Genomic DNA, 121,573 nt, shown 5'->3' with positions numbered 1-121,573 from the left:
ATGCCATGAACAATGACATTTCTGATATGCTTCCCTTGACATGGCTCAAGGCTGCACTGTTTCAGAAGCCAAAGCAAAGGAAACTCAGAAGGTTTCCATTAATGCTTGCCTATGCCACTTTGATTCACTTTCTGCAGAAATGTTGCCAATAAAACACAACGCAAGCCAGATTCCCTCTTGCCATACTTTCTAACGAGCAGATAACTTGCGGATATGTCATTCAGCTGGGTTTTCACCTGGAAGAAAGCAGCACACTGCCTACACTAAAGTGACTTTGCTACTAGCTTTAATTGGCACGTACTTCTTTTTGCATCATTCTGTGCTCATAGGCATGTCTTGGCTGAATTTGATGGAATATATTTTACATGTATTAGCACTTCCAGCATACTGAAAGCTTGCAATATATATGCTGGGCATCACTCCAAATATATATGACCTCATAAGGTTTCATGAATTTTGGACATTAACTTGTTTTGCAGTTATCCTTAGTGTATAGAAATGGAAGGTTTGAATAAGAGTACCTACACTAGCTAAGCTATAGTCATACTTGTAATACACCAAGGAGATCATAGAAACTCTACATAACGAGTGAAGCTTGAAAACCAGAATGATTTCAAGTAAATGTATGTAAAATGATCTTTTATTCACTAAGTTATTTGTCATCAACCCTTGCACAAGTTAAACAGGCCCCCAGAAACAGTTGTAATGTATTTTAGCAAGCTACTGCATTATGGCGAGCAGTACCTTGCCCTTTGAATAGTCCTATTGATTTTAGTTCAGAGTAAGGTTGGCAGAATGGGGACTTAGCAACTGCAGATAGACAGCAATTCCTTTCTTAATTTATATTCACCGGGTCATGTTTGACAACTTTTTTTTTTTTTAAAGGAGGATCTGTCTCCTCTCAGAGCAAGTGTAAATCTCATCAGTGCATCTAATCTGGACATCTCTCCTAGCTATTTCCCACTGAACTGTGTTGAAGGATGTTGATCCCACTCAATCAATGGCAAAAGTTCATTGTTTCCATGAGGCAGGGTTTTGCCCTTATTCTCTGGGTATTACTGCCTACTGTAGTCATCTTTGGCATATTTCACCATTTCTCTGTCCTGGACTTCATTAATGAAATATTTCCTTCTAATAAAGCTCTGCAGTATAACACACAGCATGTTTCCAGGGCACGTTTCTTCTTTTCCAAGTTTAACTTTTTGGCAGCACACTCCTCGCTTTCGTTTTTCTTTTAATCCCAAATCTATTGCTGCTATGATCCTTGCTTTAATAATTCCCCTATTACATAGTCAATGGTACCTCCAATATTACTTAATACCATATCTAGAAATATACTTAGCTTTGTCATCTGATGCACATATTAATTTGGGAAGCAATTTTAAATCAGTTTCAGTGTCACATATTTGATTTCCAATATTAATTATGTAGTTTAATGTGTACCTCTTACATACTACTATATTTTATATGTTGGCATAAATACTGACTTAGATCAACTGATCATAGCAATGAGTTACAGCAGCCAGCTTACCCCATACTACCTCATCATTCTCAGAAGACAAAAAAACCCCAGCCTACCTCTTTGACAGCACATGAAGGAAGTCATGGTGTGTTTAAATAGCTCTAACATACTCCTTCCCAGCTGAAGGTTCTGAGCTCTTTTACTGTAATCTCCAGCACTGAAAAAGGAACTTTTCATTTGCTATTATGTAAGTACTAAAAAAAAAAAGGGGGGGGGGGGGGGGGGGGGAGGAAAATTTCTGTAACGTCCTAGGTCAGTTTGTCCCTTGGAAGATAGTAAAGATTTTTATCTTGGGAATGGATATCTAAAATTAAAGTTCATCCTTCCTACAGTTCTCTGCTGGTTTTATTCCAAATGCAGCAACAAATGTATTGACTTCTAGGTTTAACATTCTCCCTAGAACCTACATTAGTTGGGGGCACAAGAGGAAAATGCAGCTGGCTCTAACCCAGAAATGTTATTTGCCATTTTGTGTTGAATTCTGCCATTGAGGAATATGTATTAAAGATTTCCCTTGGTGTCCAGCCTGTAGAGAATATAAATCCTACAACCTCATGCAGGGTGTTTAGTCTTTTAGGCAAATCTTTCTAGTTTTTTCACTCTGGAGGACCTTGATTTAGTTCAGAGCAAGATGCCAGCTATCATATACACATTTATTTTAAGAGAAAATTCTTGTTGTCTTTATCTCCTGCTATTTTCTTTTTTAAAATGTTTGCTCCATTAGCACACATATAATGCACTGGCATTATGCCTTCCTCTTGGCACCAAAAATTGTTTTCAGTATGTTTTCTGTCCTTCTTTTTTATCTTTCTGTTATTTTTTTTATTTATGCACTAGTAGCATCTGCAGACCTCTGTCTGGAATGATCATCATGGTATTTTCTTGACAATTGTCTCATTAATAAGTGCGGTTCTCCATTTCAAGTTAGTCTTTTTTTTTTTTTTTTTTTTTTTTTTGGTTCTTCTGCTACATCACAGTCCACTAAAACGGTACATCTTTACCCAGAATAAGCAGAAAAAATATAAAATCACTAGTTACATCGTTCTCTTGGAACACAGATAACATTTTCTTCCCTAATATTCTGGCAATAACATTACTTTATTTGAAATCTCACTTCATTGTGCTTTGACCACACTCTGCACTTCCTAGTGACGGCCAAGCACCTCTTTCCTCAGTCTATTGACAGACTGCCACAACAGGTACATATTAATAAAAAACCCCCAGGGAAATCTTGTTAAAAATGAACGTGAACACCACCATTTCCACATGCTGCTTCCACCTGCCATGTTTTACTTCTGCCTCTCACTCTCAGTTTCCCAGCAACAGCATGTTCACTCAATCCCCCAGTCAATAAACAGCACTGAGCCCAGCAAGGAATTACTTCAGATGCTTCAACCAAAAGTCTAGAAAACAGAAGAGCTATTGAAGGGACAACTATCACTTTTATAAAATAACAACCCCTTGCATAGGATTGCATGTTATAAAGCTTTGATACCACAAATGACCTCCCATCCTTTTTTGTGTGTGTGTGAAGCACATTTGACAGAGTTTAATACCATGTAATTATACCAGAGATCAAGTTGATCCATGACTATTTTTACAGAAAGTATCACAGCAGAGAGAGTCACACACAGGTATAACTGTAGTCAACCACAGGTATAACTGTATTTTGGCCCTGGACAAAAACTAAATAAATGAGATAACTTTTAATCACATTTTCAAAGTGTCTTTTAGAATAGATTTTTAGTATCTGATTTTCAAAGCTGCAGTACAACACAGCCTAGTTTTATATATTTTATGGTCTATTATATTCCTTTTCAGTTAGGACACCTGCAGACACTTTTCATTGCTTCCGTTCTGGGCAAATCAACATCTATTAAACCTGGAGAAGTGTTGCAAAATTCTACTTCCATGCTGGCATCTCCAGCTGTAGTGATGGAAAGCTATATGAATAGAAATAAATTTTCCATAAGAAAATCTAAGAATTTAAGTAATTGGATCAGAACCTATGATCCAGGAGACCTGACCTGAAATGGCCAATGAAACATTTCAGAAGAACATGTTAAAATGCTAAATCAGATATGTCAGGAGTAGGGTCTAGCTCCTACAGAAGAAAGAGCTTTAAAGACTGGAGTAGTAGCTTTCAAAGCTACTTGAGGCCTGCAGTCTGACAGCCTCCGTAAGAGAGAGCCCTAGAATTTCATGCTGTTATTCCTGCTTTGGAGCACAACAGTTTCTGTTACAAGTTGCAGCTACCAGAAAGACGATAAGCATTGAAAAACAGTTTTGCTCTGTTAATTGAGCAACCAAAGATTTCCAAGCAGGATGAAACAGCAAGGTTTCATGGCAATTTTATTGGGCTCTGTAGAATATATTTGGAGAACTATTGATTTTGCCAGAGAATTCTAGATTTGTAGTGGACCTTTTAACTTCTCTATGGAATTTGATAGGGATATAATTCCTCACTAAAATTTATAAGATGTTTCAAAAACTTTAGAGATTAGCTTTTCATTTAAGGTTGTAAAATGGTTCCATAAGGAAAGAGATAAGATGCAGAAAACTTTTCATTTAAGCCAGCTATAATTCAGAGTCTGTATTTCTGTCAGTAGTGTATTTTAAGCAGTATAAACATCCTTCCAAAGACAGATCTAGTTAAGTGTTTTGTGATACCCAGATGAAGCACTATGTTTTTATAAGATCGAAAATTTAATGAAAGTCAACTGAAAGACTGCTATTACTTGCTCGATTTAGTGAGCAGTGACAGTATTCCTATGGAATTAGTCTTGCCCTCATTTTTTCTTCTCAAACCCAATCAGTTTCTCAGTGAAGTTTCTGGGAATCTTGCAGACCAGGGCCAGTGACTTTTACCTCCAGCCTCCAAAGTGGGATGGGATCAGCAGAAGGGCTTTCTCATTTTTGTGGCACTTCCTCTTCTAGAGAGGGCATGAATTGCACTGCAAATGTATTGAACATGTTTCATTTCAGTCCATGACTTTTTTCTTTTTTTACTAACTTCACAAGGGATAAAAAGGAGACCTGGGTTCAGATGGACTCTTCTGATTTAAATTATCTCCCCAATGTGTTTTGTGAGGTCCAATGAAAATGAACATTGCTCGCTTGTTCCTGGCCAGAGCAAGTCAAAATGCTATAGCAACTTCGATCCATTTAAAAGAACTGTGTTTTGTCCCATCCCACTGCAATAATCACTATATTTAGTTTAGTTTATACTCATTTTACTTCAGATTTTAATCTGGTATTAGTGAATCTCAGTCAGGGGGATGTTTTTAGTGAAAGTGGCTATTTGACTGCAACATAAATCAAAAAATCTCTTTATTATGCCCATAAAAACTCTTCAACTTTATTGTATTTGTGTAGACTGACTGTGACTTTTATCTTCTTATGTAAAACCTTAATCAGGTCTGAGTGTAAAATGAGATCAGACAGAGTTTTAGTCTATCCCTTTTTTCCTTTTCCTTTTCTGACCAGTGTAGACCTGATAGATACAGAATACTGATTTAGCTGTTACCTTTTTTTTATTTTATTGAAAGATCTCTGCAGGGATAAACATACTCTTCTGGAGCTGGTTTTTTGGGTTTTTTTTAATTAAAACTGAATAATAAAGTAGAATGATCTGATAATGACATGGACAGAAATTCACACTCCTCTGAAATTTATATGAAGTTATATAACAGTGGAGTTCTATGAAGTCCAGCGTATTCTTCCATCTTTCTACTTTCGTCTGTATGAATCCTGCATCACTACAGTCATTCCTTTTAACTACATTTTTTTCCTCTTTCTTTATTCTCTGGAGTATTAGAACCTTTCTTCATTACTATTGTGAAAATACATATGATAGCTGTAGCTGGAGTGCAAGGGAAGATTACCTCTGTGCTATGCAAACACAGAATAAAAACCAGTCTTGCCTCAAAAGGTTTTAGTGTCAAGCAAGGTGTGAACAGAGAAGCAGGTACAAGGTGATAGCATGCAGGCAAATGAACAGCATGAAAAGTTAGAGTATATTTGTAAGAAGTATGCTTCTTGTTCTGTTAGGTTTTGTTTCTTTAATAGGGATGTATTGCAAATAGCTGGCACGGAGAATTAGGTGATAGTATGAGGCAAAAGTAAAAGAAAGCAAAGAATGAACAGGACAGTCAAAGCTCACCAGCTGGCTCTGGATGCCTAGAAGATACATCAAGGTTGAAAAGAATCTTTGAGAGATTTAAGGGAGATAAGATGGCAGCTGTAATGGTGTCGCTTTGTTTTTTATAGTGAGATTTAAAAAAAAAAAAAAAATTAGGCAGTGAGAGAATGCAAGAAGGTATTTTTTAAAAGAGCATTACCTACTACATCACATACTCTACCATGGGGAGAAAATCTTTGTAAGATTCAGATATATAAGTTCAAAACAGAGAAACCCTTCTGGCTTTTCCACACTGTTTAAAATCTTGTCTGCATGGTTATATTGACCAGGATAACTACAGATGAACAAGTATCAGACCCTAAGTATTGTTATGTATCTCCTTTCTGCAGACATTCTGCTTTAGAATAAAGGATTTAAAGGATTATTCTGGAACAGAGCATTCCCACAGGAAAGCTGAGGCACACTGGCATCATTACAGAGGAATAATAACACCCTGTAAACATGACCTATGTTTTACCCTACCTTATGTCAAGGCATTCAAAATCCCTGTAGAAACATTCAGGTGCTCAGCAGCCAAACAATTATACACTTGATCTCTGCAGTGCCCTGTTCTTTAGGAAGGTCTCCCTTGCCGCAGTGAAGCACTATACTCTCTGGAAACTCAATGAAAAAAATTATGTTTATAGCAGGAATCTCTGTCAGCTGACTGTGATTCTCAGACTATGCACAGAACAAGATGGGACAATAAAAATGTATGGTGCAAACAAGGAAAAGTGGGAAAAGTCAACTGAGAACTGCTTCAGAGATGTTCAAACTAGCTTCAGCAAAATTGTTATGGTAAACAGTTATTTAATAGTAATTGGATTTTGCACAGCCAGCTTAAATGCACTAAGAATCCCATCTTTCAAATGGACACGATATTTCTGGGTTGTACTTCTGTTTAGATTCAGTTCTTGAGATTACCCACTGCTGTTACATTGAAAGTCTTAATTCTAACATCACTTACCATGTCCCGTCAAACACAGCATCGTATTGGAAACAGTGAAAACTTGATGTTGCTGCATACTTTTTCTTTTAATCTGAATCACTACAGCTTCACTGGATTTATTCTGATTGACACCCATGTGAGAGAAGAATTAGGTGTTGATGCTTGTAGAAACAGTTTTCAGTTCATTCATGGTCAGTTCTGGTCTTTAAAGTCAAGTTGCCATTTGGTAACTTGCTACTTCTGTTTTACTTTTATCATCCACAATTCTACTAGAGAAAAACATGCGCAATGGAGAAAACCATCACAGGCAGGACAACCAGCCAAGTCATAAAACAAGACCTTTTATTCCTCCCTCTGTGCAAAAAAGAACGCTATGTACAGACTGAGTCCCAAATCATAAAGCCCTAAATTCTATAAATCTTCCCAAATAGAATTAAAAGTGACAAATTTATTATGTAACTCAGATGATATATCTGCTTTTGTGGCTAGGGACCAGCCTATTTGAGTCCAAAGCAAAAATAACCACATACCACTCTGAGGGATTGTCAGTGCCCACTCTCCCTTTTAGACTAATCTTCATATAGTATGATTTGCAAAAAAGATCACAGTCAACTAGGTAGCACACGGTGACTACTGTCTGAAGTAAAAGTCTGACTGACCACTTGTAAATTGGCAATTCTTCAAAACCATACAGAAAATGAACAATAATGAGTATCATTTGTGCGTACTGAAAATGCAGACACCAAAATGAGCTTACCACTGCAAACAGAAGTGAAAGAAAATTGTATCCACAGATGGAAAAATTTAGAAGTAATTAGGGATTCTGTGAGGGAACTTACACATATTAATCTGAGTGAGGAGTTGAAATAAAAGGATTACTTGAGGTTAAAGCTTATTTTTTCCTAATCAGATATTGGGGTCTTTTGGGTAAAAGACAAGTTTTATTATACATCCATACTGCCTGGGATGTTAGGAACGTTGCTGCAACTGTACTATGGTGAATGGTAGACTGCAGGACATGGAAAGACATGTGCTAGGATAATCCAAAATTTGGTGTCGTTATTGAATAAAATAATTTGCTCATTCATATGACAGTGCAATAAATTGCTTTCTACATTCGTCTTACACTGTCATTGCTGTGTAAGGATGTGGTTTCATAATCAATTTAAGCCAATCTCAAACTGCATTGTCACCAAAAATTGCTGTCCCACCTTCTGCCCTGGGCTGGCTGAAGAGTAATACAGATCAGTGGCAATTCATTGCAGATCACCTCAGTCTGATCATGAAAATGCATCCTGAGTAAGTAAAACATTGGATCCACCAGTATCAGCAGTAAACACTAACTTCAGTGGGTCCTAGATCAACCTGTTAACTTGTTGTATTATGATCTGTCATAAAATGTGTGTTTGCGTGGATATGCGTATTGACAAAGTTTCTGAACCAACTGTGGCCAGATCAATCACAGTTTATATCAGCAACTCACGGTTTAACCTGTTTTTCTCTGTGAATCAGCAGGCTTGATGTCTGGTGCTATGAATCTGTTATGCTATCTATCTGCTATGATACTGTTACAGGCAATGCTTAATAACACTGAACTAATTTTAGGGTTTTGGGTACAGAGGTGGTTTAGGAAAACGATGTTGCTGTCTCACTTTCAGAAAAAAAATATGAACACCATGGATTCACCATAAATATGCACAGACTAGAGAAAAAGCATCTTTGCCCAGACTAACTCTGCCTGATTGTATGGTTGGGGTATTCCCAAGTTGCCATGTACCATCCGAATTTGTCCATGGTGAGTTTTCAACAGTAATTTCCATATAGAAACAAAAAATAGTGGTTTGGAGATACAATACAGCTAATTTCTGTCAAACATGCTATCCAGGGGTTTAGTTGTGAAATTTTCAGCAGTAGTTGGATATTGTAATACTTCATCCCCTAGCCTGTACTTATTACAGTAGGAATCAGCTTATAAAAGGAAGTGCTATTCTTTACTCACTCTTCTTTCTGTATGGCATGCTTTTAAAATACAGCTGTCTACCAGATGCAAGAAAATTAGGACATTTAATTTCCTCTTTCTGTGCGTACCTCCCATTAATGTTAATGGAAGCTAAGTATGAAAGTAGGAGGAGAGCTACTGTGAACAGACTGAATATAATAGCTTGCCCATTTCAAATAAATCTGGTTGTTTCAAGAAGAAATGCAGAAAAACAGTCATATCACATCGCACTTATCCTTCAGCATGAAACATACAAATTCATACTTGATTGACTTCAGAGCCACAGTGGACATTATGTGCTGAAACAGTGTTGACCCTTAAATGTATCACCTCCAAATTCAATTAAAATGTTATGGTATATAAAAATGCAATTATTGACTGCATATATTTTAAACTGCAGCTCCTATGATGGTTTCCTGCAAATTATTTTTTAAAAAAATATTTTCCCTGTTTTGTCAATTGTAGTTTTTAATCCACTTGCGTTACTAAGTGTTCTGTTCCCTTTGTTTTGTCAAGGGGGCCTTCAGAGGTACTAATAGATGGGGCAGATTAGAAGCAGACTAGTGTATTTAGAGTTTGCTGGACACCTGTGCTTTTTAGTAAAAGGCATAATGTGCCAACCATGGGTGTAACTCCACCAGTTAGGCCATTGACGGAACTGGTAGAAAAGTTTCACCATGCACAGAATGCCATTCTATTTCTACTCTGCAACACTACTGCAACACTTCACTTCAGAATGCCTTATCTGAACTACACAGCTTGATTCCAGAAATGCAAAAAAAGACTGTTTGGGACATCCCTATCAGCACTTTATTTCAGGCAGAATTGTACTAATGCCTCTATTTTACTATTGTCCTTTGTGTTTTATACTTACTTCATGCTAGGTGGCATCTAGGTGTCATTAATGAAAAAATGTAAACGTTAGTCTCATTCTCTGCACATTTATATCAAACAAATTTTAAATCACAGAATGGGAACAATGAGAAAGACCTTTCCAAATGTTCTCAGTCATCATTCCTGAATTTCTGTTACTAGGAGGAACAAAACAATTATTTGCTCCTTTTGAATCAGTGTTAATTTCCTGAGTAATGACTGAAGTGGGGACAATGTAGCATGGGCAACTATTCCAGGATACAGCAAATCAAGTTCCTTTTTCAGTTCCAGTTGAAATTCTGAAGCATGTATCAATAAAAAAAACCTAAAATCTGTCTCAGAGTGCTTTTGACAAATTAAACAATTCTTCCAACCCATCAGTAACTCTGTAATAATGACCTATTATGGTATTTCCTTTTTGTTCCATACAGTGTTTACAGTTAAATAAAAAGTGTTTCTAAATAATATATACTTGTCAAACAAGACATTTATGTCCATTTTATTTGATATGTGTTTTGAACAGGTCAAGAATTTCTTGGGGATCATTTACTATGACCTAGAGTTTCAAGCTTGTGACACAGAAATTACAGGATTAAAATTCCTGTTACAGATACACTAAGAATCCAACTCTTCGCTATGCTGAAATCTCCTATTCTTTTGTTCAATACACTGTATTGCTTTTTCATGGTTGATTGAGATACAAGACCGATTAATCTGCAGTTCTACAGAGGCAGATTTTAAGGTTAATTGCAGAATTTCACTGTATCTAGGCTGTTTAAGCCTGCAAGTGGCTAGTGTCCTAAATTTGAACTCTATTTCACATAAAAAGTATATGCTGTCCTCAGTATCTATGGTTCAAGATATAATCCACACAAAAGTTTTAGCACAGATTAATTTTCTCTGTCTTTTAAATAGTGCATATCCATGTTTGCAATATTGAAGACTTTCAAATTTGAGAACTTAGAAGCTGAAGTCATGTTGCCTAAATAATTTTGTGTGACTGATTTGTGTCTTTGGGTGTTGTATAATTCAATGGCTACAAATACACTGCTAAAGTCACAACATTTCTTAGTGATTTTTAAAGCTTTCTTTTAGAAGATGTCTTCTGTGAAAATTCAAGTTCCACATTATAAAATCTTTACAGGAGATCATCATCTATCACAAAATCAGGGATACATGTAGAAGTTCTTCTAGTATTAATAGAACAAATGCAGGAGACTTTGCTTCCTCTGCTAAGTTTCTTCATAGCAAAGATTTTACAAAATCAGATACCACTGTCTGCAATAAATGTTCACCAGGACTTTGATTTTCAAAAAAGACTAAATAAAAGTTCAGTTTGAAGGGGTCCTCTGGATTCAGTGGAATTAAGCACTCAGTTAGGCGAACACCCTACAAGCCTATCTGGAAGAAAGATGCTTAAGCCCTCTGCAATACAGAGAAGATCTTCCTGAGAAGACTGTAGTGAGGATTGCAACTTGGCCAACCCTACAAACTCATTATGAAAATCTTCATATGGCTGATCTTAGGTAACCAAGGGAAGAGGTGACAGGAGGTGGGCATGCGGCTAGCTCTGTCGGTATCCTCGGCCATCCAACCGCTGGTTTTCTCCCACAGCCAAAGGTCGGGGTTACCCAGCACAAGCTGCGTCAGCACAGCTCCACTGCTTGTTCCTGAACGCAACTTCAGTAAGGCAACCACCCACAATCCGCTCCAGTGCACGCACCCCAAGCTCTGAAGAATAGGCCACTCTCGTGAGACACAACAATCATTAATATCAAAGTGACTGCAAAACGAAAACAAAGCAGCAGCTTTCCTGGAGTACGGGCACTGCAACAGGCCACATCTTCAAGTGGGGAGAGAAAACTGTGTGTTCATGCTACTACAGAGGACACAGGAGTATATCCTGGGTACAGTGTCCCCAGACTGAAAGGCCACCGTATGTTCCTGCAGTGCTTTTATTCAGGTGAACTCATCTATGGAAACCTTCCTAGCTAGTCCCAACTTTGTGTGCTGTGAGAATAGATAGGACCTGTGGGCAGCTGGAACATGAGTCACACTCTAATTAGCACTGGGGCTATGCTCCACCATTCTACGTGGTGTTCCACACCGTGGCACAGGGATGTATTAAATTGGGTCCAGGAGTACACTGGGGTTTTTAGCTAGCCTCCTGGATAGGCCACTGCAGTTACAACATAGTCTCTGTTTCCACCTCGCTTTGATGGGTGGCAGCTCCTGAAATGGCTTTCGAAAAGTACAGATACCTTCTGAAAACTCATAGCCCTTTAAGGCTTCATTAATTGCATGTTAATTGGGTGGGGGGTTTTGTTTTCCAGATTCTGAGCTTCCACAGAACAAGGCTTGCAGCACCACAGCGACAGGATACAAGCAGCCAACTATTTCCGTATAGCCTTTCAAATACCTACTGATGCATCCGTATCTGGATCTATGATAATGCTTTCCTGTTTGCTCTTCCCATTGCCCACTTTCAAGCTGGATCAATACAGTCATACAGGAAATTCTAATAATCCACCACAGTTAGTGTATAATAGCACCTCACTGGTCAGGTCACTTACAATATTTGTAATATTCTCCTATATTAGGCTAATACTTGGTGGTTTCTTATCTTTTCATTGTGCCATTGCTGAGCGCACATATCAATGTCCCCAGAAGTGATTGCAAAGAAGACCATGGGTACTTTACAAATCCCCAAATCATTATGAAGTTCCAAATACACTACACAGTTATTAGCTTCAGATTGTTCATTGATTGCCATTTCATAACGTAGATTAAATGTGTTATTGTTGTATTATTAGCTGTTTATGGCTTGATAACATATAATCATTTCTAATTTGCAGAGATGTGAAAAGACAAATCTGGAATATGTATTTGTATGTGTCACACCTAAAAAACCCTATGAACCAAAACTAGATTTTTTTAATTAAACTGAGTATTATTCTCCATATCACTAAGTATCACATAGGATTTTAAAGGCAAGGTATAAATAGTCCAATCCATCAAATACTTTTAAAGTCCACCCTGTATCTAGACCAGAAAGCAGGAAATGCTAAATATGAACTGACAGAAACAGCACCATAGAAATACATGTATTACTTTCTGATATTCCTCTATTCTATTACATTTATATCTAATACATACATATATGATAAAAAAAGATGGAAAGCTGCAGGCAAAAGAGAGTAGAAAATTATAAGGAACTGCTAAGCAATAGTAAATATTTCTATCTTCATTTACTGATTGTACAAGAGCACTCAATGTAAGTGCTCACATTAAAGTTGAAACTCCACTTAACTGTCTGACAACCTAACCTTTTGCAATTTTTTTCACAGATTATGAAACAGTAATTGGACTTTTTAATATTGGGGAATTGTCACAAAGTGTTTATTTGTTAAATTCAGTCTTCTAGTAGTTTTCAGGAAAAAATATATTTATGAGACTTAATTATTATGTCCAATAACTTTAATTCTATCCCAAAACAATCCAGTTAATGTAGATTAGAAAACTCGGAGATAATCACTCTAGTTTAATATGCTTATACCAAGGACAAGGAAGACACATATAGCACTGCTTGTGCTTCCTTAACTTAAATCTCAATTTATAATGTTAGCCTGAAGTGGGATGTAGTCTGATTGCAGTTCTGACAAAAATAAATACTCCAGCTAACCAAGAAAGAATAACTAAATACATGTTTCATTCTCTCTATCACAAGTAATTCAGTAATTGCTTTGAACTCTACTGAAAGAGTTTAAAATGTGATTTTATCTGTCCCTTCTGGTCCAATGTCCAACACTCAGCACACTTATAATCTATTCTCTGCCACCATACAAATCTTAAAATATTTTACCTTCTGGCTTCACCAAGAAATGCCTTTAGAAACTCATAAACTCTGCTACCCTCTCCTTTGGCTGCTGTTACTAAGTCAGCTACAGTTCTGCGGTATACATCAGTTTAAAACTGTGTAAACTAATTCTTAAACAAATGCTGCTTCCAAAAACACCACCCACCAAAAATTTGTTTGTATATGGTTCATTTCCTTTACCTTTTCCAGTAATATATGATTTATTTTATTAGCTAATTTTTGGTTTATGCTGTGTTCCTATCACAGAAAATTTTTCATAACTCTATTAAACATGCAAAATAACTTAAAATAATTGCTTTCAGATTATTTTAACATGTACAATCTGTTAATCTTTAAGAAAGACTCTAAATGCAGGAAGTTCAAATCACCATCCGTTTACAGGCACCAGGAAGTTTTACATCTATGAGCACCCTGAGGGTATAATTATTCAAACAATTATAAAGCCTCTGGCAGTGGAGGCACCATGAAAACATACGAACACAAAACATAAACAATGAGGAAAACAGAGAGAAAAATCACATTTGACAGGTCAAACGTATAAGAAATTATTTTAGAGTTGCAGTGCCTTTGTATCCTTAATCAGAAAAGTTCAGGAGAAAGAGGGGTGAGACTCAGTGCTTTGAAAGAAATCAAACAATACTAATCCAAAATCAGCAGTAAGAAGATACTGAAACTCCATGGTCAGGACATTTGGGAGAGGCTGGCTATGCATCCAGACTCCTCCAAACTGGAATAGTTAGATTGCTTAAATATGAACTTAACCACATTTCAGTCCCCTCCTTCAGAATCTCACACCACACTTGTGCATTCTTTTTTAATTAAGATAAACAGAATAATTCTAATCTGGAATGCCATAGATTATTTCACATAATTTAGTCTCTTCTTTTTGGTAGGTTGCCATCAACCTATAACATTGTTACTCTTACTGCAGGGGAAAAAAAAAAAAAAAAAGGGAAAAAAAACCCCACGATAGAAATTTAGCTATTTTGATGAGGATTCTCCAGTTTACTGATTATCAGTTCCTAATGCATCTAGATTCCTTATTTATATTTAAAATATCAGTCTTAAATATTACTGCAAGCATTTGTCTTGTTCCCAATGGCTTATCTTCACAGTGACATGTGCAGGAAGAGATTCATTTTTAAATTAAGGCTCAAATCACAGATTTTTTCGTAAGATTTTGACCCAGAATGCTAGAAATCTTCAAGATCAAGTATTGCAAAGAATTTGTAACAATAAAACCCTTCTGACTTCAGCACAGAATCAATTATTCAGGGACAGATTTGAGATTTTCAGATTGACTTTGAAAATCTCACTGATGAAATCAGAAGGTATTAATACTAATATTCTTGTCACAGCTGCCTTCCTGGTATTAAATAAAAGCAAACCAGATGCTAATACTATGAAAATAACAATAATAATAATAATAATATTAATAATAAAAACTCCACAACACTGAAAAACACAGAATTACAGTAATATTAGAAATAAGTGTGAAAAAAACCCTGAGTTCCCAGAAGCCTTCAAAATCTGCAGCCTATATCTGTGTAATAGACCAAGTGGCAAAATAAAATCTCTACCAACTGTAAGAATAATCAAGATGTGCATTGCAGCAAAAAATAAAAGAAGAAATTCCTGAGAGACAGTGTAAGTTTCACCAAAGAAGTTGAAGAGCAGAGCAGTCCTGTTCACGGTGTTCTGGGAAATTTCCTGGCCAAACTGTTTCCAGTTTCCCACACAGCTAAAAGTGAAAAATGCAAACTCTGTTGCCCAGAAAGCTAAAGATTAAACTGGGGAAGTAATGTGCTAGTTTACTTTGATCTGATTCCACCTTAACAAATGTTTCTCATCTTGACCTGATGATTATACCCTGCAAGTGCAAAACAGGCACCACATTAGCGTTGGCACTGCTGAATACTGTCTGCGCCAGGTTGCAAATGGTGCTGAAAGATCCATATGTAGTACATCTGTATGTGATCTACCATAACAGCATTATCCCAATTCAAACAGCAATAGATAACTTTGTAATATTATCTATTATTATGAAGACTAAAGGGAAATATTATATTTAAAGTTCAAAATTGTCACCAAGCTATTACTTCTATACATTAGATTCAGAGCTGAATCTGTGTTAGTAATTATTTTTGCACAGAAAAGGGTAAAAGTTTTGCCATGTTTAACCAGAAAAAAGAGAAAGCTATCAGAGCTCTATTTCCCAACTTGGTTCTCTCTGGCATCAAGCAGATTAACGTCTGTCTCATGTTTCCCAGCTGTACTCTAGACAGTACCTGCTCCTGTAAAATGTTTGCAGTGCCTCTTTAGTGACAGTAAAACTGGTCCAGGGCTCCTCAGCACAGCAATACAAGCAAGAAATACTGGCATCTGAACGGAGGTGACCAGATCACACCTTTCCCAGGAAGAGGAAGAAAGGAGGGAAAAACTGGCCAGAGATCTGGAAAGAAAGCAAAACTTGGCTGCTTCTGACACTGTTCAAAGGGGAGAGATGATATAACATGGGGTGACGGATATTTCAAAGGGGTTTCCTGCACTCATGCCTGAAGTGACCATGTTATATACCCTGGCTTTTCCTTAGGCAGTAGCAAGAGCCAGCTTGCCAGTGCTCTGGCGGTGGGTAGGGGCTGGGTTTTGCTGCCCCTAATTGTCTTGTTGCCTTAGGTGACTACTGCTCTGCCTGTGCCTACTGTGGGTCCTGAAGAAAGGTACAGAAAATGCAGGTTCATTACAATTATAATGAGAAAAATCTTAGCAATTCATCATGTGAGTTGCTTATTTACCATTAGAGGTCACTGTCCTGCTTATGACATAACCATTAGCTACATTTCATTTTATGAAGATGTTGTACACAAATGGATAGGCATTTTAAAGCCTAATAAACAGTAAGGATACAAGCCATTATTTAAATCAAAATTTAAAAAATCTTGTTGATATACAAGTCTTGTAGAAAATTGAAAAATAATCAAGCAAAACAAAAAATATCTATTAGAATATGACAATTATCCGTTCTTAAAGGTCCAACAAGGTATTGAGTAGATGGTCTTACAATTATAATTAAGAAAACTACTTAGCCAAAGAAATATTGTCTTTAAAATGCTTCTCTTTTTAAAACTGAGTTTTCATTCTTGAATAATTATCAATTCTCTTCAATAAAATCTTTTTCCCAATGACTGCATCATCCCATAGCATGATAGCCCTGAAACAGGAAAGCAGGTTTGTATGAGCTGGCTGTTTGAGAGCTAAGAGGCAGTGATTAAGAAGGAAATCAGTGATCTGATGAATGTTTTGCAGCTTTCAAAGACAGATCTTGCCATACTTTCAGCAAGGGATCTGAATCTGATAGCAATGCCCTAAATGAGTACAGGGAATATAACAAAAATTAAGATTGTGACTTTTAAGTTTTTTGTCCTCCTCCAGTAAAAGTCAACGTGAAATTGGAAATGTGAAAGCCAATTTCAAACCAAACAGGAGAGCAATGATCACTGCATTCAGTTATCTGCACTGAAGACAGAGGGACAAGAACATTTCCCTTCTGGAAAGGCTTCAATATGGAATTTCCTGTACGTTGCTCCTCCTGGGGGAAAAAGTAGAGTTTGATCTGTTTAGGATAATAGTACTGGTATATAGCGTCCTGTACCCTCCTCTGGCCCCTTCAGTCTCTCTAAAAATTGCTGCTGTTGTACTCAGTTCCACTGCACCTCACTTCAAAACATACCAATCACTGAGAAATGTTGCATGAGCATCCTTTTTCTCCACTCGAGGTAAAATGACATAGCACTGCAAACAGCAGTCTCTGCTTCTTTTAACATCTGGCTGGTAAAACTGTGTCACCATGCTGCTCCCATGGTCACAAAACTAAATCTAAATGATTTCTCTGTGAGGTCATAAGGAGCTGGAAACACACCAGAGGAGATGGTAACTTTAACATCTCTAAACTGACTTCTCTCATGAGCAGAGAGGAATCAGGTTAGGGAAAACACACAGATGGAGATGTGTGATCACTAATTCTCTTTAGTTCACTCTAATGCCTTGAGACAAGGATTCTCTAGTTACAGTGGTTTGTATGCAGTACCTCACATGTGCAACAACATGGAGAAAACTCAATATTTGTTAGCATAAAGAACCATTTAATGCTTTATGATACTCTTTGGATTAAACCCAAAGTTACTGAAAGGAGTTTTCTGAAATTCATTACAACTACTGTAAAATACTGTTATGGGTTTATAATCCAATGATTACCACTTCTGCCATTTATCTTTAAGCTATGTGGTCCTTAATGAACTTTATTGAAGCATAAATGCACGTCATACAGGTTTAGAGCATGAGAACATGAAGATGGCAAATATGGCATTCACTTGCTTTGCAGTTTTAATTAGACCAACTGGGAGTATTTTAGCATAGCATATTTCAGCTGTAAAAAATACCACCTTTAGAGATGTACATCCCCAGGTAGGCATTTGCAATATTTTATCATCATGCCCTGGATTGTTTCTCAGCAGTGAATACTTCGTCACTAGAAACTCAATCGCATTTTTTAAAGCAAAGGTCATGAGCCCTGCACACTAAGTCCTTATTACAGGCTGATGGTCTTTGTAAAACTAAGTCACTCTCATTCTAGTAGGGAGTAAAATCTGGAGAAGAGCAAGCCATCTCCTGTGCATGTAAAAGTCCTCCCTCTGTTCATGTTCTGATGCCTTATCATATTCTGTATAATTCACTAGCTGAAGTACACTTTCATCACGTCTGCACAGATGCTGGGCTGGTCACGATAAAGGACATGCATGTTACATAATGACACAACTTTTTCCATAACTTTTCAGAAAGTGATATCAGCTAGTGGTACTTCCCTTGGGAAACAAGAATCAGGAACTATCATAATGGTCCTGATTAAGTGTTCTCAGAATATGGAAATGGCAGTTCTAGGAAGATTATAAAGTTAACATTTTCATTAGTCTTCAAGCCCTACTGCTGAATTCATCCTCACATACTTATTAGATAATACTTATATTTTATTACAATAATGAAAATAAAGAAGTGTAACTCCCACTACTTAATCCACTACTCTCCCCCTGTAATGGAGATTGGCAAACTTGCTATAGAACTTGCAGAGGTACTTTAATCACAGTTACAGACAATAGATTTTTTTCCAGGACGTTTTGGGTGGACCTGGGTATTAATCACACATTTCCATTAAACATGTTTATTTTGAACATTTGTTCAAAAGACTATCATAAATGAACACTAAGGTGATTCTGCAGAGAATTCAAGAAACCAAAAATAAATATTACCGTCACATTAACAAGTTCCTAAAAGTGAGGAGAGAGGACAGATTTAACTTTTTTCTTCTTTGATGTTGTTCTTTATATTAAATTACAGAATCTTCCAGGAGAAAGAGAAAAAGAAAACAAGTTTTGGAAGTTGCACCCTTTATTTATCTTTCTTGCAATGTAACAAATACTTACCAGGCTTTAGCCTCATTACTCATACTAGGAGGAATTCAAAATGTCATTCCAGTTTAAAACAACTTTGAAAAATGAGAGCTTTTTGAGGATAGGCCAAAGCATTTAGATAAGTCAAGTATGTAAAAGAACATACTTTTTTTTCAATTGCTAATGGATTTATAGGATGTTTTTTAGAAGTATTTCAGAATAATAAGTGACTAGGAAATCTGATGCCCAATTCTGCTAAGGGAATTTTGCCACTGATGATAGTGGGCAAAATGTCAGGTCCAGGAAAAGTATCTGCTCCATGTAGTTTTGATTCTCTGCATGTTAAAAATTGTGTGCATCAATGTGCTAGGAACTTTATCTTCCATTTACTCCACCAGGAGTAAAGGACATGCAGTAACCAAACAATTTTATACTTTTCACACAGTTTAAACTCCCTCTTACTTTATGAGGGGAGTGCGATTAACGGGCATACTTTAAATGACAATTAGAAGGTCTAAAACTAGCAAAGGTCTTACCGTTTCTAAAGATAAGCAGCAGAAAATAAGGGACAGAATCTGGAAGCCTTCCTCAGGACAACATTTACTTTGTCAGTTTCAGCTGAATTGCTGTATCAGTGAGGACTCTTTTCCCAAATAAGAGTATGAGGATTTTGGGCCCTGAAATTTAACTCCGAGGCTTTGACTATTCAGTGCAATGCTAAGTAATTATGAGCTCACTCACTTGCAAGAACTTGCAGTGTGAAGGAGCGCTGTTAGTACAGGTTTACTACTAAGCAGTTACTGACACATGTGGACAAATACACACACAACCCAGACAGGGTAATGAAATGGTGACGTTGCTGAGGAAGTAATATGACTGACAAATTTCAACCTGCCTTTCTGTGATCTAGTGCCATTTTGAGTTATATAAACCCCAAAGCACTCCACATTAAGTTGAAACTAATACAAGGAGCAGCTTTGTACTTTGAAGCCTTTGTTATTGTTTCTCATTCTCCCTTCCAACTACTAATAATGTATACTTTTACAACATGTTCAAGTTGTACTTACATCTGAAGAAAGGGACCAGCCAAGGTGTTGAAGGGAGTCTTTGGCAGATCACTAAAGCAAAAGCAGAAGGGGAGGAAGAATACATTTGTCCTAACAGTTTTGTCTATGAGAATTGCACACCTTGTTTTAAAAAATTCCTTGTTCAGTGTTAGCAGAAAGAAACTCTGTATGTGCTTCATTATTATGAAAGGAAATGTAGAAGAAGTACCTGAGCTTAATGAGATTTTGGAAAATAAATATACATTTTGAGTTGTCTGTGTGGTGGCACTTTTTAATGAGTTTAACTTTTGATGTATAAATAAATATTCTTTTAGATATCATCTGAATAATGTGCAAATTAAAAGAGGCATAGGGTAAGTGCTTCAGTGCAAAATTTCACTCTTTCTACAGTACAATATTTGTTGTTTGTTATCTTCTGTAGGCAGCAACTGATCATTATTTCCAGGATGTGCTCAGGGAAATCATGAAGTGTTTATTTTAGATAATGATGTGCAGCATTCATAGCTACTTGTGACTTTCAAAAACTGAAATTAAAGATTATGAAATATCAAGCATATAATTAAAAAATCCTTCATTGCCCAAGACTTCTTTTGCTAGCTTCATTTTCATGTAATTGGGAAAAAAATGTTTTCTTGAATGCTTTGCAATATGTTTTAAGTTAAGCATAAGTTCACTTAGCTGTGTGGATGCAATTTGATTTCATAAGAGTTGAAGTACACTAGACAAAACTAGTGACCTACCCTTCTGACCTGCTGACGGTTGTGCATCAGTATGCCAGAAGCTTCAAATCCCTTTAACAACTGAGCCTCATTTCTCAAAATAACTTTTTCTCCATTCTCAGTTAACTCTTCCAGCTACTAAATTGTTAATTAACTGGCCATGGTCTTTCTTCAAGACTTTGTATGCCAATAATATGGAAATGTAAACAAATCACACCAAGAAAATTGCAAATTTTGAAAGGTGCTGACTGAGATTTTGGCCTATGCAAGTATCTTCAATGCTCTAGTAAGAAGGAAACTAAATAGAAGTTGGCTTGTAAATGCTTTTTTAGAACCTAGAGAGTATATAAAACTTTGCCTTTCATCCTGAGGAACATGACCAATGTCACTTCTCAGGTATACCGCATGGGTTTATGCTTTTTTTTTTCTTTTCTTTCATGCTGCTGCAAGTCAGCAAAGCATGTAGCATTTGCTTATGTTTAATATCTTATAAAGAGCTTGACTTAAAAAATCTTAGGGGTTTTTTTTCAGTAATAAACAATTACTTATTTTCATTTGCTTTAATGCTTTTTGAGTCTTCATGGTTCACATTTTAGTCTACTTCTCTTCTCCAACTAGCTGTTCAACTTAATGGAATTACTGTCACACCATTTGATAAACAGGTCAGTGAGGGTCAGGAGTCCAAAGCAGCCAAACTTAGCCCAGAAATGGCAGCAGAAATTCACTGTCATGGGCACAGGTTAGAGGTCAGAAGGCTCTGAAGCCTGGCAAAGTTTAGCAGTATTTGAATGGTATTATCCTTGTTGTGACACTAAGTAGGATTCTTAGCCAAGGGCTAGGATCCAGCCATGCAACATGTGTAGCAACATAGAGTCGAAATATTATCTCTGTCTAGAGCAAGCTTACCATCCATGCAAAGAGACAAGAAACAGGTGAATATAAATAATCACAAGCAGATCACAGTGAAGCAAGTAGATACAGATACTACTTGTTAGTGTCATAACTGTGGTGTAAGTACACCAACAACCTAATTGCAGCCAATTTTTTTTACAAGAGTTGCTGGAAATGAGATTCTTAAAGAGAAATACAAAGTTATATTTGAGGACATCCTTTTGAGACATGATTAACAAAAAGACTTCTCCCAGCTATATTAAAACTAGAGAATTTTAAAATGCTTTTTTTTTTTCTCCTTGGAGAGCTTTCAAAGTGCTATTCAAAAGCAGGCTCATTTCCCATAAATTCATAAAGGAACATCTGGACTTAAAATATCCTTTCATCCTTTGCACATCATTTTAACACTTTCCCCTGATACTATTTTTGTCTTCCTTCTTGGATTTATTAGCTCCTAAGTAATTACCTTTTCTTTCTCTTAGGTGTAATCATTGCTTGGGTCAACATTTTCAAGGAGCTCCCACAGCTTTAAAAAATGTGGTAATCAACATTTTTTGATCATTATTTGCTGTGCTCTTCTTCCTTGCCTCCTCTGCAATGACTGCCAAAGCATTTCTTCTAGCTTTCTGTGTTCTGCACATGCATTCAAGCACTTCCTTCTTTTCATCTTCTGGGGGTTGAATATTCTCTCCTTTTAATTTAAAACTGATCTCTAATCATTATATTGACTTGAACACACAAGAAGAGAGTCAATAAGAAGGAAGCTGTGGTGGAGAATACGCAAGATTCTTTCACTTACACATTCAGCTGATAGCTATACTGTTGGTTTATGTAAAGATATCTTCCCAGAACTCCTTCTTCTTTTATCATACAAACAATGAAAAAGTCCCATAAACCTCCAGAAGTTCACATATGAGGTACTTGCAGCACTGTTCCTTTGCAAAGCAGGTATTTACAAGCTTTGCAGAAAAGCACAGAGAGCACCTGTAAAACTCTTTAGCTATCCTCTGAGATCTGTGGCCATGGTTACACAGCTGCTTTAATCCAGCATAAATCCAGTCTGCCAGTGAAATGGGGTATTTCTAAATTCCCCTCTCTATGAAACTACTCCTTCTCACTGCCTCTCTAATGCTGGCTTTAGCTCTCCCAAGGTTGCACAGCGAGTCTGATAACGGAACTGATGCAACTGCAAACTAACCCAGCACACACCCACCCAAATATTCATTTTTAGGCAAATTAGCTCCCTGATCCAACTCACTGCATAGCTCTACAAGCGCTAACACTGGAGGACAGTGGACATATGCAGCTGAGAGTGAAGTGCAGGGGCTGAAGCTATTGCTCTGTTTAGTGACAGTGAGCTGAAAATCAGCGGAAAGCAAGTATGAAGCTGCAGTCCAGTCTCTTCCTTTCTGTGCCTGAAAGTGCAGGTCTATTTCCAAGCTTATTGCCACTGGTTTGTTCTCTCAACTCCTTGTACTAACAGTTTGAACTCATGCTAACACTACTTTCTGCTGAACACAGGGAAGAACATGCTTCAAACAGACTCAGCTCCTGGTAATCAGCTCTCTAGCAATGTGCAAACATGGCAGACTGCTCAAGACTCATCTCTCTGAAAGCATTCCCACGTATTCAGTCATGCAACAGGAGGACGAAGGCACTCACAGTCCTGCACTGTAGCTGAGGTTTGTGATTTTCACTAGCCTGAGCTTCCACCATGTAAGCAAGGCTTCAGCTTCTCTCCTGCTTTGCGACCCTACAAGCCAGGTGCAAGTCCTAAGTCAGGTCATGCAGATCCAATCTGCCATACAGAACCATGAAGAGGCATCAGTATCGGTTGAGATGATACAAAACTAGATGCAAGACAGCACAACAGAGAGCCAAGCTATGTGCCTCATGGTGCATTAGGCTTGACAGGTTTGGCACAGTCTCAACAGATGGCTGGTTAAGATGTTTGCATTAAATTAACTTCCTGTTTTCTCCATTGTGAGGATTCCAAGCTACTTTCCCAACAAAATGAAAACATTACTAACCATGTGACCCAAGCAAGTGACAAACAGATGATCCATAAGAAAATATACTGACAATGTTATTCGATTCTAATGACATTATAACACACACCTTGTTATCCTGATGTCCTAGCAAAGGAACAGCACAGAAACCACTGACTTTTGTTGCAACATTTAGACCTCCTTCCCAACCAAGTATGTGAGAAGATGCAAGTGGTCAACTGGATTTAACCCATCATCAAAAAACTCATCTACTGCAAACAGTGGTAAACAATAGAAAAATCCTTCTAACAGCCAGAAAGAACCCTTGTTTGCTCCCATAAAAATCAAGAGGATCCTGCCTTCAATAGAATCAGAGCAAAGGATTCAATAACAAAAGATAATCCATGACCTCCTATTTACTAAAAGCCATTTTAAAATTGACAGCAATCATTTGTTCTATCAAAATTAGCAAATATTACCACTAAAATGACTTTGATCCTGCTCCTATTACAGGCAAAGAAAATGCTTTCTTTTTAACTATCTCTGCCACAGTGCTGCAACATCAAGCCTGCAATGCTGAATCCTATAAAAACTTAGGGCCAGTTAAGAGTTTCTTTTTTTGCATATGCTTCATACTATAGAAATGTTCAAGTCCAGGGAAGTTAAACATACCTCCACATTGTGAGCTCAGAGTCTCAAAGTTCAGATATAGCTTTACTGAATTAAAGGGTCAGTGGAGTCCTGTTGATCATATGTGCAAATCTTACACATATCTTTTATCACCTTGCAAGTAATGGCCATATTATTCACAGGATCAGTTCAATAAAGTAAGTATTACTATTGAAAGTTTCTGCTATTGTCATTAAAAAATGATGCTGAAGAATAAAACATTTGGGATTTACATGGTTCTATGGTCAAGTTTTAAAATTACAGCCCATGTTGAAATAGTTAATAGTGCTTAATCTACAGGAAAATAATTCCTACAGCACTCAATTATAAGGTCAAAAGAAACATTTTGCCAACTTCTATGATATCTAGACAGTTAAGGGTTAGCAAGGTTAAGGAGAAGGGTCAATCCTCTTAAAGCTCCAACTGTAAGGAATCGACACTCATACACCATTCACAAAGCAGAAATATATATGCTTTAGGAAAAAAAAAAAAAATCAATTAAAAATCTTTCTAAGAACTTTCCTAAATACATGTATGTTTTAGTTTTTCTCTCTTCTTGCACCTATGTATGAGTTAATGTATGTTATACAAGTACAGTTATATAATTACAAAAATCCCCATAGCAGAATTAAAAAATTATGTGAAACTATTATTTTTAAATGTATAGCTACATACCCATGTATGATGGCCCAAATACAAGAAATGTTAATAAATAGTTTGAACAAAAAATACGTATATTTTTAAAGCATCAAGACATATTACTGCTTCCCTGCTGCACCAACTCACAAAGCTGGCTAAAGAAACCTGGATAATTTTAAAGAGCAAATCTGGTGTTGCTCAGCAACAGCACACCCTGATAGAAAGGATGCAGGATGTTGGAAGATTTAATATTAGGGAACTGTTCTTGCAAGAGGAAGAAGAAGAAGAACAAATACAATTTATTCATACAACGTCCATAAAATTGGGACAGCTTAAAAAATAATAATCAGATGAAGTGATCATGCTAATATTAATCTTTGGATAGTAGAGCTAAGTAAAAAGTTATTGCCTGGAACCAATGAGCTGGTATCACAGTTCATTAAATGGCACTGATGTTTGCACTGTCTTGATATGATATGATGAGAAAAAAAGCAGTGCATTTTATGAGAATTTGAGAGCAATCTCATGGCTGAAAACTTTAGTTCTGGCACTAGCTTGGATGAGTATTTGCCAAAGTGAGGACTGAATAAGAACCCAGACCTCTACACTTTCTCCTGAATCAGAGGAAATCTGATGCTCTCAAGGGAGAAAATGTCTTAGACAACACATGCCTCACCTTTGCTTTCGTCCCACAGAAGCATCTCTCCCATTCATTTATTCCTGATCAGAGTAGCAAGCCCCTTTTTGGTTAAAAGACAAGTACTGTGATTTTTCAGTTTAAAGTTACTCTGGCTGAATATTCCATAGTGTTCTTTCTTACTGAACATAAGAAAATTCCACAGAAAATTAATTTTCTGCCTTTCTTTACTCAGCCGTCCCCTCTACTACTGTTGGACGTTATTGAGAGCAACTGCAAGAGAGACTGAGACTGCTTAGATGATAGAAGGCGTGGTAGGGTCTAAGAAGCAGCAGATAGATATATGACAGAATCAGAAAGTGCTTTGAAAACTGAGCAGCTAGACCTGTATGAAGGAGAGAGAGAGCCACACACTAGAACTCACTTGTAAAGCTGCTTATAAATAACATATTTTGGAAACAGTGCCATTTTATGTCAGCAGCTCTGAGGATATGTTACTAAAAACATACACTGTAGTCCTCATATATGACAGACTACCAGTGCATCTCCATTGATCACACCAACTCAAAACATACAAGTTGTAATCCAGTATGATGGGGAGAGAAATTCTCTGCCTTGATCAGTTTTAACACTAATGATTTTTTAATGGCAAAATACAGGACAAGCAGTGTAAAGGTACTTCTACTCACAAACCCTGAAGATGGAACTCAAATTGTGGGGCTGGCTACAAGACCTCAGTCTTCCCATCAGCTGGCCTCAAAGAGACTCTTTAATCATCGTCTTTTAGGTAAAAACCATTCTTGCTCCTCCTAGACATATGATTAAGTGGATACTTAAAATGGGCTTTAAAGATATAACTGCATGAAATTTTATCAGCCTACTCAGAAAACAGAAAAGAGAGATTTTCTCAGAAATAAACTCTGCAGGACTCTAAAAAATACACCTGAACAGAAGGACATTAGCTTCTGCTCATGAGTGTGCTGTTGAAACAGAATTATTAGGACTGAGCAAAAAACCTGTTGCTATAATGTTTGATTCTTAGACACCTGGTGATAACGACACAGACATTAGGCAACTGCATTACTCTTCTCTCTGTCCTAAAAGTAAATGTCAGATACTGCAAGATTCTTCTCCAATGAAAAACTCATTTTATTAAACAGGAGTGATACCATCTTGCCTATTAAATGATTGGCTGCATGGGAAACGAGTCTGACAGCACTTCTCAGAGAAACTGTCCTCTGGGTGACTACCTTTGGTATGACCCAGCTATACCCTTAGCTTGTCAGAAGCTATTTACATCAAATAACATCAAACTTTCATTGAAAATACAAAACAAAAGCCCTTCAAGCACCTGCTGTCCCAAAATGACAAAGAAAAATGTAGGCTAGAATGAAAAAGGATAAATATTTCATAAAAATAAGCATTTCATTAAAATTTCATACTTATAATTTCCCTTCCATTCTGGGAAAGGGGTTTTAATTAAAATCTACAAGGCACAAGCGTAAGGTGAAAGGCAGAAACAATATCCTCAGGAGAAAAAAAATAGAAGGAAGAAATAATTTTCTAGGGAAAATCTATGATCAAAGTAATACCATCCTGAAGATTTGACCCCTCAGCTTTCCCCATTGATGACATTCCCAGTCTCAAAAGGCACAAAGATCTCAGCACATTCCTCTAAGTGATATTAGAATTTAGTTGAATCTTTGTTTTCAAAATGTTGGGATGTGTTTGCTGCAATCTTCAAAGCAGCTTGAAGTCGTTTTTATATCAGAGCAATGCCAGGCCCATGATTGAGCCCTTAGCTACATGTCAAGAACAAATCACACTTTACTGAATGGTAATCAGTGATATTTATGAAAGGAATTGTGAGGATGTGGTGTTATGTTATAACACAGAAGAAAATTGTTGAGATTAAGTGGGAGAACTACAAAATAACAATGCTGGAAAATAAGTAAGCTACTATAAGTAGAGCTCTTCTTTCTATCCTTTTCTTAGCCCTGACTTTGCAGTGTTATTTTTATTTACCAGAAATGTATTAAAAGGAATATTTATTCTGCAAATTCTTGTTATGCTTCTCAGCTATGCAGTTCTGGAAAGGTAATTGTGTGGCGCCTTTATGACCATGTTTTCCTGACCTGCGTTTCCCCAAGTTCAGAGAAACAGTAACAGTTCAGATGAATGCACTGAAGAGGATGTGTTGTTGTTTCACAGATGCTACCTTGTTAATTTCCAGTGGTTCAGAATCTAGAGCTGGCTTTTATGTAAAACAAACAGTTTCTTTTTGGAAGAGAAAAAACTTCTCTACATTCTCTAAAAATGTAGAACAGAGTTGGTGCAGATTATATAAACCACAAGATAAACAAATGGCCTAAGCCTATTCCATAACTGTATTTTTTACTAGAAAGCTTTTGAACAATCATAATCTCTTTGAAAATATCACTAAACCAAAGACTTGGAAATTTATCCATGACAAAGTATTTTAACCAGTAGCATGTGGATTATAGTTTAGAAATTCACATAATAATAATCAGCTATAAAAACTATCTTCCAAATTCATTTTAGCTGCAAAGGTGGAATATATATCATCTTTTGTAAGCACTAAAAAGAAAGGAAAAAGATTAATGTGTTCTATAACAGACTCATCAGAAAAGTAGAAACAGTAAATCTAGGATCACTTCCTTGAAGAGGGAAAAGGGTTTGGGAGGGAAATGGACTAAAAAAGTATCTGTGAAACAGATGGGGCAGATTTCTATGAAAAGAAATCATAAAGCACTAGGAAGTCCTACTTCAAAGTAATTATTGCAGAATGTATCAAACCTGTAGGTATTTCATTGTGTAGCATCCTTAAAAAAACCCTGCATTTCAAACTTGATTCTGCAAATTTTTTCTTATACCTTGGACACAGATGTATAAAAAGTAACGGAGTCAATTATGACTTGTCAATGCTTCCTTCAAATTTTACACCAGCAATAATTCCATAGCCTGTCATGGGATAGGGGATTTAGAATTTGACTATGTCCTTCAATGCTTAATTATGATTAATAGATGTTTTTCATGTTCGTATCCTTCAACCACGCAGTGGATTAACATATCAGAACATGAGACTAACTTTTGTCAGGTAATATACAATTCATATTACCACAGAAAGTTACTAATACCAATTATTTGCTCCAAGAGCCATCTTTATAATTGTAAAACTGAATCCAGCAAGATCTTTCAAGACAGTGAGCCAAAATATATCCTAAAAAGTCAGCAAGTATTCCCCTGACAGGGTAACTTGTATTCTGCAGATCATTCAGCAGTGACAAAGGGATGCTTTACCTTCAGTTCTGAACACATTCTAAATTGTAATCTGCTTTCAAGAGATCTGCATGTGATGAAAAAGGAGCTTGTTGCCCTTTTCAGTTTATAATGTCACCAGAAATTAAGTCTATTTAACAGATGTGGAATTCATCATTTCAGCCTTTAACCTGCATTAGAAAGTCACCTTTTTGATAACTGATCCCACTGTGTGTTGTATGTACTGCAAGTATCAAAGAAATTCACATAAAAACAAGTTTTCTTCAAATAAAAAAGATGCACTTTCCCTACATTATAACTAAAGAAGCAAGTCTCCTAACACCACATTTCTAAGCAGTTTATCCAAGTAAAATCCTTGCAAGCAAAATAAAGTGAAATAAAAAATATTTGCACTTTAAAACCTGGATCTTCAGCTGATCACAGTAACTCTATTTATTTGACCCACCATAGCTCACTAGAGTTAACAGTAATCAGCCACCTCTCATAACCCAGCATCACTTCAAGAGCCCATTTAAACATTTTGAGAGATGCCTAATAAACATTTAAGTCTTTTTCTCAGTGTTTAAATTACATCTACTCTGAGAAATGGCACACTAGATGACCTAGCAAAAGAAACTTGAATTCAGTTTCCTGTTAGGCAGGTACACCACAAACTAACTCCTGTCATTTCTCTGCCTCAGTTTCCCTCCCATGAATTAGGAAAAAATAGGAAGGAAACAGACTGATTATGTACAGTATCCTCAAATATTCAGGACCTTGATCCATGTACACACCACTTTTTCATTAAAAATATATTTAATACCTTGTTATTACATACAGCTGGTCTCTATGAAGAGTATCAATCTTACTCAAACCTGCTATCAATGCTACTGAATTCGATATGATCACAGACAGTTTCCCTCTTTTAAATTGACACAAATCCAAATGCAGCATTGCCTCATGAATACTCTCTGTTCACTGTTTCTTTCTACTTAGCCCAACACCATGGAAAACTGTTGCAAATTCTTTAAGAATAACTATATGTTTCTCTGTAGACAAAGGAAGTTCTAGACTAGACAAGAACCCAAATTTTGTTGCAGAGAGGAGTCTTATAACATCCAGTCATCATGCATTGACAACAAGGGCAACAATTGTTTACTTAGATTCCTTAAAAATAAGGTGGACTCATATTACACTTCTTGTAAAAATATTCCAGTAACATATAAGGTGACTGTGATCAAACTGATGTTGGTGTTCCAAATCAATTTCCCTTACACAAATTTACAATACAAGAATTCATTAAGACAAGGAGGAAGCAGGTCTGATATTTGAAATAATATTTACCTAGAAGCTTTCGCCAAGATAACTTAGCCTCAAATTCCAACAGCAAATTAGTTCCTTTCTCTTTACTGCATTTCATTTACATATATAGCAGGCCCTTTCATAATAATCATAACAATTCCCTCAGCTTACTGAAATAAACATTAATTCAAAAGAAATACATCAACATTCAGATCCTCAGACTAAACAGGAGAAAGAACAAAAATTAGTGCCCATCAATTCCCACACACTTACAAATTTCCATATTTGTGAAACTGTGATTAGTCATGAAAATAAACTAAAATTAAAAATTTAGAGTTTTGAAAAAAAACCAGGAGGCAATTCCAAAAAAGTATTCATGATTTTTCAAGGTAAATGAGAATACTACTTACCTGATTTTTCACCATTCCCTTTTTTTATTTTTTTTTCCTTTTCTAATAAAAGAAACACGAACAGAAAAAGGCTTGATCCTACTCTCATTTACATTAGTTTTAGAGTACTGCGTCAACTGTCTTCAGTGGAAGGACTTTAACAGTATCACAGTACTATGGCACATGTCTAACAGCTTCAGTCAGATTGTTCATTTACTTCAAGTTAGGGACAAACTTAAGAGCTGGGGATCTACAGTAAGGAGAAAGTGAGACTCAGTTTTAAACCTAAAGATAAATTCATCTTAAGGAAATTCCATGATAGTCATCAACGCATCAAGCTCGTAATTTTTTTTCTTCTGTGTCCTGTGATCAATTTTCTTTTAACAAATTTGAAAAAAATAGTAGGAGCTAGGCAGCTTTCCACCTAGAGTAAGTTGGACAGCTCCACTGAAATCTGGCTTCTATAGACCTCCAGCTAACATAAAACTCTCTAGGACCACTGAAGTTAATCACAAGCCCACCAGTTGGAGTAAATTCATATACTCCTACTAAAATCAATGGCATTACTTTGATTTACAGCCACTGAAGGAGTGGTGCCATGTTATATACCAAATAAAATAGAAAACTTGGATATATTTGTAGGAAATTGCTGGGAGGGGAGCCATAAGAATTTATTTTTTAACATGGAGAGTCTGCAACTGCTGTAGCTGTTTGAAATACAGGGTGGGCTTGATTTTGACTCTGTCCTTTTCCTAGGCTCAAGGACCATTGAAATGATGGGGCTTTTAGCCTAAAACTGTCTCCAGAGTCAAAGACTGCATAACATGAAGATACTGTAGGCATTCATATCACCTCTGTATTAAGCTGGGAGGTCAGTCTCTACAGGACACCTGTGCAGTTAGGAGGGAGAGAGCACAAAATCCTGAGGGCAGTTCAGAGTGGGAGTCTGGTCTTAACTAGCCTTTAACCCTCTGAAGGAGAAAATGCCCCTCTCTTGCCCTGCTCCCTTTTCCTTTATGACTGAGATTGTAAAAAGCTGTGAAAGCTACTTCTAAGCTTCTGAGCGTACACTTGTGTGCCCTTTCTAGTTGCCTAACCCTCCTGTAAGGAGTTATACAAGATGCTAGTGACAGGAACTCTATCATAGCAGTCTAAAGCATGCATTAGAGAGTTTATGAACTATTTTTCATAGCCCAGTAATTTAGTATAGACAGGAAACTGAGTGGTGCAGCTGTACACAAAACACAAATATGATACCTTGTAGGGTTCAGTTATGGAATTTAGTTATCGGGCCTGAAAGTAGCTCACGGCCGCAAGAGCATTCCAGACACCTTTAGAAGGCCTTGAACAGAATAAACAAGAAGATAGAAAAAGAAAGATCCCAATTAGAAAAACACAGGTGCACATTCCACGATAAAGGGAACGGGGCACAAACAACGTCAATTCAGGGGCTTATCTTGACCAATTGGACTAAGACAAGTCTTGCATGCCCTAACTAACACAGCCAATTATGTTCAGTGTTTATGCGCGTGTATAGAATGAGTATAACTAACTTTATCTTATGCTTATGCGCGTGGACAGTATCGTTGTAACCAATCACCGCTTATGCTTGTGCGCGTGGACACCAAATGCTTGCATGCAGCAGCCAATCAAAGTTTCTAAACGACTTAGAGCATTGTATAAAAATGATCAGTTAAGCTCAATAAAGTGGCGACTTTAATCATCATATTGGTGTTCTATCGTCCGGGCCCCGCACGGAATAATCCCTAAACCCTACATTTGGTGCCCCTGACGTGATCCGAAGAGGAACAAGAGGCAACGCTACTGAAAAGGCGGGGGAATTGCTGTGGACCACGGTGGCTTGAAAGACAGCGCTGGACACTGCTCGAGAGAGGCAGGACACTGCTCAGGAGAAGCAGGTAAAATCGTAAGCTTACGTTGGTAAAAAGGGCGGCATGGGTATTGCAGCATCTGCGAGGGAAAAGGCAGCCAGAAAGATATTTATGAGGCTGGTTGAAAAAACAGACAAATATTAAAAAGGACAGAAACCTTTCAATTAGTGTGGGTACAGCTTTTGAGCTTAGTACCTGGAAAGCTATCGGAACCTCCCTATGGGATGAAATTTGTGATGGGTCTAAAGAAGTTAAAGGTCTTGCAACTTTATGGAAATTGATTAAGACAACTCTGCAAGAAATGAAAGCAGATCGTAAAGCGTCTACGTCTGCTTTTGCCGCTCTCTCTCTCCAACCGCAAGCGAAAGGGAAAAGCGGGGAGAAAAACATAATGCAGCGAGAGAGACTTTTTGGAGCTTGTCCGCCTGCTTCTGTGCCCTTGACTTCTGCTCCACTCCCTGGGACTGCCGATATCAATCAGCCATCTGACAGTTCCCAAGCCTCCCTAACCGTACGATTAAAGGAAACCGTACAGAATCAGGGAGTGAGTAGAAATCCGCCTACAAGAAAACAGCCCCCAGATACCACTGTTCAACATGAACAAATTATACCCAGCATATACCCTGATTCAAATAATGCAAACGAGGATTTGGCTACTCTAATAATAGAGCAGAAAGAGACAATGTTAGAATTGTTGGAGGAAATGCGGAAAAGAGACGGGGGTAAAGGTGGGCAGCTGTTGACGAGAAAGGCATATGAGAAAGCAGCAACTGCAATCGTAGAAAGTAGGGATTCTTTTGCTAAAGTGGTGGGCAATGGGGAAGAAAAATCCCCCAAGGATAAAATGCAAGAACTGATTGACCTGTGCATACAAAAGGGGGAATTAATGCCCGATGAGGGAAAAAGGTCTGAAGGGAGATATGAGGACAGATACAAAGGAATGCGACGGCTAACAGACCTACCCTCACGAAACACGGAACCAGCCCGGGCAGGACCCCCCCCACCACCACCCAGCGATCCGTCTTTTTCGCCGGGACAACGTTGGCGTGGGATTATTGAGCAAGCCACTATAGAAGGAATAATACTGCCACCTACTATCGGATCATTTCCCGTGTTCACTGAACCAGAAGGAAAGCGACAATGGGCGCCTCTGGACTGGAAAACAGTTCGAGAACTGCAAAAAGCCATTATGCAATATGGAATAGACAATAAGTATGTACAACAAATGATACAACAATTTTTTAAGGCACAAACCTTAGTGCCAGCGGATATAAAGATTTTGGTGGAAATGTTCTTTGAACCAACTCAGAGGTTGCTGTTTCACGATCGGTGGAGACAGAAAGCAGAAGAAGCCCAGGTGAGAAATTTAGATGCTGGGGCACAAAATCCACTTGCATTTGTCAGCGTTGATATGTTACTTGGCACGGGACAGTTTGCTACTGGTCCCGTTCAGGCTGCATTAAGACCAGAGGTTTTACAATTGGCACAACAACTAGCTCTGGAAGCTATTTCAGAGGTGCCGCAAGTGGGTAAACCGGTCCCACCATATTCTCAAATCATACAAGGGGAAGAGGAGCCGTACATGAAATTTCTTGACCGTTTAAAAGCTGCTGTTGATGCATCACCCACTTTAACCCCCGAAGCGAAAGCTGCGGTCAGAAACAACTTAGCTATTCAAAACGCGAATGCAAAATGCAGACAAATCATTGCGTCACTTCCATGTACAGCTACATTAGTGGATATCATCGAGGCCTGTAATCGCTTACCTCTAATACAGGAACAAGAGAAAGCTAAAATACATGCTGAAGCTCACGCTGCAGCGCTTGCGGTAGCATTACGACCGACAGTGCAACAGGGAAAAGGAGACTGCGGCCCACACAAAGACCCCTTAGCGTGTTATCGGTGTGGTCAACCAGGCCATTTGAGACGTTCATGCCCTCAACGCATAGCAACGCAGCCTCGATCTATGCCAGCATTAACTAACAGCAGTCAGTCAAACTTTCCTGGAGTCTGTAACAAGTGCGACAAGTTCGGACACAAAGCCAGGGACTGTCGATCAAGGTTTAAAAAAGACGGAACACCGTTAACACTATATCTGGGTTTGCAAATTGTGGAAGCCTCTGTTTGTCCACAAAAGCTGTCCCTACACAAAGACATATGAAATATACATGATGTACAAAAACTTGTCGGAGACCTACAGTGGATCCGGCCTTATTGTGGTATTACAAATACGGACTTACAACCGCTGCTGGACTTACTGCAGGGCAGCAATAGCTTAACTTCTGTACTTCAACTAAGTGCACCAGGGCGGCAAGCCTTGACAGCAATTGAGCAAAAAATCACATCATCCATGTCTGGCAGATACATCCCTGATTTGTCCATAAATTTATATGTATATAACTCAGATAAGGAAGTTGCGGGAATTTTGTGTCAGTGGGATGAGCGGCGGAAACAAAACCCATTGGTAATACTAGAATGGATAGTCTTGCCTGCTAGCATGTCAAAAATGGTAGTCACTAGAATTGAAGCTCTGGGAAAGTGCATTCAAAACGCAGGGGTAAGGGCGATACAAATTTCAGGGAGGCAAATGGACAAAATTATTTTACCTATGTCACTTGATATTGTGAATAATGCCATGATGAAAAATGACTGCCTTGCAGTAGCTCTGACGGGCTTTAAGGGGGAAGTGGATAATCACTACCCCCCCTCACCTGTTATTTAAAACAATGTTAACAATGGAACCACGCTCTATTTGCAGCGAAAAGCCGCTGGAGGCCATTACCGTTTTTACCGATGCTAAGCAGCAGAACGGGTAAAGTGGGATTTGTATATTTACAGGATGGATCCTGGAAATCCGAAGTCATTCTGTCAGAGGGGTCAGTACAGGTGCTTGAGCTATTAGCTCTATGCTCTGTTTTCAAAAAGTGGGATAAAACACCTGTCAACATTATTTTGGATTCTCAGTATGTCGTGGGGGTAGTCAAACATATGCATAGGTCCCTACTTAAAAATGTAAATAATAAGCAGCTGTTTATGACACTTTTGAAATTATGGATGTTACTAGAAAAACGGACAGACTTATTTTTTATCGATCATATTCGTAGCCATACAATGTTGCCGGGATTCATGGTGGAAGGTAACGCACGCACGGATCGGCTGGTAGTAGCCAATGCAAACATCTATTTCAATACACCCAAACCTGATTTGTTTGGACAAGCACTGCTATCCCATAAATTTTATCATCAGTCAGCAAAAGCGCTGAGTAAAAAATTCAATCTTCCATTGCAGCAAACCAGAGCTATTCTTGCTGCTTGCCCAGACTGTGCGAATATTCCAAACTTACAGCCACAAGGGGTGAACCCCCGGGGATTATCACCATTGCAAATTTGGCAAACAGATGTTACGGAGTATCCCAGTTTTGGGAGATATAAATTTATTCATGTATCTATTGACACATATTCGAACCTTATGTGGGCTACTGTTCATATATCAACCAATGCTAAAGCCGTAATTAAGCACCTTTTGGCAGCATTTGCTGCCATAGGAGTGCCAACAGAAATTAAAACAGACAATGGCCCGGGATATCACGCACAATCATTAGAAACATTTCTACAGATGTGGGGGGTAGCTCATAATTTTGGCGTACCCCATAATTCTACTGGCCAAGCTATCGTTGAACGTGCACATCGGACCTTAAAGGATCGTTTAAACATTTTAAAAGTGGGGGAAGACATGCAGCATTGTACCCCCCAAGAGTTAATAAGTAAAGCACTGTATGTTTTGAATTGGCTACAGCCACGTGGTACTGAGGATCAGATCCCATTTAATAAACATATGTGTGGGAGCAAAAATGTTGATAAAAATCAGCTGCAAGTTTCAGTATTCGATCCAATTTTACAGCAATGGCAGGGACCTTGCAAATTATTTACGTGGGGAAGAGGGTATGCTTGTGTTTCCACAGGTAACAAACAGCCCCACTGGATACTGGCGAAATGGGTCAAGCCATGAATTGAGCGACCAGATGTCACAGACAACTCAGAAGATTGAGAGCAAGAGGCAGCGGAGACGTCAGCAGGACCAACTAGACAAATCACAACGGAGACCAGCAGTCAATGCAGAAATTAAGAATGCGTGTGAAAAACACGGAGTATGATACCGGTTTTGGATATGTATCTTAGTGCAAGTGGGTAGAAAGGATAGTTAATCATAAAAAAAAGAAAAAAAAAATTTTTTTGTATGTAACTATTGTAACAGAAATTTAACTAATGAACTAACCTACTAACCTATAACTAATTGTATAAAGAATAAACAGTTTAGAGTTATTATAGCAAATATATATATATGATTTAATGTTAATGAGCACTCGGTGAAACATTACTCATAAGAGCCAAGTGTGGAAGTAGTTTTGAGATACCCTGATATGTAGTCATTTATTCATTAATTTAAAAAAAAAAAAAAAAGTTAACAGTTAGTTAAAACTAAAATTAGAAGTAAGGTCATAGTTAAGAATGTAGAAATAGGGTGATGGGAAAGTCCATTTTTCATTAATAACCTGGGGGCGAGATTATGCTTGTGTTTTCACAGGTGCAAGCCCACGATGGACTTCCGTTCGATTTGTACGACTATCATCATCTGGAACATCATAGATGGTGCAGCAATACGAATACCACCTCAGCCAAAAACTAATGCGTAGGTCATCTTGGCTAACATAACAGGTCAAAATTCTTAGTGCATTGCAACCTCATTATAAAGCCCATGAACCAATAGACAAGATAACTATGACTCGTGCAGCGCGCCTGGCCAGCGAGTGCATGCGTCATAGGTTTCCAACTGAGGCGGATTTTGGCACCTGCTGGCCATGTGTGCTAAAATCCATTCCTCTGCAAATGTATAAATACTGGAATTTTCCGAAGAGCATCGGGCTGGTGTACAGCAAGACCATAGTTACCTCTGTGGGGACACCCACATAAAACTGGCACCTACCGATTGCTGGGCTGAGTTTGCAGAGCAAGACAGCAATATGTTCAAAAACTAATTGATCAATCAAAAAAAAAAAAGGGGGAGATGTAGGGTTCAGTTATGGAATTTAGTTATCGGGCCTGAAAGTAGCTCACGGCCGCAAGAGCATTCCAGACACCTTTAGAAGGCCTTGAACAGAATAAACAAGAAGATAGAAAAAGAAAGATCCCAATTAGAAAAACACAGGTGCACATTCCACGATAAAGGGAACTGGGCACAAACAACGTCAATTCAGGGGCTTATCTTGACCAATTGGACTAAGACAAGTCTTGCATGCCCTAACTAACACAGCCAATTATGTTCAGTGTTTATGCGCGTGTATAGAATGAGTATAACTAACTTTATCTTATGCTTATGCGCGTGGACAGTATCGTTGTAACCAATCACCGCTTATGCTTGTGCGCGTGGACACCAAATGCTTGCATGCAGCAGCCAATCAAAGTTTCTAAACGACTTAGAGCATTGTATAAAAATGATCAGTTAAGCTCAATAAAGTGGCGACTTTAATCATCATATTGGTGTTCTATCGTCCGGGCCCCGCACAGAATAATCCCTAAACCCTACAATACCTCCTCAGTCTCTCTCATTACTTGCCCCAGTTTTTCCCAGCTCAGTCAAAACCACACCATTCTTCCCATTGCCCACCTGTTGTAATGACCTCTGCATCACCCCTTTACTTTATCCAAAGTAGCAAAGGCAGAAAAGGGTACAGGTGCTTTTAGCAATGATACTACTGCTTTTTCTCATTCCAGCTGGGCCATTCTGTACCTGCTGCCATGTCTGTTGCTCTGACTTCTTTGTGCCTAGCACAGAAATTTTGTTATAATCCTGTAATACATGCCTTTCCTCAAGGTTTTTCATTTTCTGATTTACAGGAGTATTTTCAGACTCCCAGAAATTGTTATAATGATCAGAATCCCTGGCAAAAACCTAGTATTTCCTCAACAATTTATCTTTTATATCTTTTGCTCCTTAATTCTCTGGAAACAGAAGTATGATTGGTGTTCAGGTTACCAATTAGGTAATAATTGTCACTTTTCTTCTCAGACAAGTTAAGTGTGAAAACATCTCTTCTTATAAAAATCAAGCTCTACTTGAATCATTTTTCCAGAATAACAGTGAAGTTTGTATATACACATTACTGTAATAATGTCAAAGTTCAATCATACGCAGAGTTTATTAGATTTTGGTTTATTCTTTCCCTTGAATTATTCATTGACTATCTATAATTTCCCAAAGAATAATTTCATAAAGTGCTGCAGCAATAAAACTCTCCATATATAGTGCACCAATGTGGATGGTATTTATGATGTACTCAAAGAAAGATCAGCCTGTTACATTAATCATGTAAAAGTATTGAAAAATTATATTTAATCATTTCTATTTGAAAATAAAACCTGCTCAGAGCTTTAAAACCTGCATGAAACCTAGAATTAAATTTCATACAACATTTCCTGCAACAATATCCATAATTATTCAATACTTCCAGGTTTGTCTGGTGTTCAGTAATCTCTCATCTCATTTCCTCTGAATTGTGAGTTGTATTTAATCTTTTTTATTTAGTAGCTTTTGCTTAGAACATTCCAGATTTAATAAGGAGAAACAGTAAGATACATAAAGCTCCGTCCTTCGGTCAAGACAAGCTGAACAGTCTTTCCTGAAACCCAGTTCTGATTCTGAGGACCACAAGGACACTAGCACAGCTTCAGGCACTTTTTGTGCTTATCCCAGCCTCAGCGACAAGAAGAAGTACCCCTGCAGCATTTGTGCTGGCATGCTAGGGTGGGAATACAGTGTGTTCTTACAGAGTACCACAAGTTTTCTTCAGGACCATGTGTAAGGATAACTGCCCATTCGGCAACTGGGAGAAGGAAGCAAAGATGGGGCCTCCTAGAGTTTACCCCTGGAAGTGCAGTGACACTGGAATTGTAAGCGGCATGAGTAAGATTAGTAAATTCTTCTGAATGACACCTAGTTAGAGAATTAATTTTTCCCTATATTTGACTGCTGAGAGCACCGAACCACACTGTATTTCAATTTGATCTGTCTGACAATTAAACTTTACAGGCTTTACTATGCTCTGCCTGTAGAAAGTCAAGAGAAAGTCAAGTCTGAAGACACAACCTGCTCTTCAGTAGGCCAAAAAGCAGAAGTTCTGACTAGTACTTCTGGCAGGCTCACATGCATGGCAAGCCAAATCATGCTAACATCTTTCAGATGTTTGAAAAGCTAAATATGGTATACGCCTAGTTTGTGGCATATAAAATCAAATGGAAAATGAGTGAGCATGATTCCTAATGAATCAGAATATATTGTCATAGAGCTTTACCTGTGTCAGGACTGCAGGAACATTCCATAAAGTCAATTCTTGAAAAGCTGGAAGCTGCAAATAAATGAACATGTACTTAATTAGAAATACAATAATGCCTTTATGTACTCTAACAAGCAAAGTGTATATGTGTATAGAATATATAAACCTATATATATAAATGAAAGCTTTTTTTTCAGAATTTTAGTGTCCCTGCAAAGGGAGTGAAGAATAAACAATTGGTATAATACTAACAAACCCAGCTTTTAGTTCTGAACATTAATAACTTATTTGAAATAGCTCAGCCTCCTGTATATGAGCCATCCTGTATTGTTTCAGCTGATTTTGATTCTCTTCATGCAGAAACCTTTTAGCTAATCATTTTCATCTCTGTGTGTCAATAAATCTTGCATCTCCAGGGCAATGACTTTTACTCAGCAAATGTTAAGCAGAAATAAAACCACCCAGAACAGTCTAAGCATGAGAATTTCAATAAGAATTTAGCAATACATTGATCCACTTCTCCCCCTTCTGACTTTTCATTACTATGTCACTTTCACCTCCTGAATTCAATAAGATAAAAAGCTAAAATAGCATGTGACTTATGGGCTTTAGCCAACCCTACTAAAATTATTTTTGAATGGCTTTTTCACCAACAGCAAACTCAAAAGAAGGTTTTATAATATCAAAGGTGCTAGAAAATGGTTATTAATCTATTCTGGAAGGGAAGAGTTGGCAGTCATAGACTACAAGTGAATGACCTCTTCTATAAATATAAACAGAATAAAAAGCTGAAATCAGAAGATAAAAAATTAATATATGCAATAGTAGGAAAACAAAGCCTATAATGAAAATCCATGTTCCTATGGATTTTTAAATGCAACATATTATTACATGCCCTACATTTCCTCTTCCTTGGAAGCCAGTTGACAAAGTATTTACATTTTAAAGTGTTCCTTAAATAAAGTAAAATTAAGTTAATGTATCTCTTATGTAATTATTTATAAGCATCTACCACCTAAGAGCCACTTAGATGTGCCAAATCACACTTCCTGCACACCAGTTGAACAAATACTATTTACATTCCCCTAATATTTATCTATGAGAACCAGAAGATAATCAATAGTCACAAAACAAATTGATTGAAAACCCATCCTACCATTAAAAATGGTCATTGAAAAACTCACTGATCTTATTTTCAAAGTTTGAATTCTAGCACAAACAGATGGTAGAGATACTATGCCTCTTCAATCCTGACATATGAGTATGACAAACAGTGATGAGCATCAAATCTTCTTTAAGTTCACAATGTAGACAACTGTCTATCTCTATGGTCATCATGACAACTGATGAATGTCCGTCAACATTTCATAGACATTTATTCTTATAGCACCCTGTGGGAGGCTGAGACACAGATCAGTGAATGAATGTGCCAGCACATTTGGGAAAATCGCCATGCATACAATACTACGCTCTCATCAAAACCTAGAGTACAGTTGAATTAATGTACAGTTATATTAACAGTGACTGCCAGAGGAATTACAGTATTTACTGTATAGTGCCACATAATGAACTGTTAAAAATCTTCAAATATCATTTACTGGTTAAAATGTAGCATAAATTCATTTGAATCATTGCCTTAGCAACAAAAATTTCATAGAAGTCAGCACATCTAGCTTATTTTCTCTTCTTGTTTCTATTTCCCACCATTAAAATAAGTCACATTATCCAATTATATAGGAAGCCTTTAAGAAAGGAATTATTATCTTTAAAAAAAAATCATATAAAATTATTTTAATCTATGTAAGCACATGAAGTCTGATCCAGATAAACAGAAGTTAAAGACTACAAGATCAACAGTCTTTTTTAACTTTTCAAGTAGAAACCCATAACCTAAGCAAGGTGGTGTCTTTTACCATGTATTTTTGGCCTATAACTACTTCTGGTTTATAACCAATTTTCTTTCATCAAAACTGTTATTCAAACTATATAAGCCTCAAAAAAAAAAGACTGAAGTGCATGTTATATTTCTTTATCTAATATATAGTACACCGAACCAAGTATTAAATACATAATTGTATCTAATGTGTTGGCTAACTCACTGCTTATGGTTTATAAGATTGCAATCTTGCAGACTGACCTGGTCCATTTTAAAACACTGTAGCATTTTGTTGTCATTCTGAAAAGGAAGTGCAGAAACAACAGATAGTTAATAGAGCCACACAAATGGGCCACTCTATAGTTAATGCAACCACTGGTTCTAGGGAAGTCAGTGGAATTGGGCTGGTTGAGTTGAACTGAAGATCTGTCCCAAGGCACATGCTATCAATTTCAGCAGTTACATGGACTGGCATTAGCTGGAATCTGATCACAAGAATCCAATGCAGTCATTAGTTTAATTAAGTTTAAATTCTGTAAGTCTAAGAAGTTGCATTCCTTTACAACAGTGTTACACTCTCCATAATCCTGTTGCATTAACGTTCTCTGGACCACATCTATTGCACTCTCCTGATTACTTCCATAGAACAGGGATTGCTGATGATGTGTACCAGCACATATTAGAGAAAAATATATAGAGAAATGTATTTCAGTTCTACCAAGTATCAATAAAACAGGCAGCTTTTCCACATATATCTGTTTGGAAAGCAGAGCAGTGCTTCTAGCTAAATTATGACTGACAGCAAGAACAGACTGCTTGAAGAAAATGAAAATATCTTGGTATTTACCAAAGTCAATAAGGAGTAATCTATACTGTTAAGTATTGGTGTTTGATCCTCATCAAAGACTCATTGTTAGATGATGAAAATGTCTAAGGGTCCATTCTTTACTAATTCTATACAAACAAACAGTTGTTTGCAACTGTCTGCAATTAAGAAAAGCATGACTAAGGACCACAGTGAGACCTTCATATAGCTGAGGTAGCCATGAATACAGATGTACATTCTCCTTTGATATCACCCTCAATTACAGTTCTGACTTACATAGTTCAAAAGTGTCTTTGCAAGTTTGTTCAGGAATTATTGCAAAATTCAAGTGCTACAGCTACTGTAATAACCTAGGAAAATTAAACATTGTACTGGTGCTGGCTCAGTTGTATTTCTAACCCCTCTGTGAGCTCATTCAGTTCAGCCAGTGGCAGAAAACTAAGCCAGACAAAAAAAAAACAGGGAGTAGTCAAAGCCAGCAGTAAGGACAGCAGCGTGATATTCCATGAGGTATTAAGAGCCATGATTTCTGCTGAAGGACATTTGAACAGCTGGTTGATCACACAGAATATCACATATACGATATTAACTTTCAGACTAGAATTCAAAAGTCTGTTTATTTGGCTGAAGATGTATTCAAACTACAAACAGTTGGAGAGCACACCTGGTACCCTCCTGTTGCTCATCCTCCCTTCATCCTCTTCAGTCATCTGATCCTGCCATATCTACCAAAGGCTTTTTTTTAATTTATTTTTTTTTAAAACTGAAACCAACAGAGCAAAGTTGAAGAGTTACTATACATACGCTATTGAGATACATGAACTCTTCCTCTAGACTTTTCTCAGATTTGGAGTACCAGCTCCTTGTCAAGCTTGTTCCTAGCTTTCTTTTCCATGTACTTGTCCTTTCTCCTACCTTCTTCATTGTTACCTCATATGGGCACCCCTCTTCCCAACCCCCTCTTTCCACTAATAAAACTCCAAGATTGATATGTTATAATGGTTTTCAGCTTTTTTCCATATATAGAAACATTTCACAATGGAGGTGTAGATCCAATAGAATGAGTTTCAGCATAACTACAACAGGTTGTTTTTGTCGATTCTTAGAACAGTCCACAGAAAACTAAGAGTCCACGCACTACCAATTGAAACTACTGAGCTATAATATTGATCAGAGATACAAACCCACAAAAAGTATTTCTCACACATTTTCATTTTCTAATCAAGAACCAATTGTCTTCTCTTGCTGTCTTCCCTACTTGCTCCTTCCCCTGACAAAACGACTGAGGTCTGCAAACACATAGAGTGTGATTTCTTATTTCTTTCAGAATCTCGTGGAATCAGTTAACTGGAAAACATTAACAAAGCTTTCTGTAAGTCATTAACAGTTATGTTACACTTCTCTAGAGGCCTTTGGAGTATCCAGTCTGTGTTTGCTCTGAGCTGAGTGAAATGCAAATCATTAATACTTATTTCTACTTGCTCTGCCACAGTTATTCAAACCATAAGGGCTCTAGGGGGCAGCAGATTTCAGCAGGTTTTGCAGACACACAGCTGGGCCCAGACAGAAACTGATAACCTATAAACCAGCTAAGCTAGAACAGGAACAGTGTGACTGACCATTCTCTGTCAAACTGATGCCACAGCACAGCACAACTTCACAAAGTGATGATGAATTCTGGGACAAGATCTATTTTCTTTCAGTTATAGAGCAGACCTACCAGAGTGTGGTCATGATCCAAGATTTACACTCCCACAAGATTTTCCTGCAAATGTTGAAAAAATGACAACGAAAATAAAGGAATTTGGCCATTAAATGGAGACTACACTCCAAAATGTAGAAAGTGGTAAATAATCCAAGGTAAAAGGACTATTTGCAACATGTTACTAAACCTTAGAAGTAAAACTAACCATATTCATAATGTCCTGTATATTTTGTGACAATGGTATTACTCTGTTTCCCAAAGGACAGTGGAGATGTAGTTACATATCTGAAGGTGCCCAGAATACACTAGAATGAAGTCTTACATAGCAAAGCAGTCGTTGGAGAAATTGTGTTGTGCTATCATGGACACTTTTTGTCAGCAATGTGTCAGTTTAAACAAAGCTGCATTAATAACTTGCTTTTGAAAGTGCATCGCTTCCTATCCTGAGATGAAAACAAAACATGGAATTCAGAATTTCCTGCAGACTGAAAATTACAAGTTTGTATCAGCTCCATTCTGCATAAAAATACCAATTCAGCACTAATGGAAATCTCCTACATCTATTCCTGCATGATGATAAACATAAGCTTCAGTAACATAAAACAATCAAGTTTTGTACGCTACAGCCAACCAAAACGTTAACTAACCAACTTTATAATGTTAAGTTGATCTCATCCTCTCCAAGCATCACTTTCAGCATCCAATGTTTGTCGTAGCACAACAGAATGTTTCAACAGAATGCATACCAACAGGGTCTTTATGTAAATATTCAGAAAGGTTCCCTGGGGCATTTTTTTCTGCAGCACTTCATGCAAACTTGTATACTAGTTCATTGATTTTGGTAGATACCTGCCTAGAAAATATGAGTAATGTTTTTTACTTATTCAAGGTAGAAATGAGAAAATGGGCTTAGAGTTGCTTTGTGTTTAAATATGAACATAAGCATATTTTCCAACTTCTCTGATATGAGATTTCAGATTTGGTTTTCATAATGGAAGTGTCAGGAAGAAAGAAACAGATTCTGATATCCCACTAATTTTTTATAACACAGGTGATATGATGCCAATAAAATTACAATGTAAGTATGTGCTAACATTTAACATGGCTGTCCTAAATAGAAGCTAAACTCATAGAATCATAGAATCATAGAATCATTTAGGTTGGAAAAGACCTTCAAGATCATCGAGTCCAACCATTAACCATGCCCACTAAACCATGTCCTGAAGTACCATGTCTCAGAGTTCTGAGTGCCTTAAGTATTTCTCAAGGTCACAATGTAAATTCATAAACTTTACCGTAATAAAAGTTCAAATAATTTGAAGTTTGATGCAGTGTCTTTCACAGATTGCTCCATAATGTCCTCATATAACAAAGGGAAATTGTGTAATTAGTCGTGACAATGGACTTCTTAAAAATTTAAATTTGGCTACAGTTTCAGCAAGAGAGTCTGCACTTTATTAGCTGCAGCTCAGATGCATGAGCTACAAAGTCTGCTCATTCACTCACTCTGTGTGTCCTTTCTAAGATTAGGAAAAGGAACAATCTAATTAGAAATAATCCCACCAAGAACAAATAACAAAAAAGAAAAGCTAGAAGAAAAAGCTTTTTTTTTTTTCCCCCCCAGTTGCTAGATGAGTCCATTAACTATTATGTGGACTGTGGTCTTATCTCAAGCAAAGGATAATGCAATGGTCCATTTCAAAACTTTTTCTTTATTATATCTTTTAAAAATATTGTGATATTTTCTAAACATAATGGGGCCTGCACAAAACCTGCTGATTGTTAGAAAAAACAGGATACACTTGCAATGCACAGAATATATTTAACACTAAGTAAAATGAGCTGCAGAGAAGAAATAAGCTTTGGTTTATATAATGTCATTGCCTAATCTCTAACTCTCATAATGGAAAATAAAGTGGCTTTTATGAGGTTCTAGTCCCTCCAGAGTTATTTGGTAATAATGACTTAACAGGCAAAGTTTGAAAGTAAAACCAATTTTTAAGTGAGCCAGAATCACAGCTCTTTGGAGATTATCATTGGAGATCAAAGTCAGCAACAAATACCCAGAGCCGAACAGAGAATGTCAGGGTTGTTTTCTTAGTTCATCGAAGCTTCTGAGTTTTATATGGTCTCCTTGCTAATTAAGATTCAATGTACCAGTTGGCTGTGATCTTTGGTGTCTTCCACACCTGAATAATATTTTCTGACATTTAAGTCAAGCTAAATCTGAGTGTCTTAGTGACAGTAATGAACTGTATACTCAGAACTATATTAAAATAAGGTTTCCTAGGTTGGGTTTCCTAAGTTTCTTTGACAATGTGGAGGTAGCAGCAGAATGAGCTCTTTTTAAAATAATACTGTGCCTTGTTAAAACATTTCAAAATTAAGATAAAAATTGAATGTATCAGGGTAAACAAAAATGCGAAACCTTGTAAAATCTGTATTTTATTTCCTATTTTAAATCATAGTGTTTCTGCAAGTTGCACAAAATAAATTTTGCTCTTTTTAAGACTGAAAGGTCTGGGAATTTTGAGAGACAAAAATCCAGTCCAGCAAAAACTGCTACTTCTATAAAGCCATAGTTCCTATTTCCTAATATTTCCTACTATCATCATCAAAAAACATAACATCAGGTTCATTCTTTTGTTCTTTATAATTCAGCATATTAGTCAGAAATACCTCAAAGAAACAGGTGTATGACTGATTCTCAGGTATTGAAAAAGAGACCACTGCTTTTAAATTCTTATGTTGGGCTGGTACTAAAACAACAGAAAAATGATAGGTAGGAGAAATGTGCCAAGTAAAAAGAAGACACAAAAACTATAACATCAATGTATTAATTTTTCCAACAAAATATAAGCCACTAAATTGCAAACACAGGAATAACAACTTACTCAGCACATGCATAGGGCTACCTGCCAGCTATTGAGTCATGGCAGAGTGTCAGTGCCACATGTTTCCCACAGCAGCTGAATTTTCATCAAACTCTGCAGTACAGCAGGTAGGAAACTACCACAGTCAAAGGAAAAAGACTGTGTAGAAAGTGATATGCAAATCAGACTGTTCATTAACAGGTCTAACCAGCTAAACAGAATGAGAACTACTGAAAAAACTGGTAACATGGCATTTCTGCAGATGCCTAATTTTTTGTGTTACCAAGGATCAAATTCTGCCTGCTTTATTCCTAAGCAAGACCACTCAAATCAGCAAAATAAACATAGGCTAAATTTAAGTATATTGTTAAGTGCCACCTATAGAACGCTGCTTTCTCAGACTGAGGCAAATACAGAAGATGTGCTTGCTAGCTTGCAAGATTCACAGAGATTATATTACTGTATTGATGGTCTTCTAAAAACAGAGAAGAAAAATGTAAAATTCCAACTAAATAATATTTTACATGTTTTAAAAATAATGCCTATGGGAAAACTAAAAAGTTTTTTAAATTATGACAGAGAGAGACTTACTAAAAAATAAAAAGATTGCACTTAGATTTTTAATTTAATAACAAGAATTCTTGCCCTGCAACCAAAGCGATTTGTCATTTCCCATGGAGAGAAAAGGCCCCTCTCCCAATTACATGTTTTCATTCTTGCACTGACTCTGTCACTCATTTGACCCTCAGTGAGTTCATTCAACTCCCCAAACTAGCAGAAAAATACTGAGGTTTTTGGCTGGGAGTTAGTTTTCTGCTCATTTAGTCAGATGAATCAGCTCATGGTAGTGTCATATGAGTACCTGAGCCAACAGAAGGAAGATGAAGGGAGGAGCATGCTGCTGCAAATGAGGGGGGAAAAAAGGAGTAAGAAGTGATATTGCCGTCTTGGAGGTTGTGAGCTGCTGCACTGGCTCAGACATAATGCAAGATTTAATACAAAAGATGAACTCCCATAAACCTATGCAGGAAAACACCTGAGGATTTTTTGTTTCTTACAATTGGTTATCAACCCTAATTCCATCTCTGCTTCCTATGGTCCCTAAGAACAGTGCATGTTATATTTCATCACATTCCACTTTTCCACTACTAGCATCTACGTGCTCCACATCTGCCCTGGACAATAAAAGTTTTCTGGAATTTTGAATAAAAGTTACAATAAGCCTCACAACTATGATCGTGAAGAAGGTCCCTATCCTGAGGAAACTTCCCAAAGCAAATTCTTACCAGCTTTCTGTGGCTTCTGTCCTGTTCATGAGTGTAAATTGATGTTACTTCACAGAGATTCAGATCTCCTATCAATTATTCACTGCAGATATTGAAACTTTGATTAGCAAGATCTAAAATCACTTGGTCACATTATAGTTTTTTGTTTCCTTCTCTAAAAGCAGGGATCATATCTTTAATTAATGCCAGTGAAGTTCATCTTCATGAAGCAATATAAATTTTAGCTAAGAAAGCAATGTGATCATGACACCATGAACTCTGCTTACTTGGGGAACATAAAGGAGGAAGACAGATGCAGAGTACTCTGACGGCCAAAGTTCAGATCTAGGTACCATCTCCAGTCTATCACAAGACTGGTTATAATAAATTTTGGAGACACTTTAGCCACAAAGCAAGTGTTTTCCTTTGGACTCTGTACTCAGTGCATCTCAGAGCTGCTCTAGAAGTAAAACTTTACATAATGACTAAACTCAGAAATCAAACAGCTCACTGCTCTGATTCTGATCTAAAAATGAATTTAAAAAGAAGTTGGCTAATTAGGAAGCTCTACAGAATTTCATAGTCAAATGAAAAGAGATCTGTACCAGAAATTATTTTTTAAAATAGTTAGCTTGCCACCTAGATCCATAGTTCCATTATTTTTTGTATCCACACTAACCGGAGACTGGCCTGAAAAAAAAGCTGGTTTTATGCTAAAATTGTGGCAACGCCTATATTAGGAATCAAACTGTTTTTTTCTTTAATTGGGTTTTATGAAATATGGGCACAATGGTGAGAAAACATAGTAAGTCAGTCATATAAGGAAAAAATATTAGAACTTTCCTCTCTTATCATACAGTCCTAGTCCTCTACAATTGCACTACCAAAAAGTTGAAGTATGTTTAAAATGCTTTCTCACATCCAGTCTGTTCAGGACAAAATTTGCTGTTTTTCCTTTCCCTCATCTTTCTTATTTTGGGATCCATCATATCTACATCATTTCTCAAGCACATATGGATTTTGCAGCTCATACCCTACAAATAACAAATAACCAAGATACTTTACTTTCAAAGATTTGTCATGAGCTGAAGTTAGAAGCCTGTGGCAAATATAGTTGGTTTTGCTAATGAAAATTTATAGCTTTCATTGTGAAACATTTTCTCTACGACCAGATATAAAAGTAACCTTAACTGGAAGCACTCCAACTCAACAGCAGCACTTTACAATATTTATTTTTTTAAAAACAGTAGCATTAAATAGATATCTACTTACCCAAACCACATTAGCTCTGATTGTGCCAGGCATGATATATGCATTTAGTAATACAAGAAGAAGTCCCCATTCCAAACAGCCTGCAGTCTAAGTAGAGAAAATGAAGATAGTGGCTATTTTGTAGAAAGAAAACTAAGGCAAAGTTCTGAATCATAAACAATATAAGCATTAGGACATAAATAAACTACCACACATCTGGGAACAGAACAAAGATCTTCTAAGTCCCTCTCCAGTGTCTTAGCCATAAGGCTTCTTCGTATGAGTAAAATGCAGTATGACTTAGTATTGAACTGTGAAGTTTTTTAATCAAGTAGTATTTGTCTTACATACAACATTTTCTTCAAAAAGCAAAACCATTTTTCTGACACCATGCAACTCATTAATGACTTTTCAATTTACAACTAAAATGCAACCAGCTGTGACTGCCTTTATATCCCATTTACTCATCTTTTTCAGCAGCATATCCAGATTTTCTCCTCTACCTGAAACTACATGTGGATTTTTCAGAAACAAAGAAAACATTAATCGTAAAACTGAGATTTGCTCATCCTGGGAGCAGATGCCTGACTGGCAGGAACCATCATGTTTGGAACATTTGGAGATGCACCTGAAATGCCATCCGTTTTTAAGAGTTCCAAGACAGCAGTGGTAACACACCAATACAATACTGTGAAACAAAAGAAATCTTTTCCTTCATTATTTAAAGACTCCACAAGGCAACCCTGAAACAGTTAAAGACCAAAGTAGGGCCTCAGTATTATGTGAAAGTTACCACCATGGGTGGCCTTACGCCCTAAACCATTATAAAGCATTGGCTCAAGGGAGATCAATACCAACATATCCTGACAGTACTGGTGTTTGGAGCTTATGAAATCTGACAAGATCACCGCCTGAAATGTTAATTGGCAGAGAACGACAGGATTTTTTATTGTTCTTTTTATACTTAAAAAATAAACATGTTTATGTTTATTGGAAAACGAAGAAAACTGTTTAACTTCAGCCTTTATTACTATTTCAGGGCCTCATATTTTTCTTCCTTGCTTCAGTCAATAGGGCCATTTTCAGATGGGGGTTTGGGGAGGTTGTTTTGTTTTTTACAAAAGGGAGATTATTCAAATGCAGGGCTAGAAAATTTTGCTACAGTTACTAATACCATATTTCAAAGCAGCAGTCAGGGCAATGTGTAAAATCTTCTGGAATTAATAGAACAAAGAGGAAAAGGAAAGATGGCAAGACATGGTATCTTAACAGCTGGATGCCAATTACTACTCTCTGTTAACAAAACACAGCCATCTACCGGAGGTTTCTTTGTCTCCCCAGTTGCACAAAGTGGCAATTCAATTAGAGGTCTCTTCCTTTCACACAGCTCGAAATTTTAAACAAGTTTCACCTAAAAAGATTAATGTTCTCCATTTCATTGAAGCCATTATTACACTTCTTTCTTGCCACCCTAGTTATTATAAATTATGGCTCTTTCACTATTTGATAAATTCTATAACTTTCATCTTTGTGTGCTTTTAAAGTTCACCCGTAAGGAGGAAGTCTTCTGTATAAAAAGGAACTCTCTTGATCATGTGAGATAGTTCAAAGAGATCTGTATTACATGAGGTGAGGTGTCAACAGAAATTTGCCATGGTATGCACTTCTTGTTAACGCCACCTGTAGCACACTAAATGTATTTGGTGTTATTAGATCCTTCTGGTTTTTTTCTAGCTGAAAAATTTGTAATGCTTCCTTGGTTGCTTTGTTTCTCAGGATTTAAGGAAGGAAGTTACACATGCCCATATGACAATACCACCAGCATTCCAGGTTAAAAGTATAAGTCAGGAACAGTATAAATTGAGGATCTTAATAGAACAAATTTGAAAGAATAATCATTTGAAGGCTTCTGGGGAGGTTTTGCTTTGGGGCATACAAGCCTTCGGTCGACACTCAGATCGTGTTTTCTCTTTATTCTCTTTATCTAAAGGTGGCTACTTCAGTTGCAATCCTGATCACAAAGTCCCTAATCCACTGTTTACTAGATGCTTTGGGGATTTACCAAGGCAATGATTCCGCTAATTCTGGTCTTTCTTTCCCTCTGTGTTCACTGCTGGTATGATGCCAGGAGCCCCTATGATTGACAAAAGATGGAAAGAAGGATGTTTAAGATAAAGCACTCCAGTAGTAAATCTGTCATCCATTTTACTAATCTGCCATGTGGAATCTCTGCGAAGAACTCAGGGCAGGCAGAAAACTGGGGGTTGAACAGGACATCCATATAGCGAGCAATTCTTCCAACACACAATTTGGAAAATATGAGCTGTTTCAGTGCATTAAATCAGCAGAAAAACTATTCACTTTTGTTGTGTTAGTTTTCTGCCAATGCAGTGCACTGACATGGGTCAGCAACCCAATGACCAAGGGAGTCAGGAAAAGGGTTTGGCCAGAGACAAGAGATAGCAACAAGGCAGCCAGCAGTTAGATTGCCTTAGGCTGCTAGAGAGCTACAGCCTTAATTTCCTGTCATTTTTTATCTTTGATTGCCTTATCAAGAGGTCGGATAGGGAGCAGTGCTATTGTAAGGAAATGGGAACACACAGCTGGAGGAAAAGGAGATCAGCAGCACTCCAGTGGCCCGGCTTAGATTAGTTTAAACCACTTGAGTCACTAGTGTCCTACGTTTTTCAGTTCTGTTTCCAAAGGTGAGATACTTATGATTAATTCCCTCAAATGGAAGAGCAAAGATATTTCTAAAGGATTGTTGGTGAGAGATCCCAAGAAATCTCACTGTTAACATCTAACCTGCCTACCCAAGACTCCATCTTACTCTTGATGCATGGAAAGGCCTTAAGAGAGATTAGCCTAACTTGTAATGTGAGGGGAACTGATAACAGAGAAACAGTGAAGGTAACTGAGCTACTCACTTGCATTATCCAAAAGCCTAGGTTTCCCTTTGATTCTGTCAATAACTAAGGTGCTTTTGCACATCTGTAAAATACCTAGTTCATTTTTCTTCTTTTTCTCCCCATAAAAACTCCTACTGAATCAAAGGGTCTGGAAGGTATCTGTCTGGGAGTTATCCTTAAGTGTGGCAAACCAACTATTGGTTACAGCTCTGCAAGGATAAAAGCTCTGAGGAAAGAAAGGAAAGAGGAGAGAGAAGATATTGTTTCCATTTAAAACAAAAAAATTCTAGCTAAAGATATATTGACTTCACTTTCGATTTAGGCTCTCTAGATATCTTACTAATTAGTATGCAGCGTCATGCACAAAGCAATCAGAAAACTGAGAAAATCAAAAGCAACAAAAAAGCCAGGAATTGCACTTCTCACACTACCTGTTGCAGTCTTTTTCAGCTGTTTGCTTACTGCATCTTACAGATGTGACTCAGTTGTAAGACCTCAATTATTTGTGGAGAAGACTTAGCCAGTTTGTGCCACATTCTGCCTCAGGTGCATAAGCGCAGTGTCACCAGAATTGTATGCAAGCACCTAAATGTTCTTTAGTATCTTAAATGGAAAGGATTCTTTTAGTATTCCTATTGAAGAAGAAACTTACCACTTAAATATGTTATAGGAAACTTAATAACCTTTGCCTAATTTATCTTTTTTCCTTTTTTACTGGAGCAGAAAAACACTGTGTTATCTGATATGTGCTGTACTTTGCAAAACTTTAAACTCCTCTAGAACTCTGCTATTCTTATAATACCATTTTTTAGTAACTTTAAAATAATTTTGCATACATTTCTATTGCTTCCAGCAAACTTGCAAATTTACAAAGCTTTTCAGAAAATGACTGTATAGCCTAGAACAACCAAACTTCTCTCTGTGGTTGGGCAGGAAGGGAAGGAGAAAAACCTGGAAGTGTAGCTGGATGCCAAAAGGGTACTTGGCAGAAAAAAATACTGGGAACTACTCACAACAGATTAAGTGATTTTCTCACAATTTTTTGTAGCCATGATATAGCAAATCATGCCATTTTATTGGAAGGGAGAGAAATTCACTTTTAAGTAGAAATCTGAATTTTTTTCAACCTTCATGGATAATAGATTAAATTTTTAATGAACTTCCAATATTTTGTTTTAAAATATATGACTAAAATAACTAACAATGTTTTTGTGTAGCATAAAGGTGGTTTTCTAGACTTGTCTAGGGACTACGTAATGTATTTCATTGGCTTATCATCTAATATCTAACAACGTTTTATTCTGCAACTTGCAACATTTCTGTTACATTAATTGAAGGATATGAGCCCATTTCTTCAGCTAATTAAGTCACATATAAGTATTCTCATGTGTGTTAGTTGAAAACTTCATTAAGTAGCAAAAATGTCAGCACATTTTAAAGATACTGCTTTCATATCTTACTAGGATTCAGCCTGTAATCACATTTATAATTCCTTTGACCCTACACCCCTCAGTTGAGTCAATTTACACCACTTTCATAAAACCTTCAAAATTATACTTGATCCAAAATTGTCTGCATGTAATAGTAGAAAAAAGCCAAGCTCGTAAGAGCCAAGGAAAAAAAAAAAAAAAAAGGCAGATAAGCCATGAAAAAATGTAACCCAAAACCACACAGGTCATGAAGTCTATAAATTACACTGTTCAAACACATGTGCTCTGATTTCTGATTTGGTCTGTAGACTAAATGAAATTATACCATTTATCCAAACATCCCAACTCTTGTAAAGTGCTTGGAACATTACGTAACAACTTTTAACAGACCACAATCTTTTGTAAAATACTAATCATTGAATAATCCCACATGAAACTCTAGAACTGGTAAATGACCCTGAATTAATTAACAGCTAGGATGACATTAGCAAATATTCCCAGACAGATCTTCAACAGTCACAAATTGAACCTCCTATAAAAGCTAGCCAAGCAACTACTTCCTTTTCCCCAAATGATCTCTGTTAGCACAGTTTATATCACAGAGCACTACAACTTCAGGAGTTGCTCAGGTAAGCATCTTAGCTTGTTTCTTTTCCTATTTGAAAAACTTTGCTCCAGAAAAAGTAAAGCTTTTAACGAGACATTGTTGTACTGTTCCTCAGTTCTGTTCCCAACAGAAGACCACTTAAAGATTATCTCTAAAATCCACGTGGTCTTTTAAGGCTGGCACAAAAGTTCTGATATTTACAGCGCCTGCTGGGAAGGTGACACCTTGTGAGCTATTTGTTTTTTCCCAGGTAGTTTCACAACATATTTGCTCTCAGTGTGTCAGGTGCCGCTCTGTGAGTAAAGTAGTGCCGTAGTGTCACCTAGTGGCAAGTTCTGTTTGCTGCCCCTCTTTTTACAGTACCAATAATGTGTTAAACAACAAAAAGGAAAATCGGTGTCTTGTTTTTACCTGCTTTCTGATATTCCACATTCCAGGCCACTATGCTCCTATTAAAAGATTTTTATTTATTTATTTATTTACTAAAAAGCAGGCAATAGTTAAGAGTAGAACAATACATATACTACAATTTTCCTTGGACTGTCATTTAATATATATCTGGTGAGTATTTGGTCTTAACTGGTTGATTTAAATATATACTGAGTTCTATTGCTGTTCTTTTGATTCCATGCCAATATCTTCATGCAAGTTTCTCTTCAATATTCTACTCTGTCCTTTCCTTTATCTACTACAAGGACACACATTTCCACCTAATACTATTTCCACTTCCTCTCAGGGACTCTAATGACCTTTGAAATTAGTTTCAAACAGCTGATTCTTTCAGTATTAATGAAGAGTTTTTCAAGGATGGCACTAGCTGGTACACTGGGATCAGAGAGCATAAAGTAGTGGGTTTTAAAAAAAGAGTAACGATTGCTTTGACTCAATACAGGTGCAATGACACAACTGGAAATAGTACCCTTTTTTTAATCACTCTTTGATTAGAAGTGATTGGAAAGGATGTTAGGTAATCACCTGCACTAGAGGAGGAACAACAGCTAAAACTGTTGTCTCTAACAACTTAATCACTGTTATAATGGGGGAATTTATTCACTGTTGTGGAATTTTTTTGAGGGGTTAGGTTGGGGCGGGGGGATGATGACTTCCTAAAAAACCCCCATGTTATAGTTTCCTAATATTGTTTTTCCTCAACTGGCATTTACTTACCCCAGTGCAGAAGAGGAAGAATGATTTAGTGGTTTGAGGACCAGGGAAGGAGGGAATAGTACAAGACAAGCAAGGAACCTTTTATTGGTATTTGACACTGCTGTCATCACTGGAAGATGACTTTTGATAGTTGCACTACATACATGTATAGCTTATTGCTATCATGTTAGCACAAAGTGGTTGCTCAGAACTTGGTGGATCCAGGTCTACTCAGCAACCACTGAATTCTTCTTGCTAAATACTGTGATTTGTATTGCTCTGTGAATCTTCTATAATATGCTGTTAAACACACAACACACTGGGGGGGGGAGTGTACATTATTCCAACTACAGCTACACTTGGTATTTATTACTACTAGCCTTTTAAATGTCAAAAACTTGACTAGCTCATTTGTAATGTAATCCATGTTTTGCTGATTGAAGATGTTATAGGAATGCAAGGTATAACTGACAGCTTATCATGAAAGTTTACCCTTTAGCATACAGTAGTATTTTTGCTGATTTAAAATATTTAAAGTGTGTGATTCACTTGAAATGTTAAATGGCAAAAAAAGTTTCTTAAAACATTACCCCAAAAACAATAAATCTGAGCAAGACAAATTGACCAAATAAACTGTCTTGCTAAGTATCATTGCATGAAAATTAATATTCCTTTTAATATCACTGAATGCAAATAATATAGCTTCACCTATTCTAAAATTAACTCTTCCATTTTGGCTAATCAGACTTTTGTCTTAAATGTACAGTTTCCTGACTAAAATAGGAATCCTTCAGGAATAATCTTCTTCTATACTTTAAATTCACCATTATTTAAATATTTCAAATGTAATTTCTTCTGCCTCCCCCCCTTCAGAAGACAGAGGAGGGGGGATGGTAAAACCAAACAAGGCCATGCAAGAGCTGCATGAAAAAGGAACTGAATTTCACTTAGCTCAGGCAGCTTCATAATGATACTCTTTCTTTAGAAGCATCTTGTTGATTTCTATGGCTAGGAAAAGCAGAAAAGTAGTAAGTGGGTCACTTGGTTCCCTGACTAACTTTTCAGTGAGCCCTAACAGTTTAAGTCTCAAAAATTCTATTTTTGTGATTACACAGAACTGACATTTATGTACTCTGGCAGACCTAGACAAGCCACATAATGGGCTTTCAAAAGAAACCACCGTTCATCTTCACATGAGTAGCAAGAGCTGGACTAGTGGTCTGTAAAGAGACTACAGTGCTGAAATATCATCTGCAGAAGACAGAAATTAACATAAGCCCACTCTCAAAGCTAAAAGTGAATAGTTATTCATGCATAGTGCCCCTCCTTGATAGATCTGTGAATCAAAACCAAAGTAACACCACTTTTTTTCTTACTTTTTTTTTTCTTTTTTTTTTTAAGTACTTAAAGCTGTATCCTGCATAAACTATATCCTCCTTGGCTGCCCCAAATGACTCCTTAGGAAATTGTACTTTGTAAACAAAACAAACCTCTTTAACTTAGGGCTCACTTACAATGTTACAAGACTTCTTGCTTGCTTTAAAATAAGAAGTGTGAGGGGAAAGGGCATTTAATGCATTCAGTGGCTGACTTTATAATATTTAAGTCATTTTGACCAAATAGTAATAAGTGAAGCACAATTAAATCATATGGCTGTGTAGCAAAAATTTTAGCAAATTTCTTATGTACAAAGTTTCCTATTTGACCTCAGCAGACACCTGAAATAAAATGATCAAATGTTTCTTTAATAGTAACTTAAGAAAAGATGATCAGCATCTATGTGGTAGTTTCACTTAATATTTTTACAAAGTAGCTAATTGTAAGGCTGTAAAGGGGAGTCTGATGCATCATTACCTTATGGGAGCAACGTACTGAAAGGTTAAATAGGAGTCTTGCTTTGCTCTTATTTTCTGGTTGCAAAACTTTTATGCCCTATTCTTCAGATGTATTAAAAAAGAAAAGTTATTTCGATGCTTAGAATTATGCTTTGCTTCTCTAGCCAATATTGCCCTAACCCAAATACTGGGTGGATAGTAAAAGGCAGAAAATCAATGTCAAGCCTTACTCAAGTCAAACAGAGGTATATCCATATAGTCAGCTGCAAGATAGCAACCTACAAAGCTGTTAGATAATACTTCCTTATAAACACAGCCAAATACTGCTGGAGTCCACAAGATGGAGTAAAACTTATCTCTATAAGCTTCTAGCAAAAGCAGCTTAAGGCCTATACTTAGCTCGTATGAATCATGGGTGAATAAGAGACTGCTGATCTCTGAATTCTCAACAAAAATATAAGAGTTTCCCTGTGCTTTGTGGGGAAAAAAAAGTTGTTAAATTTTCAGTGTCTGAGAAGCCAAGAAGACAGAATCAATCTTAAAGTAGCTTATAGTAGAACAAATAAGATACAGACCTGAAGATTTATTTTGCTGCAAGACTACTGAAATTACTCTCTCCTATTCCCTCCTCCTTCTTACATTTCTTAACAAAAAAAAAAAAAAAAACAACAACCTTTCCTCTATGTAGCGAAAAAGCTAATACGCAGCATCGACTATCTCATGACTAAATGAGTGATGTATCTCAAGCGCATACAGTCGCTGGATGGAAAAATGGATAATAAGCCATGCATCAGTAGGGTACATCAGTATTTGAGACACCCAGTAAGGTGACATTTTCATACTAGGGCAATTTCAGTTCCCCTTCATGATAAATCTTTCCTACCAAACACAGCCGAAATACATTACTGAAGTAGTAGCCTTACTGACTACAGTTTTGTAATGTCTGTGATGCGAGCAAGCACTTTTCACAACAGCGAACCTGTCCTACCAATCCACCACTTTAATCAAGTGACGATGACTTGAATTATACGCAGAGTAATGAAGATCTCTTTAAGTTGTCACAACTTAACTGCCTAAATCTGGGATGTCAAAAGATACTATAAATTTTCTACTAGAAAATGATGTTTGGGAACACAGATAGCAACAAGAACCTGTAAAGTGTATTTTTGTCACTTTCATAATTTGTTTAAAAGTAAAACTCTTTCTTCTTCTTCTTCCGCCCCCCGGAGACTTTAACTCAGAACATCAAGCACACTGCTCAGTTCTGGAAAAGCCTGTCGTAGAGTCCTGCTTATGCATGCAGCTGCTTTAAAACGGTTCAGCTGGCTCTTCGGTACCGGCCTTCCACCGGCAGGCAGGGCGTGGGGCTGCCGACTCGATTGCTCATGACTAGTGTCATATGACACGTTAAAGATGGCTGAAGGGGAGAGTTGCACCGCATCTGCCGCGGAAATAAAAGAAGACTTTGAGATTATTGACAAAAAACAGATTCCTGATGCGGCTGAGTTGAAAAACGAGGAAAAGGAGAAAACGGAAGAAGCGAGGTGGTCTGCTCCCATCTTGTCGCTGGCCAAGAAAGCCTCGGAAAACTTAGCGCTGAGCTATGGCAACGCTCTGAAGTCTGCATCTTTGGTAGGATTCATATCCAAACCAGTCAGCAATGACAGCACAGCAAAAACAAGTATGGTTATGCTTATTTAGTAAACTTGCTTTTATGGTGCGCAAATAAGTTTGCTCCCGTAAGTGCTGTTGATTAGTGTCCGTGATGCATGGTTATTACTTTGAATTTATTTTTAAAAACCTGATGCTGCAGGTCTTTATTTAAGCAAAATTATACAAACAACACAGATGTGGAACAAAATTTATGGCAATCAGAAGATTCCTAAACTCTTAATATATTTGGGAAAACTGACTTTAGTCTTATGCAGTAAGCTTTTATTTGATTCCATTTCTCCCTCTCCCTTAAAGTTCACCTCAGCAGCAGCCTGACTGCACTCGTAAGTGACCTAGTCAATTCGTTATCCTTCCTAGGTGTGCTGGTTCAGAGAAGGAACTATACTGTGCTTCTCATATAGCTTTAATGTCAGAAAGTCGGCAAGTTAACCAAGATGCAGATTTATTATAAATTACTTAACTGTGCTAAAAATGCCTTCTATTTAGCCACAGCTTGCTTTACTAAACATCTGTATTCATGGGCATAGCAACCATACAGATTTATACAACAGGTCTCTTAAAACTGAATTAAAAGGGCTTTAGTTGAATTCATATGGAAATTAAACCTCAGTGATATTCATAACATGGAAACAAAAACATTCCAATGTAGCAGTAATTGGGCCTAGAGTCTTGTACTCCAGGGTCTCAGACTAGTGCTTAATGGTTTTGGAGCAATAGAGCTGAGTTTTGCTAACTGATGCTGACCTTTTTGTTTTTAATGATATTAAGTATTCCAGCTGGAGTTTTGTGGGGATGAATTGTGACTGCATGGTGAAATAAGTTACTGCTGATGGACTTTTTTATTTTTTTGTGAAAATTCCTCAGTGTTGCATAGTCAGAGTTAAGATTAATTCTGTCCTGAAAAAAAAAACCTAGATTCTTGTCTTTCTCTGCATCTCTAAGTCTCACACCAAGCTTTTCACATATTTGTTTCCTGGATGCCCATCTTGAGCACCTGGGATCTAACCTGAGGAGGGGCAGAATATCCCATTTTCTTCAGCTGCATTTGGAATAATGCTGTGAATAGATGCAATTCAAAACAACATACAGCATTTGTCAGGGGGTGGGGAATAAAATGGTCTCTTGCCTGAAACGGAGCCCCCACACTTAATGGAACTTTTACCATAATCTTTCAGCTTCTTATCTGTAAAATAAGGGAATATAACACCACCTCCCCAAATTGTTCAAAGTATTCAGATAAGATGTTGATCAGTTTTGTGGAAAATTCCGTAAGAAATATCTGTTCATAACTTGGATACGAAATGTGAACTGGCACTAAATCACCTGTTCTGCCTATTCTGCCTATTCATTATTACCTTTGACCAAGAACTATAAATTCAATTTAAAGCAGGTATTTTTAAAAAATAAGCTGAGGCCTGGAAGACCACTTGTGGAAAACTAGCAACTTGTTCCCTGCTGCCATCTTTTCCCAGAGATTTTATAACCTCTACCTGCTAGTTCAGATCTGTTGATCACACGTAAACTGTGCTGCATGCTATGCAGTCAGTTGGACATACAAAAAGGCACATCATAAAACCAGTGCTGCTACTGAAGAAACTATGTCCTGCCTTGCAGAGAAGGCCAGGAACTACAACTCTAAAGAATACAAATCAAGAAAGAAAGACCAAAAAATGGAGAACTGTTAGCTTTTCTTCCTGCTTCAGTGTTTTCTGACTTCAAAGCACACTGAATAATTACAGTAAACAAGGCATGGGGCTTCAAAAAGATGTTAAAACAAACCTGTTGAATGAGCTTCTAGACTGTGTGACTGCATTCTTAAAGATTGCAGCATAATGTCTCAGATCTTTTGCACTTAGGTAACCCAATTCCTAATCTTTGAGGCTTGGCTTTGGTAATGTGTCTAATATCTGCCTATTTTGCATGTACCAACTTGTTTGCAAAAGATGTACTTGACTGTGTAAATTTGCAACAGTCTAAAAAAATTGTTCAAGTAATTAGTTAACTTAATACAAACCCTTATTAAGACACTGTTTGTGTTCATAAAGAACACTTCATTCACAGGTTTTGTTTTGCTGGAGGTTTTTTTAAGTCTTGTGGATAATACATGTACCTTGAGCAAGGCTTACAAGCAAAATATTCCTGATAAAGTAAAAATTCAAATTCGGGAAACCATCAAAATAAGTTGTCGTTGTTACTGAAACACCACAATACCCAAAGTCACTGATTTTGTGTTTCTGCAGTCAGCTTTTTTTTCTGCTCTTGATGTGTACCTGACAATATTGACAACAAACTGTTACAGCCCTTTTAGGCCTCAGTCTCATCTCAAGGCATTATATGCAATTTTGAGGCATCCGCTATGTTGACTATAGTCATTGATACAAGAGGCTACTGAGAAGACAGGGCTTGGTGTGCTTTGTGATTATCAAGATCAGTTTGATCAGAATGACTCTTTTCACTCTTCTGATAAGAGTTTTGCTCGGTTTTAATCCTAAATTAAGATTATGTGCACAAAAAGGTAGGTAATAATGAAAATTAGTACCGAAAGAGATTTTTGCACAGCGTTAACAATCTTGCATGTGACTTACGCAGGGGCTCTACACAGTCTGTTAAGACTTGGGTCTTCTGCAACTGCTATTTCTGTAAGGGAGTATGACCATGTTTGATCCACAGGTGACAGCAGGATTCTCCTACTGCAACAGCGTTGGCTCAAAAGATCATTTAGGCGGCCACTGGTCTGCGGTTGGCAGCTTGTGTCAGAACCTGTTGTTGACTGAAGGAAAAGCAGTAGCTGGCAGCCTGTTTTTGTCTCGCCCCCCTTCAGGTTTAAGGAAGGACAGCCTGTCCCGCCTTGGCGAGGAGAAGCAGCAATACCCGCCTGGGGATGGGGGAAAGACGCTGACGAAGGGCGCTCAGCCCCCGCTGGCTGCCCGCGCCACGCACCACAGACTCTTTCTAAAATGGCGCCTGGCGCTGCCCAGGCTCGGTCTCGCGAGAGTTGCCTGGCAGTGGGGGGGTGGTAGTGGTGCGTGTGCTGTTGCCGTGGTAACGCGGGCGGGGAGGGGTTGCCTCAGCCCGTCGGGGGGGGCCGCGCCCCGCCGCCCAGGTAGGGCCTGCGCTGTGCGGCAGCTAAGGCGGCGCCAGGCCCGGGGGGAAGGTGCCGTGTCCCCGCGGGGGGCGGCGGGTGCTGGGAGCGGCAGGGCCGGGGCAGCGGCCCCGCTCCGCCCCCCCCCCCTCCCCACCGCCCCGGGGTCAGTTTTCGATCCGCGCGTACAGCCTGTTGCGGGTGGGGGGAGGCGGGATTCACCCGTGTCTTACACCCAGCTCTTCTCGAGCCGTTCGCCTCCGCAAGATGGAGACCGAGCCGGGGAGGCACCGCTCCTGTCAGCGCTGTGAGGGGTCAGGAGGCGTGCGTTACTAAAAGCAGCTTTTCTTTCTCCACCCGTGTCCCCCCAACCCCAGGTGCGCGGTACCACGCCATGGAGGAGCGCGCCAACCTCATGAACATGATGAAGCTCAGTATCAAAATCCTGATCCAGTCGGCCCTGAGCCTGGGCCGGACCCTGGACTCCGACTTCCCTCCCTTGCAGCAGTTCTTCGTGGTGCTGGAGCACTGCCTCAAGCACGGGCTGAAAGGTGGGCACCTGCTCCCCCACGGCTGCGCCGGCTGCCACGCTGAGGGGAGGCAGACAAACGAGCTTGTGTCGCGTCTCACTGTGTCTCCAATTTGGCTTCTGTGTGACCTTGATATTAATTGCGTACACCGTGTGATGCTAATCGGTATTACAGATAGAACTGTGTGGTTACTTTCTCATATACCCTGTGTTCTGTGCCTCCTAAATTGTCGAGGTATTTTTAGTGCTCCCTTTTCGTTGACATGTTAAAAGCTGGTAAGACAAAGTAAAACGTAGACTAAAATTTGTAATTCTGGAGTTGGAAGCCTGTCGCTTTTCCTCACAAATTTCTCTGTATACTCATTTTAGTGAAGAAGACTTTTATTGGACAGAACAAATCGTTTTTTGGGCCTTTGGAGCTAGTGGAAAAACTTTGTCCTGAAGCATCAGATATAGCAACTAGCGTTAAAAATCTGCCAGAGTTGAAGTAAGTTGATAGTTGGGGATGGTGCTTTTCACTTATACTGCTGGGAGAAAGAATCCTTCATATAGTCTCTCGCCTTCCATTAAGGAAGATCTTGTTCCCAAAGAGAAAAAGAGGGTATGTAGGAGGCATTGACTCCTTCAAGAGACAAGAAGGATATGTCAAAATACGCAGTGCTGCTGATTCAAACAATGCTGTCAGATTAAAAACAGCATTTGGAAACATCTGTAACCTTGCTAAAAATAACCATAAAGTCTTCACAGCTATTTTCTTTCCCCTTCTTTCCCTCACTTTTATGACTTTCTGTCATTTTGTGCATGTGCTAGTAGTATTTAATTTGGGTAATTCAGGGTGATGGAAAGAGACTAGTTTTAATGCTAGGATGCATCAATAGTTGGGTTATGGTGGTAGTTGAAAATGTTTGCTGAAGCAATGGGATATACTTAAATGCTTCTGTGTTCTGGGGACAGCACTTCATTTCCCCAGGGATTGCTTCTTTAATTTTGGGGCTTTTAGTAAATAACAACCTTCATCTCCCTTTGTAAAGGGAGAATTTTGAATCACACACATCTACTTAAAAAAACACCTTTTTTTTTTTTATACCAAAACATGCACCTTTCATTTTAGGACTGCTGTGGGAAGAGGAAGGGCGTGGCTTTATCTAGCACTCATGCAAAAGAAACTGGCGGATTATCTCAAAGTACTCTTGGACCATAAGCATCTATTAAGGTAACAGTACAGACGTACGTAGATTGTATTCACTGAATCACTGAAACCTTGCGTTGCTGTAGTGAGAGGTCATTAATTGACCAGTTTAAGCTTGTTCTTGCAGCCTGCAGAGGAGCAAGTTGTTTGTTGGTTTTGCAGTGAACCTACAGAAGAACGAGTATTCTTTGTGAGAGTTCTGCATTTTCTGCCTTGCACGATAAATTAGTGAGAAGGGGCTGATCAGCTGTGCTTTATAAGGACTACATTACTGTTTATATGACTTTAGTGATGGAAGTACTATTATCATTTTGATGTGCAGTGATGCCTTATAATATTTCTTCTAGCGAATTTTATGAACCTGATGCGTTGATGATGGAGGAGGAAGGAGCAGTCATTGTGGGTCTGCTAGTTGGACTGAATGTTATTGATGCAAACCTTTGCTTGAAAGGAGAAGACTTGGATTCCCAGGTGAAGATTAAAGATTAGATAACATCAGTTGGTATGAGATTCTAATAGAATTAAGCACATCCATAAATACTTTACTGAGATGGGTCCAGAACTCTGTCCAGAATGTCCTGTATTGAAGCTTGTCATGTTTCCCACGTTGAATCATAAAAAAGTACATAGGTATCCATCTCTTTAAGCAGCAGTTTATGGAAATGCTGTCAAAACTAATAACTGCTAGGAAACTGAGCACACTGAATATGGTTATTTTGATGCTTTTATGACAAGCACTAGCTTGCACATTTGCTTCAGCTAGGAAGAATATAAGTATTACCTGTCTCTCTAAACTTCAGCTTCAGATTTTTACCTTTTTCCTAATATAAAGTAATGCCTGCTGCTATGCAGAGTTGCACTGTGAAGGTGTGTTAATATTTTAAATATATTTTTCAGGTTGGAGTGATTGATTTTTCCTTGTACCTTAAGGAAACACAAGACAGTGATGGCAAACAGTATGTATGGTGAATTTATGATTCTAAGTTGGTATGTTTTTTGTAGAACAAACCTGTCAGTCTGTGGGAGCACACGAGTGTTAGAAACCTCAAACTCGTTTTATCATCTGAAAAAGAGAATCCAAAATAGATTTTGTTAGCTAAACCAAAGTACTAATTTTCAAAGGTTGAGCACATGGTAGTTTTAACAATACAGTGTGGAGAGTTTGTGTCTCGAGCTGGGAGCAAATTAAAAGCACCCAAAATTTTAGATTGTGTTTTTATTTGATTTTAGGACACGTGATCTGCCAGGTCACCCACTACTGAATCACTGCTTTGTTTCTAAGCACTGTTTCAGAAATGCTCTCAGTCAAGGAGCTGTCTTTGTAGGAGAGATCAGTTATGGAGGAAAAAAAAGTAGGTTTAGGTGAAATGTTAGGTGAATTAGAGACTGTAACTGTTACCATCACTGTATCCAGAAGACCTGTAGTGAATGGAAGGGACTTCATAGTTTGTGTGCTTCTGGCACTTCAGAGCACTTTACTGTATAGCTGCTGAGGAGAAGCCGATAAACAGCTGCTTCATCTCCCTAGTGCTTCCAGTCTAGCTCAGGCACAAGTATTTTTATAAGAAAAGGAGAAACTCAGTTTGCAAGTCTATGCTGAAAGCCTTAGTACAAACTACAACACTTTAGAATGAAGGAGTTTCTTCTCAATCAACAAATTCTCACTTTTACAACTAGAGATGGAGGGATTACAGCTGTCCTTGACCAGAAGCATTATGTGGAAGAGCTCAACCGACATCTAAGGTGGGATTTTAGTCTATTCTAATATACAAACACTTGCCCTGTGTAGCTTTTCCGGTATGGCTTTGTCTCTGCTTACAGTCTTGTAGATTTTTGTCTGATATTGAAATGCCTTTTCTGATTATTTCCCAAAATCTTAGTTTAATCGTGTAATCTTACTCTTCTGATGGCATATGCAATGCAGAAAACAAGTCTGTGTAATAGTAGTTTACTTTTTGGAAACTTACTAGTGACTAACAGAAGACTTTGGAGCTACTTTTTCAAGAGAAAACTATTACAAGTGTATCTGGAGATTCATTCTTTAGAGGAAGAGTCTTTATTCTTCCCCCATAGGTTGTTCAGTGGGAGGAGCAGGCCTCACTTACCCTCTTGAACATGAGAGCTGTTAAGACTGCAAAAGCTAAGCCAGAACAGGGTTGCCAACTAATACAGTAGGCTGCCAACTGTAGGGAAATGCATGGTCCTCTCGGTGCTTAAGAGGGACAGTTATCCTTCCTCCAGATTTTTTGCCAGCTCACCAAAGTATTTCATTGTTAACAAATGCAAGATGGTAAAAGCATGGTTGAGGATAGGAATAAATGATGGACATTGGCACTTCTTTTATTGTTTTTATGCATCTCTTTTCCTTGGTGCAGTTGCACGGTTGCAGATCTTCAGAACAAAATAGACTGTTTAGAAAAGACCAATTCAAAACTCCAGGAAGAGGTTTGTGTCTGGTCTGTTAAATATTTCTCATAGCTGTTTTCCATTAGAGGCAAAACTCCCTAAGAACATACCTTAGACTGAAAATATTTGAGTTGATACTAGTGGAATGTGGGGGATTGGTAGGACTGGCATGAGTCAGCACATGGGGAAAGCTCTGTGGAAAGCTTCTACCTTATGTTAGCTGTTAAGGTGCTTTTGGGCACTGATTTGGTAGACAGGTTTCCTTAATCAAGTTTTTTGTCTTGCAATCGTGTCTCCACCCAAAAGTAATCATACCACTGTAATGAATGTGACTTGTCCCTCTTCCTTCTGCACATACACAAGTGTATGTATTTGTCATGTGTGTTAAACAGAACTCGGAAAAAGAGAAGGAAAAGAATCACACTTCAATTAGGAAATCTTTCCTAGCTGGGAACTGAGATAGAATCCAGCAGCATGCCTGATAGTGGTTGTTCTGGGTTGGGGGGGGGGTGGTGGGGGGTGGTGGTGTGGTGTGGTTATATACATAAAAAATGTATATAACATGTGTATATGTCTTGTTCAGAGTGTATCTGTGTAGTCCAATTTCTGATACTGTTGAGGGTATCTCCACTTGAAAAAGCCATAAGGTTCCAGCAGTGAATGTTGAGCCTGACTTGCTGTATGAGTTCTATTTCATACCAGAATTTATACCACAGATCACAGATCTGTGGTGGATTTTAGCCTTTTACACTAGGATGCATTTCTTTGCACAGTTAATATTTAAAAATAATTATGAGGGTGTGAAGCAGAAGTCAAGTGAACGAATGCTGGTGGGCTTATTAATTTAGGCTGTATAGTGAGTGTGGCTGCAAAAGGGTCAGGCAGCTTCTGGGGAGAATGAAAGGGACAAAAGGGGAAGTGAGCAGTGCACCTGCTACAAAGGTTGAGCTACTAACTTTAGAATTCCTCCAGATGTTGCATGCTTGTACAGTGATTAAATATAGATATGTTCTCTTTGTAAACAGCTTGCAGCAGCAACTGACCGAATTGGATCACTTCAGGAAGAGCAGCAGCAGTTAAAACAACAAAATGAATTAATTCGTGAACGGAGTGAAAAAAGTGTAGAGGTGGGACACCTATTTAAAGATAATGAGGATCCTTAAAATAAGTGATCTTTTTTGATCAACTGTAGTTAGTGCTTTCAAAAGCACTTTGAACTGGAATGCTAAGCACTGTTTAGCATGCTACTGCATAGATCACTGTTTTTGTGCATGGTAGGCACAGGTGGTAGATTTTGCTGTTCTTTACTACAGACTTAAACATACACTTGCAGAAGGGAGAAAGCATTAAAAGTATTAGAATGGCTTATTTTTATTTTTGCTTTATCCTTTGAAACGTCAGCTTATTAACATTTGCCAGCTAATTAATTGTAAAATAGTAGGATTTTACTTGAAATAGCACATAGAAATATTGTGTTACACACAAGAACTTAAGGCATACTTTAAATACATAGCTTTGTGATCTTATGTGGCTTTTTTGCTGATGTTTCCTATAGGTAACGAAAGAGGATACAAAAGTAGAATTGGATACTTACAAGCAGTCACGCCAGGGACTTGATGAAATGTACAGTGATGTTTGGAAGCAGCTGAAAGAAGAAAAAAAAATTAGGCTGGTAAGGAAACTTAACTATAGAAAGTGAAATGAAAAATATAGGATTCTGCATACTTTAAGGTAGCATTACAAGTATAAGATGTATGCTGTGCACTTTTTGCAGCTATTCGGAATTCTTAAAGGAATTGCAAGCAAGATGCTGGACATTGTTCATTAACAGTGTCTGTAAAGAACTGGAAATTGGGGCTTTTGGAATGCTGAAAATAAAAGGTCTTTCCCCGTTTAAGAACCTGCCAGCATTATTATAGCAGAGACTAAGATCAAAACACAAGAGAGGCAGCTGTCTTTATGGAGGAAAATATGGTATATGCACAACAGTCACTTGCACAGTGAACTGCTAATTAGTGACTGGTGAAGAGATTGCCCAGGCTTGCTGAAGCCTATGGCTCTAAGTCAGCCCAAGTCCAGCTGCCAGGAGAAATGCTTCATTTGACAGGCTGCTAAGTTACACACCAAGCTCTACACTTCATGCCAGCAGATCTGCACCCTTGCCCTGATCTGAGAGCTGAAATAGTATTTCAGTCTTGCTAACTTAATGGATTGTTTGAGACCTAGTTCTTCTGTAAAATTATAGTTCATTATTATATCAGAGTAATACATAGTTTGTGTATGAGGTTATATGGGTTTTGGAAATGCTTATGCTGACATAATGACCACATAGCAGTAACTAGGGAATCTCTTTGTAAGGAACTAGAGAAAGAGTTGGAGCTACAAATTGGAATGAAAACAGAAATGGAAATTGCCATGAAACTTCTGGAAAAAGATACTCATGAAAAACAAGACACTTTAGTTGCACTTCGCCAACAGTTAGAAGAAGTGAAGGCTATTAACTTGCAGATGTTTCACAAATCTCAGGTATGTACATAGTGGAGAATAGAAAGAACAGCTGTAGTGGTGGTCTTTACGTGTTAATCGTGCACTGAGGACATGTAGGCACTTATATGCATCTGAAGTAATACTTAGATGCAACAATTTTCTTAATATCTGTTTTAAAACTGTAGAAGGAATTGTTTAATTTTTTATTATGCTTCATTATTGGTATGATATGGGATATGTTTGGAAAGAAAGGGAATTTCCTTGAGTATGCTGCATAGTATGCCATAGGATCATCCAACAAACGCTGAGACAAATGGAGAGATCTCACAGGGGATAAAGTGTTTGCAGGAGTCCTTTGTTCTAACCACTGAATGATAAGTCTTTAAAAAAATTACTTACTGCATCCAGGAACTGTCTTGCTTCTCCTTCCCATCTGTGTTGTCTTGCCTTTCACCTGCACCACATTGAACGCTTTACTGTAGAAACCAGCAATAAGCCTCTCTAAAGCATTAGAAAACTGTCAGTTATTTTTGCCTATCTATGTCCTGTGTTCTGTACCCAAATGGTCAGCTGAGTGCCATAGCCAGTGGAAAGGCAACACTGGATTTGGGGAGGGAGGAATGCTGTGGTCAGGCTGGCCTCTGGAGCTACCAAAAAGTTGTTGAACTGGTTTAGGTATTTCATTATACCCCTTTTAGCATAAGACCTGGCTCTCCAGATATAAGATGGTTAGAGAAATAAAATGAAAAAACATTTTGCTTTCTGGGCCTGTCTTCCTTACCCTGGCAGTTTTTAGAGTTTACTTTCTCCATCCTTTGTGTCATCTATTGCAGGGATTTGGGAATGTTTTTGTGGGGTTTTTTTGTTGTTTGAGTGGGCTGTGGTGTTCTGTCTTGTTTTTTTCAATTGGACAAAAAATGTACTGATAGGCATTTCTACAAGGAAGTGATGGAGTAGTAGTGTTCATACAAGATATACAGAGCTTGTCTCTTATTAATGCAATAAGATTTTAACTAGACTTCCCCTCCCATACCTGGTGCCAGAAATCCAGAGGGGATTCCTCTCAGTTTTTATGGACTATTTCCTCGTGCCTGTTCAGGCTTTATCCTGGCCTTTGCCTCCTTCACAGATGCACAGAAACTTGCAAGGCAATGGCCAGTGAAACCCCAGTGCTGAGGTATGCCTTTGCTTTCAAAAGCTGTATTTATTTTAGGTTTGTTTTTGTCTTCCTGGTTCCATGCTGACTGAGTGCAGTTGTTACATTCAAATCATAATTGATATTCTTATCTTGTCAATTCAATCTCACTTACTACTTAAAACTTTTTTCTAAAGAGAAGATTTGGGGCTTGTGGTTTATCTCATAGGTCGAAACTTAGTACAGTTAAGTTTTCTTCTGAGCTCTTAACAAATTGAGGCGTGTCTGCTCTGGCATTAATAGCATTTTGTTTGTACGTTCCCGTTAGACCCAGTCATGGCCATGTGACAAGCAAAACATTGTTTATCTAGTGGCAGACTTTCATTAAACACTAACACTTTGTGCTTTGGAAAACTAAAATGTATTACCTGGAATATCTATTCACTTATTCTTACAGAATGCAGAGTGTTCATTACAACAGAAAACAGAAGCAATATCCTCTTTTGAAGGAAAAACAAATGAGATGTTGTCCTCTATGAAACAAATGGAAGAGAGGTAATCATTACAAGCTCAGAAAGTCAACACTGAAGTCGGCAGAAAGTTTCCAGCTGAAACCTTTATAGGATGACCTTCCATACACCTCCTATAAACATTTGGGCATGCGTGCCAGCATGACGTTCTTTTTCCTTTCCCCTCCTTATCACCCTCTGCGCTTGCCTGTTCTCTTTTCCCAGGCAAACATGCCCATAATTGACATCATTCAAAAACCATAGCTCTTTCCATAGGCAGGCTGTTTCAAAACATGTTGACTTTAGTTTGAGAACAGGTATGACTCTCGCTTTTGGGGTGGTTTTTTTGCAGAAACAGTTGCTTTCAAAAGTCTTTTTTTTTCTCCTCTAACATTTTCAGTTCAAGCTTTTAAAGATCTGTATGGTGAACAGAATGAGAGGGTGTAGGTAAGGAGGATGTGAATTTACAACAAATGTATATGTTCCTTACTTTGTAGATTGCAGCATGCAGAAAAGGCAAGGCAGACTGCAGAAGAAAGATGCAACAAGATGAAGCAAGACCTTGCTGGCAGGCTTGACACTTGTCGGCAACAGATGTCCCAACTGGATAGTAAATGGTATTTAATCTGATCGGGTTTTTTTCCTTCCCTTCTGCCATTTCTTTAAGAAGTGCTTTCTACTCCTTTTGTGCTAAGGTCTAAAGAGGGGTAGGTTTGAATTATATTGGGTTCAGCAAGTATTGTCAGAAGTATGCAAGATCTAGGAAAGCACAGCGCTTCTGTTATAATGCACAGTTAGCATGAGGATTTGGAAATGTTTTTTCCAGAATATCCAATTGAGAGCACAGAGTGCAAATAGAAATCTGGCCATTCAGACTAGCAGTGGAGCTTTCAATGGCTTTTTTACTAAATCTGGAGATAGGTACTGTCATGCTTGTAGGATGAGCATTTAAGTGACTGTCATCCAAATGCATTGGGGTTTTTGGAGGGGTTTGGGGGTTGGGGAGTGTCCTGATGTTCTTAGGGAATGTTAATTCTCTAAAGACTTCTAATACCCATAGAAAACGTTTCTTTCACTGTTCAGACTTCAGGGTAGAGTCATTTTTAAACATGGCTGTTTAAACACAGGTAGTCAAATATGTACTTGTGGGGCTTGGTTTTTGGTTTTTGTTTTGGGGTTGGTTTTTTTGGTAGGGTTTTTTTTTTTTTCTTCTAGCCATTCATTGCTACTTGTTTTCTGTGACCTGAAAATGCTAATATAATTTTTGATGTCTGCTGCCATAACACCCCTGTTCTTTCATGTCCCAGAACACCACTCTAGTTTTTGCCCTCTTTTGGGCAAGGTTTCTTCTCATAGTGTTGCTATCCTTAAATGCTATATAACATTTTTCTGCTATCTAAATGCTATAGACTATTTTTCTGCTATTTCTTAGAATTAATTCTTTTTAAATAGCTCAACTCTGGAAAAGGAGTTAAAATCTGAAAAGGAACAGAGACAAACTTTGCAAAGAGAACTGCACCAAGAGAAGGATGCTACCACTCTGCTTAAAACAGAATTGCAACAAATGGAAGGACTGAAAAAGGTATGCACAGTGCCAACATGCCCCATGTTCAGGATTAAAGCTGACTTGGAAGCAGTACAATGATTGCCTCTGTAGCAGAGTGTTTGTTCTGTACCACTGTCCCCTGAGGGGTTTCAAAAGCTTGGCTGGTATTAACACAAGTCTGCATGTGAAACGCCAGTGTAGGGCTCAGGCGATGAAAACAGCTTAGTAACCTCCTCAGCCACCTCGAGCTATCTGCCCTGCCTGAGCTGCACGAGTGTCTGAGCCACCGTGAGTCAGCAGCTGAAGCTGAGGTGGGATCTCTGGGGACAAAAAGCTCATCGGCTGTCCCATGGTGAGGTACCCCTGCTCAGGTAGGAAATGGCAAGTTCAGGGCTTTCAGTGACTGTGTGAGGTCTTTCAACTGTATGTAATAAAATAAGAACGTGTTTTCAAGTGTTTAAAACAACTGAATGCAATTTATTTTTTAAGCGCGAACATTCTTGTTAACCTGAAGAGAATTTGCTCCTGTGTATCTAGCAGTTTAGATTTTGAAGACACAATTGTACACCAGTATCTGTCTATACGCTCGTGTGTGGGCATAGGACTGCTGCATTCTAGCTATGCTCAAGGATGTTTAAAGCCTGAAAATCTTCCTCTTTCTGGTAAATATGGTTAAATGATTTTGTTGTTTGTGCAGAACCTCTGGGTAGTTCACCCATGTAATTCTAAAAATCAAGCCTTAGAAATAGGTAGGTTTGTAAAGGAGCTTATTCTTGTGAAGTGCTTGGGTAGTTTGGATAGACTGATCTAGGTTATAGGTCAAACTTAGCACACAAAAAACTTTTTATGTCTCATTCTTTGCTTGATTTTATAGGAACTGAGAAAACTGCAAGATGAGAAGCAGCAGTTAGAGAAAGTCTGTGAGGAGCAGGAGCAAGCTCTTCAAGAAATGGGACTTCATCTCAGCCAGTAAGTTCTAGGAACTGAACTGCTCTAAGTGACGTAACCTGGAGGATGGAGTATCAAAAAAATACAAATAACTTTAAAGCACATCCAGTTATAAAAATCAATAAACATGAGAATTTTAGGAGGTAATTACTATGCATGGGAAACTAAACAGCCAAGAAATAAGTGAGGGATGATCCTTGCACGAGTAAGCTGGCTGAGATAGGAAACAGTACAGTAAATGGTGAGTTCTGGCAGCGGAACTGTGCTTTTCCCATGTTTTTCTGAATATACTGAAAAGGGGGCAAGCCTCAAGGTGACGAAGTTTCCTGGTGATACTGAGCAGTTCAGAGTTGTAACAGGGAGCTAACTGAAGAATTAGAGTTTAGATTCAATGGCTGGACAGTGGAATGGCAGGTAAAATTGAAGACAACTAAATGTAAAGTCATGCAGAGGGAATGATTTTGCTTTTTTCCAGATCAAAGTTGAAGATGGAAGATATTAAAGAAGTAAATAAAGCACTAAAGGTACTCTACCTCTCATGGATATTTTGACTAAGCACATGCATTTCATTTCACACCTTAACACATCACTTCACCAAGGTTATCCTACTTTAAAAGATGGCTTTTAAAACATACCAACAATGTTGGTAAACTGCCTTTGAATTTTATTTTATACATTTATTTGAATCTACAGTGAGGTTTTCATTCCAATTTTCTAGGGCCATACCTGGCTGAAGGATGATGAAGCAACACACTGCAAACAATGTGAAAAGGAATTCTCTATCTCGAGAAGGAAGGTAATGTTGTTCAGTGGATTATTTTTTCCTTTTGTCACAGAAAACAAAAACCGTGCTGTTGCACAGTTTGCTAGGGAAGACACGCTGCTTCAATTCCTGATCTTGCTGGCATGATAACTACATAGAGAAGTAATTTGGCATTTCCCATCCTAAAAATAACGTTCTTCTGCTTGGGTGCTTTCCTTGGTAGGGAGCTGTTACGGGCTGCGTTCTCTTGTGCTGAGGTTCATCTCCCTTCCCCCTCGAGCCGTGTGTCCTGGGGACTGGATGCTGACAGGCCACGCTCGGTGCCTTTCAGTTGCAGGGGATGGCTAATGGGGCCCTGCTGTGTGGTTTCGGACAGCTCTGGGTGCCTGCACAGGCCACCCAGCAGCACAAGCACCAGATTTCCTCCCTCTAGAGCCGGGCCTGCGTGTGCTTTCCTGAAAGTACGGGCCTGGCTGCGTGCTGATCCAGAGCTGCTTAGTGGCAGCAGAGCAGCTCCTCCAGCCCCTGGCCAGGCCTGCTCCACCTGCAGGGCCCGCCGCACGCGCAGCTCCTGGTCATGTTCAGGCCTCTGCGCAGGCAGAAGTGTGGCTGGGAGGGTTGGGCCGGTTGGGAATTGGAGGATGACGTCAGTGGACTCTGAACGCTTTTTTTAAGGTCTGATTTATCTCCTCGTGACGCTCTGTTTTTACGCAGCTGTGCTTATTCTCTCTGTTTGTAGCATCACTGCAGAAACTGCGGGGACATCTTCTGCAACACTTGCTCCAGTAATGAACTTGCACTGCCATCGTATCCCAAACCTGTCCGTGTTTGCGATACTTGTCACACTTTACTCCTTCAGCGCTGTTCGTCCAATTCCTCCTAAGGCTTTCGTAACCTTGACCACCCTAACATTGGAAAGTAGCCATTATTTTTTTTAATTCTGAATTCCAGGCATCTTCTGTGCAGCAGACTGTCTGGTCTCTACTGTTTTCCACTGTAAGAGCAGTGTGAAATAATTTGTAGGGATTATGCAAGCTAATGTTTCTCCAACTAGAATAATAAAGAAAATTGTATCAACTGTAATTTCCCTTAAAGTTCTATTTGAAACTAAACTGCAAATTCACTTTTCTGATTTTTATAGGTATTTGTATTAAAATTTGTATATGGCATTTCTACGTTTATTCGATCCTGCTAGATGCCCCTGCCTTTCTGCACATTAACTTCTGTTCCTCTGTATCATCACTGTAGCTGCTCCTGTTAATTTCACTGGCTCGTGTACAGTTTTGTATTTGCTAAGGAAAGTCAATTTATGAATTGTCTATAGAAGGAAAGAGCTTTATAAATGTGCCTTCTGTTCACTGCAGAGTCAAAAACTACACCTTGTACTTGTTCTGAAAGTCACCGTGACCACGTTGCTGTAGTTACACAATTAAAGCCTTTTGCAAAAACTGAAAGCAAAATTGAAGTTGATTTTTAACAGCTGTCAGTCACAGATCCTGGAAGGGAATGTTCTTGTACTGCTCTGCATGTTGAGGGCTTAAGCTAGAGCTACCAAAATGCATTGAGTGTAACTGACCACCAAGTGCATGCTCAGGGACTGCTCCTGAGGAAGCCAGTGCTCTGCAGGTGTAACTGCTTCCGTACTTCCCCAGGAGAAGGGCAGGGACTCCTGCTGCTGTGCCCAGCTCCAGCACACAGCTCAACCAGCAAGGGTACTGCTAGCTTCTGCCCGTCTCTCACAAACAAAGCCCTTTTCTCAAGGCTGAGCAAGGCTGCACTGGGCCAAGGCAGCAGGCTGGTTCAGCAGCTCAGGCTGCGATACTGTCCCAGGGTGGATGGAGCACCAGCTCCACTGCATGTCAGGGTAAGGAGCTGCCAAATAACACCAGTGCTAACAGTGGTGAAGGCAGCACTGGTCCCAGCTGTGCTTGCGCGATGCAGAACAGCTCTTTGCTAAGTGAGCATACCATTGTGTACGAAGGTTTCACTTGGAACCATACAAACCCCGGCCAGCTCCACACTCTGCCCCTCGCCTGTTCCATTCGCTCCAGTGCTGCTGGAAGGAAGCTCAGCAGGGACACAGGTCTGGTGAGCTGGGCTCTGGCACCAGCCCTGCTCCCTCCCTGCTTTATGCTGCAGTCAGCAGCCAGTTGATGAAGCAGGTAAGAGCACCCTGGCTGCAGTATGAAGCGCTCAGGCTTGAACTCTTACCGCTCCACTGCTAGAGGGGGATACAGGGTTCTCTACGCCTCAGATTTCTTTCTACCCCTTCACAAAGGGGTTAGAAAGTGCAATTAGTGGTAATTAGAAAGGGCAAATTTACTATGACCAATGCATGGAAGCAGATTCCACACTATTTCATGGGAAGTTCCAGCATGCAGAAGCTGTAACTAAGCTGCTTATAAAACCACATCTTTAAGCACAGCCTTGCCCAAGTTGAATTTACTGAAACACAGTTGCACTAAGCACAGAGCACTTTTGCTCCACAGAAGAGACACCTACAGGCAAGTACCAAATTACCTCTCAGCCCCCCTCTGTGGCTCCATAGAGCCTTGGTCACATCCCAGCCTTGGGGCAGTCAGAACCAACCCCCACTGGGCCCCCGCAGCAGCAGGTGCTCGTTTTCTTCACCAACACCACTGGGGTGAGAAAGAGCTGTCACTCTAACAGCCCACAAGGGCAGCTTTCAGGTGAGAACCATCCTTAGGAGCAGTCACACTGCTCACAGCAGATGCATTTTAAGAGCACTAGGGTCACCCAGGGAGGAACAATAATGCTGCAGGTATAGCTACACCACAGAAGGTGGAGGGCAAGAAGGAATGAGTTCCAGTTTTTAAAAGGAAGATTTATTTAACAAGTTTCACTTAGCGCAATACACCTAAAAAGGAAATCACAATACAATGAAAGATTAAATCAAGGCCTCAGAATTTTATACGAACACCAAGACCAAAATCCTAAAGTAGCCGTATTGCGTCTCAACACGTTTCCCCCATTAACTTAAAAAAAAAAAAAAGCTTTAACGTGCCTTACAGGATATTAAAAGAAATAAACTAGAACTAACATGCCAAATGTTCACTTTGAATTTCAGACACAGCTCCTATATTGTTTCTTTACAAAAAAGCATGTCTCTCTCAACATGTATTCAAAACAGTGTTGGATGTAATATGGTATAAGAGCAACATTTAACGTAATTCAAACAGCTTTAACCTAAATACGCTTACTGCTTAAATACACTCCTACAACAAAACTAACTTGAGAAACGCTCAAAATTGTTTAACAGTTATAGTCTTTACTCAACTTGGTTATTACATCCTAGATGAATGTTCATTTCTGTATGTTCAAAAATACTGAACCTGAAAGGTTTTAAAATAACAATCCTGAATTCACTTACAGTAAAGCATAAATCACAAGCTTGTATTGCAAAACTGTTAAACTTAGTTTTTTGTTTTTTTGTTTTTTAAAAAAAGATGTGACCAAAAGTCAGCAATGGGTTACATTCCCCAGCCACCACTCATGTTGGACATGTTCGACATGCCGCCCATGCCGTTCACTCCCATGGACGCGCGGTTCCCGCTGCTGTAGTAACTGCTGTTCATGGCGCCCTGGCTCCCGGGGTCTGAGGGGAAAACCGACAGCAGGTTCACAGCTGGTTCAGGCCGATTCGAAGCATCCTTCCCCCAACGCCTGTCCTTGCTGGGCCACCTCGTAAATACCGCCTACTGTGCCCAATACTGCAGAGTGTCAGTGTAAAGCTCCATACCCAAGATTAAGTTCATCAGTTGTTCAATGAAAGAGCCAGCTCCGCCTTGCCCCCCTTTTCAATTCAGCATTTTCCATCACCCTTCCATGAAAGCGGGGAGGACCCAGCCTCCCATGCACCCTCCCCCATTTGTACTCGGTCTGTACTGGTTTTAAAGCAGGCTGGTCTCCAGCTTCCGTACCAAGAAGAAAGCAATCAGAGTAATGGAAGTCTGGAGGCTGGCATTCCCCCCTCCCCCCCCTTTCAGAATAATTTCCCACATTCCCCCCACCCAGCTCCAAGTTCCTGCTTTGAATTTATTCCCCTCCAGTTCTCCCGTTAGTTCTAAAATTCACAGCAGCCAAGTCTTCAACTGTCAGGGCTTGTGCTGCCCCGTCTGTAGCATGACCCCTCCGCACCAGGGGACAGCGCCTTCAGACAGGCTAAGCCAGCTGCACCCAGCCCACCTAAAACCAGTGAAGAAATGCTCTTACCATAGCCACTCATGCTGCTCTGACCACCATATCCTCCTCCATAACCCCCACTCAGCTGCTGGTTAGCTGGACCACCGTAACTGGATTGGCTTCCTTTCAAGTTAAGGATAAAAATGTTAAGAGCTCGCCTGTCAGTCTGCTCCTTATCAACAAAGCCTGTAACTAACAGCCCCTGTACTCTGGCACTAGCCCTCTCACCTGGGTAACTTTCTTACTAAGTACATAGGGCAACAAGCTCAAAGGAAGTGATCAGGTTTCTAAAGACATTCCTACAATCAAGCGGCAGACAAGAACTTTGAGAATTACAGCAAGTGCTTGTGACTTTCAAGCACTTGCTGTAAGAGTTTACTTTTGCCATTTCTAGGGCTATACGTAGCAAGATCAATCTGCTGTTGTATGTAACACGCACCCCAAGAGACTTAAACTGGGCTTTAAGTGACCTCACACAGGACTGCTGCCCACAACAGTACCCAGCCCTTCAGGAAGCATGCCGACTCATTAACTGGAGTCACTCATTTGTACACGCTCCTGACAGAGACCTGCTCCTGTTCCAGACTGCCTGTGCATCGCAGCAGCACTATGGCTCACCACTTGAGCTCACTAACTACTGCTCTCCACCTCATCACTTGCCTATCCTCCCACAAAACTCATCTTAAGTATCAGCATTAGACTTCAAACATTTTGTAATCAAAATACTAAAAAAGCAGCAGTATATCTACACAAACACCTCCACCCTCCCACCCTCAGGAAAGAAAGCCCCCAAAACCAACCACCACCTCAATCTCTAAGAAACCAGACAAGTCGGGTATCAAGAAGGGTATCTGCTTTATCAACACAATAGCGGCAGTCGTTTAGACTTGTGTTACAACACGCACTTCAGATTTTCAAACAATTTTGGAGTTCGTTAGAGTAATTTAGACAGCTTCTTCAAATTCCAAATAGATTTTCCCTCACCACCAAGACCAGGCTTGAATGACAGGTCATGTGCCACAGATACATCCTCCATCACCAGACTATGTTCTGGTCTCCAAAAAAAAAAACAGGGAGGGGGAAGGAGAATAAAAGGACAGGCATCTCCCACTTCACTTTCACACCAGCACACTCCCAGGAGCCACTCATCCCACCACACACACCACATTCAGCACCACAGTTTATTCAACCTATTAGTTGTTCAAATGTATTCCCAAAAGGTTTATATACCTGGCAATGTGCTAGTGTTCCAATCTTGGACTACCCCTTCCGATTCCTTGACTGTGTGATTAAGACAGAATGTTGAATTTCAGTTTTTATGCCAGGCATAGAATAAGCAGGAGCTGCATAAAATCAGCCAGCTTCATTAAATATCAAGTGCTTGTTTAAAGTGCAGTTAGACTGTTTACACATACCCATTGCTCCCATCATTTGACTGCCATAGGCACCACCACTTCCTCCTGCTGTAGAATTCAAGAAGAGTTCTACATATCTGTGTTCTGGAAGAAGAAAGTTTTGCCATGAGAGCATTTCACACCAAACCCACACAGTTTGTCTCACTGCAAGTAAGACTGCAATAAAACCTTTGGCATTCCAGCTACAGCAGATGTGCTACACTGCTCTGCTGTATCTTCCCTAAAGCCCCGTGTTCAGAACAGTCGTACTTACGCATATTTGCTTTGTCTTTGGACATAGCGGCCACTGCATCCTCATGAGTAGCGAATTCAACGTCTGCCTCTCCGGTTACTCTGCCATCTGGTCCGATTTCGATGTGTACTCTTACAGGGTTCAGAGGTGAGAAGAACTACATACGAAACAGTCACACAGATTAAAACGCACCAATGCAACAGCTGAGTTTTACAGCAAGCTGTTTTCTCTAAAGGAATGCTCATTAACTGCAGTACAGTTGACATGTCCAACATGATCACAGAACTGTAAAGCCATGCATTTAAGAGAGCAGCAGATTTGGAACTCACGTTATAGATATCATTCTCCGTAGCTCTGTAAGGCAGACCTCTCATGTGGACGCAGTGGCCAGTCGTGCTCTGGAAGGTGGATCCCCCGTCGCCGTATCTGTGGTCCGACATTCCTGCAGAGAAAAGAGTCCATTCTAGGTCTTTCAGATGTATTTTAGTTTCTTTTGAGATGTATTGAAAGTTTAGTTACTATTCCTATTAGAGAGATCTTACCTCTTCCAAATCTATCAGAACCAAAACCATAGCCATCATTATACCCATTGTAGTCATCATAACCTCCATAACCTATAAATAGATTGGACAACATGTTCATTTCAACTACAGAAAGATCCAAATATACATGAACACACTGCAGACAACTAGGATTATAAAGTTTCATTTCTTCTAGAAGAATTAAAACCAAGGACATATACAAACCAGTAGTTACAAAGCAGGGAAGACACTACCCGGTCCAAGTGTTGCTGCTTCTCAGATGAGCAGCTCCCTCTTGGACTTCGTATACTTACCTCCTCCGTAGGCTCCACGCCTCATTCTTTCCAAGCTACTTCCTCTACCAAGACTGTTATATCCCCGCGTAAGACCAGGTCTGTCGTAAGGACCGGGTCTCTGCATTGCCAACAGCTTGCGTGGAGGGTCGTAGTGAGTGCGCACTTCCGCTCGACTACTCTTGAAGATCTCAATGTACCTAGAAGTGTTTCCACAGAGAGAAGTCAGTCTTCAATTCCTTCCACAAATACCTCACAACTTTACATTAAAACAAGCCATTTAGTCATAGCCTTGAAACTGGCAATGTATTTTAAGCCAGGTTTCTTTACATTATGTAGGCAATGACATACTATTGTAAGTACTACATTACTTTCAAATCAGTGTTTTTTCAAGAAATTACAATTACTGAAGGGTTTCCATGCTCCTCATACTTCACAGTATCCCAACCTTAAGGGTGGGGGAGCAATATTGATTCCCCACCCTCCTCCCCCCAATTTAAAAAAGTGTTAGTCAAAAAACATAGGAGGGACTGACGTCCGCTCAACTCAGCACTGTTTTGCTCATGTGGCAATGTAAACAGAGGGTTAAAAACCCAGTCTCCACCAAGATTTTAACCCATCAGGATGCTACAAAAAGCTCTGCATGTGCTAGTGAACCCAGCCTATGCTTCAGTGATTCAGCGTAGGCAAAAAGTGCATGCTTCAATGAAAAATAGTCACAAGTAAAATAGAATAAAAACCCTTTGTGACAATTTCTTGAAAGCTATGCTTATTACATTGAAGATTAATACAGTAAGAAAATTTGTTACATTTCAACTTATAAAACAAGTTTAGAAAGTATCACATTTTCTTATGGTAGTAAGAGTACTGTGCATGTCTTTAGAGCTAAAGGCATAATTGGTGCTATTTGAGAAGTTAAAGCCATAGTCTCTCAACTTTGTTGCTTTCAAGCTATCAGTTTTGCAATCCTCTGTTATTACCCAGTTTCCAAAGTACACTTAGACTTAGCCCAATTTTTATCTTTCATTTTGGGTAGATCCAAACAGTCTGTGCCATACGCACATTAGCAATACCTTTACTTATCACCGAGTTAGAGACCAAAATACTATTTCTATTCAGATGTTAACACTTTCAGAAGAGAGAATATGGATTTAATTGTTTACCATAAGAAAAGTGACATAGCCAACCAACCATCCATCCCCACCTGTGCCCTATTCTTTCCTTGTGTTTCTTTAGAGCCTTTTCAGCTATTTCCTGTGAAGCAAACTGCACGAAGGCCTCCCCCGTACTCCTCCCCTGGAAGTCCACCGGCAATGTTATCCCATTTGGCACGATTTCCAACCCTTCAACCCAAGGACAAATAACCCCAGTAGGGGGGCAATATTAACATCACAAGCCCAGTCATGAGTTTTTCTTATAGCTTTAAAAACACCAGAATTTTAACACTTGCAAGTGAATGGTATGTTGATTCTAGAACACTAGAAGAAAAAGCATGTCAACAAAGAGAGATCCACGATCACATACCATTCAGTTTACATTCTTAACCCACCCTGCAGAGCACAGAAACGTTCTGAGTGTCGGGGACAACTCCTCAGATAAGGCATCTAATGCAGGGTGCATTAAGAAGTTCACATATTATTACAAACCTCTTCAATTCTGTGAAAGTATTTACGATGAACTTTTTAATATAACTTAAATTCAAACACAGCAAGTTAAACAGCTTTATATATAACAAGTATTTCTACTAGAAGTCACTCAGGTAAAACAGTCAGTCTTACGCAAACATCAAGTTTCAGAATTAATTTTTTTATCTTTAGGAGTGCTTAATTAAGAAAAAATCATGAAGTAATTTCTAAAGTATTAGTTTCTGAACAGAAGAGGCACATTTTGTATATTAAGCACATTAACAGTTTTTAAAGCTTGAATCACTTAACCATGTAAGAAACAATTTAAAATGCACATGCTTAGGAATTGCTCTTGTTCACAATATATTACTGATTCAGAAAACAAAAAACAAGTTCTGAAATTGTAAAATTGGAAATATTTCTATCGTATTTTAAAGCAAAACAGTAAGCTTAATTGTATCTTGTTATAGCAAAACATTCCAGCTATTTTTAAACACTCACATTTAGAAACCTACTACACTGAAAACACTAACAAGTTAAGAGTCCTAGATAGGTCAACAGATTTCATTCTTAGGCATTTATAATAGTATTCCAGTTCCTAAAATATACAACAGCTGCAAAAAAGTGAGAATGAGTCAATTCAAGACATTATCTCTTCATCTGTAAAAACTTTAAGCTAGACAACTTCAAGTGATTTTCTCCCCACCCCCTAGGAAGTGGAGGGGGAAAATCTGTACTTGGGTGGAGTTCAGCAGGTTGTCTTTTTCGGAACCTTATTCAATACTAAATCTACATTTATAGTCGTGGGCACAATGCGTGTCCCTCCTCAAATCCTGCCTGCTCCTCGTACTGAGCCCAGGAGTAAGGGTGTCCTAAATCCTTCACTGAATAGCATGAACCAGCTAAGACTGCAGGTGGAAATATCCTCCCACCTGAACTGTTCACTTCCCATTTAGAAAGCAAGACACATGTTTTCTGCTATCCTTACTTAGAACAGTATGTCCTGCTAAGTGTAAGTTAGAGCTGCTTTTTGGAGTTCCCTTAATTATTAAATAAACAAGTACTTTAGAAATTGATCCCTCAAGCCCAGATAACTAATAAAGAATTTCTTATTTACATTTAATACCCATCATTATACTGTTGGAAGTACTACTGGGCAATCCATGGTGGGGGTTTTTTATGTTTGTGGGTTTTTTTTAGCATAGACCAATAGTGCTATAGCTACTACTTTTATCCAACATACCTGAAAAAAACTGTACAATTTCTTCTTTACTACAGCCAAATGGGAGTCCTCTAAGACGTACAAAACCATCATTAGCCGTATCAGGGCTGTTGGGACCAGTATGCTTCAGAACCCAATCCATTTCAACGTTGTTTGACTTGAAAACTGTAAAAGGCACTTAGAATTAATGCATTCTGGAATACGCAACAGTTTTAAAAGTCATTTGCCTTGAAACTAGTCAACTTATGATATACAGGTCCATTTGTCCTTTCACATGCATTTTAAAGAGACAGAAAAGCAATTAACCAAAAACTGATCAAGCACAAACACATTTAGTCAGTTACTAGACCAACTGAGTCAAACCTTCAACATATCTGTGTCCCATTGTTTCTCTGTCCTTTTTCAGTGCCAATTTCACATCCTCCTCCGATTCAAGTTCAGCAAATGCTTCTCCACTTGGTCTGCCCTCCCTGGTGTAGATGAAACGGATACCCAAAGCCCCATTTAGAATTTTGCAATCTGAAAATGAAACAGGAAGGCCAGAATTAGTTTAATTATTACAGGAACATTGTAACTTTAGAAGTTTCACATATTCTAAAAGGAAAAAACAATGATCAAGCTACATCAAGACGACAAAACCGGCAGTATTCTTGTTCTAATTTTTACAGTGACCAATAAACTAAGGGGCTAACTAAAATCAAGCTACCCTTCTCATCAAGTCCATAAGGATATATGCAAATTAGCTATCTGTTTTCAAGGCTCTGATGCCGCAAGTTGAACGTGCTATCTGCTTTGGATCGTAAATGACTTGGACTTTCTCAGCCGCATGAAGTGAAATCAGGAGTAGTAACTAGAAGTGTAATGAACTAAATCAGAACCAAGTCCAATATGCCAAACTCCTCAAGCAGCCAGCTTTAAAATCTCCAGCCACTGAAAAAAGCATGTATTTATCACCGCTACTTATTACTGCAGGATGCCAATAATTTGGGGAAAGGACACAACACACTAAACACTTAACACAAGGGAGCCTATTGGGACAACACCGAGAACTAAACTGATTTAGTCCAGCCTGAAGCAAGAATTTTGAAGTTTCCTTTAACATGGAAGCTTCTCTCTTCTGGCTGCTCAAGAAGCTACGTGGCTCAAGTGCTCAAGAAGTTGTGGCTACCCCAGCAACTCCCAGACTAAGCTCCTTTGTGTCTAGTTCCCGCGAGCAAAAGCACAGCTTTCCAGGTCCTAGCCGAGCCACTTGTTGCACTACAAACTTCACTAGCTACTGAAGTGCCCTGAATGCGTTCTGGAACTGCTCACTGCAGCACTCCCACTGCCACAGAAACCCAGAACTGACAGCAGAGCCCATCTTCCCCCCCGCCCCCAGTTCTGCTTACCAGAGAAAAACCTCTGCACCTCCTCGGTGGAGCAGGACCAGGGCAGCCCCCTGACTTTCACCACATATCCCTCGCTGCTCTCCGTGTTGAGCATCACATTGGGGGTGAGGCTCGGCTCCGTCTCCGTTTCCGTGGTTGCTGGAGAAGACCAAAACGGGCCCTTTGAGACGCCGCACAGCACGGCCGCCACCCGCACCCCCTCAGAGCGCCCGCCCGCCCCCGAGCCTCCTCTACCTCGGACCGCTGCCCGCCTCACACACACAGAGCCGCTCCCGCCCGGCGCACGCCTGGCCCGCCCCCCCCGGCCCGCGCCCAGCCCCCATCCCCGCACGCACACATGGTGGGGCTCCGCGGTGGTTCTAGGGCTCCGAGCCTGATCCGCTGTCCGGAGAGCGCCTAGTCCCAGTCAGGCGGCAGCGAGCGGGCGAGCCTGTGGCGAGAGCGCGCTAGGAAATGGCGGCGGGTACTCCCGCTTCCGCTGGGCCGGGCCTTCCGCCGCCGCCGCCGCACAAAGCGCCCCGGCCCCAGACACCGCCCTGGTGGGCCCGACGACTCGGCAGTCCCCGCCGACGTGCACAGCGATCCGTGGCCGGCAGGAGAGGAGCGGCGGCGGCGGCCGAGGGGAGCGCGGGCTGCCGGCGCCGCGGCCTGGCTGAGAGTAAGGCGCGGGGTGGGGGTGGCGCATGCGCAGCAACACCCGGAGGGCTCCTGCCCCGCCCCCGCAGGACCCACCTGCGCATGCTCTCTAGTACCACTGCGCTCCGCCGCCCCGGGACACACACCCGCTACGCAAACGCTCCCCGCGCCGCTCCCGCCAGGTTGCGCATGCGTCCTCGCTACTCTACGGTCTCCTACCACCACCCACCGCCCCCGGTAGTTTGTGCGCATGCGTCGCCTGCCTATCACCTTCCCCCCCCCCCCCCCCAAACAAAGCCACGGCGCGGACTCCCGCGCAGAGCGCGGGTCGGGCCTGCGCGCATGCGCCTCTCAGCGGCGCTCTCCAGACTGCGCATGCCCCGGAGGCCGCACGCTGCTTTTCCCCGCGCCCTCCCCCCGGGGCCGCGGGTGTGCGCGGCAGGGGGGGGGGCTGGGGGGGTGGCCGGTCCCCGTTACCGACACTCGCCGCCGCCGCCCCCTCCCCCCCCCCCCCCGCACCAGCACGGCACGCCTTGCAGGGAGAGCGAGGAGTCTGGCTGAACAAAGAGGTGTGTGGGAACTAGCACTTACCAGCTTCAAATGCTGACGCTACCCCACGTGAAACAATCTGCTCGCTTCGGTCACTGAAGCCTGGTGTGTTTGTAGGAGATGGGGAAAGAAGAGACATGGGTCACAATTATCATAAAAGAAAGGAAAATATAACTCCCTCCCATCTCCTCCAAACACACCAGACCTAGCTAGATTTCACCCTGAATCTCATTATCACAGAGGCAACAGAAGTTACAGCGGGAACTACGGCCACACAACGCTACGTAGTTGCGCCCATAAAAGCTATTGCCCAAGAATCCTCCATCCCCTTTTTTCTCTACCCCGGAATGAACAAGCAGTTCACATTTCAACTTGTCCAGGCAGGTGATAAGGAACCCACACCAGAAGTTCAGCCCCAGGCCTGCCCACACTGACATGGGAATTTTGGTGCTGAGAAGCAAAGCCGCCCAGAGGAGTGCTTAACGCTTCACCCCGGCATGTTTCCTCTCTAGTCAATGCCTGCACTAACCTACGGCCCTCAGCTGAGCCGTGCCAGGACCTGTCTGCAAGTCCACACAGCCTCATCCTGCATGTAAAGTATTTAGTTTAACAGATACCAGTCCAGGCCACTAATGACTACCTCCCCCCAAAGCTAGAGACTTTTTGAAAAAAAGAAAAAGAGAAGAAAGAAGAATACTTTCAAGTTTACGCCTGTAATTCAAACAACAACACGGAGAACCCGTGTAAGTTAATGCAAATCGAAGCAGCATGTGGAACCGCTTTACGGTAACTTCCTGAACGCAGCGGCCCTGCTCCATTTCGCTCGCCAAACACCCGTTTCGTAACAGCCCGACGAGCGGCAGCAGCTCGGCAACGGCAGGAGCGGCCCGCAGCCCGCCGCGGCGGGGGAGGGGGCAGCGCCTCCGCCTCTTCCCGGGGAGTGCTGGGGGGGGGAAGGAGGAGGCGGCCATCCCGCCCACCGGCTGGCGGGAGACTTAAAGTGGGCTGGAGCAGCCGGGAGCCCCGAGTGCTCCCGCTCTGCGCCGCCATGTCCACCCCCGCCAAGCGGCACTGCCGCAGCCCCGCCGGCTCCCTCGACTCCAGCTTCCAGAAACGCCTCAGGAAGATTTCCATCGAGGGGAACATCGGTGAGCTCGGCGGCGGGGGGGGGGTGGGGGGGGGGGGTGAGAAAGTCGGGGGTTGGCTCCCGCGGCGGTTGGGACCGGGGGACGGGTAGCGCCCTGAGGTGGTGGCACAGATGGGCAGCGGAGGGGCCTCTCCCACCCACCTCCGCGGCCGGGCGGAGGTGGGGGGGGAAGCGAATCTTGCTAAGGAAGAAGCGCGGCCGGCGCTCATCCGCCGCCGGCCACACTCGGAAATTGGCTCCACGGCCCGGAGGAGGGGAACCCCGCCGCCCTGCGTCCGCTACAACGTTCTCGTTGGCGGCTAACCGCCGCGGAGGTGGGCTTGAGGAGAATAACCATCCCGGGTTCAGGATGGACCCCGTTCGCCTGCCCGCTCCCGCCCCGGGGACGTTCGACCTCCAGGACCGAGCCTTTCTCATCCCGCGCACCCGGCCCCTGCGCGGCGCTCCAGCCCGCCGGCGCCAGCTCGCCGCCCCCGCCGCGCATGCGCAGCGCCATTTCCCCCCCCACCCACCGCCTCGGCCCAGCGCCGCGCAGGCGCGGCAGCCTCCCTCTGCTCCGCCGGCTGCCGAACAATGGCGCGCACTAAGGCCCGCCTCCTCCTCCCCCCCCCTCCCCCGGCTGAGCCTGCTCCTAAAATGGAGGCGGCAGGCTCCGCCGGCTCCTTATCGGCTGCCCGGCCTAGGCACGGCCTTCTGGCGCTGGAGATTAGAGGCCTGTTCTCGGAAAGGGCGCTTAACACCGTGCAGGCGGCCCCGCCGGCCCTTCCCCAGCATCCCAAAGGCCTGCCCGGGTTCCCGTGCAGCTCTGCACCTCAAACACAGCAGCCACACTGCCTACGGCCTCCTACGAAACCTCCCAACTGCCACTCTACCTTTAGTCGGTAAAACCAGTCTAATCCGCACCCTGTTCACATCTTCCCCAGCTGCAGGGAAGTCAACATTTGTCAGGCTACTAGAGAAACACAGCGATGAGTGGGAGATCATCCCCGAGCCCATCGCCAAGTGGTGCAACATCCAGACAGCCGAAGATGAATACGCGGTAGGTGCGCTGGATGCGGGAAGCTGGGGGGGGGGGAAGGATGGGGCACAGAAGAAACCGCAGTGGTTGGCCCAAAATCCAGCTAGACTTGAGTCTAGAGCACCTGGAGTCACCCCCACTATCACACCATTCGGTCACTCAGAAATTGTAGAGGCTACTTAGAACATACTGTTGAATGTGTATTCCAAGTAACCACCCCTACTCCACAGGAATCACACTGAAGTCTGAAACTCAGCAATCGACCTATTCTAAAGAAACTGGTATAAAGACTACCATCAGCTGAGAAACAAATCCCTTTACTCCTATGCCTCGACATTTTCCTAAAAAAAAAAACCCCAAACAACAACAACAAAAAAACCACAAAAAAAACCAACAAAAACCCCACAACATACAAAGCCGTGAATTCTTACTTCAACATAGCAGAATTCTGGATTTAAGAAATAAAATCCTGCAAATATGCTGGTATTAAGTTTTATCTCTTGCCCCCTAGGAACTTTCAACATCTCAGAAGAGTGGAGGAAATCTACTTCAAATGCTGTACGATAAACCTACAAGATGGGCTTACACTTTTCAGACTTATGCTTGCTTGAGCCGAGTAAGAGCACAATTAAAACCCGTCTCAGCCAAGCTACATGAAGCAGAACATCCAGTGCAATTTTTTGAGAGATCTGTGTACAGTGACAGGTAATTACTCTCGTAGTGCAACAAGAGTTCAGATTAAAAGCTCTAGGTCTTTATGCTCAAAGGCATGGAGCTGGGGAAACACTTGATAATAAACTAGGATCTGCAATGAGCAGGCTTGATTCAATAGGTGAGAACTGGATGGTATTTAAGAGTAGTTTTACAGATGTAAAAGCAGGCAGCTATTTTTTCAGTACCGCAACTCTGATTCTAGTGAGAAGTGTTTTAGGAGTTTGCTTTGGTCATTCCTGGCATGTGACTATTGTCTCCCATTGCAGATATGTATTTGCTTCCAACCTGTTCGAGTCTGGAAATATTAATGAAACAGAGTGGGCTATTTATCAAGATTGGCACACATGGCTTTTGAATCAGTTTGAATCAGATATAGAACTGGATGGAATGATCTACCTAAGAACCACACCTCAGGTACGTTAACAGTTTTCACCTCCAACTTTTGTTTCCAGGAGCTTAAGAGGGTACAAAACCCCCAAGTATTCATGACATAATACTGCAGTGACTTAACATTGAATTAGCTCCCCCTCACAACATAATAGGATGCCTATCGTACATTCAGTTTTCATTCACAGGCCAAATTAAAAACCCTCCCTTCTGAGCTGCTATTTTGATGTTGGCCAATGCTACAGTTGCTAGTATTCACCACTTCAGTAAGGATCCAAGGATGAAATTGAACAAAAGTTTTACCTCCCTTCCCATACAGTCCTGAGCTGAAGTTAAGATAATATAATCTTTTAATGAACTACTAACATTTAGCTAAAGTGGCTCAAGTTTGATTTTTTTTTTAAAGAAAAGTTATTCTAGATTTAACTCACGTTCAGCCAAACATTTAAAATTAATGCTCACTAATGTCTAGCATTAGTCCTTCTCATTTAAGGACCATTTGATCTCTTTAACCGATTTAGCCTTCAACGCATGATTAATGTCCAGGCTTGTACCTTTTTTTTTTCCCCTCAGAAATGCATGGAGAGACTACAGATGAGGGGAAGAGAAGAGGAGCAAGGAATTGAGCTGGAATATTTGGAAAACCTCCACTATAAACATGAAACCTGGCTTCATGAAAGGACTATGAGGTATGAAACCATTTTCTGTAGACAAGTTTCAATTTACAGGCAAGGCTCTTTCCTACCTTACACTAAAGTTGATAAGAGATAAAACTAAGGCTTAAGTCTAGCTTCACTCAGGCACAGTTGGAAGGACTTATCTTTAGACCCACTCCACATTTCTTGGCACAGATGTTATTACTCTAGGTTATATGCAGAGGGAAGGTCATCTCTTGGCAGGGAAGTAAAAATTGCCAAGAGATGGAAGTTCATCTAATTTGAAGCCTTTCTTTGTTAAGCATTAACTTCAACTAGAAAGCTATGTAGTTCTAACTCCAGCAGGGATATGAGGTTTTTTAACTGGAAGTACACAGGAATAGGATAGAGTTGAGATTGTGTTCAGTGGCTGATCACATAAATTATCTACTGAACAGCTTCCAGTTCCAGTGTAAGGGAGGGCAAGGTCCCAACTACCTTTAAACTAGGATGACTATTTCAACAAGGTTTAAATATTAATCCTAGCTTGAAAATAAACAATGATCAGAAAGGCTTTTGGCAGGCACTGTTACACACAAGAAACCCAGCCAGCAACTAAGCAATCTCTGCAAACCTTCCCCCCCAACTTCCTTACTGACTCTTACTAGCTTTCCCACGTAAGGAATCTCTAAATATGAAAGCAGACTTCAGATTTTTCCCCCAGAGGACCTGAAATCCTCTACTGACTGGGAAGTATAACAATTCCAGGAAGAGTACGTTATCGGTCACATCTACTTTCTGAAGTTTCATGTGGGATGACCCAAATGCTTAGGAGACAAGAAGGCACTGCATATTGTAGAATTTTGGGAATGTTTACATTGTGTACTCATTCCAAACTTGTGAGCAAGCATTTCCTGTATTTTTCACAGGAACACTTAAGTCCGCAAACACAAGTTAACAACCTTGATCAGCACACTTACTGCATTTTGGAAATGCTTTTCACATATAGGAAGAGAGAATAAATACTTATTTAAGAGCACAATACATCCAGTTGCACAACTACTGCTCCCATCTGCTCCTAACCTGTAGACAAAATGGTCTTCCTTATCTCCAAGCCATTTTAAATATCAGTCTTACAACCTGTTAAGGAGGTCATCTCCATGAAAGGAAGCTTTAAAACTGCATCTTAGTAAATGGATTAGCAATTAACTAGAAGGGGGTGGGGGAGACACAGGGCAAGTAATATTTTAAAAAATATTCCCACTTATCAAAATCACATTCCTGATAATTGATCCTGTAACAAAAAGAATGAGGTAAAGGAAATTAAGGTAAGCAGCATCAACAATCTTCCCCACACACACACTGGTACAATAAAAATAGCTATTAGAAGGCCAGAGTTGTGAAATACATTAAAGTTATAGTGATACAATGTTGACAGGGTTATACAAGAGCAATTAAGTATAAAGCCCAAGTCATGGCCATCAACATTAACATCTCAGGTGCACATGGTAATCTGAGTAATGCTGCACCCTTAGATGACTTGGGAAAGCAATTGGAAGAGCTAGATTGTTTTATACACAGTACTTTATACCATTTTTACTACATGATGTTCTTCTACTTAACAGAGTTGATTTCGAGAACCTTAAAGAGATTCCAATTCTGGTTCTGGATGTTAATGAAGATTTTAAGAATGACAAGATTAAACAGGAGTACCTGATTGATAAAGTAAGTATTAAATGTTTCCTCATCTGCTTTTCTTCTGCAGTAATAACTGTAAGTTATCAATTTACATTCTTGAAATTTGTAATGAAGTACTTTTTTGGGGCTAGTAGTCTCCTTCATACACTTAGGAAGCTACACAGCTGCAGAGAAGGCTTTTCACTTTCCTTCAAAAAAGAATCATAGGGTATTTTTAAAGAGGGGCAGTTGCAAGGGATGCAAGTACACAGCAGCTGAACTACTCAGACTAATCTCTGCCAAGTCTGCACTGCCATACCGTTCATTAAATAGTTCACAGAATGATACTGTCCAATTCATGTCAGCCATGATGCCCTAAAAATCCTGCAGTAAGCTTAGAGCTATTTATGCCCCCTTGCATTCGAGGGATCTAGGCTCTTCCTGGACAAGAGCACAACACACTGACAAATGCAGAGATAACTGAACCTTGCACACAGTTCTAAATGCACGAAGTGACACTTCCAAGCAGAGCTGGGAGGGAGAATCAACAGCCATTTGAGGAAACGACGTGGTAATAAATAGGTCACAAGTCAAAATGGTGTTTGCTAATTCCAAGGGAAGACAAGACTTAGGCAGTAAATGCCCAAAGAAATTCTTTTGCTGGAGCCACATGTTGTGTGCCCTGGTCCACGGGGAGGGAGGGGGGAGCAGCACCTCCTAAACTTAAAGGCATGGGGCTCATCCCCAACCCTCCAAGCAGAGCTGTAACATTACTTATTTCACTCTCTGGGACACTTTAACCTTCCTTTTCCCCACTGCCCCAACAAGTGTTCTTGCAATATGGAAATTAAGTGCCCTCCTATCAAACTGTATGAACTGTTTTATCCATCTCATTCTGGGTCATCAATTTGAAGAATGACTGGGTCATCATTACTGAAGAATGACTCCTTCAAGCCAAGCCTAATTCTCCCAGTCAAACAGCACAATGTTCAGCTGTGGAGGTATTTGTTGTTAAATTATATCCTCCTGGAAACCAGCAGTTGACAGCTTGGAAAATTACAAACCAGACTACACTCATAGCTGCTATCTTTTTTAACTAGTCCTACTGAAAGGCCTCCAGCATTGTCTCCACCAAGCTCCCTTCATCACCCAGCACAGGAAGAGGTCAGCTCTACATTCAGCTTGGGGTAGTGGGTACAGCACCACACTGCAAGCACTACCAGATCTTTGGCTTGGTTTTCAGACCATCCTTCTCTTCCTAATTAAGGAAAACTCATTTTTCTTTAATGAAGTAACACACTGTAAAGCATTCCAGAAGCTACCTTTCATAAGTACTTGCTGGTTTTCAGTAATTAAGTTACTCAATTCTACCTAGTACATAACTTGCACGTCTTGGGTTCACAGCCATCTGCTACACTGAAAAGCATTTCAGGTCATGAATCATATGTAGAGGCAGAACAGCACTGGGGACTACAGAGTAACAAACCATTTGTTCGCCAAGAAAGGAAGGGAAAAGCCTGATGATTTAGCTTTTCTTTTAATGCCTTAAATATGTATGCTTTTTGTCTTCACAGGTCAAGTCTTTCCTGACTTCTTAAGAAATGAAAATTAATTTGGATGACAAGTTCCTGAAGTTCAAGAGTTAAACCTAACAATCAGTGTATTCTTAGACAATTTAGTTTAACGGAATATATTACCTGGATAACTTGTTTTAAGGCAAGAACTGAAATGCAAACTATGGTTTGGGGGTTTTGGAGTTGTTTTAGGGGGTTGGTTTTGGTTATTTTTTTTGCTTTTGTGGTTTTTTGATAGAATTTTCTGCATAGCTAAAGCAAACAAATACGGGGTGCTTTGATAATGTACTTTGTGTATATTCTCTGCTTTTTAATAAAGATTTTGAAATAAAACTGACTAGTAACTGGCTTTAACAACGGAGGAGTTAACCAGTTATCAGCGGCTGACAACCCAGTAAAAAGCGATAGCAGGCGCTGAGGCAGGGTTGTTTTGCAATAACTGGCATAGTTCACCATTTTAAGACGAGACTGTTATGGCGTCCAGAAACCTTTACTTTCAACTTCTGCTTTATTCAAGAGCTGTTTTCACAGGATTTACGCTACTTAAGGATGGACATTACTGTAGTCGCAAGGGTTACACCTGCAATAAACTGTAATTTACACGTATCTTGTTCACGACCTCCCCCCCCCCCCCCGGGGGGAAACGAATTCCCGCCCACTCCCCCCCCCCCCCCCCCCCAAAAACGGTCACGGCAGGGAGCGGGCGGGGAGGGACCCGCCGGCGCTTGCACGGGCGGCCAAGGCAGGACAGCAACCCCCAAAACTGCTCCCACCACCCCCCCCACCCCAGAGCGCGGCCCGAGGCCCCGCCGAGCGCCGCGGCCGCCACGACACACGCGGCGGGGGGGGTGGGGGGGGGGAGGAAGGGGGAGGGGAGCGGCGCACGCGGCCGGCCCCCGCCGGCATGGCGGTGCGCGGCCCCCGCCGCCAGCAGGCGCCAAGGCGGGGGCTCGGCGGCAGCTCCCCGGATCGGGCGGGACCGACCGACCGACCGGCCGCCCCTCCCCCACCCGCCGCGGCCCAGCCGCCCCACCCCCACCCCCCCGCGTTTCCCGCTTCCCCCTCGTCACCGCCTCCTCCCCCCCCCCCCCCCCCGCCCCGCCACCGGGCCTTACCCAAGCCGGGGATCTCGCCCTCGGTCTCCTCTGTGTGACAAGGATCCATCTTGGCCGCGCCTTTCCCCACAGGGGCCGGGAAAAGAACAAAGCTCGGGGGGGGCGCTCGGGCGCTGCGCAAACGGAAACAAAAGCTCAACGGCCGCCGAAGGGACGCTCCGGCAAAGGCGGATCGCGGTTTTTCGGTCTTTTTTTCCCTGCTCCCACAGGGATGAGGCGCGATGAAGCCTCCGGCCTGACCGGGCCCGACCCGCCTGCTCACTCCTTCTGCGCAGCGCCCCTCCGCCCCTATAAATAGCCACACGGCCGCGCTGCGCAGCGCCCTGACGTCACGCACCGCCCGCCCCTCCTCCTTCACCGGCCGCCAGCCAATGGCAGAGCGACAAATTAAACTAGCCAGTCACGTCCGGTGGCCCCGCGCGGGGGGAAGGGGGGGGGGGGAGGGCGCGGGGGGTGAGGAGAGTGCCCCATCCCCCCCCAACCCCCACGGAGGGTCCCACAACGGCTGCGGCGTGGGGGGGGGGGGCGGCGACAAACGCCCGTCCACCGGGCCGGCGGGCCGGGTTCGCCCCCCCCCCCCCCGGCTCGAGGGCCCGCCTCGCCTGTTTTTCTCCCCAAAAACATGGCGGCGGCTTTGTCCCTCCCCGCCCGCCGTGCCGCGCCGATCGGTCCCCCTCCCCGTCTCCCCCCCCCCCACACACCTTCCCTCACCCCCTCCCCCCCCCCCCCCCTCGCCTCAGCACCCCCCGCTCACGGCGGGCTGCGGCCGCGGAGCTCCGGCGGCGATCGGCGGCTCCGCGCGCACTGCAGCAGCGCCCGCCGCCGTCAGGTGGGCTGGGCTCCGCCTCCCGCCGTGGCGGGGAACGAGAAGGCGGGCGGGCGGGCGGACGGACGGGGGGGGGGGGGGGAGAGACGGTGAGGGCGGGGGGGGTCCCTCTCCCGCCGGGGCGGGCGCCGAGCGGCCCGGTCGGGTTCGTCCCGAGGAGAGCTAGGCCGCAGGCCTCCCCGCCGTGAGGAGGAGCGGATGGGGGGGTTGGGGGGGGGGTCAGGCAGGGTCTGTCCAGCCCCGGAGGCGGCGGGGGAAGGAGCGAGGGGCGCCACACGGCCGGGTGGGGTGAGGCGCGGCCGGCGGGAGGCCCAGCACCGAGATGGCGGCCGGGCAGGCCGTGGGGGAAGGAAGGCAAAGGCCTTCCCCGGGCTGCCCGCGCCCCGTTCCGATGAGGGTTTGGTTTGGGGTTTGGTTTTTGGGGTGGTTTTTTTTCCAAGCCCTGGCGCGGAAACGCGAACAATGGGGATAGTAACCGCATCGGCTGAAAATCTGCCAACCCTGAGCTTTCCAGATCGTGCTTTCAGAGTGACCGTTTGTTTGTTTGTTTGTTTGGGCTTAGAGGCAGGCAGGTTTATTCGCTGGATCTCCGGCTGGAAATCCCCCAGCAGGGTGGCGGGTAAATGGCCGCTCTCCCGCACGGCCTCTGCACCCTGCAGTCCTTTCGCCCTACACCCAACCGGACCAATCCCCTCTGCAAAATACTGTTGCAACGAATCATTAGCTAAAACAACTGTAGATTAAAATAGCTGTAAGGGAGCCAGTGCGATTGAACAGATAAGTGGTGACCTTAGGACTGTGGAGGTGTGGCATCTATTCACAGCTTTGTTTCTGACCCCGTGGTTAGTGTAAAGCAAATCCCCTTGCTAATCCCCGTTGAAGCCTGTGCATTTCTAACAGTTAATGATCATTTTTGTCTTCTTATACTAATAATCGTACGCTGGGGCACGTTTAATATGTGTCATTTTATTAGGCTGATTGGTCTTTTTAGTCCCCATTACTGCATTCGAATAATGACGGAAAATGGGCTCTCTGTTTACGCATCATGATCCACGTGACTTCATGGCTTTGAAGTGGGCTGTACTGGCTGATTTCTTGCTCCCTTATTTTCAGTGATAAATAAAGCCTGATTTGCCCAACGTTTTCTTGATCGTATGTTTATTGTAGTCAAACAGCATTCTGACTTAAGTTTTCTCTTTGGAGGTCCCTTAGGAAATTAAAATCATCCTGTGTTCACACTGGGAAGAAGTTCTGCTGCATGCATAGTCTTCCAGTACTAGAAGAAAGGTCATACAACTTTCTTGCAAATATGTAATTGCTGTTAACTGTAGGCAGAATACCTGCCTGCCTTGAAACTTGACGCATCTAAGAGGAAGTTGGGTACAGCCACTTCTAGGGGAAGAATGTGGCTGTGAACAGCAGAGGCAAACAAAGACATAAATAGTTATCAGAAGAGTTATAATTAGCCAACGTGTATGCGGTCTTTGAAAGATGAAAATAATTAACAATTGCGGTGGAGTTACTGTTAACAGGAGCAGCCCTTTTCCTGAGAGGCCATCCCTGGTAAGTTCTTTTGCAAGTAGGGGGGTAGTCGCATGGTATGTGAGCACTTGCAAAGAATGAGATGGGGCATAAAAATCTTGCTGGAAACATCTGATGCAGGATTTTGTTAGGTTTCTTGAGCAAGGATACAACTATGTATGTATTTTACACATGTAAACTTCCAGGTCTGGCTTCTGTGATTTCTTCTAGGACTGTGGCATCATCAGTTTACCTGGCTTTTTTGTTTTATGGTGCCAGCCTGACACCTATACCTTCCTCTCCAGCAGACACAGCTGAACTGTAGTGTCTCTGTCAGCATGTCTGTCAGCAACTCAAGCTGCAGCATCAGGTACTTGTTTTTCTCAGAAAGGGCTTTGTTCTACTTCAGAATTTCGCTGGCCCGTTCCTGTGAAGGGGGGAAGGCCCACCTGCCACCCAGATTGCTGGGGAGAGGAGCCGCTCTCATTTTCCCACTTGCATTCCCAGATGATAAATGTCACCTCATTCAGATCAGCCTGGGGAGGGCTGTAATCTAAGCCGAGCTCAGCCTGCTGGGTTTTGTAGTCCATCTGGTAGAAAATGGGCAAAGAGGTGGCCTCCTGGGTAGAAATCTGCTGGAGAAAGGGTCTGCCAGATAGTCACACAGCCCCTGTCCGACATCCCCAATTCCCTCAGTTCATGGCGAGCGGGGCTGGGAGCAGAGACCCCCACCAGGACAGCATAAGCACCGGTCCAACCTGCAGAGAGATGCATAAAGCTGAGTAGACACATTAAATGTTAAGCAGGACCAAAGTAAAGCTCTTCCTTGAAGCCTGCTACCTGCTCAGGACAATTCTGTTTGGTACCAGTCATAAATCTCTATTTGTTAGCTTGCTTAAGTTTCTTTCCTGGACAAGAAAATAATGAGAAAATCTGCAGCTCTGGTTCAAGGGTTTTATAGGCATCTAAGCATATGGAGACACTTTGTGTGCCTGGAAGTGATGCAGGTGCTGATTTCTGAGTAGGTTTTGCAAATGCAAAAAGCAATTACCAATAATTCTTTTATCGGTCCCCGTTTGCCATTTCAGGGAGAAGAGAACAGTGATCAGAGTTTAAAATACCTGCTCTGAAAAGATGACAGAACTCATAATGCACCATCCTGACCTGTATATGCCTTCCATTTCTCTCTTTCCTAGCTAGATGTTACCCATTTATTTTTCTGGTTCAATCATAAGCTTCATCCTTCATGTCTCAGCTATGTGTGTTGCATGTTCCTTGTGTTTGCATATAAGCATGTATAATTCAGGATCTTACAGTTAATCTGCAAACCTGATTAACTCTCAGCAAATACTGCTAGCAGCTGACTTGCTTTATCATCTGAGGTCTGAAAACGGGGAATGTGTGGAAGTCTTATACTACCAATGCTTTGTAGGTTTCTCTGTATGTGTGACCTCCAGTCAAAAGCCCTAGAACTCAATTATAACCTTTCTGTCCCTACCCCTGGCTTTAGAAACAGCCTCTAATTGTGATGCTGTGACAAATACAAGCTTAAAATGCTATTAAATATGGATGATGTGTGTTCTACTGTATTAGATAACATGGCCACGTTCATCATGTCCTAATGCTGCCAATGCACAGCTTTGCTAATGCAGCCTCCCTCTCGCTTTTGCTTTGGGCAATTTAAGAGGCTTTTTGGTTACACTTTACCTTTACTTTCTTCCTTTTCACTTTTTTTTTATTTATTCATTACTCTGAAAATGGTGGTCTGCAGCAGAGACTGGGCAGAGCTCATGTTTCCCAGCTTTCCTAAGCTGTAGTTCACTAAGAAGCCAAGCCGGTCTGGAAACCAATTGGAGAGGTTGGTAGACAATGCTTTAGTGAAAAGCAGATACCCAAGTCCCTCCTCCTCTCTGAGGCCACTGCTGTAGTGTTTGAATCTATCACCCTTCCCTTTATACCACCAGCTTATCCACAGCTTACGCTCACCATCCTTTGTCAAAAGGGAATGGAAGAATTGCCTCTGTTCTGCTCCCTCAGTGATCACATCCTCTCGGGGCTCAGCTGGAAGTTCACCTGTCTGACCTGATGCTTTTCTGTTCATTAGTGTAACTCAGGCCTGTTACCATTTCGGTTTTGCAGCATTATAATTAAGGCAGTTGGCAGAATACCTTCTGCTTTATACCAATACGGCTAGCTACCTTGCTGTGAATGCAGTTACAGCAGTAGAAGAGGTGTCTTCCACCAGCATACTTCAGGTATCTGCATGTTTTGCCTGACTCTGAGCTAGGTGGGCATGAGTCAGCTCTGATCCAGAAGCCATCTGGCCGTGCAGTGCTGTACTGAGCTCATCAGGCTGCTCTCTGAGGTTTCTTCATTCAGGCAAAACATTTACAGCTCTTTGGCAGTTCAGCCATGTACCCATCAGGAGAGAGGTGGGCAAGTGTCCATCTGCATCCCTTGCAACAAGCCTTGTCTGCATTTCCTTAAGTCCTCCCAGAAGGAGATTGAGCTGTAAAGCTGCAAATACTTTACAGTGGGATGACCGAGTCCAGTCTTGGGAGAGCGTGCTGCGGTATCTGTGTCAGGGCAGATAACACAGTGCCTGAGCTCTCATTATTCTAGCCACACGTGTTCATGAAATGGAGCCTGTTTTAGCCACTCGCCAACTGCAGGCTCAGGAGCAGTGGCTACAGCAGCTCACTGGTTTCGTTCTTGCTGACGTGATGATTCCCGACTTCCACCCCTTGCAGGTAATGTTGCCTTAGCTGTTTGGGGTCACCCAGCTTTCTCTTATCAAGTAGTGCAATGTCAAAGCAACACAGCTGATGCACATGCTGCTGGCACAGATCCTCTTCTATTCTCTCACTCCAGAAGTGCTTTGAGAGTCCTCCTGAGTGCTGACCCTACTTTTGCTCTTCCTACCTAACTTTTACCTTTAGCTCTTAAACCCTGGAAATCCCCGAACACAGAGTCGGGCACAGCATTGGCAGGGGCCAGAGCGGGGCATGCGCTTTCCTGAGCTACCACAGTAAATGTGTAAGTTTTCCTTTGGAAGGAGGGCATTCACAAAAGGGCACACACGTTAAGCCCTGTCCACTTGGTATATACTGTGGCTCTGCCCTCACCAGGGGAAAGATGAATTCTTGGTGCTCTCTTACAAGTGATAATTGCTGGGAGGCATAAAACTGGTGAAGATGAGGCAAATTGTAACCTTAGAGTGTGTATTTTCCTGGCTTCCCTTTTCTTGACCTGCTAACATACAAAGTGGCAGATGGCTTTGGTTTTGCTTGGATTTTACCCCACTATCTAATCCAGATACAGTTTTTACTGCATAGGTCTGTGGCCCGTGGTAATGTAAAGGGAGTATTTGCCTGTGGGCGAGGGTCCTGCTCTCAGAGGCCTGTCTGAAACACCCTGTGCCTCCACCCATGATGGCTGCATCTCTTCTGTGACAGTTCGGCGTTCCTGTGACAGTTCAGCGTTCAAGCTAAGCACAGTGTACTCAAACCACAGGTATGACACGAGTCAGCCAGAGTCATGCTCTTCACCCCAGTCCATCTCAGTCTCTCTGTCCTGGTTTCAGCTGGGATAGAGTTAATTGTCTTCCTAGTAGCTGGTACAGTGCTCTGTTTTGAGTTCAGTATGTGAAGAATGTTGATAATACACTGATGTTTTCAGTTGTTGCTAAGTAGTGTTTAGTCTAAAGTCAAGGATTTTTCAGCTTCTCATGCCCAGCCAGTGAGAAAGCTGGAGGGGCACAAGAAGTTGGCAGAGGACACAGCCAGGACAGCTGAGCCAAACTGGCCAACGGGGTATTCCATACCAGGCAACGTCCCATCTAGTGTATAAACTGGGGGGAGTGGGGGCAGGGGATCGCCGCTTGGGGACTAACTGGGTGTCAATTGGTGGGTGGTGAGGAATTGCACTGCGTGTTATTTGTACATTCCAATCCTTTTATTATTACTGTTGTCATTTTATTAGTGTTATCATTATTCGTTTCTTCTATTCTATTAAACCGTTCTTATCTCAACCCATGAGCTTTACTTCTTTTACCTATTTTCTCCCCCATCCCACTGGGGGGTTGGGGGGGACTCAGTGAGCGGCTGTGTGGTGCTTAGTTGCTGGCTGGGGTTAAACCACGACACTCTCCAGTGAGGGTTGCACTCTTGCACCTAGATGCTCCGATTCCTCCCAAGCAGAACACTCCTCCTTCCTCTGATCTTGCTCTGTTACACACCCCACGGATCTGTGTGTCCGTACGTTTACGGCAGTCAAGAGGGTTCTGGGTCTTACTGCCTATAATGTTCTTCTCAGTTCTGGCATTGATTGATAGATCGTTCTAAATGACTGTAGTGCACGCAGGCAAGCACCAAAACCCTGTTATGTTGACAGCGAGGCCTCTGCAGACTCAGCACATAAAATGGGTCACTACTGTCGTTATTTCAGTTACACAACTCCAGTGTGCCTGCCTTTCTTTTTCCTTGCCCTTGAAGTCACTTGAATGTAAACAAGTAAAACGAGGGGGTAACAAAATTAGGATGAGGAATGGAGAGGGGAAAGCAAAGCATCCCACAGTACTGGTCTGGAGACTAGCATCCTCACAGCTCCGGCAGGCTGGTTCCCCAGAGCTCTGATCCTGGAGCTGCTGCAGAAATAAAGACCCATTGAGAAGTCTGGCTCCAAATTAGCATTTGAATTCCCTTGTAGTCTGTTGTCAGATGGGCAGGAGGTGGGTGCTAGTCTGGGTCTCTCAGCACTGATACACAAAGGTGGCTTTAAAAAGTCCTTATTCTTCTGAGGGAAAGAAATGCATTGCTCAAACTATAGGCTCTTTGTGTTTTCCTTCTTTTTTTCTTTTTTTTCTTTTCCTTCTCCCTTTCTCCTTCGTTTCACCCCCTTTCCCGATCAGTCTGAGCTGTGGAGAGACATGTCTGAGTATTGTTAGCCCAGTCTGACCTACTTCTTTCCCTCCCCTTGGCCCCGTGTTATGGATGCTGGTGCTATGGAAACCTGGGTGACATGCCAGTGCCACAAAGCCAGGGCCACCAGCTGCACCCTCCTCTCCCAGCCCCACAAGAGCTTCCCCTCCCAAACATACCCCCAAAGAAAGTCAACAGTGCCGCTTGCCAGGGAAATTCAAGGGTGTGCTCCATCCATCCCGCCAAGCCGTGCTCTGGAGGGACCAGGCTGCTCTTCCTTGGGCTTAGGTGCATGGCTGCATTTTTTCCCCGATCCCAGGGCACAGCATTTTGGTGCTGGCAGCCACGTGTAAACCCGCCGTTGTCTGTGCACCAGACCTGTCTGTGCACGTATCCTGCACAGGCCGTCACGTGACGGGTAGGAAAGTACACGTGGGTGCCCTTGAAGTTTTCGAGTTAAAAATAAGGCACAAACTTCTGCAACGTGGTAAAAAAGCCTTACGGGAACCTGGCTAGGTTCCTGCAAAGACAGGAATGGGAACGCGTGCACCGGCGATCCCTGTAGAGGATGGCGGTTGCTCCGTCGGTGGGGCAGAGCTGTGCAGTTTCACTGTCACCCGTTTGCTTGCGTGGGAACAACCCTTATGGGGGACAGAGGGTTGTTTACAACTTCAGTCTGTATGTTTCTTGTGATAAAAAAGTTCTCGCAGGTTTCCTTTGCTCTCTGCTGGCCTCGTGTCCGGCTGGCTGCCTCGCCTGGGAGGCCGTGGCAGTACCAAATTGGATTTCCTTCCAAATATCTCACGGCAAACCTTTTCCTCCCGGTTGCTGCCACCGAACTGGCGGGCGTAAGAGGGGGAAGCAGGAGGGAGCTCGGCAATCCGTAAAGCCCTTCGCAGGGGGCTCTTGTGTCTCTCGTAAGCCGTCTCCAGGGGATTTCTGCGAGTCTCCAGGGCTCCCCCCACCCCAATAACCTTAACCCCAGGGCCTGGCCCAGCACAGGTAAAAACTTGGAAGCAGGGAGGGTTTTGCGCAGGAGTGCGGCCACGGCTCTGGGTGCGGGCAGCCTGCCTCAGCGCTGCCCTACCCACGTTTTGGGGTGCAGCCAGTGACGCCCTGGGCACCTCTTTGGGGTGCAACGAGAGACGCCTCGGCCCGGACCTCAGACACCCTCCGGTTCCCCCCTTCTCTCCCGCCCCCCCCCCCCCCCTCCCGCCCCGGTCCGGCGGCCGCAGCCGCGTCGCACCGGCGCCCTCTCCCGGAGCCCGGGGCCGGGGAAGGGGCTCGTACGATGGGGCTCGGGCACAGCCCGGAGTGCCTCGGCCCCGTTAAGCTGCGGGCACAGCAGCCCGGCTCTCCCCCTGGCTCTTCCCTCAGCCAGCTCAGCTCACCAAACCAGAAGAAAATGAAGCCGGGACACAAATCCCGCAGGTTGGGGGGGGCTGAGCTGGCTTCGTGGGTCACCCCTCGCCCCATCACGGCTCCCGCGAGGCCGGGTAGGAGCGGGAGGTGAGGAGGGGGCACAGCCGGGGACGGGAGCAGCAACCGGGAATCTTCTTCACCCTCTCAGCGGTGGAAGTTGCGGTTCTGCAATCGGCCCTGCAGCAGGACCAGTACGGCCGGACGGTTGGATCGCCGTTAAACTGGAGCTCGAGGGACGGTCTTCACACCAGCTGGGAGCCACATAACCTTGGGGTGGCCTGGGCAGACCCCATCCCACCCAGCACGCACCTTCCCAATCCAAAACTGGCCCCTCGGCATCTCTGCAGAGGACGCGAGCGGCCAAAGTGGTTTCATACGGCACCGGCGCAACGTGCTGTGCGGCGGCAGCGCTTCGAATTGGGCAAATCCTGAAACCATCGACTGCATCGTTGAACCGTGGTCTGGTGCAACGTAATTTTCTTTGATGACAGTTATGAAGCAGCAGAGTAATGACAGCATCCCTGGGTGGAGGGGAAAAGATTTCCTTCTGCTAGAGGCACCTGAAACGACCCCTCCGACAACTGTTTGAAGGGGCTGATGTGCCGGGCAGTTTTTCTGTGACAGAACCAGCCATGGCAGGCAGCCGAGGCCAGAGCCTGGCTCCGCTGCACCAGGATTTTTAATGGTCCTCCGTGCCTCCAAGGGGAGAAGCTGGCTCGCCACAGCCTCGCTGCTGAATCATTAACTTCCCTCCTCTGAGTCATTCTGCAGCCCTGTCACACACAGAGAGCGGAGATAAGCAGGGCTGAGGTGGTGGTAGTGCCTCCAGGCTGATACAATAGGGTTAGAAAAGTGGTTGCAGGGTGAAAGATAGAGGTTGTGTCTGCAGAACCAGTGAGCACCCACTTGGACTAACCCAAGACAGCAGGGCTTTGAGACGGAGCCAGGACCTGCACTGGCAGCTGGGGCTGGTCCTTCTGTATTAACCCTCTGGGAGGTGACTGGTAAAATGCAGGTAAAAAGGTGGGGACAGAGAATTAACTTCAGGAGATGGTGGGACATGTTAATGTAAAGGCTAAGTAAAATCTCACTGGGGGCAGGTGGCATGTCTGTTCCTCCCTGGCCTTGCTAAGGCACATCTGGTGTTAAATGATGCTCAGCCTTTTCCAAAGTGTTTTAGCAAAGCTGCTAGAAAAGAAGTTATTTTGTTGTTGTTTACCTTGCTGTGACACCCGGGGGTTTGTGTGATTATGGAGCCCTGCTGCACTGAAAACTTTGCAGAAGCAAGTGCTGTACAGTTATTTTTGTTTGGATTTAAGGCTTTCTCTGCAGTGTTTGCCGTCTTCAATGCAGCAGCATGACTCCCAGGCAGGAGAGCCCAAACGGGAAACAGACTGGGGACTTTGCGGGATAAGCCCATTTAAAATGCAGGGAAGGAAATGAAACAATGTGAAAAATTAATCACTTCTTCCGAAAAAATCTGCCTTTTATTCTTACAATCTAGATATGCCTACTCCTGGGGAAAGGAGGGGTGGACAAGCAGGCTTTAAAGTGTGGTTAGGCTGGCAGCATGTTAATGCAGTTATTTTCGCTCTCCAGGTTTGATGTGAAATCCCCCTGTGACAATGGCACGGAGCGCTGCTGGTGTTTTCTGAGCTGTGTCACTGACATGAGCGGACCAGTGGCCAAAAGCATCAATGCTGTGAACGCTGGGCTCCCATCCAAACCTGGATGGGGACCCGAGCACGGGGCAAACCACCCAGCAGGGACCACTGTTTGGTGTGGAGCAGCTTAGCCCCCAATCTGGGAGCTCGGCACCTCTGAAAATCAGATTCTCCCTACTCAGAGCTCTCCTCCCATGGGACGTAGGGTTGCAGGCTGTGTTACGCTGCATGGCAGGGAAACCGAGGCAGCCACCTCGTGTTCAAACACCCGTGGTTTTGTTCTCTGCCAGTTGCAGACCCACAAGGAGACACCCAGCACAGCAAGCTCAGTGCCTTTTTATTTGTGCACGTTGTCGCTCAGCAGTATTCAAAGTTATACATGCAGTAGTGGTTATGAGTTTGCACAGTCTGATTTACAATATTGACCGAGGGCAATGGCTGATAACCATTACAAGGGCACTAATAGACTTTCACACAACATGTTGATGGCAACTCCTGTTTACCCCTTGACTCTTGTTATGCCCCAGCCCACATCTGGTTTCAAATGCCTTTCTTAGGCGTGGGCCTTGGAAAACTGCCATGAACCCATGTTTGGTGCCTGGGCTGAAGGCAGAGCTGCTGGAGGAAGGGGAACACATGGCAATTCACTGGGAAGCTCATGATGAGATGAATTTGCTTTTATGTGTCCAGTTTTCCTAAAATTCTCCTTGTTTTGAAGCATTGCTGTTTCTGCATCAGGCATGATGGAGCTGCCAGGTATGGAGCGCTTGGCACAAAGAGTGCTGTGGGGGAAAAATACCTCCTGAAGAGCTCAGCAGTTCATGCCGGTGCTGGGCAGCGGGGAGGGAGGTGTTAAAAACTCAGGTGAGGGTGGATTTGTTGCTTAGCTGTATTAGGTACAGCCAGTCTGTTACCATGGGCAGGAGGGAGCAGGACTCAAAGGCAAGGACACCGGTGAGGGACAGAGGAGCAGGTCACGCTGTGAGAAGCCGGAGGATGTTCAGCCCCACGTAGTGAGAGAGGAAGAAATGCAAGATGCCCAGGGCTGATGCTGCAATGAGAATCCAGAGAACTCCAGTGCTAAAGTATATTGGGGCGAGCCTGGTGGAGGAGAGGGACCCTGCTAAGACCGAGCATTGCTGCTCTCGCCCGGGAACAATCCCTTCCTCCTTGGAGAAGGGTGGTGGAAAGGCAGCCCCTGGCTGTCCCCTGTCCCCTACACGGGCCCTGTGCCCTGCTCCCACCTCGAGGGACCACACACGCACCCGCAAGAGCTCGGGGCAGCTCCAGCCTTGCCCCGTACCTGTGTCTCTGGCCCCAGCCCCGTACCCCTGCCCACGTTACGCCCCGGGGAGAGCTCGGCAAGGCTCCGTCATGCAGGGACCCTGAAGCAGTCAGAGGGAGTCCTGAGCTCCCCCAAAGCACATTATGTTCTCAAATGCAACCCCCCAGGTGTTATCATGTACTCCAGGCTGGCAGAGGTGTTTACCTTTTGGAGGACGATGCCCTGTATCCCATAAAGTAGCAGTAGCGGGCGTAGAGATAGAGCAGACCCAAGGCTGCAGCCAGACCTGCAGTTGAGAGAGATGACAGTGACCCTCTCCAAAACTTTGAGCCAAGCAGGTAGCCCAAAGTGAAGGAATAGAGGCTTTGTGTCCTCTGGTTCTACCCTCCCGTCAGGGACAGAATTATTGCCTGTTTTATTGTTCAGAAGGTGAGCAGGACCTGAGGACGGAGCAAGCACTCAGGGGAACAGATCTGGTGACAAACCAGGTAACGGGCTACTCTCACCTTGATGGAAGAAGAGTCCAGCCTGCCACAGAAGCGCCAGGAAAATGGGAAAGTACTCAGAGGAGTTCACCCTGGCAGGAAAGAGGAAGGTCATAAACAAGGGAAAGGAAGATCTTCCTTTTTTGCTTCCCCTAGCAGTTTCCAGGGGCTGGAAGCTGTTGCTTTTTAGAGCTGATATCACCATAAAAAGCATCCAAGGCTTGCACCTTTCCCTGCAGTTCCATCCCACCTTTATTCACAGGAATTAAACAGTGGAAGGAACGGGGTCTCCAGGGCACAAGAAATTAAGTAAAAGATGCCCAGATCAGACCATGCACAGAAAGGCTCTGTGGACCACCCCGACTGCCCCTTCCCGAGTGCTACAGCCCAAACCCTGCTGTAGAAACCCTCAAAGCTGCAAGGAAGGTCTGCCCCAGCAGGCTGCAGACATATTGAGGATGAAGTGCATCTTAAGCAGATAAGGCCAGGACAGCTTGGGCTTCGTGCAGGAGTGGGAGGGAGCACTTAGCTGTTTGGATTCTTTGTACACCGTGCCCTTTTCCCCCCAAAGACAAAGTAGTAGGACAAAGAGATGCTGGATGAGGCTGAGTCTAGGCTGGCAAAGGAGCAGAGAAGGGGATGGCTGAGGGCATCCTGCTCCTGCTTCCCAGTTGCTTTTTTTCAGTGCTCAGCTACAGCAAAAGTGGAAGCTTCTCCCTCTCTGCTTCCCTCCCCACCGCAGCCCTAGCACAGAAGTCACAGCAGAGATGCTGGATTGTCACTATCCTCGTACCAGCCTCAGCTGAGATCTCTCTGGGATCTTGTCCTTCCCAGTGAGCAGGGTTCAGAGCAGGGCTGAAGCTGCCCGAGGCTTTGACACCTCTTGGCTAAAACCAGCCTAAGGCTCAGGCACCCACAACTTTGTCTTTAGCAGCCCTACACTCTACAGCAGAGATTTCTGTGTGGTTTCTGTCAGCAGCGGCTGGTGTGTCTAGGACTGGTGAGCCAACAGTCTGGATGCTGACTCTTAAGCCCATTAATTTACCCCCGAGGGAGGTGAGGAACTGCGGAATTACAGTCCCCAGAAATAAATGGCAAAGCAGGGGAGGGGCAGTGCCTTTAGAGGTGAGATCGGGGAAAGCGTCTTGTCAGAGGAGTTTCTTACTGTGCTCGAAAGATCCTTTCAAATTCGGGTGGGCCTGAGATCTTTGGAGGAGAAATGCCAAACACCCTCCTGGCATAGATCACCTGGAGCAAGAAGTAGGCTGCAGCAAAAGAGAGAAAAGGAGCAGTGGTCAGTCCTCTGCTGGAGACTGCCAGAGGTGAGGGCAAAAGGTCTGTGGTCTCCTCCTAACCTTACACTCCTGCATAGCAGGGAAAGCTGGATGAAGATCCCAGATTAAGTTTCAGACAAGGAAAAGGAATGACCCAGTGCAATGGTGAAGGGAGGAGTATGCAGTCACGTACCACCAGCAGATATCTGCTTTCTCTCTTGCGTAATTAACAGATGATCTATTATCTCCAGAAATTGTTACACAGTTCAGATGCACTTTGTTACTGCCAATTTTAAGGTTTTTTCAATCTTTCCTTTTTTGCCCTTCTAAATCCTGATAGCTGAGTAGGGAGGGAACTGATGCCACAGATAAGCCACCCAGACTCTGAATTAAATTGTCATGCAATGTGGAACCACGGCTGGGAGATGTTCTGTGTGACCCACCACAGCCTGTTCTCCCACCTTTCTGCACAGCAGTGCTCTTTGTATGCTAATGTCTACATGAACTTAAGGAACTACTGTAAATACATTTTTCAGAGAAAGAATTCTACATGTTTGCAGAGGAGAACATCTACCAAGAAATTTCTGAACTGAGGAGGTAGGTCAGTTCAGAGGAAGGGCTTCCCAGGCACTCGTTTTGTTGAATACTTTTCAAAACCCAGACAAGATATCAGTCTGCTGTCTGACAAGCAGGGAAGCACCAGTGCAACAGCAGAAAGGAAATCTGAAGTGAAATGAAATCCCTGGAGGTACAGTAGACTGACCCAGCAAGTATTTGGACATGTGTATCCGATGGTCCCTACCTTGCTCCAGGACTCCCAGGACTGTGACGGCAGCCAGCAGGTGAATCTGATCCAACATATTGACTCTTCCAGACCCTAGAAAATCTGATTTCTTGATCAAAGCTCCTCTGGCCAGGTTTAGTCCTTGCCGATGTGTCAGTCGGTGGTGGTAGCTGGCAGCATAGGTTTGCTCTAATTGAACAGGGAAAATTTGTATGTGGTGCTTAAACCCAGGAGGAGTCTGGCTTGCCTGTAACTATATGCACCATGGAAATATAAATCATCGGAGAGAGGTCTAATGGCGTCTTTCCGTTCCCACCCTCCCTTTTCCAGGAATGAGTTATGAGGAAGTGGGAAAACCCAGCAGAGAGTGAACATGTGAGAGGTAAGAGCGGGGAACTGGGAGCTGAATGGGGAGACAAAACTCGACAGCCCAGCAATCCACTCCCCCTGGGGCATCTGTTTTAAAACCACTCCTAACCAAGGCCAAGGCACGTCCCTCTTGCTGATGTTGCATGAGGAACCACAGCCCCGCTTGGGCTGTTGTGCACCTCTTGAGCATCAGGACAGGCAGCGTTTCATGGCGCGTATCACTGCGTGCACAGGCTCTGGAAAGCACGCGTTGGGCACAGAGCACGACTTCTGGCCATGACACTGAGACAGCATCGAATAAAGCCCCCAAGTCAAAAAAAACACTGCAACGGCAAGACGGGATGCGATAAAGTATAAAAGGTACAGATCTGTCTTGCACAGTGATACTTTATAAGGGGATGGGACCTGCGGAATGACTGTCAGACACCAGGAGGGTTTCAGAGCCTGCCTTCGTACTGGAAAGGCTGGGAGCTGGGCATTTAAGGCTTCTGATCAATCCTCAGCCAAATTAACTCTCATTGTAAACACCAGAGAGAGTTCTGTGTGGGTAAAAACCTACAGAAGTCATCAGGATATAGCAAAAAGGAAAATTACGTTTTCGCGTGTCAGGGTAGACCCACTCGGCTAATTCCTGTCTAAGAGCCCAAAGCTGGCATGGCTGCGAGCTGCTGAACCCGCTGGCTTTGCTTCCTTCCTCTCCCTGCATTCGAAGAATTTTCCCTTCGGACCAGGGACGGGTTAAGACAAAGTGATCGTTAAATGTCACTATTATGGAAAATAAAATCGGATTAAAGCGGTTTACAGAAATTACATTGTATGCCTAATGTCCTTGATAGACTTCGGAAGAAGCAATAAACTGGTTCCGGTTTTCTGCCTCTCTGTAAGGGAGGGATAAAGGCACCCGAAGAGGCTATAACAATGTCCCAGCCTAGTATTTCTCCAAATATCAAACACAGGCACCACTGTTTGTCAAGCACCAGCTTTAAGAATAATTCCTTCATCTCAGAATTGATCTTTTTTCATTCCAGCGACTGTTTAGAAATACGAGGAACACTGTGTTTCGTTTTCTCCCATTTAGCTGTCAAAGAAATGAAGACTTTCCTGTGTAAAGCTCAAAAAGGGCAGAGGTCTCCCCGTCCTTAATGATGTTTCATTTCCTTCTGCTCCTGTCTGATTACAGCCCACTAGCAAAGAAAATACAAAGCAAAGCAACTGAACAAAAAAGATACCAGTTTACACCTCCGTCAGATGACAGTGCAGCGTAACCTGCCTCAAGTGTAAAATATGTGTAAGGAAACCTGAGCCAGGAGGAGCTGTAAAGGCAGCCATAGAGCACTCCCACTCCCCAGATCATCATTAGATGCAAAATACTTCTAGTATCATCTAGCCTAGTCGAAATATAATAAAGGCTAGTAGAAACATGAATGAATAAACAAGCACAGATGTCTCTCCCCTCCTCCTCCCTCCCCCATAAGCATAATTTTTCAAGCTGTCTTTACCTCCTGAAGGGCACTGCTGGAGATGCGCGAGAAATAAAACAAAGGATGTTACTTAACCTCTGCAAAGAGTTAACGAGGCGTGACCCTGAGCGAAAGAACAAAATTACACTGTAAATCAGTTGAACAAGGGAATACCAAGATAAGCACAAGGGGAACTCTACTGCTGATAAAGTCAAAGAGCTACTTGAATTTTGAGCGAACTACCCTAATTAACGTGGTACAAACCCTGCCCTCGGACAGGGAAAGCCCCCTACCACCAGCAGCCCCTTCCTCAGGGCACATGTGCAGTAAAAAGGAGGATGCTGTGGTTTTAAGCGGAGCCGAGGCTGGCGAGAACCAAAAGGAGCAAAGGGCGATGGAGCGAAGCTGTGAAAGTCCCGATCGCTGTTGTTTGGGTGGTATAAATGTTGTCCGCGTGTTAAGCGAGGGGTGCTGGCTTTGTGGGGTCGCCACCCGGCACCCATCTCTGCGCAGGCACGAGAGAAACAAATCTCTCGGCTCTGGGTGTTACCGGCTCTTCGCCCACCGGGTGAAGAACCCCGTTTTGGGACAACATTTTGGCACCCCAGGTGGGATGGCCATAAGACCTTGCCTGCATCATCTTGCCATCCCCAACAGCGGACCGGACCGGAGCGAGGCCCAGCGCGCACCCACCTATTGATCGGGGTCTTCTCCGGGTTCGCTCCAAAGTTGGGGTGACGAGCGACTCAGAGGTGCAACTCCCACCAGAGGTATTTGTAAAAGGGTGAAAGGGGGCGAATTTCTGGATTAGTGAGTATTTAATTTAATCTAATTTAATTGCTTCCACGGAAAGTCGCACGTACATGGTCGTCAAAGGGTGCCTTAATTGACCAGCGGGGTTAGAGCTGAGTACGCACAAGGGAATTACTGACCGGGCGGTGAGAGCTGGCAAATAATTAATAATCTAGATATTTGGCGAAAATGGGATCAGGCCAATCCACAATTCCTCCCTGTAGCCCTTTGGGGTGTGTTTTGAAAAATTGGACAAGTTTGGGCAAGATCCAATAACTGAAGATAAAATAAAAAGATAGTGTAATCAATGGTGGCCGAATTATAAACCGGATGACAATGAAGTCCAGCCAGAAACTGGATCGGTAAACTATAATACTGTATGACAATTGATGTTCTTTTGCCGTCGGATGGGGAAATGGGATGAAGTACCTTATGTTGATGCCTTTACGACTTTGTACAGAAAGGAAAAATGTAAGCTAACTACTGACCTAGTGATGTATACAGCTTCTGAGAAAAAGGAAAGCGGTTGTTGCATAGGCAGTGATAATAGAAAGTTGCAGAAAGTTGATGGAGCTGGGGGAATGTCAGTCTCGCAGTTGATAGAAATAGCATATAAAGTGTGTAACAATTGAGGTGAGAGAGAAAGAAAAGAAAACCAGAACAGAATGAATTTGCAAGCATCTTTGCCGGCAGCAGCAATAAATGGAAATGATGTCAGAGGGAAAGGTAGAGGAAGAGGACGACACGGAGGAGTAATGCAGGGAAGAGGTCCACCAAACCGAACCCCTTTAGGACCAAATCAGTGTGTGGTCTGTAAACAGGAAGGGCACTGGAAGAATGAATGCCCAGACTGAAAGGGGCCAGAAGAACAAGGTCATGCAGAAAATGCTAATCTTATGATGTTAGAACATTCAGATAATGAATGAAGGAGATGGGGGGAAAACATTAAAGTTGATCCCCTGGTTCCAGTTAAGCTGGAGAATGAGACTATAGATTTTTTAATTGACAGTGGATCCACTCATTCAGTAGTCACCAGTTGTAAAGGACCTCTAAATAACTATACCTATTGTTGGGGTGATGGGAAAAGAACCTTAAGGCCATTTTTACAACTAATGGAATGCACAACTGGGGGAACTAAATTAATTCATGAGTTTCTATGTGTGCCAGAATGCCTGTACCTCTGTTGGGATGAGATATGCTATGCAAACTAAAGGCACAAGTAACCTTTTGTGAGAATGCTGTACAGCTCCATATCCTGCCTGAAACAGCCTGGAGAGCCCAGATCTGCTTGGTGACAGATGAGACAAAGGGAGAATCCAAAGAAAATATTCCAAACACTGTGCTAAATGTGGCAATTCCCCTGGTATGGGCTTCTAAGAAACCAGGTAAAGCAAAATACATAAGTCCAATTAAGATAAAACTAAAGGAGGGGCCAAAATGGGTAAAGGTGCACCAATATCCTATTAGACTGGGAGATCACAGAGGCCTCGAACCCCTGATAAATATCTTTATGCAATATGGACTGCTCAGGGAATGTCAATCTGAATAAAATACACCAATCTTACCAGCGGGAAAGCCTTGGTCCCAGGAATACCGATTGGTGCAGAATTTGAGGGCTATAAATCGAATAACCAGAGACACACATCCTACGGTGTCTAACCCTTGTACCCTGATTAACATCTGTACCAGAGAACAACACCTATTTTACAGTGCTGGACTTAAAAGAACAGAGTCAAACACTCTTCACTTTTGAATGGGAGAATCTGACTCCTGGAAGGAAAGGACAACTGTGTTGGACTGTTCTTCTCCAGGGATTTAAAAAATAGTCCTGCTTTGTTTGGTAAAGTATTGGCTAAAGAATTAGAACAATGGTGAACCCACAGTGATAGTGTTACTCTTTTACAGTATGTGGACAATATCTTAACTGGAGCTGATGCTGAAGAAGTTTGTACAGAAAGGATGGTAAGCCTGCCAAACTTCCTTGGTCCGGCTGGATACCAGGTCTTGAAGAAAAAGCACAAATTGTGAGGAAGGAAGTCCAATACCTTGGGTTTAATATATCAAAAGGACAATGAGCACTGGGGGAAGAATCAAAGGAGGCTATATGACAAATAGCAGTACCAAAACAACAAAAAAAAACAGTTAAGGGGGTTTCTGGGGATGGCTGGATTCTGCCGAATATGGATCCCCGATTTTGGACTTGCAGCCCAACCCTTACAAGCAGCCGCAAAGGGCCCGGGGGAGTTGTTAGAATAGACTCCAGAGCGTCCTTGGAGTAGTTTTGATGAAATTAAAAGAAAACTGATGGAAGCCCCTGCCTTGGTCGTCCCCCTTATCTGACAAAACCTTTTCAGTCATATGTACATGAAAGACAGCAAGTGGCCTCTGGGGTAATGACTCAGACGCTTGGAAGCTGGAAAACGCCAGTAGCCTATTTTTCGAAACAATTGGATGAAGTGAGTAAAGGATGGCCAGCTTGTCTCCGAGCTGTAGCCTATTCCAGGAAGCCTGGGAGCTCCCCTTGGGACAACCAATAACAGTACTAGTCCCACATGCAGTGGTGGCTATTTTAAACCAAAAAAGATACCATTGGATTTCTCCAAACCCACTGGCCAAACACCAAGCCGTGCTACTAGATCAAGGAGATGTCACTCTAAGTGTAGCATCAACTCTAAACCCTGCCATCTTGTTGCTGGTGGCAAAACAAGAACTTTTACAACGTGACTGTTTGGCAACTATCAAACAGGTCTATGCCGGCAGGCCAGATCTGAGAGATGAGCCATTGAAAAATGTGGATTTGGAACTATTTACAGATGGCAGCAGCTTTATACAGAATGGAGAAAGAAAAGCTGCATATGCAGCGGTTACCTTATGGGAAGAAATAGAGGCCAAATTCTTATCCCCAAATACCTCAGCACAGAAAGCTGAAATGGTTGCTCTTACAAGGGCACTTGAAATTGGAAAAGATTGAAGCATCAATACATATACGGACTCCGGCTACGCCTTTGGAGTTGTACACGCTCATGGAGCTATTTGGAAGGAATGTGGGCTATTAAATTCCAAGGGGAGCAGTATAAAATATGGACAAGAGATTTTAAATTTGCTTCAGGCTGTAGTAGAACCAAAGGAGGTGGCAGTAATCCACTGCAGAGCCCATCAAAAGGGACAAGGGGAAATAACCCAAGGTAACAGGTTGGCTGACCAGGCTGCCGAAAGAGCTGCTTTATATGAACCGATAATAGGAGCCCTCATACCCGACAGGAAACCTGATATGAAACCTCCATAATATTCAGAAAAAGAAAAACAGTTGGTAGAAAAGTTGAAGTGCACAAAAAGTGAAGAAGGATGTTGGGTAACTCCAAATCAACAAGCATTAACCACATCTAAAATGATGGAGACCTTCCTTAAAAAGTTGCATGAACAAACACATATGGGATCAGATGCAATGATGAGCAGTATCAAGAGATAGGCTATAGAGCCAAAAATGCAGACATATGCAGATATAATAGTAAAGAAATGTCAAATTTGCTGTGCAAACAACCCTAAAATTCAGAAGAAACCTCTGATGGGTGAAGTAAGAAGGGGAATAACGCCCGAGGAATATTGGCAAATAGATTTCTCTGAATTTCCAAAATGCAGACAATATAAGTATCTACTTATTTTAGTGGATACTTTTTCTGGATGGCCTGAGGCTTTCTCTTGTTGCAGCAATAGAGCTAGGGAAGTAATTAGGATTTTATAGAAAGAAATAATCCCCAGGTTCAGAGTTTCTGAGCGTGTGTCCTTGGACAAAGGACCTCACTTTATTTCAGACATAGTCCAAGGGGTATCTAAATTCTTCTGGACGAAGTGGGATCTGCACACCCCTTGGAGACCACAGTCTAGTGGGAAGGTAGAAAGCATGAATCAGACCCTTAAAAGACAAATTTCTAAATTATGTCAAGAAACCCAGCTTAAATGGGTAGATAGCCTACCAATTGGCCTGATGAGAATTAGGATTACTCCACTGGTGAGGGAAGGGATAAGCCCCTTTGAAATATTATATGGAAAACCGTATCCCGTCAATGAGGTGGGTAGCCAGACTGATCAGATACACGTTAAAGGTGAAGGAATTTTGAAAGATTATTTGTTATCTCTCTCACGGGTATTATCCTCTTTACACAGGTATCTCAGCCAGCAGGCTCCACTTCCTTTGGACTCTCCGGTACATAACTTCAAGCCTGGAGATCTGGTTTACATCCAGACCTGGAAGGTTGAACCACTAAAAGAAAAGTGGAAAGAACCTTACCTCATGCTCTTGACCACATACACTGCAGTAAAAGTAGAAGGGATCAGCTCCTGGATCCACTATATGAGAGCGAAGGGAGTTCCCCCAGCGGAACAGTGGACGTCTGTACCAATGGGAACACTAAAGCCAAGACTTTCTAAAAACTCTACGGGCTAATGAACTATCTATAGTTATAATATTGGTTCATAGTAACACTGATGCTTTCAAAGTAAAATCACAATGCAACTGTACTCTGTCCATCAGAGCATAGAGTATGGACGCAACAAAAGAGTAAGAGGTGGCAGACTGTTGATGTTGATGCACGTGTGGTACGGGAACAACAGGGATGTATTTGCAAAAGGAATACCATCAAAGCTCAAGACGTTTGGAAGAGATCCCTAGACCTGTACTTACATATATTGGGAAGGGATTTGTATGTATAAGAACACTTTGTAATTTTATAGTCGTAGATAATATCGCTGTTGGGACAAATAATGATTCGAATATTTGTGTTTGTAACTTTACTAACATTATAGGATGTGATTTCAATGATTCAGCTCCTGTTACGTCTTACCAGCTATTAGAGTCCAATTATACTTTAGTTAAAGATCTATTGCCTGCTCCCATTGGGATGAATCTCATGCTGGTAAAAAAACTTTTACAACATAATGATCTATGCCCGTTGCTGAAATGTGCCCAAGATGATGGACAAATGACTTGAATCACTGTTCACCATGACACAGAAGAAATACATTATGTTTTGGAGCAGGTGAAGAAAGATAGAGAACATAGATGGTGGGAAGCCCTCCTCGGGTGGTCACCCAAAGCAACAGGCATTCTTAATCTCACGCTACATCCCGTTGTGATTTTATTATCACTAACATGTTTATGTTTACTGCTTATAATCATATTATACTTTAAGGTTTGTCTCATGATGAAGCAAATAGCTCTAATGCAGTCACCCAGGGTATACATGCTCACAACAGAGGGAGATAAATTCCTCAAACCTGAAAGCCTCCCTATAAAGGATAGAATGAAATTCCAACAACACATATGACAATGGGAAGGAACCAACGAGCAGTTCTGGAAAATCCTGAAGCTTCCCAAGGATGGCAATTTTCGAATGAAAAGACCCAAGTGAGACTTATTTGAAATATGAATTATTTATCTAAGTCTCAAAGGGGGCATTTGTTGGAGATATGCTAGAAATAAAACAAAGGATGTTACTTAACCTCTGCAAAGAGTTAACGAGGCGTGACCCTGAGCGAAAGAACAAAATTACACTGTAAATCAGTTGAACAAGGGAATACCAAGATAAGCACAAGGGGAACTCTACTGCTGATAAAGTCAAAGAGCTACTTGAATTTTGAGCGAACTACCCTAATTAACGTGGTACAAACCCTGCCCTCGGACAGGGAAAGCCCCCTACCACCAGCAGCCCCTTCCTCAGGGCACATGTGCAGTAAAAAGGAGGATGCTGTGGTTTTAAGCGGAGCCGAGGCTGGCGAGAACCAAAAGGAGCAAAGGGCGATGGAGCGAAGCTGTGAAAGTCCCGATCGCTGTTGTTTGGGTGGTATAAATGTTGTCCGCGTGTTAAGCGAGGGGTGCTGGCTTTGTGGGGTCGCCACCCGGCACCCATCTCTGCGCAGGCACGAGAGAAACAAATCTCTCGGCTCTGGGTGTTACCGGCTCTTCGCCCACCGGGTGAAGAACCCCGTTTTGGGACAACAGCACAACGTTCTTCTTGTCCCCGTTTGCCACCATCAGAACTTGCCTTATTTTCCATTCTTACTTGGTGTTGCAAGGAGCAGACACAAGTACCCTCCTCCCGGCACCAAATGCCCTTTGATGATGGGACAGTCACCAGTGGACAGCCTCAGCATCCTGCAGACCACGGTGGCCACCGGCACCCCTGTGCAGGGGATGGCACGGCAGGATCCGGCCAGCAGACGTGGTCCCCATCGCTGCCCCAGCCTCCGCCACCTTCCTGCCATTTGCATCCAACCTAACGACTACACAACCGCGCGGTGAGTCGGATCACGCCGTTGATCCGATAGAAAACTCTCCGGTCCGCAAGCAAAGGGAGACCTGCTTACAGCCGGCCGCACGGCCACCACATCCCTGGGCTCCGCTGGGGGAGAGGGGCACGAGGGGCAGCCGGGGTGGGGACGCGGGGACAAGGCATCACCGCTTTCATCATCTGCCTGCAATGACACTGGAATAAGCATATATTGCAAAACCTCACCCTCCGAGGCTGACATGGCCTAATTTCCTCCTAAGCAAAGACAAGTTCTGCGGTCCCAGGCTCACCTCGGGATGGATTTGCTAACGAAACGCTGTTGCCCACTCCATTGCTCTCCAGGTTACACCGTGAGAACGTGCTCCTGCGTCACGGGATGGCTGGACGTGGCACAGTCCAAACTCCTGGCACCTCCCACTGAGTGATCGCTAGAGATATTTCTCTGTGCCCACGGTTGCTTCTGCCACCTCTTCCTGCAGCCATTAATGCTTTCTGCCTCCTAATTACCACTGTAGGGCTGCACTGTGAGCCAGATAGCAACACCAATCAGGGCTAAAAAAAAATCTTGGGAAGAAAAATAAGCAACGCGAAAGGCTTGGAGGATTTTTAAGCATCTGCAGAGTTTGCGGTACCTATTATTCCCCAGGAGCAGTGGGGCAAGAAGAAGCCAGCAGCACTGAGTCCAGCACCATTACGTGCAATACCATCCCCCTAGAAATGTATTTCATGAGAGTACAACGGGCCAAGAGCTTTCTGTTACTGGAAGAGGGAACATTTTGCAGCTGAGCAACTTACCCTTCAGCCGTGAAGCAGAGAGGCACTTCGTCCTTCCAATCGTATTGTGAAAATATGGAAGTATTTTCTAATCTAGTTGGCGCTTGTGCTTCCTTTCCCTTCGAATTCTTTTGCAGGCACTGAGCACATCCAAACCCCTGATCGTGGAACTCCTTGCGAGAACAGTTAGTGTCTTTCTAACTACAGTCACAGAGGAAAAAAAGAGAGGGGGTTTCACTGAGAAGAATTAAAAGCCCCGCAGAGAAAAGAGGTTTTCTAGTTCAAGAGAATGAAAGAGAGCTCAGCGCCGAGCACCTCGGTCTGTTCAACTAATAGCTCCCTCCTGGAGGGGTCGGTGACGCCTTCCTGACGTCCCATCCCTGCGGAGCCTTCTCTTAACTCAGACCAACATGTGTTGAGATTTTCCTGGAATTCTTGGATTTTGCAGCTGTAAGAGGAAGGACGGGCTAAAAACAGGGCGGGAAAAGGCCAGTTCATGATTTCATCCCTTACAAAGATGCAGTTGGCCACATGTGGCTGTTCCTAGGAAGTGGGGATGGCTGCAGACAATTTCTGCTCTGCAGTTCCCAGCGGGGCTCCCAGCAAGGCTCAAGCTGGCTCAGATCTCCTGAGCATTTTGAAATATGTCCAGGGTTCTGCATTTTGCAATAACCATAAAAACTTTGCACGAAGAGAATTACCTTGTCTTCCTAAAATGTGCGTCTAGACAGAAGCTCCTTCTTTCAGACAGTAAAATAGCAGGTGGTTGGTTTTGCCAGCAACATCCAGGCTGGCATTATGCAAAGAACCCCTTGGAGTACAAACAGTATATATTGGAGATGTACGTTAGACTGTTCATCTAGACAGATTTCGGATGGATATTCCTGAGATTTCCATATCTGTCGCATGTCAAAGAGGTCACGTAAATGTTCTCAAATGATTAGTTACAGCAAAATTTCTAAGGGCCGAACCAATCTTCTTTAGGCTGCTTAACCCTCTGCTTGAATGCCACTGGGTGGAGCAGGATCACGGCCAAGCGCTGCTATTGACAGTGCTTCTCATCTCAGTAAAGGTGAAGGGCTTCACTTTAAAGATAAGATGGGGAAAACATTCAAAGTCATTTTCTGAAAAAGCAAGATGGAAAGCTGAAGCTTTGGGAAACTACATAAATGAGTATATGATTTAGTATATGATACTCAGGGATAATTTGGAGAATTCTTTTTAAAGCTTTCTTCTAAAGGAGCTTGGTGAGCTTCGTCGGTATGCATATTAAATCTAACTAGACAGCACATGAGTATAAAAGCAATGCCAAAATTGTCCCCTTGACCCATCATCAAAAGGCACTGATACATGCAAATGAATAATACCCCTTCTTTTACAGTCAACATCTGTTAAAAATATTGAAAGAGGCAAATTAAATCCCTCTCTTGTCCTGCTTTGTCTTGTGTTATTGTCACATGGGAAACTCCTTTCCATGTGTTTTGCCAATTTTCCTACTGCCTTTTCAGCAGAATGTCAGAAATAGCAAATAAACAAAAAAACACCACCACGAAAAAGGCTACTGCGCTTCTGGCTAGCTCAAAGAATGACTCTCTGGAGCCATAAGTGCATATGGCAGGGAGGGGGAGGATTTCCCTTTGTGGAGGGACAAACAAGCCTTTCAAACATCTTTGGCAGCTCTTATGTTAACACACATTTAGTATTACCCTATAATGATGTGGGGAAAAAAATTGCAAGGCTACAGGGCACATCAAAATACATCAAAGGCTGAAGAGCGGTCATGGAGTGCAGCTTCCCTTTCCCTAAATTATAGGGGTGAAGAAATAGAGCTATTTAGCTTTTCTAGCTTGTTTGGACCAGAAAGCTGGATGCCGGCCAGCCCTACCTGGTTGTGAGATAGAGCTGGGCAGGTCATCGGCGAGGGGCTGAGCGAGGGCAGCTCTAAGGAGACGTTTTCTAGCGGGGGAGATTGGCATTCCTGATAGGTCTCTTGTGAAGGAGAGACCCTTGGCTTGCCAGGCACGGGGAAAGAGTGGGGGGAATTTGCCAGAACTGGGGAGGTGTTGCTGTTGTAGGGTCATATCTGCAGGGATGGGGCAGTCAGGAGGGCAGTGGTCCCCCTGCCGTTACAGTGACTTTTCACACCAAAGTCCTCTCCCACGCAGGGTTAGGGGAAAGGAGGAGTTTCAGGGAGACAAAGGAGGTGGTCCGGGGGGAGATCTGCAGTAGGTCGGATGTGATGTGGACAGAGATCCAGGCTGGGCTTCCCGCGCTCAAGGCCAGCTCTGTAAGCGGGAACCACACTCCTGGGAAGATGTGTGACCTGCAAAAAACTTCTGTGGGGGCTCCTTGGTTTCCATCGGGAGCTGCATTTAACATCAAACCCTTCCACTTGTATTTTGCCACGGCCACCTGCGTCCAGTCGTATGCCTTGAACCTGAGCTTGGCTTCCTCGGATGTCACTCATTGCGACGGGCTGGCGTGGCCATCTCTGGGCTCCGTCTGTCCCAGTCGCACTCACCGGAGCTGCTCTGCTCTCCTTGCTTGGTGCTGGGACTGCGCCCGATGGCACCCGTGTCCTGCCGAGGGTCCTGCCCCGTGTCACCCCATCCATTGCCCCAGGCTGCAGCTGAGCTGGACAAACACGGAGGGTGACACCACGGGGTCTCCAGCCATCGGCATGGGACAAGGGACGAGGCTGGCAGAGGAGCTCGTGCAAGGGCAGAAGGTGCTGGGGACAGCTGGATGCGTTAGGAGACAGACAGATGTTTCTGTAAAGCTCCTCTGATGTCAGTGGTGTTAAAAGCTTTTGAAATACATTTTTGGAAGGAACCAAAGGCAGATGCTGCAGTTGAGAGTGGGTCGTTGTTTGGACTGTTGTTCTTGGAGGTCTTTCACTCTCGTGCCCCCAGAAGATGCCCTGAGCGACGTGGCCGCGGGGACGGGGCAGCCGGGCAGGGAACGGAGCCCGGGTACCGGGTGGGATGCTGCCAGCGAGGGGCACGCACACTGCGCTGCAGCTGCGAGGCTGCAAGTGCAGCATAAGCAGCGTGAAGAGGCTGCCCCGGTCACGTAAACAGCTGAGCCCAGAGGAACAGAACGGGCTCTGTCCCTTCTCCCGTCTCCGAAGGAGAAGTTAAACAGAGCCGGCCTCCACGTCTCCTGCTGGCCCAGGACCACGGAGCCGGCGGCAGCCACGGGTCACGGGAGCAAGACGCGAGCAAACGGGTTTCTGGTTACTGGCTGTTAGTTCTTGTAGCCTTTGCGTGTCGGAGCCTGGCCGAGGTCGCGCTGACCTGGGCATACTCGACAGTGGTGGCAGCCGCGGGGAGAGCAGGGCTGGGGACGGTCCCTGGGGAGAGGTGCCACGGGAGCGCAACTCCTCCGGCCTCACGTGGAGCCCAGATGCTGCATGAAGGCTGACCCAGCTCTGCTGTCCACCAGCAAGGGCAGGTAACTCCTACCCCCAGCTCTCAAGCTGGGGGGGCACCATTGAAGGTACCAGAAGTGGAGGCTTCTTCTGAGCTTTTCCCTTTCTGTCCTTGCTCCTGGCTTGCAAAGCTGGGCCAGGAGGAGTCCCAGAGGTGCCACTGGGACCAGGCACCCATCCTGGCATCGGTCTTCTTCCAGGACCTTCTGAGCAACTTCAGCCTCTCCAGCTACGGGGGGTGCTGGCCCACAGAGGCAGGCAGCTAGGGGCTGTGTTGTGGGAAGGTGGGACAG

General features: G+C 42.1%; 4 protein-coding genes and 2 long non-coding RNA genes across 20 annotated transcripts; 4 read left to right on the top strand and 2 right to left on the bottom strand.

Annotated features, from left to right (window-relative positions):
• Positions 1-58,768: 58,768 nt before the first annotated feature.
• On the top strand, positions 58,769-75,112 carry RUFY1 (RUN and FYVE domain containing 1). 4 transcript variants are annotated; one of them, XM_049829506.1, is made up of 18 exons: positions 58,769-59,050; positions 62,503-62,676; positions 63,024-63,141; positions 63,766-63,867; positions 64,191-64,314; positions 64,741-64,799; positions 65,521-65,586; positions 66,219-66,288; positions 67,275-67,376; positions 67,805-67,921; positions 68,608-68,775; positions 70,329-70,426; positions 70,878-70,997; positions 71,833-71,962; positions 72,801-72,895; positions 73,350-73,398; positions 73,593-73,683; positions 74,352-75,112. In XM_049829506.1, exons 1-18 carry the CDS (start codon positions 58,783-58,785, stop codon positions 74,573-74,575), a joined length of 2,175 nt encoding a protein of 724 aa, XP_049685463.1. In that variant the 5' UTR covers positions 58,769-58,782; the 3' UTR covers positions 74,576-75,112. The 4 variants fall into 4 exon arrangements, 3 of the variants coding, with proteins under 3 accessions (XP_049685463.1, XP_049685461.1, XP_049685462.1); XM_049829504.1 differs by having other exon boundaries at positions 73,593-73,670; positions 74,377-75,109; XM_049829505.1 differs by having other exon boundaries at positions 58,897-59,001; positions 73,593-73,670; positions 74,377-75,109.
• A 1,349-nt stretch (positions 75,113-76,461) lies between these two features.
• HNRNPH1 (heterogeneous nuclear ribonucleoprotein H1) lies at positions 76,462-94,857 on the bottom strand. 11 transcript variants are annotated; one of them, XM_049829183.1, is made up of 15 exons: positions 94,743-94,857; positions 93,989-94,101; positions 85,764-85,823; positions 84,537-84,674; positions 83,512-83,667; positions 83,170-83,313; positions 81,506-81,644; positions 80,323-80,501; positions 80,030-80,101; positions 79,817-79,950; positions 79,509-79,644; positions 79,256-79,339; positions 79,071-79,121; positions 77,871-77,963; positions 76,462-77,253 (listed from the first exon to the last, which is right to left on the bottom strand). In XM_049829183.1, the coding sequence occupies exons 2-15, from the start codon at positions 94,035-94,037 to the stop codon at positions 77,129-77,131; spliced, it is 1,560 nt and encodes a 519-aa protein (XP_049685140.1). In that variant the 5' UTR covers positions 94,038-94,101; positions 94,743-94,857; the 3' UTR covers positions 76,462-77,128. The 11 variants fall into 11 exon arrangements, with proteins under 11 accessions (XP_049685140.1, XP_049685139.1, XP_049685141.1 ...); XM_049829182.1 differs by lacking the exon at positions 94,743-94,857 and having other exon boundaries at positions 93,989-94,295; XM_049829184.1 differs by lacking the exon at positions 94,743-94,857 and having other exon boundaries at positions 79,817-79,929; positions 93,989-94,293.
• On the top strand, positions 86,463-93,605 carry LOC126050813 (deoxycytidine kinase 2). 2 transcript variants are annotated; one of them, XM_049829196.1, is made up of 7 exons: positions 86,463-86,869; positions 87,792-87,907; positions 88,398-88,591; positions 88,867-89,014; positions 89,561-89,676; positions 91,248-91,347; positions 92,874-93,605. In XM_049829196.1, exons 1-7 carry the CDS (start codon positions 86,770-86,772, stop codon positions 92,895-92,897), a joined length of 798 nt encoding a protein of 265 aa, XP_049685153.1. In that variant the 5' UTR covers positions 86,463-86,769; the 3' UTR covers positions 92,898-93,605. The 2 variants fall into 2 exon arrangements, with proteins under 2 accessions (XP_049685153.1, XP_049685152.1); XM_049829195.1 differs by lacking the exon at positions 92,874-93,605 and having other exon boundaries at positions 91,248-92,543.
• LOC126050814 (uncharacterized) lies at positions 94,735-98,036 on the top strand. The gene is made up of 3 exons (XR_007509656.1): positions 94,735-94,817; positions 96,018-96,705; positions 97,424-98,036. It is a non-coding gene; the product is annotated as an uncharacterized LOC126050814 (long non-coding RNA).
• A 5,700-nt stretch (positions 98,037-103,736) lies between these two features.
• On the bottom strand, positions 103,737-108,502 carry LOC126050997 (leukotriene C4 synthase-like). The gene is made up of 5 exons (XM_049829606.1): positions 108,187-108,502; positions 107,276-107,375; positions 106,132-106,202; positions 105,830-105,911; positions 103,737-105,441 (listed from the first exon to the last, which is right to left on the bottom strand). The coding sequence occupies exons 1-5, from the start codon at positions 108,242-108,244 to the stop codon at positions 105,315-105,317; spliced, it is 438 nt and encodes a 145-aa protein (XP_049685563.1). The 5' UTR covers positions 108,245-108,502; the 3' UTR covers positions 103,737-105,314.
• On the top strand, positions 107,371-119,282 carry LOC126050998 (uncharacterized). Its single transcript, XR_007509696.1, has 3 exons — positions 107,371-108,226; positions 108,499-110,767; positions 114,954-119,282. It is a non-coding gene; the product is annotated as an uncharacterized LOC126050998 (long non-coding RNA).
• Positions 119,283-121,573: the final 2,291 nt, after the last annotated feature.

The sequence above is a fragment of the Accipiter gentilis genome, chromosome 26, assembly GCF_929443795.1.
Source record: "Accipiter gentilis chromosome 26, bAccGen1.1, whole genome shotgun sequence".
In the NCBI taxonomy this organism is placed as follows: Eukaryota; Metazoa; Chordata; class Aves; order Accipitriformes; family Accipitridae; genus Astur; species Astur gentilis.
This window is presented reverse-complemented; position numbering and strand designations above follow the sequence as displayed.

What these genes read in the sequence shown, in the direction of transcription:
- HNRNPH1 (XM_049829183.1), bottom strand. Translation starts at nt 94,037, where the DNA reads ATGGATCCTTGTCACACAGAGGAGACCGAGGGCGAGATCCCCGGCTTG. An exon ending in AGCGTCAGCATTTGAAGCTG is followed by an intron (nt 84,675 to 85,763) that starts GTAAGTGCTAGT and finishes GGTCTTCTCCAG; the next exon opens with CAACCACGGAAACGGAGACG. An exon ending in CAAAGACAAAGCAAATATGC is followed by an intron (nt 79,340 to 79,508) that starts GTAAGTACGACT and finishes TTCTTCTTCCAG; the next exon opens with AACACAGATATGTAGAACTC.
- LOC126050997 (XM_049829606.1), bottom strand. Translation starts at nt 108,244, where the DNA reads ATGTTGGATCAGATTCACCTGCTGGCTGCCGTCACAGTCCTGGGAGTC. An exon ending in TGGACTCTTCTTCCATCAAG is followed by an intron (nt 105,912 to 106,131) that starts GTGAGAGTAGCC and finishes TCTCAACTGCAG; the next exon opens with GTCTGGCTGCAGCCTTGGGT. An exon ending in AGGGCATCGTCCTCCAAAAG is followed by an intron (nt 105,442 to 105,829) that starts GTAAACACCTCT and finishes CTCCTCCACCAG; the next exon opens with GCTCGCCCCAATATACTTTA.
- LOC126050813 (XM_049829195.1), top strand. Translation starts at nt 86,770, where the DNA reads ATGTCCACCCCCGCCAAGCGGCACTGCCGCAGCCCCGCCGGCTCCCTC. An exon ending in ACCTAAGAACCACACCTCAG is followed by an intron (nt 89,015 to 89,560) that starts GTACGTTAACAG and finishes TTTTCCCCTCAG; the next exon opens with AAATGCATGGAGAGACTACA. An exon ending in CTTCATGAAAGGACTATGAG is followed by an intron (nt 89,677 to 91,247) that starts GTATGAAACCAT and finishes TCTACTTAACAG; the next exon opens with AGTTGATTTCGAGAACCTTA.
- RUFY1 (XM_049829506.1), top strand. Translation starts at nt 58,783, where the DNA reads ATGGCTGAAGGGGAGAGTTGCACCGCATCTGCCGCGGAAATAAAAGAA. An exon ending in CCTCAAGCACGGGCTGAAAG is followed by an intron (nt 62,677 to 63,023) that starts GTGGGCACCTGC and finishes TACTCATTTTAG; the next exon opens with TGAAGAAGACTTTTATTGGA. An exon ending in TCCCAACTGGATAGTAAATG is followed by an intron (nt 70,998 to 71,832) that starts GTATTTAATCTG and finishes CTTTTTAAATAG; the next exon opens with CTCAACTCTGGAAAAGGAGT.